Source organism: Haliotis rufescens, unplaced genomic scaffold (assembly GCF_023055435.1).
Source record: "Haliotis rufescens isolate VD_foot unplaced genomic scaffold, xgHalRufe1.0.p SCAF_7, whole genome shotgun sequence".
NCBI classification, from domain to species: Eukaryota; Metazoa; Mollusca; class Gastropoda; order Lepetellida; family Haliotidae; genus Haliotis; species Haliotis rufescens.
This window is the reverse complement of record NW_025964361.1, coordinates 48,114,068-48,229,459: the sequence shown is the minus strand read 5'-3', so window position 1 is coordinate 48,229,459 and position 115,392 is coordinate 48,114,068. Positions and strand designations below refer to the sequence as shown.

Genomic DNA, 115,392 nt, shown 5'->3' with positions numbered 1-115,392 from the left:
TACCTTAAATTTAATAAATACAATAACAAGGATATAATAATACTAAACACATTGTTTCGGTACATTGTGGATAATTTAGTGCTCGAAATGTTATTTTCATATTATGTAATCGTCAATTTCTTAGCCTCTATTTTGTTAGAATGTGAATCAGTGAATTTAATAGTGAACATCGCGTGCGTGATGTCCCCAACGGCAAATATAAAGAAAACATCTAAAAAAAATATTATTATTATTATTATTATTTACAGATTAAAATAAAAATGCCGCAAAGAGGGTTTGGGTGATCCTGGCACAGTCAGGCCGGTTAGGGTCATCATCAGCTCAGGGCCCTTGCCCCCTCTACACGCAGCCCAGACAGCGAATGAACTTCTTCTTCTTCTTCTTCTACTTCTTCTTCTTCTTATGATGATGATGATGATGATGCAGTCTTCCTGCAGATTGTTGGACTTCTGGGCACAACTAACCACTTGTCAAGACAGGATACCTGGGTGCTTTATTTACGCGTGGATAACACAATTCTATGTCGAGTTTACTTTCCATTTCCAACTGCTGTACATATTTAGCGGGGAATGAAATTAACCATCCATTTCAGCCTCACGTGTGTAGAGACAAAACTAATTGCAACATTATTTGAATTTGTTAAAAGGTTTGTTTTGAAATAAGTTCTTAGCCTCTATTTTGTTAGAATGTGAATCAGTGAATTTAATAGTGAACATCGCGTGCGTGATGTCCCCAACGGCAAATATAAAGAAAACATCTAAAAAAAATATTATTATTATTATTATTATTATTATTATTATTATTTACAGATTAAAATAAAAATGCCGCAAAGAGGGTTTGGGTGATCCTGGCACAGTCAGGCCGGTTAGGGTCATCATCAGCTCAGGGCCCTTGCCCCCTCTACACGCAGCCCAGACAGCGAATGAACTTCTTCTTCTTCTTCTTCTACTTCTTCTTCTTCTTATGATGATGATGATGATGATGCAGTCTTCCTGCAGATTGTTGGACTTCTGGGCACAACTAACCACTTGTCAAGACAGGATACCTGGGTGCTTTATTTACGCGTGGATAACACAATTCTATGTCGAGTTTACTTTCCATTTCCAACTGCTGTACATATTTAGCGGGGAATGAAATTAACCATCCATTTCAGCCTCACGTGTGTAGAGACAAAACTAATTGCAACATTATTTGAATTTGTTAAAAGGTTTGTTTTGAAATAAATCTTTAAAAAAAACGTTGGGATCGATCTTTCACACCCATCACACTGTCCTGAAAAAGATTATCGAATACGTGTGTTAATGAATGTACACATTGGTGATCTATCTATAGATATTCTATATTACCATTTATAGAAATTAAGTCAAATCTGAAAAGTATAACTTTATTCGCTTCCAGGTGTTTTTGACATGCTGATTCTGTCTACCATGGCCGGTATTCCCCCAACTACTTAACGCGGAACATCTACAACACAACTCATTCAAACGTTAAAATTCAGAGAGTATGAAATAAACGTTTTGAGAGCATTTTGTCCAGTAATAATAGTGTTGCCCTTGGTTTGGCGAAGAAAGAGTAGTAAACAACATGAAACTACGCACCTGCACTTCAATTGGTCAATTTCATTTGGGTATAGATATATACTGAAAATCGTCCACTCTTGTAATCATTAAACAAGGTATAGTTTATATGAATGATGCTTTGAGTTGCAAACTGTGCCATTGTTTATCTGCAGATCACTTCCGCGTTTTTATATCGGAATTACAGAACAATAATTTGGTACTTGTCTTGGGTTGAGTCTGGGTCTTCCTCAGAAAAAGCTGGAATATTTCATGCTCCTACAACTAAGGTTTATAAAAAAACAATAAACTACTACTACTACTACTACTACTACTACTACTACTACTACTACTACTACTACTACTACTGCTGCTACTGCTACTATTACTTCTCCTACTACTACTACAATCGTGGTATGTGGGAACCGCGTCGTGGCGAGGCACGGCTTATGGGCATTTTACCCCCGCTTCTGACAGTTCAAGCAGACCATATTGAACCAGGGCCCACGCTGTGATACGATTGTTCTGCAGGAGTGAACAGACAGGGATCAGAACCTTGTAATTAAATGACTACTTCTCCTGTGGACAGGACAGTATCTACTGGGCCACCCTACATACATGTACTACACTTACTCCCTTTGTACTTTTCTACTCAAACTCTGAATAACAAGCAAACTAGTGCGGTACAAATAAAGGATCGGGACACAACATCATCATCATCATCATCATCATCATCATCATCATCATAAGAAGAAGAATGATGATGATGATGATGATGATGATGATGATGATGATGATGATGATGATGACAGAGAGTAGTTGGATGGGTGACCACGTTGAGCAGCTTGACTCCTGAGCGTTTCTAGGGCTTCGGTCCTGCCCCACACTGAACCACATGTACCACATGTGGTGTCTCCTTAGGCAAGTGACTTTGTTCGAAATGTGCCTCTGTTCACCAAGCAGTGAGTGGGTACCAGGTAGGATATTATTATTATTATTTTATTTCCAAGTTACGTTAGACTTACGACTGCTTTGTGAATCGGTACCCTGGTGGCTGAGGTGTTTATGAGTGTGATCTAAGATGGCGGAATTGGAGCCATGTTGTCGGTTGTTCTGTGGTGTTCTGTGATGCGGATGGTGAGGGAAGTTGATGGATGTTGATGTTTCGGTGTAGTTTTCTCCACAGCTGCATTTGATCTTGTGCCAAGTGGGTGGAGTTTGGGTGTTGTTGTTATTGTCGGTTTGACTGTAGCCGGGATGACTCTTCAAGGTGCTGGTGGTGTTGGTGTGGAGTACTGTAGACGATGTCTATTTTGGATCGTTTGAGGAGTCTTCTTTCTGGCTGGCTTGTCCAATGTATGGGAGATATATCGTGAATGATGCTGTCTTCTGTTTCTGTCTACTGGTTCCAGGTTGTAGTGTGGAACTGATGTTTCTGTTGACGAGTGTAGCTGGGTATACATGTCCAGGGGGATCCAGTTCTTGTTGGAGAGACTCAGGTGTTGACCAGTTGTTGTTTGATCTACTGGTGAGGCCGCTAGAATATGGTGGCAATATGGTTTTTTTTTAAATGATTCTTTTATTTTGCGTTTGCTGTCTTGCCCGTGGTCGTCCTGATGCGACCGTTGTGATACTCTAATATAGCATGCTTCTCAGAGAACAAGACCTCATGTTATCACAGGCTACAAGGTTGCTACCTCAGCTGCAGACCGACGGGCCCATAGAACAAGACCACTGGTAACGCATCGTCACATCCAGTTAGTTCTTATGAGTGAAAATATATCGAGTGATACATAATTCGACACAGGCGGAGTGCCGACATTTGACGATACAGAAGATAATAACATAAACAATCATGACATAAAGACACGTTGTTAACCACGTTCTAGAGAGGGGTAAGGTCACACGCTGTCAACCACGCCACAAAGAGGGGTACGGTGACACACTGTCGGACACGTCATAAAGAGGGGTACAGTGACACACTGTCAGCCACATCATAAAGATGGGTGAGGTCACACGCTGTCAGACACGTCATAAAAAAGGGGTACAGTGACACACTGTCAGACACGTCATAAAGAGGGGTACAGTGACACGCTGTCAACTACGTCATAAAGAGGGGTACAGTGACACGCTGTCAACTACGTCATAAAGAGGGGTACAGTGACACGCTGTCAACTACGTCATAAAGAGGGGTACAGTGACACGCTGTCAACTACGTCATAAAGAGGGGTACAGTGACACACTGTCAGCCACGTCATAAAGAGGGGTACGGTGACACGCTGTCAGCCATGACATAAAGATGGATGAGGTCACACGCTGTCAGACACGTCCTAAAGAGGGGTACGACGACACGTTGTTAACCACGTCACAGAGACAGCTCTAACACCACTCAGGGCACCCGCCAAGGTAGGTAACTCTAGTGCTGGTTTTCCCACCTCACAAGGGGAAAGAGCTCCCGCCGTATTTTTTACGGGCGTTTCAGGTGGCCGCGGTTACGTCAGTTTTAGTGCAGCTGTGTAAAAAGGTCTTAGACCATGGCATAAACATTGCGAAAAGATGGCGTAAACTATACGAGCGTGTAAATTTACGACTGCTTTGTGAAACGATACCCAGGGTCCAATTCTGACCCGGCTTCCCCACGGGGATCTAAATTACAGTCCAGACCCACCTTTGGCAATTGATGAACAGGGACATGGGTTTGGGATAGTAGAATACATCCTGATGTCGTCATCCTTTTTACAAAGCCCCTTGATAAGGCATTGCAAGCCATTGTGTACTCAATGTGGCATAAATGTATACTGTATGTGGTCCCTAGGGTCCGTGCCCCACCCAACCCAGTCAGGCTTAAAAGGTGATAACAAATGTACCTGTGCAGTAATACGACTTTATTGACCCATGTTAAAACTGATTGAGGAAATGAGTTACAAGAAGGAGACAAATTCCACCTCCAGCAGCTCCAGTCGCCCTTAACGAGTGATTTTACGCACTTGAGAAACACGTTGATAATAGCCGATATAGCGTGGCTGCAGGATGCTTTTATTCACTGTATGTCTTGTAGAAGACTCTGGCTCCAGGTCTGTGAGTGGACAGTGTGACGTCATCGAACAGCGTGCATGTGACGTTCACATGGATGAAGTAGGTGCATTCTGGGCACGCCTCGAGACACAGGGTCGAGCATTCCTCCACTGACTGGACATCCACTGGTGGCTTCATTGATTGGTCAGTTGTGTCCACGTCAACTGCGTGCAGGATGAATCTAGCTGCTGTTTCACGACGCACTGTTTCAAAAGAAAATTGTAGTAAAGAAGGAATTTCATTTTGTAGATTTGTGAGTTTCCTAGATTAAAGTTCTTGTTGAAAATGTCAATCTTTTTTAACTTACCTTCCTTTCCACAGAGTGCAAAGAATTTCTCTCTGCAGAAATAAGATGCCCACAAATAGCTCGTATCAGGCATCATGCGCACGCATTTCTTAATGGAGTCTGGTTCCCCTCTCCCCCAGTTCCCCAACACGCGACTGGTCCGATTGACATAGGAGAAGTGACCTTGAGTGTACTTGATCCCAATCCACACGTGAGTTCCAGCCGAGTTCCTGGAACTAAGATGGTAAAAACCATGTTACCTGTGACATCTCTGAATAAATCAAACGCTTAATCCAAACATACTCTGTTCAAGTTCCCATCTGGAAGAGATGGTTTCTATCGGGAAAATGGCGAAATATTTCTACATGATGTCCCTTGGTATAATGCGTGGTAATATGCTTCACTGCACAGAAAGGTGAATTGTTTGATAGGCATGACTTAGAAGTTGACGGATGACAACTTCTTTAATACTGTAAAGGCGACATTTCGGTATATATCCTTATACCGTTGTCAAGCAAGACTGAAAGAGGAACATTGTACAGAATGTGTATGGTAGGTGGAGGATGTATGCAATCATTGTTACTGTTACTCCTCCACCTACTATGTATATGCTGTACAGTGTTCCGCATTCATAAATACAAGTATACTCAATTTTTGTTTAGTGGTACTTAAGAAAACTTATACATTGTATTTTCTTGAGAAAGTTGTTTTTAATAATTTGAACACGTTATGGTCTCCAGCTTCCATGATTTGAGAACCGTGTAGATCCGGGGTAGTATAGGTCTTCAGCAAACCATTCTTGCCGTAAAAGGCGACTATGCTTGTCCTATGAGGCGGCTTACGGGATCGGATGGTCAGACTCGCTGACTTTGTTGAAGCATGTTATCGATCCCAATTGCGTGGATCGATGCTCATGATATCAATCACTGGATTGAATGATCCAGACTCGACTATTTACGGATCGACGTCATATAGCTGTAATATTGCTGAGTGCGGCGAAAACCCAGCCAACCAAACAACCATGATTTGAGCCCAGTTGAAGGCCGATCGGCATGTTTCGTTTGGATACTTCCGGTGACCAGTGTGGATAGTGGTTACTGCGAAACCTTAATCAGTTTAGTCAGGGCGCAATAGGAGAACAAACCATGCGCGATATGAATTGGGGGGGTGCTTGGTGCACGGATAACTCACCTCGTGTATCGGACAGCCTTCTGAATCAGGGTGTGGGAATCCAGTATGGCCAGGTCTGTGTAGCCCAGGTGCTGACATCTCACCTGGGCATCTGTGAAGCCGTACCTCTCCTCTAGCAGCAAGAACTTGTACGCACAGTGACCTGGAACAAATTCACGCCATCACATTGACACAGTGACACCGACACAGTGACAAGGACACAGTGATACCGACACAGTGACACGGACATAGTGACACCGACACAGTGACGCCATCACAGTGAGAGCGACACAGTGACACCGACACAGTGACGCCATTATAGTGAAACCAGCACAGTGACACCAACACAGTGACGCCATCACAGTGACACCGACACAGTGACACCGACATACTGACACCGACACAGCGACACAATCACAGTGACACCGACACACTGACGCCATCACAGTGACACCGACGCAGTGAAACCGACATAGTGACACCAACAAAGTGACACCAACACAGTGACACCGACACAGTGACACATCACAGTGACACCAACACAGTGACACCGACACAGTGAAGTCATAACAGTGACACCGAAACATTGACACCATCACAATGACGCCATCAGAGTGACATCGACACAGTGACACCGACACAGTGACACCAACACAGTGACGCCATCACAGTGACACCTTTACAGAGACTTTTACAGTGACACCGACACAGTGACACAGTGACACCGACACAGTGACAAGGACACAGTGATACCGACAAAGTGACACGGACATAGTGACACCGACACAGTGACACGGACACAGTGACACCGACACAGTGACACATCACAGTGACACATCACAGTGACACCAACACAGTGACACCGACACAGTGAAGTCATAACAGTGACACCGAAACATTGACACCATCACAATGACGCCATCAGAGTGACATCGACACAGTGACACCGACACAGTGACACCAACACAGTGACGCCATCACAGTGACACCTTTACAGAGACTTTTACAGTGACACCGACACAGTGACACAGTGACACCGACACAGTGACAAGGACACAGTGATACCGACAAAGTGACACGGACATAGTGACACCGACACAGTGACACGGACACAGTGACACCGACACAGTGACACGGACATAGTGACACCGACACAGTGACGCCATCACAGTGACACCGACACAGTGACACCGACACAGTGACACCAACACAGTGACACCGACACAGTGACACATCACAGTGACACCAACACAGTGACACCGACACAGTGAAGTCATAACAGTGACACCGACACATTGACACCATCACATTGACGCCATCAGAGTGACATCGACACAGTGACACCGACACAGTGACACCAACACAGTGACGCCATCACAGTGACACCTTTACAGAGACTTTTACAGAGACCCCGACACAGTGACACAGTGACACCGACACAGTGACAAGGACACAGTGATACCGACACAGTGACACGGACACAGTGACACCGACACAGTGACACGGACAAAGTGACACCGACACAGTGACGCCATCACAGTGACACCGACACAGTGACCCCATCACACCGACACCGACACAGTGACGCCATCACAGTGACACCGACACAGTGACGCCATCATAGTAATACCAGCACAGTGACACCGACACAGTGACGCCATCACAGTGACACCGACACACTGACGCCATCACAGAGACACCGACGCAGTGAAACCGACATACTTACACCGAAACAGTGACACCGACATAGTGACACCAACACAGTGACACCAACACAGTGACACCGACACAGTGAAGTCATAACAGTGACACAGACACAGTGACACCGACACAGTGACGCCATCACAGTGACACCGACACAGTGACGGCATAACAGTGACACAGAAACAGTGAACCCGACAGAGTGACGCCATCACAGTGAAACCAACACAGTGACACCGACACAGTGACGCCATCACAGTGACACCATCACAGTGACCCCGACACATTGACGCCATCACAGTGACACCGAAAATGTGACACCGACACAGTGACACCGACACAGTGACGCCATCGCAGTGACACCAACACAGTGATACCGACACAGTGACACGGGCACAGTTACACCATCACAGTGACACCGACACAGTGACACTATCACAGTGACACCGATACAGTGACACCGACACAGTGACACCGACACAGTGACACTATCACAGTGACACCGATACAGTGACACCGACACAGTGACACCGACACAGTGACGCTATCACAGTGACACCGACACAGTGACACCGACATAGTGACACCGACACAGTGTTACACATTTTGCGCCCTGTCGTTGTTCCATTCGCAAGAATTGGCATAAAATTTGAACTGCAAGATGACAATGCCAGAGCAGGTCCAGGTCGTCCCCGATTACCTCCGACGAGAAGACATACAGACATTGGACCGGCCCGCTAAATCCCGTGACATGTCGCAATAGAGCCTCTGCAGAATAGACTCGGGGGGAGGTCAAGAGTGTACGCCATAGACCCAGCACCGGCCAATTTGGTCCAGCTTGGGATAGCTCTTCGGGCGGAAAGGCAACCATAAGCTAAACAATATGCCGTCAAGGTGACGTGCATGTGTCGGCCAATATGGTGGACAAACCAGATATTGATCTACACGCCCGGAATTCATTTTATAGACATTTATCGTCATTACACTTTTACTTCGTAATTTCCCTTATTTTGTCTCGGCAGTATACTAGTATATACTCTGCAAAATAAGAAACGCGAAAGTTGTAAAAACGTAAATATTTGACAGAGTGTTGCTTCCATACAAAACATACAAAAATGAATTGGTCATTGCTGCATGGATTGTGATTGTGAGGAAAGAATTAGGTACTGCAGAAATTTGGTGAAAACATGGACAAATCGCAAAAAAACCCACAAGAACATGAGAGCTGATTGCATGCCATCACAATCTTTCAGCAAGTGAACCGCGAAAACATGCTACGACTGACCGAAGCCCAACGCAACAACAACACGTGACAAGACATGACCTACCCAGATCCGGTCGACCACGCATCGCTACCTGAGCACAGGACAGATTCATACGGCTACGTCACTTACCTGAAAGAACCACCACGGCCACCTCAACAACTACGGCAACAGCAGGGTTACGTAGGTTATCAACCCAGACAGTGAGGAACCGTTTACGCGCTGAAAGTATTCACGCTCGGATAAATTTTTAAGAAATACTTAACTTGTACAGATGCTCTGCGCATACATTCAAAAATGAGACTAGGAACAAAATTTCTTCGAATTCAATTAATAAACATTCTAACACTACCATTTTGACGGACCTGCATTGTCGGCTGCGACGTCAAAGATGTCAAGGTCACAGAGTATGGCCACAACTGCGATGGAGACACGTTTGGTTTAATGACGAGTCACATTTTATGCTTCGCCGTGCGGATGGTGGACGTCGTGTTTACAGGCGTCGCGGGGAATGTTATGCACGGAACAGCATACAGGAAGTAGACAGATTTGGTGTGTGATTATGTGGACAGCCATCTCCTACACTGGTACAACAGACTTGGTGCAAGTTCTGGGGAATTTAACAGCACAACGTTACACGGATGAGTTTCATCGGCCACACGTCCCTTCCATTTTTCAAGAAGCGAACGTCATTTTCCAACAAGGCAACGGCCGACCTCACACGGCAAGAGTGACAACAGCCTTTTTCAGGAATCACAATATCCAGGTCCTGTCATGGCCCTCTTGATCTCCAGGTTCAAACCCAGTCGAACATTTATGGGATGCACTGGATCAAAGACTGCGAGCGCGTCAGCAATAACCACGGGACCGCCGACAGTTGCCACAAGCACTGCAGGCATAATGGGTGAACATTGCTTCTTTTTTCCAGAGTAGAGATAGATAGATAGATAGATAGATAGATAGATAGATGGATAGATGGATGGATGGATGGATGGATGGATGGATGGATGGATGGATGGATGGATGGATAGATAGATAGATAATATACAAAAGTCCAAAGATGAGCTGTATAATTTACTCAACCGGTTTCACGCATGTGATTTCAAGAGTATATATATATACAAAAATGAGACAAGGAACAAAATTACTTCCATTAATAAACATTCTACCACTACCAAAACTCGATTTTGATTAATTAAACGGTCGATTCGATACCTTTTCGGTTCTAATTTAAATTGAGTGCCATCAAATCTACATATAACATGGTTCCATACTGACAAGACAGTCAAATCCAAAGATAAAATAGCTCCATTCAGTAAAAGAAACAGTCAAGTCTACGGATAACATAGCTGTATCCTGAATGTTTACCTCATAAATAAATTAAAGTACAAATCCTTCCTTTCAAAAACCAGAATATGAACCCATGTTAATGTCCCTGAAATGAATAAACCTACCTTGACACACATGAACCAGACCTGCTAGCAGAACCGCTGCGACTATACCAGGCTCCATAGTTAGCCGGCGACGTCGGGACCAGGCCCCAGAGTGTGTCTCACCGATCGGCGTCGCTAATTAGCACAGCCACAAACCTAACTCTCCACGTTAACACGTAACTCACGTTCTCAAACACGTCCATCGGGTGGATAATCACAGAGGATGATATGTATTTTGAAAGCATTAAACAGATGCCCATCGGATGGAGAAAGCACCGTACGTCAACACTGGGGCATGTGTTATCACATGGTCCCGGGGTTGTCTTTGGTTTAGTGAATGCACTAAATTTCAAGGCAGACAGTTGTGATCGAACACGTGATAGTGTAAGGCAACTATCAGTAATTGCATTGGTGTTGTTAGTGCTGCCGTGATACCGATATCTTCAGAGCAAGTGTATATGTTGGTTTTGCCATTGAGGTTTGTGGCATAAACTTCCATTAAATGGGAATCAGACTCCAGGACGAGGCTGAGCAAGTCGCATCGCGTGCTTGTTATGTTGCTCGTGGCTTTTCAGTCACAACTTTCCCTGATCTAGCCTGAATATACGAGGGTTGACTGATAAGTCTCTAAGCCTCACGTATAGGAATTGCGTAAAAGTAAAATCTTTTGTTGTGGACATTACATGATTTTAGAGGTAAATCCACAAAAACGTGAGCCAATTGAGTCGCTGTGACAAGTCAGCAAAATAAAGCAAGGATTTCTGACCTAAGGGAAATGGACCTTAAGCTACGGTCCAAGCCGTCCTGGTACGACGACGGGCAATCAACCAAGTCACCGCGTCTGACCACCCGATCCATTACGTTACCTCTCTAAGATAAGCATATATGGCTGCATCTTCCTGAGGCAATGGCGTTAACTGATTATAAAAAGTCCAGTTTTCACCCTTGTCGAACTAGGCTGGAATTTCCAGGCTCGATCGAAGCGCCTCTAGTGGCTTTTACGAGTTATGTCCCTTCCGTGTCCCTCTCATTGACCCATCAGATTCCACCTCTCAAAACAAAATAGCGGAGCCCAGTCAAGACGATCTGATTGATAATCAAGATTTATATTGTAATAAAACGGTCCTAGCCGTGCGAAGTGCATCAAATCACAAGGAAGGATTCGCAAAATACCTGTCGACGCCCAGTTGAGGCTAAAGATGCTTTGCAAACCCTGCACCAGACCGAAATCTGCACGTTGAAATCCATGTTGTTTGCGAACCTCATGTCTAGTTCGTCACGCGATTTTGATTGGACTATGCATAGACTCGTTTGTACAGCCAAAGTGTAACTCCGGAATTCCAGCCTATTTAGGCAAGGGGCTTTAATAGGCAGCTAACACTCTTGCCTCGGGAAGATGGGTTTTTTTTAGCCTTCAGTGTCCACGCGGGGCGACTCATGCAATATAGACCGAATTACCAAACCGAGATTACCAAACATTCTGCGGAATTCCGACGGGAAGTTCTGTGGACGAGATGACAAAGGTCAATCAGGGTGCTTCATGTGCAAGTGTTATGAGGTAAATATGTATTTAAAGGAATTTCGATAATTCACACAAAAACCGTCGCGATGATGTTGATGCCGATGCAATGAATTTGATAACATTGGAGACAGAAAGTCGAGATGTTAATATAAGCCTAGGGTATCGAGAGTAGCCTCATTCTGAGGTCATGAATCATGTGACCATGATCTAAAATGATTTTAACAAATCAAAATGGAATCTCAGACAAGTGAGAAGCAAACCAGATTCGAACACTTTAAAAAGACCTTCTATTGGTAAGCAAGTAGTGTTGGGCAAGTCGCTCAATTCTTTCATGAGCCGGGTATGTCTATAGTTAGTTGTGTATTAGGCGATGGGTTGAAGTGAAGATTATGTGAGTATCAGACCTTATTTTTGTGTTAATTCTTGCATGAGTGAGCGACAGTACATGAATGTACATGTAGGTAATTAGGAGCTACGGCCATCGGGCCAATCGCTGAACACCTCACTGCCTGTGCGAGTTGGAGGGTAATATCCCGGATGTAGTAAGGTGAAATAGGATACTGGTATAGCATTGCGTTGAATATTACTGCACTAGTAAATAGCGGCATGTGTGGCTGCTTGTACTAGTCCGGACTTTTGCTTGTTTTATAATGCTAGCCATGCTAGATACCATGCCGCTTTTCTCAATGAATACCCCACTCAGACACAGTATACTGACTTCCAAACGGCAATATTGAGGTAGCTGGTAAATCGGTCTCTTGGGCGCTCCAGAGTCAGTTCCAACATGATTGATATTTGGGTTTCTCTTGAACTTCGCATCATGTTTACAAGTGACGTGTCATATTAGTAAACTTTTGGCGTGACCTAGCTAACTAGGCCTCTGATCGCGAAACATTGATTGAAGCTCTGTTGTGAGTAACGTCTGTCTTTCCGGGAATAAAATGCCAAGCAACTGAAAAATGTAGGCGCCATCATCTAGATTTGAAGATTTGAAAATTAAAATCATCCCTCTTGTCGTAAAACTTGGTACAGAGACTGCCATCATTTTGTTTGAAATCACTCACATTTACCGCCCCCCCCCCCCCCCCCCCAATTGTTCACGGAAAATTTAGCAGAAGACATCTCATTTGTTGACTAAAAACATAGCAATATCAAAAAGGAAGATAAACAGCTTTCAGATAATCTTTCAGTTACTTTGAAATACTGTACACACAGTAAAGTAGTCAAAATGAAAAAAATTACATTAATTTAATTATTTTCTATTTATTACACGATCTACAGCAAAAGTATCGTGTTAGAGAACTTCTCTCTTGCCACTGACCTGTGAAGATTCGGGTAAAGAATTGGTCTTCAGCGACCATGCTTGTTGTAAGAGGCGGCTAACGGGATCGGGTGGTCAGGCTCACTGACTTGGTTAAAGCAAATTGTATATGTACGTCTTTGGTTAAAGGATGTCATCGTATCCCAATTGCGTGGATCGATGTTCATGATATCAAACAAAAAAACCAACCCAAAACCTTTCTTACCACAGACCAGTGATAAAGACAAACGGCGGGTCCCCCTGACCTCTCCCCGGGTCAGTCTGACCACGGAGAGTGGGCACGGCCCTGGAAACCTATGGCTGATGATTTCTTCACATCTAAGCCTTGAACATACAAAAGTAACATGTAGAACCATTCCAGGTAGACGCCAGCAGACCACTGCCCCCATACAGAAGGGCGGATGTTCACACAGTCAGGGGAACAACTCCGGGAGACTTACAAATCAGCCTCACCTCTCTGATACTTAAAATATCACAGACACAAACTCTTTACAATGACTTTACAGTAACTATTTTCAACAGTTAAAAAAGCAACAATTATTTGGGAAAATATTCCAATCAGAAGCGTCATCCAAACACTGTGTTGTGGACAACTGAGTGTCCGTTCATCATCAGCCGACAACGTTGATGCTGACATCAACTACATCATTGACAGCCGAAAGGAGTGAGTGAGTGAGTGAGTTGGGTTTAACGCCGCTTTTAACAGTTTTCCAGTTATATCGCGGCGTGTCAGCTTAATGTGGGAGGAAAGCCCGAAGTGATGCAGGTCTCGGACGTTTACCACTTCGGTGAAACCCACGAGTACGGGTATGGTGCTGACAAACCTAGAAACATAATCGGGGTGAACCGGAATTCGAACCCACAATCATAGGTTTCTGTCGTGCCCAAGGGACGCAACTCTGCATAGCGAATCGAGGCGCCTTAGACGACTGGGCCACCCGTGCCCCCGACAGCCGAAAGGAGAGGGGATAAGGCATATAGATAACATATATGAGTTCCCGGTAACCAGACCGACCAATCAGTGCATATGTAACCTGTACGTACCAGGGCCAACTTGTACAGAACAATCTTAGTTACGTTTGATCTTAGGCGGCTACAATCATCTTTCAATTGTAAGTTTCGATTGTAGCTTACAATGATCTTAGCCTGCAATAGCTTTGTGCAAGTGGATGGCGATTGTAGCCGAAGCCTAAGATCGCGATCTTAAGGATTTACAATATATTGTAACGCTAAGATCGCTTTGTGCAACTGGACCCTGGGGACACGGGTGTTCCAGTCATCTAAGGCGCCGCGATTCGCTGTGAAGAGTTGCGTCCCTTGGGTTCGCCTCGATTATGTTTCTAGTTTTGTCAACACCAATTCCCGTGCTTGTGCGTTTCACCGAAGTGGTAAACATCTGAGACCTGCATCAATTCGGGCTTTCCTCTCACGTTAAGCTGACACGCCGTGCTATAACTGGAATACACCAGTACGTATCACTTATGTAACAAGTATTCAAGACAATTAATATGAACACTTACTTGAATTTATATTTAACTTTTAATAATTTCAAGATTATGCGCAGATCCATGTCGAAATATTTTTACCTGCACACATTCTTTTGAATATTAGATCTACTCCTGATAAAATCCACACGAGAATGGGAATAAATATTTTTTGTAACAAAAATTATATGTAACTAAATGTGTATTTATTGCTTTGAAAAGAATGCTTGCCATACTGTCTTCACACGGAGACCAACGGGTTATGGCCCCTGTGTCACGTCAGTCGATGTATTACGGAACTATCCGAAGAGAGCCGAATAAGAATGCTCCAATGGTTTGTGCTCGACACTTTGTACTCCTTTATCTGCGTAGCACAAAATGAAGCACACCGTAAACCTGGGAGTAACTTCCGGGTCCTGAACGTTTGATGACAAACGTCTGTGTTCAGATATAAATATTAATCGCCTTCAAATATGTAGTTATCAATTTGATGATGTATACGTTGCAGCATAATATCAAGGAGGAGCTGGACTAACTTACACACGTCTGATTTAATCACCGATTTTATGGTAAGACACGTTTCTTCGACGGACACCGGCGATATTTCGAGGACCAGCACTCCTGAGACAGACTATGTTTGCTTTATTCGTCAAGAATGTTTTGTGATGCCTTTTGGCCGCGGTAGAAATAAAATCTTCCACATGTGGATTCTTGAGGAATTTTCTTTAAATAGTAAACATACATTATGATCATGTGCATAATTTATTGGTTTATGTAACTTTGGTGAGTGTTTTTTTCTTCCCGTGATGAACAGCGTTAAAAGCAAAACTTTTGGTAAGTGTTCCTTTTGTTCCCCTTTTGTTTTTGTTCATTATATTACCCATGCGCTCAACAAGTTTATAATGAAAAAAAAAAAGGTGTGGGGAACGAAAAGAATTCTTTCCAAACTACTATTTTCTGAACACGAGAAAGTAGGTGCTTGTTAGTGTATGTAAATTCTGGAAAATGTAAACAGTTGGCAGATTAGTTTGGTGACAATTTGCAACACCATAATCATGCTAAGTACAGCCTACTCATAACAGCGCAGCTTGCGTGTCGACATCTTTATGGTTAGTTTTCCTAGGTTAGGTTCAGATTACCCCCACACTCGATTATTAACCTTTTGAACCCAATTCCAATCTAGCAAGTCTTTCAGATCAATTGGGTTGGACACCTTTTTTTATAAAACCACACTAATACCCTTAAGACTGCCACCACAGTGTTAGAAATTGGCACAAGTTCTGTAGTCATTGCCAAACTGCCCAATAGTTAAGGTATTATATGGACTAGAAGTAATTTGCCCGTTTTAAGGGTTTTGCTATATGTTATCATTATAAGGGCAAGTGGACTAAAACTGTTAGTTTTTAAAGCTGCTCCATGGTCTAGTTGAAATAGCATCTGCCCCGAGAGTGGAAGGTCATCAGTTCAATTCCCGTCTGCATCATACGAAAGATGTTAAAAGAGGGTACTTGTTGTTGCCCTGCCTGGCACTCGGCCTTAACGGGGACAAAACAAGGAAGGTCCGCTCAGAGTCAGTATAGTGTGTCTGAGTAGGGTCTTCATGTTAAACTGCGGCGTGAGATCTCAGTTGGATAGCACTATAAAACCGACATAAGTCTGGACTAGTACAAGCAGCCACACACATCGCTATATAAGTGCAGTAATATAGCTGTATCCCATGTGCATGCATGCAGTTGTATATATGTGCTGTATATATGTGCAATAATCTTGAATGCAAAGTTAAACCCAATTTCATATCTCCTCATTATCTTTATGGCGAGGAAGAGTTGGTCACTCTTTGCTGATCCAACACCCATTTGCGAGTTACACAGATCTTTTAGGGTCAGCTATCTCACCTGTCTTAGCAAAGTAATCCAAATTTTATCAAATTTTGAGTTTCGTAGGAAAAAAGAGGCTGCCATGCACAACAAATGTAAACACTCAGGTACTGATCAGAAGGTAAATGAGCACTACACGCGGTAATTATTTGTGATAGCAAGTGTGGTCCCGTAATAAGGTGTTGACTAATTAAGTAATTAGTCTAGCCAAGCTTCAAGCAAGCAAAGTGAGTTCGATCCACTACCCATACAGTGATAAATTAAATAAGAAACAGCAGCCAGTCAAGTGCAGGACTCACGAATTATCAATAATATTCTAAATGGAATTGGAAAGTTGAGTTTTTTCCTTTCAAGCCATTATTTGTAAGGTTTGACTTTCACCATGTTTGTGTATTCATCAGTCATTATAACATTAATAACAGACAGATTTCAAACAGGCAGTTGGAAATTAATTTGTTTTGTCGAGTATGTTGTGCTAATGTTTATCATGATTTTTCAACACTCACTTGTCTGACGCTTTGTTCTCACTGATTGGAAAACATGGAAAAGCAGTCTAATATTTAAACAATCTCTGTTGATTTACTCACACTAAAGTGGCACCATGTTTATTTTATAATCAATGCAGTAAATATGTTAGTCATGGGATTTAGGTTACCTTTTTTCTGCTTTCAGAGAATTCTAAGTATGAAGAGTGTTAGTAGTTAACTATCTACATCTAATATTAATGGATAATGTTGTATGGACTGGTACTAGTATCTATGAAACATTATATTTGCAACTTTTGCAGGCTCTCTCATGAATCTCAGACAAGACATGTAAACTTCTCCGACCACACTGATACTACCTCAGCTGTCTACACGATGCGGTTCAACAGCAAGGAGCTGGCGTACGTGGCCACCCACTCCACCACCATCGACAAAGAAGGGGTGCTCCGTATGAAGGATAAACAAGATGGACTCTTCAAGAAGGGGGAAAGTAGGTGTTGAACCCGATGCAGCATGCACCCATTTACACCTGTGCAAATTACCCACCCATTTACACCTGTGCATATTTGCCACCCATTAAAACCTGTGCAAAATTTCAGTGTAAATATTCTACGAACATGCAGTGTTTGACATTAAGGGGTCCTATGCAGCTGTATTATTGAATCTAAGGACCACTAAATCTTTACGTTTTAATCAAGTTAACATCAGGCCTTTTTTTTATTTGTTGGTTTACAAAATGTTTTGTACTTTAAATGTGGTTAAAAACAAGATTTACCAGTATATTAATTTCCAACTTTCAGATAAGTGCTGCTCTTGGTGAATGAAAAGCAATCAAGTTTTAACTTGGCAAGATACCAAAAGATAATTGATTGAGTTGTTTGCTAGAATAAAGATTTTTTATGCACATTATTCACCATTTCTTGCAAAGAGCTGTGATAAAATCACATGTTTTCTTTCATTTCAACTTACAGTAAAAGATTCGAACAAAATAATGATTAATAAAGTCAAAAGTCATTTAATTTTATTTGAATTTCATGTTTTTTTTATCAGTCTTATAAACCAACTTAAAAAAATATAAGACCATTGGGTTATCACAAGGATTCTTTTACTTACATGATCACTGTTTGAACTGTGATATGTGTTCTTGTCATACAAATTCAAGTCACATTCACATCTGCACTACACTCATTCATGCTGTTTCATGCTAACATTACTGTCTATATTCAAATATACCTTCTGATTAGGTGTAATTTTATACATGTAGCACATGTTCCTATATCATGTATATGGTGGATGTGTTGTACACAGTATATCAACATATGTATGTTTCTTTAATGATGATTGTTAAAATACATTGTTTTCACTCTGAGCTTGGTGTCAGTGAATAAATATGACTTACTGCAGTATAGAATGAAATGAGATATATACTACTCAAAAGAATACCTGATTCTTTCATATGATTATAGTTATTCTGTCTTAATCATGTGTTCTTAACATCCTAGTTGTAGTGTATAACATGTATATACAGTTCATACACAAGGCCTGTATTGTTTGTTCAATATACCGTATTCGACGTAATAAGCGCCCCGCTCTAATAAGCGCCCACAGCGATATTTGCTAATATATTGGCTAGTGAACAATCCCAATTAGCACCCCTTCTGATTGATCAATGTACACAACACTTATTTATTCGCATATAATACGCACTCGTTTGTTATATGCACCCTTAATTATGGGCAATTTAATTCCGAAAAAATGTATCTCTCGTATATAATCATTTCAGGCTGTCAGTATAAACCACGAAATTTATCTTTCGACTGTTTTTTTCACCAAAATAGTATTCTAATAGGATCCCCCTATTTCTAATTTTGAGAGCGCCCTGGGCGCTTATTACGTCGAATACGGTACTTGAAATATATTTGATCAAAACACATATTGTGAATATGCTTGAAAATTGCATCGTTTGTTGATTTGGAATAAATATAAGTGTTAATGACACATGGATTTATGGAAATATTGACATCAGTGTGTGTTTTATGGCTAATGAGTTACTGAAATTGTTGATCATGCTGATGTCAATGTGTGTTTTATTTGACACAATGACCCTTTGAAATAATGGGTAGCTATCTGGAAAATAAATGTACTGAACCTGTATTAACTTGTTCACTGAGTGCTACATTTTCACACCTAACTGCGGAAAGTTGACCTGATTCCTCTGTTCTGTGTAATATATGCTTAATACATTGTTATAAGTTGGTGTGATTGTTGTTGAGAACATTCTGACATTTCCAATATAATGTTTAATATGTTACATCAACATATGCTAATGACAAAAAATAAGGGAACTGATGAAATGATAGTAAAGGTGTAATGACGATAAATGTCGGTTAAATTAGTTTTGGTTGTGTAGATCAATATCTAGTGTTCACCATGTTGGGCAATACATGCACGATACCATTCTGACATCTTCCTGAGGCAAGGGTGTTTACTGACTTTAAAAGTCCAGTTTCTAGCCTTGCTGAACTACTCATGAATTCTTGGGCTCGATCGTAGCGCCACCAGTGGTTATTACGAGTTATGTCCCTTCGAAGCCTCTCCTATGGACCAATCAGATTATCTAGTATCTAGTATCACTTGCATTTGTTTCAAACAAAATGGCGGCGCCCAGTCAAGACGATCTGATCGATAATCAAGATCTGTATTGTGATAAAACGGGACATACATCGCGAAGTGCATCAAATCATGTGAGCACCTTGATCAAAAACATGAAAAGACTTAGAAAATATCTGTTGACTAAGAGTTGGCAGTGCACATGCTTTGCAAATCATGCAACATGTGCAATCAACTGAAATCTGCACGACAGTTTACGAACTGGATTTCGGTTTCGTTGCACGATTTTGAATGGACTATGCATGAACTCGTTAGTCCAGCCAAAATGTAACTCCATAATACAGGCCTAGTTTGGCAAGGGTGGAGACTGGTAACTCTCTTGTCTCGGGGAGATGCCATACTGATAGCATACTGTAGAATAACTTGCTTATGGTTGTCCATTGGTTTTTCTCTGGTGTACACTCTCCGTACAACTTCCTACAGGTGCTCTATTGGGCATATATATGGGGGCTTAGATGGCCAGTCCAATGTCAGTATGCCTTGTCTTCAGAGACAATTGGCCATGACCTTGGCATGTTGTGGTCTGGCATTGTCGTCTTGCAGTTTCAAACTTTCTACGGATAATTCTAGTGACGTCCTACATTGCCCAACATGTTCTGTCGTCCGTTTTTTAGGCCTGTTTGATCATGTTGATGGTACTTGTCCCACAGAAATTACACTTTTTGATTTGCCAAACATTCGGGCAACATGGGATATTGACGCCTCAGCCCCCTCCACCTTCTATCATACCCACAATTCGCCATTTTGTCTGTTCATTCATATATTGTCTGGGAGGCATTTTGTAGAGTTTACTCAGCTCAATTGCATTAGTGACTGTTGTCAAGTTTGTCTGCTTACTGAGTTTTGTATTTATCATGACATGTTGTGAAAGTTTAATATGATGTTCTTTGTATTTCAGCATACCAAGAGAGATACTTTAGGCTTAAGGGGAACTTACTTTTCTACTTCAAAAATAAAGAAAATGTAAGTATGATTATAACTGAAGTGACCGTTTTGAATATTAAAACTATTTTCTGAGTTATCTTGTTTAACATGTTTACGTGCATATTTGATAATCATGACAAGTAATGTTGCCTCAAAAATGAAAATTTAGTACATATAAACAGAACATGGAACTTGTGCTCCAATTCCAAAATATTAAAATGTAGTGTTGTACACTTGGTAAAAGCTTTGGCTTTATATGATCAACATGTATTAAACTTGAAATAAGTTCACGTGTATGTACTTCTCTTCGACAAATCCATTTCTTGTGTTCCCTGCCTGATATTGCTGGAACATCGCTATTTATAAGCGGCCTAAAACCATAATCACTCTCTCTCTTCGACAAAAAATATATTAAGTGCAAATGTTTATATGGCCAATATTTAGGCCACAAAGCCTGTACTACTGAAATAATGAATCTAAACCAGTTTATTTATTTGTTATGTAAAGAGACATGAAACAGCCCATTCAGTTTAATCTTTGGAGAAGAAAGAAAGAGGGATTTAATTGTTCTAAAAGAAACAGTTATCTGCTTCATTTGTGTGTTGTTGAATTGTCTCACAAATTTTAAGGATGATGCCATTAATAGATATTGATTTGAACCTTGACATCAGTACATTATGGTAAAAGTGACAATAAAACGACCCCAACAATTGGTTTTCAGACATTTGACAAATGTAGAATGGTTTGGCTGGTTTCTGTATTCAGTTGTAGAGATGTGCTTCCTGTGTTCAGGATCAGATGTTCAAACCTTTGTGTCATTGATCTGCCAGAGCTAACAACCAGTGATATTGTTGTTGTTGCAGCACTTGCTTGTCAGTGTTACCATGATTACAATGTCCTGTTTCCTGTTGTTTTGCAGAGAAGTGAGCCGCTTGGTGTCGTCATCCTGGAGAGATGTACTGTGGAGCTTGATCTCAAGGATGATGTCAGCAACTCCTTCCTTCTAGGTGAAACAGAGACTATATTCCGACACTGACCCTCCCCACAGCTATAAACAGAGACTACATTCCTACACTGACCCTCCCCACAGCTGGAAACAGAGACTTCATTCCTACACTGACCCTCCCCACAGCTGGAAACAGAGACTACATTCCTACACTGACCCTCCCCACAGCTAGAAACAGAGACTACATTCCTACACTGACCCTCCCCACAGCTGGAAACAAAGACTTCATTCCTACACTGACCCTCCCCACAGCTAGAAACAGAGTCTTCATTCCTACACTGACCCTCCCCACAGCTAGAAACAGAGACTACATTCCTACACTGACCCTCCCCACAGCTGGAAACAAAGACTTCATTCCTACACTGACCCTCCCCACAGCTGGAAACAGAGACTACATTCATACACTGACCCTCCCCACAGCTGGAAACAGAGACTACATTCCTACACTGACCCTCCCCACAGCTGGAAACAGAGACTTCATTCCTACACTGACCCTCCCCACAGCTGGAAACAGAGACTACATTCCTACACTGACCCTCCCCACAGCTGGAAACAAAGACTTCATTCCTACACTGACCCTCCCCACAGCTGGAAACAGAGACTACATTCCTACACTGACCCTCCCCACAGCTGGAAACAGAGACTTCATTCCTACACTGGCCCTCCCCACAGCTGGAAACAGACTTCATTCCTACACTGGCCCTCCCCACAGCTAGAAACAAAGGCTGCGTTCCTACACTGACACTCCCTACAGCTAGAAACAAAGACTGCATTCCTACACTGACCCTCCCCACAGCTGGAAACAAAGACTGACCTCCTACACAGACCCTCCCCACAGCTGGAAACAGACTTCATTCCTACACTGACCCTCCCCACAGCTGGAAACAGACTTCATTCCTACACTGACCCTCCCCACAGCTAGAAACATTCTCTGCATTCCTACACAGAAGCTCCCCACAGCTGGAAACAGAGACTTCATTCCTACACTGACCCTCCCCACAGCTAGAAACAAAGGCTGCGTTCCTACACTGACCCTCCCCACAGCTGGAAACAGAGACTTCATTCCTACACTGGCCCTCCCCACAGCTGGAAACAGAGACTTCATTCCTACACTGACCCTCCCCACAGCTAGAAACAAAGGCTGCGTTCCTACACTGACACTCCCCACAGCTGGAAACAAAGACTGCATTCCTACACAGACCCTCCCCACAGCTAGAAACAAAGACTGCATTCCTACACTGACCTTCCCCACAGCTAGAAACAAAGACTGCATTCCTACACAGACCCTCCCCACAGCTAGAAACAAAGGCTGCATTCCTACACAGACCCTCCCCCACACCTAGAAACATAATCACTGCATTCCTACACGGACCCTTCCCACAGCGAGAAACAAAGGCTGCATTCCTACACAGACCCTCCCCCACAGCTAGAAACAACAATCCCCCGCAATCCTACACTGACCCCCCACAGCTAGAAACATTCACAGCATTCCCCTCCCCGCAGATAGAAACATTCACTGCATTCCTATACTGACCCTCCCCACAGCTGGAAACAACCACGGCATTCCTACACTGACCCTCACCACAGCTAGAAACAAAGACTGCATTCCTACACTGACCCTCCCGGCAGCTAGAAAGATTCACTGCATTCCTACACTGACCCTCCCCACAGTTAGAAACAACCACGGCATTCCCCTCCCCACAGCTAGAAGCAATCACTGCATTCCTACACTGACCCTTCCCACAGCTAGAAATGAGAGTAGGGACTGCCCATATTACTTTGTACTTCTACAACTGTTGCAGTGTACGAGGGGGAGGACCACCCATATTACTTTGCATGTTCCTCAGAGGAGGAGCGAGACAGCTGGATCCAGGCTCTGCACATCGCAAGCTACGAGTGTCTCAACATGCAGCTGCAAAGTCTCCGCGAACAGCTGCAGGCTAAGACTGGCAGAGACCCCATTCAGCTGCCTTCTCACCAACATGCAACACTGGACTATGAGTCTCAAGGAGGTAGGTACCAGATACAGCTGCCTTCTCACCAACATGCAACTCTGGACTATGAGTCTCAGGGAGGTAGGTGTGACCTTGATATGGCTGCCTTCTCACCAACATGCAACACTGGACTATGAGGCTCAGGGAGGTAGGTACCAGATACAGCTGCCTTTTTACCAACATGCAACACTGGACTATGCGTCTCAGGGAGGTAGGTACCAGATACAGCTGCCTTCTCACCAACATCCAACACTGGACTATGAGGCTCAGGGAGGTAGGTACCAGATACAGCTGCCTTCTCACCAACATCCAACACTGGACTATGAGGCTCAGGGAAGTAGGTACCAGATACAGCTGCCTTCTCACCAACATCCAACGCTGGACTATGCACCCCAGGGAGGTAGGTACCAGATACAGCTGCCTTTTTACCAACATGCAACACTTGACTATGCATCACAGGGAGGTAGGTACCAGATACAGCTGCCTTTTTACCAACATGCAACACTGGACTATGCATCTCAGGGAGGTAGGTACCAGATACAGCTGCCTTCTCACCAACATGCAACACTGGACTATGAGTTCCAGGAGGTAGGTACCAGATACAGCTGCCTTCTTACCAACATGCAAATTTGAACCATGAGTCTCAGGGAGGTAGGTGTGACCTTGATACAGCTTCCTTTTCACCAGCTAGCAACTCAGGATTAAGAATTGCTGGGAGACAGGCACCAGATTCAGCTTCCTTCTCACCAATAAACTCTGGACTATGAAGCACAGGGCCAATATTTTGTTGCAACAATAGTCAGTTTCCGTTTAACGACAGTCTACATAGTGTTTAGGATGAATGTGAATGTGAGTATTGCAGAAAACCTGTAACTATGATGTGAATGCAACCTAATGAGATGTCATAGCACCTTATGATATCATCAATGAAATGTTGCTGCACATTAAATATTGGAGGAAATATGAATTTTATATTTTGCTCTTATAGGGAGCACAGTTAGTTTAATGTTCTGTTACAAATGAATATTTTATCTTACTTAATGGCTATTGGCGATTTAATCTGTGGATTATATATTATATCTGTGGATTATATTGATATATGTTAAGATCGTGGAATTTATGAAGAACGATAAACCTTGAACATTAAATTGAAAATTTATGATCAGAAATAGTAACATGCATAATTTTTTTAATAATGACAACATTGGTGTATAATAATAACTTTATTGATCATTTATAACAATAATGGCTGTAGTCGTGGCAACTTCCAAACTTTGGTGAATTTGTAATTTATCGACCGTCATCATTCAGGCGATATTTCTATCATGAAAGTGTACCCCTGTGGATAAGCTGACCCCTTTCTACAGAATCTTTTTTCTGGTCCTAAAAAATTCGGCTAATTGGGTACCGAACAAATTGGGTAAATGTTCATACCATAATTCATACAACGAAATAGAATGCACACTGACCCCTATATTTTTTCACCCGAATAGTTCAGATTAATCATTTCAATTTTTAAATAACAAACTTGGAAAAGTAAAAATCTCTTTCTTAAATACCCACCAACTGACATCTATTTATCAATGTCACTGTTACCAAGGTTATAGAGTGCCAGAAAAATACATTTCAATTGTTCTATCGTCTTATAAAAATGTGTCGTAAATATTGATTTTCATTCCTCTTTCTGTTGCAGACCCCAATGAAGAAGCCGTGCTGGAAATATCGCTTTGTAAGTCCTAATGTTGTCTATGTGTTGTATTGTGAGGAGCCATGGCTTCATGGAGCTTGTAACAATCGATGCCCATAGATCATCATGTGTTGTGTTATGATCTACACTGTATAACATGAGACTGGCCTCCGCTGTGGATCTGTCTCGTTAGTATGTGAAATGCTGCAACTAGGGTACCATTGGTGTTCACGAAATGCAATCTATGTCAAACTGTAATGTGAACAAAACTGAAATAGCTTTCTTTACACTGTCAACTAAAATGTGAGCCAGAATGAGACAATAATTAGAACCCATGGTTATCAAGAGGAGTGATGATGCTCTTGTTATTGTTTATTTAAAGTGTGAAAGGGGAGATAATCCATATTCCATGAGGGTTTTTCCCCCGAGAGTATATAAATATAGGTTAAGGTGGTATTGTTTTCTTTGTCTGGTTCTTTTTTTGACCACATGGTCAGTGGTGATGTTGTTGAACTGTAGAATGAAAATGGCTCCCTTATGAAACAAGAGGATGGTAATACTGTTAATGATGCTGCAGAACATTCCCTGTTGTGATTCCATGGTAACATTAGTTGCCAGTGTCCCATTGCTCATGCCAGGAACTGGTGGTTTGCCTGCACAGACTTCATTATTGACAGTCATGATGTAACTGGGATGTTTCTAACTTTGGCATAAAACAACATTCACTCCCTCCCTATTTAACACAATGTTTGGCTGTGATCATTATGATGTGTTTAAGACACTGACAGCAGTATCACGTACACCATGTACAACTCTCTATAGATTTAGTCTTGAAACCTCTTACAAATATATTAATTCAATTAAATAAGAACTCAAATGGGTATTTGAAAAGATGCTTTAAGTTACAATTAGTAAAGATAGAGGCAAAGCAGTTTGAGTATCTATGTGTTCCTGGAGACTGTGATTTAGAGAGTTTTGAGAGTTTTGTCTTGTCTGGAAGCTAGGAGATCTAATGTGTCGTACCTCGCTTTGCGGAGTTGCACCCCTTTGCTGCAGCAGGATCAGCTGGTAATGTGTTTGACTCCCAGTGTTGATCCTTTGTCACTTTTCTCCACAAACGCCATAAAATCCAACTCACTGATTTCTCCCTGTTCTGGTATTAGTGTTGAGTATTGCGGCTCCTATCTCTTTCATTGTACTTTAAAAAAAATTGGTTTACGGATCTGCAAATGTTTACAAAAAAGTTGAAATCAATCAATCTGGAAAGAAATACTTTTTTTATGGAAACTGCTGACAATTTAAGTAAACACTCTATACTTTGCAGCAAAACCTAAAAGACTGACTTGACAAACATGGCGATATGTTCTTGAAGTGTCTTGTTATATTTTTCAGCCCCATATATGAACCAGAAATGTTTTCACAAATACCTGTAACCAAGAATTTACTTAATGACTCTTTTATTTTATGGTTTACAGATTCTTTGCTAACCAATATGCAAGGGTAGGTCGAAATAACAAATAGAAATGAGTAAGTGTAGCTCAATAACTTAATTTGGGGGCCTACATTTTTGGGGTCAGTTGATTTGGAGTTAAAACTAAATGCTGATTCTGTTTAAAGTGCAATATGTAAAATATTTTACACTACATGGATTTTCTGCAGTCAGAAAAGGCTTGCTCTCAGTTTTAGGTGGCCAGAGAATATATACATATATACAATATATTTGATCAATTACTATGAGATCAGATGAACTTATGAAGATATGTTTTTATCGTTTTCAAATCCATCAATGATAGCACTGTCAGCTTTTCTGATTGTGTATTTTTACTTGGTCGGTTAAATCTGTAATTAAAATAAATAGAAAATAGTGTTGCCTCATGCTAAGACTAGAACATAGAGAAACTTTACTGAATTTCACATTGATTAATTTTGAAATATGCTTGCAAATGCTACAGTGCATTTTATTCTTAGTCAAGATCAATATTGAGAAAGTCAGCAATTTAATGACCAACTGTAGTGTGAATTAGGGTTATGATAAAAGCAGTTGCTTTGTGTAACACACTATGTATGTACACTTCTCTGGAGACATCCATTATTTTTTCACGTAATAATTACTACGACTACCAAGATGTGTTATTATTTATGTATTTAGAATGCATGTTGATAACTGTAGACCTAAATGATATGTGATAATGTTATTAGTGCATACGTAAAAATATTATTCATGTTATATCACAGTGGCAGTTTTCTCACTGTTGATTGATGGCAGTTGGAATACATGAAGTTCAGTACAGTTTTATTGATATTTGTGTTTGTATTGTGTTGGTGATGAGTAAATGTGCCTAGATTCTATTCCTCATGACACTGATAAAAATGAGGAGTTTATCTCCTGCTTATGTGATGATTTTGGAGAAGCTGTCCGTGGTTACTATGGTAACACAATAGATATTCAGTTACAAGAAGTGGTGTGCACCAATTTATAATATATAAATACAATATATAATATATATCATTGCAGTGAACATAACACTTTGAAGGAACTATTGTTGTACGAGAGTTGCCTCCCCTCAAATTGTCTCCCTTTATTGTAAGTGTCTTGCCCATACACAAACTAGTGATGCTCTTTTTACATTAGTTCCTCTTTGACAAGGCAAAATAATGACAGATGGTCATTTATGGAGTTCATATCGCTTCTTACAATTTGTTTTTCTTGCAAAAATGTTTTGCTAGTTGAGATGGACACCCTATCATGTAGGATCCAAAACACCAGTATGTTCTCCAGTTGAAATGGACACCCTATCATGTAGGATCCAAAACACCAGTATGTTCTCCAGTTGAGATGGACTCCCTATCATGTAGGATCTTAAACACAAATATGTTCTCCAGTTGAGATGGACACCCTATCATATAGGATCCTAAACCCCAATATGTTCTCCAGTTGAGATGGACACCCTTTCATGTAGGATCCTAAACCCCAATATGTTATCCAGTTGAGATGGACACCCTATCATGTAGGATCCTAAACACCAATATGTTCTCCAGTTGAGATGGACACCCTATCATGTAGGATCCTAAAAACCAATATGTTCTCCAGTTGAGATGGACACCCTTTCATGTAGGATCCTAAACACCAATATGTTCTCCAGTTGAGATGGACACCCTATCATGTAGGATCCTAAACACCAATATGTTCTCCAGTTGAGATGGACACCCTTTCATGTAGGATCCTAAACCCCAATATGTTCTCCAGTTGAGATGGACACCCTATCATGTAGGATCCTAAACACCAATATGTTCTCCAGTTGAGATGGACACCCTATCATGAAGGATCCTAAACACCAATATGTTCTCCAGTTGAGATGGACACCCTATCATGTAGGATCCTAAACACCAATATGTTCTCCAGTTGAGATGGACGTCCTATCATGTAGGATCCTAAACACCAATATGTTCTCCAGTTGAGATGGACACCCTATCATGTAGGATCCTAAACACCAATATGTTCTCCATTTGAGATGGACACCCTTTCATGTAGGATCCTAAACCCCAATATGTTCTCCAGTTGAGATGGACACCCTATCATGTAGGATCCTAAACACCAATATGTTCTCCAGTTGAGATGGACACCCTATCATGAAGGATCCTAAACACCAATATGTTCTCCAGTTGAGATGGACACCCTATCATGTAGGATCCTAAACACCAATATGTTCTCCAGTTGAGATGGACGTCCTATCATGTAGGATCCTAAACACCAATATGTTCTCCAGTTGAGATGGACACCCTATCATGTAGGATCCTAAATACCAATATGTTCTCCATTTGAGATGGACACCCTATCATGTAGGATCCTAAACACCAATATGTTCTCCAGTTGAGATGGACACCCTTTCATGTAGGATCCTAAACCCCAATATGTTCTCCAGTTGAGATGGACACCCTATCATGTAGGATCCTAAACACCAATATGTTCTCCAGTTGAGATGGACACCCTATCATTTAGGATCCTAAACCCCAATATGTTCTCCAGTTGAGATGGACACCCTATCATGTAGGATCCTAAATGCCAGTATGTTCTCCAGTTGAGATGGACACCCTTTCATGTAGGAACCTAAACCCCAATATGTTCTCCAGTTGAGATGGACACCCTATCATGTAGAATCCTAAACACCAATATGTTCTCCAGTTGAGATGGACACCCTATCATGTAGGATCCTAAACGCCAATATGTTCTCCAGTTGAGATGGACGTCCTATTATGTAGGATCCTAAACACCAATATGTTCTCCAGTTGAGATGGACACCCTATCATGTAGGATCCTAAACACCAAAATGTTCTCCAGTTGAGATGGACACCCTTTCATGTAGGATCCTAAACACCAATATGTTCTCCAGTTGAGATGGACACCCTATCATGTAGGATCCTAAACACCAATATGTTCTCCAGTTGAGATGGACACCCTATCATGTAGGATCCTAAACGCCAATATGTTCTCCAGTTGAGATGGACGTCTTATCATGTAGGATCCTAAACCCCAATATGTTCTCCAGTTGAGATGGACACCCTATCATGTAGGATCCTAAACACCGATATGTTCTCCAGTTGAGATGGACACCCTATCATGTAGGATCCTAAACACCGATATGTTCTCCAGTTGAGATGGACACCCTATCATGAAGGATCCTAAACACCAATATGTTCTCCAGTTGAGATGGACGCCCTATCGTGTAGGATCCTAAACACCAATATATTCTCCAGTTGAGATGGACACCCTATCATGTAGGATCCTAAACACCAATATGTTCTCCAGTTGAGATGGACACCCTATCATGTAGGATCCTAAACACCAATATGTTCTCCAGTTGAGATGGACACCCTATCATGTAGGATCCTAAATACCAATATGTTTTCCAGTTGAGATGGACACCCTATCATGAAGGATCCTAAACACCAATATGTTCTCCAGTTGAGATGGACACCCTATCATGTAGGATCCTAAATACCAATATGTTCTCCAGTTGAGATGGAAGCCCTGTCATGTAGGATCCAAAACACAAGTATGTTCTTTCTTATTGACATTTCCTGCACACTTATGAACAGGAATCTTAACATAGAATTTTGCAACACAGCAGTTTTCAGGGTGTGACAAAGTCGACATTTTGACATCTTTTCCAGTAACACTTCCAGACAGGTAGCTTCTGCCTTGTACACAGGTACAAAACAAATCCATCCATGAAAAAAACAAAAATCACTTAAACAAAAACAAACATTTGTTATAGTAGAAGCTATTCATAATTTATTTTTATGTAGTTTTTTTTGTGTGCAGGATATTAGTTTTAATATCATAAGCAAGCAATGTGTCTGACTAAATTCAACTGAGATTTTATGTCAGCTTGTACTGGAAAGGGAGATAACTGTTACTGAGCTACAAGAGTAATTTTCTATTGTTCTGACATGTGGTTGTTCTTATAAAAATTCATGGCACAGAGAAGCATTGCTGATTTTATGAGCTGTCATTTCCCACAGTATAAGATCTAGAATGAAGGAAAAGGCATATCAGTGCATTAGGGCTGAGACGAGTCCAAATTTACTACCCGGGTACCCACCACCCTATTACCCGACCCTACCCGGCCATGAAGAGCTTCTCAGAGTTGGGGTCTAAACATACAAAACAATCATCTTATTAAATCTGACCATATGTATATAAAAATATATTGATTCTTAATTCAATTTCACAGAAAATATTCTATGTGTATGAAGATGTTGGCCAATGGGTGGAGGGGTTGAGCAGAATTCTTCTTGTGAAATTTTTTGATTACAACAATTTGATGTGAAAAAGAAGGGTCATAATTCAATATTTTTTCTCCTAATTTTCAAACAAATTTTGTACTCTTGCTTTTCAATTTTACTTATTTTGTTGTAATTTTCACATACAGGTTAAACATTGGTTTTACTTTGGGTTGAGGGTTCAGAGAATCTTTTGTGTGTAGAATCTGAAATCGTTCCTCCTTTTTGAGTGTGGTTCTTGGTTTGGCAGCACGATACCTGTGCTCCTGGATTTCTATAATATTGTTTATGGCTGGGATATTCATCACTATGGAGCTCCTCCCACGTGGTTCTGACATGTCCTGATACAGGTGAAGTACTGTTCACAGCAGCATTTCCCCCTATTCATTCACACGCACAAAATCATCTTGGGACTGACCATTTGATACTCTGGTGGAGAACCTGGGATTATATGTTGAGATTCGATATTTTTTCAGCTACGTATCAATTTTTTAAAAGAAAAACATTTTGCAATAATGTAATTTTTGTGTTTACCAGTAATATTCTTCTGCATGTCTTAGAGAACTCTGTGTAGACGATACTGTATTTAGACTGTTTTATTTTTTCAACCTGTTGTTTTTTATGCTGAAGTATGTTGTGTGACAGAGGGTCAGTTTTTGTATGTACATACGCTGTAGTTCAGCATTTTTATCATATATATATCATGACACATTTATTTTTTCTATTTGTTATCTTTTGGGTATTTCCCCATTCTTTATTTACACTTCCACCGTTTTCCGTTTTGTTAAACTTTAGCATGTTCCAGTAAATGCATGTTTTTGAAAAATAAACATTATTTAAATGTTTCTGGTGTCTTGCTAGTTTTTGTCTAGTACCATTGTGGTGTTGAAGGGATGCCACATCTATATTATATCAGAATTGTAGAAAGGAACAAACTATTTTAGCCTTGTTTTCAAATAAACTTGCGCAAACTTTTCCAAAAGTATAACATTTTAAAATATGTTGTTTTCTTATTTCAAGATTTTTTTCCAATTAAAACCAAAAACATTTGAACCAACCTTAACATATTTTCGTTTGACCACCTGCATCTCCACCAGGACATTCCACTAATTTTTCGTTTTGATATCTTGACATACCTCATTCAGAGCATTAACTTACAAGAGCAGATATTGAAGCAAGTTTTCGTTGAAACCTTCTCGAAGAGCAAAGACCATTTTTGCCTAGTTTAATGGATCAGAATGCACACATTTTCTTTCTCAGCTCCCTGTGGAGCATACAAGAATAGTTTATCGTTGGATGATGAATACAGTAAAACAAACATGTCAGTGCTGATTCATCCTTCTCCATCTCATCTTCCCGATTTAAGGGCGTTAACTGACTATAAAAAACCTGTTCCCACCCTTGCCGAACTAGGCTGGAATCAGGAGTTACATTTTGGCTGGACTAACAAGTCTATGCATAGTTCAATAAAAATCGAGTAACGAACTAGACATTCGATTCTTATACAACATGGATTTCAACATGCAGATTTCGGTTGACTGTAGGATTTGCAAAGCATGTGTACCTCCAAATCTTATCATGTTCTTAATCAAGTTGCTCAAGTGATTTGGGGGCACGGGTGGCCCAGTCGTCTAAGGCGCCTTGATTCGCTGTGCAGAGTTGAGTCCCCTGGACACGCCAGAAACCTATGATTGTGGGTTCGAATCCTGGTTCACCCCGATTATGTTTCTTGGTTTGTCAGCACCATACCCGTGCTCGTGGGTTTCCCCGAAGTGGTAAACGTCTGAGACCTGCATCACTTCGGGCTTTCCCACCACATTAAGCTGACACACCGTGATATAACTGGCATAATGTTAAAAGCGGCATTAAACCCAACTCACTCACTCACTCAAGTGATTTGATAAGACCCGTTTTATTGCAATATAGATCCTAATTATCGATCAGATCGTCTTGTCTGGACCACACTACACACAGTATTCAGAGCCAAACAGTCATTTTTGGCTACCGGTATGTGGTAAGGACTGGGATTCATCTCCTTGCAAGACATGATAATACTTCTGAGTTGAAATTTTCATATACTTCAATATTAGATGAGTCTTGCTGCAGGTAATGGAAAGGGGCGAGTGATTATAAGTAGGGATAGGACGGGTAGCTAGGGTGCACGGGTCGAGTGGGTACTGAGGAGGACTATTGTAAGCTTATGTTAAAGTATGAGAGTTATGATCATCTTAGGGCTAAGATTGCTTTCTGCAAGTGGGCCCTGAAATGTAACTCGAGCATTGCCAACATTCTTATCCAGATTGTCATCATTTACATCATAGTTCTCATACTTCCTGTCTGTGCTGCCACCAAAAAGATAGGGGTGGGGAAGTCATCACAAAGCTTTTGCTCACTGTACCAAAGACATGAAGCCTGATCTTGGTGTTCTCAGCCGTGAAAATGCTGCAGTTCATGCAAACCACTCACTTACTCAAAACACTGAAAGCTAAAGAGATCATAGGTCACCAAAGAGGACGACGATGTTGATGATGATGATGATGATATTGATGATGATGATGATGAAGATGACGACAATGATGATGATGATGATGATGATGATGATAATGATGATGATGAAGACGAAGATGACGACGATGATGTTGATGGTGATGATGAAGATGAAGACCTCCACAGAGTTGATGCATGTAGTTGACGTGTACTGTCTTTGTTGCAGCCTGCAGTGACCTGCCCACAGACAGCAGTGGACAACCGCCCAACCCCCTGGTAGTTGTGCACACCATGACTCCCCCACTCCAGCAGCTGTGGGTCAAACACAACCACACAGAGGTGGTAGAGGTGAGCTCCACCCTACATGTCACATGGTTCATGTATGAGTCTAGGCAACATGAACAGGATATCAGAACAACTTGAGTTTTCAGTACCACATGTTTGTCACAATAGTCAACCATAATCAGGATTAATTGATCATCTATTGTAAATGTGTCATCAACTCACTGGAACATTGCTCTTTCTATCAACCACTGGTTTGGTCAGTCCAGAACTGATTATTTAGAAACAATCGTGATGCCGCTTGAAAATTGCTGAATCAGCACAAAACAATATTCAGTCACGTTACACTAAACTATTCTCTGCTAATGGACAGCTAGGTTACTCAGACGCCGTCTGTACACTTAAACTGTAAAATCTGTAAAAAAAGAATAACATCTTTTTCATTTCCATATTATAATATTTTCAGAAATGCTACAACCCCCAGTTTCTGAGGACCATTGGTTTTGGTGGGAGTGAAGGTGTGGAGACCGGTACCCGAGTCCGGCTGACCGTCTATCATGTTGTGGAGAGGATGACAGGAACTGTAAGTGTTGATGACCATTGTCACATCCTCCATTAGCTGGAGGTCACAAGCACACGAGTGAGTGAGTGAGTGTGGATATCAGTGTCGTCTGGGTCACGTGGAGACACACATTTGGTGAGGAGATCAGTGTCGTCTGGGTCACATGGAGACACACATTTGGTGAGGAGATCTGTGTCGTCTAGGTCACGTGGAGACACACATTTGGTGAGGAGATCTGTGTCGTCTAGGTCACGTGGAGACACACATTTGGTGAGGAGATCAGTGTCGTCTGGGTCACGTGGAGACACACATTTGGTGAGGAGATCAGTGTCGTCTAGGTCACGTGGAGACACACATTTGGTGAGGAGATCAGTGTTGTCTGGGTGACGTGGAGACACACATTTGGTGAGGAGATCAGTGACGTCTGGGTCACGTGGAGACACACATTTGATGAGGAGATCAGTGTCGTCTGGGTCACATGAGACACACATTGGGTGACAAGATCAGTTTGGTTCATAATCATGGCGACATCTGCACAATCCCCAAGCTGTGCACCCGCTCACCACCCAGTCACTGGCGGAAGGCAGAAAGAACCAAGGGATAATCATCCCAAGCCACACTCACACACTTGTATCCTTCTGTTGTAATTCATGGATGAACAATCACTACACCATTTGTAGTCCCAGCCTCCCCAACCTGCCTCCATTTATATCTGACCGGTCCCTAAGTCAGTCCAGAAATCATTTCACTAAATATTATTCTTGCATATCTAAATGGTAATTTAAGAAAAAAGAATGGTGTGAAGAACACAAACACAAACACATGTCAATAACGATTGTGGTGTGGATAGTGTTCTTGTTAACAGTTTGTTTGTTGCAGATGTCACAGCTGGGTCAGACAGTGTTCTCCCTGCAGGATGTGCTGATGGCAACCAAAATGAGCCTCACACAAAATCTACAGTAAGTCAGGACACACACATCTCACAGAGTCTCCAGTCAGCCAGGACACACACATCTCAGACAGTCTACAGTACGTCAGGACACACACATCTCACACAGTCTCCAGTAAGTCAGGACACACACATCTCACACAGTCTACAGTAAGTCAGGACACACATCTCACACAGTCTACAGTTAGTCAGGACACACACATCTCACACAGTCTACAGTAAGTCAGGACACACATCTCACACAGTCTCCAGTAAGTCAGGACACACACATCTCACACAGTCTACAGTAAGTCAGGACACACATCTCACACAGTCTCCAGTAAGTCAGGACACACACATCTCACACAGTCTACAGTAAGTCAGGACACACACATCTCACACAGTCTACAGTAAGTCAGGACACACACATCTCACACAGTGTCTACAGTAAGTCAGGACACACACATCTCACACAGTCTCCAGTAAGTCAGGACACACACATCTCACACAGTCTACAGTAAGTCAGGACACACACATCTCACACAGTGTCTACAGTAAGTCAGGACACACACATCTCACACAGTCTCCAGTAAGTCAGGACACACATCTCACACAGTCTCCAGTAAGTCAGGACACACACATCTCACACAGTCTACAGTAAGTCAGGACACACACATCTCACACAGTCTCCAGTAAGTCAGGACACACATCTCACACAGTCTACAGTAAGTCAGGACACACATGCCACACACAGAGTCTACAGTTAGTCAGGACACACACATTCTCACACAGTCTACAGTAAGTCAGGACACACACATCTCACACAGTCTCCAGTAATTCAGGACACACATCTCACACAATCCACAGTAAGTCAGGACACACACATCTCACACAGTATCCAGTATGTCAGGACACACACATCTCACACAGTCTCCAGTAAGTCAGGACACACACATCTCACACAGTCTACAGTAAGTCAGGACACACACATCTCACACAGTCTCCAGTAATTCAGGACACACATCTCACACAATCCACAGTAAGTCAGGACACACACATCTCACACGGTCTCTAGTAAGTCAGGACACACACATCTCACACAGTATCCAGTATCTCAGGACACACACATCTCACACAGTATCCAGTATGTCAGGACACACACATCTCACACAGTCTCCAGTAAGTCAGGACACACACATCTCACACAGTATCCAGTATGTCAGGACACACACATCTCACACAGTCTCCAGTAAGTCAGGACACACACATTTCACAAAGAGTTTACACAGAGTGTTTGGTACTGAGGTGGGGAGGACGATGCATGATTGGGTGTTTGGTACTGAAGTTGAGAGGACAATGTGTGATGGGGTGTTTGGTACTGAGGTGGGGAGGATGATGTGTGATGGGGTGTTTGGTACTGAGGTTAGGGAGGACGATGTGTGATGGGGTGTTTGGTACGGAAGTTGAGAGGACGATGTGTGATGGGCTGTTTGATACTGAGGTGGGGAGGACGATGTGTGATGGGATGTTTGGTACTGATGTTGAGAGGACAATGTGTGATGGGGTGTTTGGTACTAAGGTGGGGAGGATGATGTGTGATGAGGTGTTTGGTACTGAGGTGGGGAGGACGATGTGTGATGGGGTGTTTGGTACTGAAGTTGAGAGGATGATGTGTGATGTGCTGTTTGATACTGAGGTGGGGAGGACGATGGGTGATTGGCTGTTTGGTACTAAGGTGGGGAGGACGATGTGTGATGGGGTGTTTGGTACTAATTGATTTAGTATGTACCTAGCATTAATATGTATTGTATATGACTATAGGTATACAGCACTGGTTCAGGGCTATTATTTCTCAACTCACACATCCATGTGACCCGTGAAAATCTGGGGTAGAATAGGTCTTCAGCAACCCATGCTTGTCATAAGAGGCGACTTACAGGAGCAAGTGGTCAGGCTCGCTGACTCACTGATAATCCATGTCATCGTATCCCAATTGTGATCGATGCTCATGATATCAGTCACTAGATTTTCTGGTCCAGACTCAATTATTTACAGACCGCCATAATAAAGGCGGAGTAACATTGAGTATGGCATTAAACAACAAACAAACAAACAAACAAACAAACACACACATTCGCATGTGATTCAACTGTGGCACTGATTGTTATATTACTGTTGTTTCTGCCTTTAGTTTGCTCCAAGATTTCCCTAATACTTGGATGTAACTTGCAAATCAATCAGTCATTGTTTTACTATGAACAAATAAATATCTCTTTGACAAAAAATTGTTTGCCGCTTTGTACAACACTATACATTCATGTCAGTGTACCTGATTTGTCTCACTGTTAGTGGGGGGCACGGGTGGCCCAGTTGTCTAAGGCGCCGTGATTTGCTGTGCAGAGTTGCATCCCTTGGGCACGCCAGAAACCTATGATTGTGGGTTCGAATCCCGGTTCTCCCCAATTATGTTTCTAGGTTTGTCAGCACCATACCCGTGCTCGTGGGTTTCACCGAAGTGGTAAACGTCTGAGACCTGCATCACACGGCTTTCCTCCCACATTAAGCTGACATGCTGTGATATAACTTGAATACTGTTAAAAGCGGCGTTAAACCCAACTCACTCACTCACTCACTGTTAGTGTGGTAACCACACATAAGTTTTATAACATTTGCATTTTCAAAGACATTTCTACAGCCGTCTGACCATTGATCATGAGATAACACAGATTGTGATGCTTTTCACAAGGAACCGAGGAGGAGGTAGAATGCAGAATCATGTGAATGTCGAACTGTTCTGAGGTAGTGGCAAACCCGTCATGCTGTTTTCATGAAAATATCTGTTTCCATGACCACAGGACAAATGAGATGAAAGATGGTGGAAAGATCACGGTGATGGCGTGGATAAATGATGACAACACCTCGCTGGTGGACATTCAGAGGGAGAAGGTATGAGCCAGAGAACAGAGATTATTATTGTTCATGTTCACAAAAATAGCCCCGCATGAAGAAATGTGTGTGACGGCATTTTTTACACATTGAAGCATGATTTTCTGATCCTCTGTTATCATGTGTGATCCACTGCTATCATGTGTGATGGTCTTGCTTGGCAATGGTATATGGATCTATACCAAAGTGTTGCTATGGAGTACAACAAAGAAGTTGTTATAAAACAATTGTGTCTACTTTGTCATCCATCAACTAAGAAATGCCTATCAAACAATTCATTGTCATGTGGCCAATGAATACCGACCTGTCCCACATAGGCGTCATGTAACCCAGATACGCTTGGTTGTGATACCCTTCTCCAAGTTTTGGGGTACAGCAGTCTCCTTCCCAGCGCCTTAGTTACCCTCCTCATCACTGCTACCAGTCTGCAAGCTCTACAAGAATCTTGAAATTTCCCCTCTAACCCCAAATGTAGTGACATTTATAGTTTTGTGTTTGTCTTCGGGAATGCCATTATAGCAAATTTTGAAGAGGTTTACGCCTGACTTATATTTTCCAGATGAATTTATGTTTGCTTAATCAGATTGGTTCGAGATTGCAGTCGAATGGAAAAGCACCCAACTTCCCCCTTGCATTCTTAATATACTAATTACATGATAGATGAAATGAATTAGAAATTCAAATTGACAAACAAAGAAAATGATGTAGCTGGGGGAAGAGAATTGGCGTAATGGCAGTCATCACTTGTTTGTAAATATAGCGGTCAGTCGGTTGCACGTTTCAACTCCAAGCATGGTTGTGGCCACCTGTCCCACTGGGGAGCTGTGACTGGTGGAAGCAATAGTATAGAGAGCTCCACGAAAGGGGTATTGCTGTGAGGAGCTTGGGGGTACAAGTGTCCATGTTTGCTGTGCAGAGTTGTTTCCCTTGGTCATGCCAGAATCCTCTGACTTGGGTACAAATCCAAGATTTACTGTTTGTTAGAACCATACTAACTAAAGCTCTCAAACTGAAGACCCGTGTAGATCTGGGTAGAGAATAGGTCTTCAGTAACCCATGCTTGCATAAGAGGCGACTATGCTTGGCATAAGAGGTGACTAATGGGGTTGGGTGGTCAGGTTTGGCGACTTAGTTAATGCATGTCATTGTATCCCAATTGTGTGCATTGATGCTCATGATATCAATCACTGGATTGTCTGGTCCAGGCTTGATTATTTATAGATTACTGTCATATTTGTGGAATATAGCTGAGTGAGACGTTACGCAACAAACAAACAAAATCCCATACTGATCCGACACACAAGGAAAGACTACTAGTATCGTGGCATAGACACATCTTCAAGCACTAACCCACTCCCTATATCTGCTGGTTGAGTTAAGTTGGCTGTCCTGAAGCCCACCAACCAATTTCCCCAAACGGTTCATGACACTGAAATAATGCTGTGGTGTTAAACTTAACTCCCTCCGTCACTCACTCCTCCGTGTTGCAGGGATCTGACGGTGCTGCAGCTGAGAATCTGCGCTCGAGACCCAAGTCCCTCAGCAGACACAAGGACATCCTGAAGACCTACTTCGACAATGTCATCAGCAAGACATTCCGCTTCGCCACCAACAACGACAGTCACGTTCTCCAGGTGCAGGAGAATATGGCAGAGAGTAAATGGACGTTGGACATCCCTGCCAAGTTGCTGTGAGTTATACGAAGGCCAAGGCCTGATCTGTGAAGTAGAAATGGTACTATCAAGGGACGGGTAACTCAGGTACTTTGGTCGGGTACTTTGGTCGGGTGGGTCCTGAGTTGGACCCGATTACCCACTGTACTACCTGGACCCATGGTTAGCCACATGATATATTGTGTAATGACAAAAACTCGCTATAGCTCAGTGGTTACACCAGAAGTCGCTAATGTTAGCATTTCTTTTTGACAATGAACACTTTCCTTTTGACTTGTTTATCTATGAGAAAAGATAAAACTTAAGTCAACTCAATACATGTATCTAAATAGTTTTTGATAGGGCTGTGGTAACACAGTTCCCAATCAGACATTTTGTTCCCAACTCTTGAGACCTGCAGTGGGTACCTGGGTAGGGTTGGGTAATAAGGGGTCAGGTTCCCGGGTAGTAAGTTTGGACTCGTTCAAGCCCTTGTACAATCATTACATATCACATATCAACACCTTTGGTCATTGTGATCATGGCAATTTGAGTGACATGTTCGCTCGCAGGGTACATGAAGATTCAGCTTAATGTTAAAGTTGGGGGCACGGGTGGCCCAGTCGTCTAAGGCGCCGCAATTCGCTGTGCAGAGTTGCGTCCCTTAGCGCGCCAGAAACCTATGATTGTGGGTTCGAATCCCAGTTCGCCCCAATTATGTTTCTAGGTTTGTCAGCACCATACCTGTGCTCGTGGGTTTCACCAAAGTGGTAAACGTCTGAGACCTGCATCACTCTTGGCTTTCCTCCCACATTAAGCTGACACGTCGCGACATAACTGGAATAATGTTAAAAGCTGTGTTAAACCCAACTCACTCACTCACTAATGTTAAAGTCTGTTGTACCTACCGGTACTAAACTGTCACATTGCACCATCAACTTTTGCCTTGTCAAAGAAACCACACTAAACTGAGTGTGTCATGGTACCCTTGAAATAAAACTACTCTGTTGTTTCGACCTCATGCTCAACACCTGTGAACTCTGAATCAACCGGTAACTCATGTATTGAGTCTACTGAAATGTATAAATTGTGTCTCCTAATGAGGAGATAAAAATACTGTGTCTTCAATGTAGAGCTAGGCTACCTGTTGAATCAACCACGCTAAATTGAATTTGGAACCGAATGCGTAGTGTGAAGTTTTCTTCTGTTGTCAACACTTACCCATGTTATCCCACTCATGTATGCAATGGTTGTTACTGTTAATCCTCTACTGTTGATCCTCCACCTACTATATGTATTCTGTACAATGTCCCTCATTCAGTATTGCTTGACATTGGTATAAGGATCTATACTGAAACGTTGCTTTTTACAGTATTAAAGAAGTTGTCATCCATAAAATTGTGTCTACCCTGTGTCTACCTTGTTAAATTTACCATGGTCAAATCTACAGGTAACCTATATTAACTATAAAACTAAGAAAACCTGGCACATTTTCATTCTACATCGCACATCACTATTATGACATCATTTCGATCATTGAGACGCAAAAGATATGACGTCACAGTCGCATATAGAAAAGCGCCAAATAGCAAGCTCTCTTTTCTCAAAACTTGAAATACATTCTCTTTGAAGATTTCTATCATGTTTTCTGCACAAAATGTTTTGCCACACATCCCAAGAATATTGTGGTAATGTCAGCTTCCGCGACTCTCACTGACCTATCATAATCGAGTATTTTCCAAAATAATGGTAGAATTGTATAATGGCCTACTGGGAGTTTCCCATAGATAAGCATTCTTTGGAGTCAGAGTCTTACTTAAAATGTTTTATACAGAAGATTCATATTACAGACTATCGTACACATGCTAATGCGAATCATGTTTCTTCTAGGAAGCTGTGGATTGATGAAGAGAAGCAGCGGATATCCCTGCTGCAGGACCTGGGGGAGGTGAGGGCTTATCTCAGTCGGTGCCTGTACTGAGCAGTTGATGATAGGACATTGTTTTTATGTCCAGAACCCTGAACTTATTCAGAATTTGTCATCATGCTGAGCTTGTCATTCCACTGTAAATTTTGGTGGCTTTATCAAATTATTTGTAACCAGCACGAGTATGTCCACATTTTTAGGCTTAAAAAAATAAAAGGATTGGTTCTCAGGCAATGACTTTTGAAAAAATAGTGCAGACGGGCAGTGTTTTTGTTGTTGTTTTTTTGCTTGTTCAAACTAGTGTGTAACCAAGTAAACAGTTGTGTACCATCAATCTGGGAAAGGGCCTCCCTACGTAAACAAGCATACAAACTCCTATTGGAGCCATAACCATAACACAAGAGGCACAGTAAAGCAGTGTGCATTAAAGGGAAGTAACTGCGTCGATCGCATTGTTATAAAGTATTACTATTAGGATTTTTAATATTTTTAAAATGAAAATAAAAATGAAACATGCAGCAGACTCTATGATGATGCCTGAGAACCAAGACTATTATTGTTTTAGCCTTATTCTTGTCACAGCTTTAAAGGTCTGATCAGGCTGCAGAGAGTGGATTGTAGCATCTGCCTGGGAATTATGCACCATCATAAATAAGCATTGCGACATTTTTATTATTACTATTATTACTATTATTAATATCATCATCATCATCATCATCATCATCATTATTATTATTATTATACCACTGGTATGAAATCCAGGTACTGTACTAGTATCTGCTCAAATGTTGTTTTATTTTTGTCCCGACCAGTGGATCTATTTGCATTCCAGTTATCATTCTCAACTCCCTGCACCTGAAGGTGTACTGTCTGTCAGGTGCTCATGGCACATCATGTGGAAATGGCCAGTTTGTTTTTCACTTAATTTACACACTCAGCATTTTGTACAATACTGAGTTTACCAACCTAGTGTCAAAATTCTTTTATAGTTGCAGCACAGAAATTTGTTTAATTCTGACACAAGTTTAGTAAAATCATAGGATACAGAATATGTTCATCTCTTTGTTGTGTGAAGTCCATTTCTGGTGTCCTCCGCCGTGATATTGCTGGAATATTGCTAAAAGCGGCATAATACCAAACTCTTTCACTCACTCACCCATCTCCTTGTTATCCATGATATTATTACTTTATGATTGAACCATGAAGATCCGGGTTAGAGTTGGTCTTTAGTAAGTCATACTTGTCGTAAGAGGCGACTCACAGGATCAGGTAGTCATGCTGACTGACTTGGTTGATGCATGTTAGCGCATCCAATTTCATGGATTGATGCTCATGATGTCAATCTCTGGATTGTCTGGTCCAATTGCTAAGAACGATGCTCATGATGTCAATTTCTGGATTGTCTGGTCCAGACTCGATTATTTACAGACCTCTGTCATGTAGCAGGAATATTGCTGAGTATGTTGCTAAACTACAAATAAAAACAAAAAAGACTTAATGATAAGCTGGAAGAGGGAGTATTGTCCTAGAAACCTGTGTCGAGATGCAGCATGGCCATCATGATAGTGACAATATATATTGTCGCCAGTACTATCAGGGATCTCGACACATCAACAGTGAAGTCTGTGAGCAGGTGAAATCCTTATTACACGTGTACTCCATACGAATTAATCCATTACGTATCCTGAGACCCGTTAAGTTCCGGGGTAGTATAGGTAGGGCTGCAACGAATACACTATGAGGCGAATATGATTCATACCACGAATATAGGGTAACGAATACGAATATTAATTCACAATTACAATATTAAGTCAGCAGTTTATGTATTATTTATTATATTCAGTGACACAATAACATCATAATTTATTTGACATGGTTTGTTAATTATTGATAAATTATACATTTATATACTGCACTTGTCCAGGTACTAGTATCTGCTCAAATGCGACAATGACCAGTGAAAACAATACTATCAAATTAAATATTATGAGAGTGTTGTCACTGAAAGAAATCTATGCATTTAATATGTTGTTATGGATATTTTTAGGTACAGGGTATGTAAATATACATGATAGCATATTCATAAATATTCGATTCTAGTGGCCATGAATATTCAATTCATGAATTGTTACGGTTCGATTCACCGAATATGCGAGTGAATCGGAACAGCCCTAGTCTTCAGTAACCCATGCTTGCTGTACAAGGCGACTTTGCATGTCGTAAAAGGCGACTAACAGGATCGGGTGGTCAGGCTCGCTGACTTGGTTGATGCATGTCATCGTATCCTAATTGCGTAGATAAATGCTGATGATGTCAATCACTGGAATGTCTGGTCCAGACTTGATTATTTTCAGACCGCCGTCATATAGTTGGAATATTGCTGAGTGCGGTGTTAAACAACAATCAAAAGCTTATCTTGAACCACATGCGTTATGAACAGCGTTACATCAAGTCTGTGTTTCAGCGGAGAGCTGCACATGGCAGGGGTCAGTCTGTGTCAGGGAGTGATATACCTGTCTGTTTCAGCTTGTTCCTGAGATAGAGGGAGAGCAAGTGATGTGGATCACTCTAGCTGCAGCCACTGTAGCTTGCTATACCGACATGCTGGACTCGATCACTGATTACAAAGGTTCTAGTGCACTCCGTGTACAGACAATTAGTTAACCCCAATATGCTTGAAACCGTTATTATTGTTAACAGATGTACTTGGCCTAACATGGATACTCATCTACACCACACTAATACGTTCTCTGTCAGACATTTTCAGAAGTCAGTGCTGTGTCACCTTAGACACAAAAGAGGGTGCAACCCTCACTTCTCTAGGCATCCTGCATACCACTTCATGATCCCCTTCACAAAGTTGAAGGGGGATACAGGAATGGGTGCTGTCCATCCGTCCGTCACATTTTGTTTCCCGAGCAGAACTAAAAAACGATGAGAGATAGTTAGAGATTTTTAATTTTTTTATGTTTTCAAGTTTCCATAGCAACAACTTTGAATTAGACTGAAAATAGCAGTATTGCTCCTTTCCGGAGCAGATCTTGAAAACCGTACAACATTTTTTCACCAAACATGGCACATAGATAGGTCTAGTGGAAAAACTGGTGCCTTTTGATAGTTTGGGATTTTTATAAGAATTATTTTCCGAGTTTCCATAGCAATGTCTTTGAATTAGACTGAAAATAGTGATAGTACTTCTTTCTTGCCCTGCACACAACCAGACATGTCATATTTGAGGGGGATATGAGTATTTCATGCTTGTTTGTCTTAGCATACAATTTAAAAAATTGTGAGTCAACTTGTACACTGCTTGTACAAAGTACAAGTAAATTAGACTGGGATTTTCAATAGAACACATGACCATGCATGCTCATAAGCTTAGGTCTAAAATATTATATTGATTTGTCATTCTTTGCAAGAAAAAAGGACCTAAAAGCATTGAAATGTTGGCATATGTGTACAAGATAAACATTTCATGGCATCTGGCGTACTGCACTGCAGCATCCGGAATACCGCTTGACAGGGCTCAGCATCTCCTTGAGGGGTTGGCACCCTCATGAAACACCACATCATCAATATCGGTTAAAGTTTTAAACAATAGCATGTAGCCAACATGAAGGCCCCTTTGGGGAATCTAGTGCTGATTTAGGCCGTGTTTTTAGTGGAATAATACGGATATGTGTGACCTCATGATTTTCTATTTTGTATTGGCTGGCTCAGTATGGTTAAAGGGTTGAATGATTACTTGAATCACTTACTCAAACAAAGGTTCATTGGAAACACACAAAAAGTTTGATCCTTGTAACAGTTAGCCATTTGAATGTCCTTTGTCGTACCAGTTATAAGCAAATTCTCTAAGTGTAACAAATGTTACATTTGGGATAACACTTTCTTAGTAAAGTACAAATTATTGTACTTTTTGGGGTTGAGTCCCATCCTGGATTCGAACCCACACTTGCCAGAGTGAGGCACCTAATCGCCAGCACACAAAGTCAGTTATCTAACCCACTCAGCCACCGAGGCTTTCACAAAAAATAAAAGTCTGACAACTGGTAGTCTAGATCACGTACTTTGTGTACCTCGGACAGGAGTAAATTGGCACTGCTCCGATGGCCGAAAGCTATGAATACACAATGCCATTTAGAAAGTGGTCAAATGTACCAAATGTTATATATGGGATAACACTTTCTTTTTTGGGTTGAGTCGGAATTTCATTTTTCGGTGGCTGATTGGGTTAGACCGCTGACTTTATTTGCTGGCGATTAGGTGCCTTACTCTGACAGTGTGGGTTCAAGTCCGAGATGGGACTCAACCCAAAAGAGTACAAGAATGTGTACACTACTAAGAAAGTGTTATCCCATATATAACATATGTTACATTTGACCACTCTCTAACTGGCATTGTGTATTCAAATTCTCTAAGCTCGCTCCTCTTCGTGCTGAATCATCTTGCAAGATAATTATCTCCCTTGAACTGCATGACTGTGTGAGCCTAATGTGTGCCAGGGAGCATGTCGTCCATCTCCTGTGCCGTGAGACGTAGACCGAGATGTCTCTGTCGGCTACATCAGCATGACGTTCTTTCCTTGACTAACCTGTTTGTTTCTCCTCTAGACAGAGCTCTGAAGCCTTCAGGGCCACCAGGACTTATCAATATGAATGCCACATGTAGTGATCAAAACTTGAAATGATTTAAAACCATGACAATAAATCTACTTATGGGGCAACAAAAATTATAGTGTGGAATAATGTAAAGTTATTTCTTTGTCAATAGGGGAATGATTATTTATTATTGGGTGGGTCATTAAAACATTACACACAGTGAAAGAAGGGGGGTCGCCAAACGTATCTCAACTATATGGATGGGGTATATGTGTGGGGGATGAAACAATGACACAGTACTATTGTTTCAAACAAAAAAGTTATAAGGGACTGGTCATTTAATCTAGGGATGGGGGTCATGAAATAATGTTGCATGTAATTGGCGGGGCCATGAATTCCAGCCTAGTTTGGCAAGGGTGGAAACTGGACTTTTATAGTCAGTTAACTCACTTGCCCAAAAAATAAACTCTTGCTACCTGACATGAGCTAAATGATGTGGCTAATTCTGAGTTTTTATTCCTGCCTTTTTGCCTTTACCACTTCTTATTTGCAAGATATTTTCAAAAGTTTTATCAATTCTTTATCTGTTATGGATGCATCAATTATTAAGTTTTGGTCTCTAGCCTGTGTGTGAGACATCTTAGTCAGGAGCTTGCTGCAACTCTGATACTAACTCGTATGTATCTCTCGCCAGCTGTCGACTGAGTGGGGCAATGTTCGCCAAGAAATGACCGACTTTTGCATGAGTGTGGTGACTACATATACCCAAAACATCTCCTACTTAACTGCATATACAGGTATTAACAAATGGCATATATTGTCTTCAATAGCGTTGAATATATGTATATATTCCATTTAGAAATTAACATGAAAGATTTGTTAGCTGTGTGAGCTGGTAGTTCTGAAAGATATGCCAGCCCTGTCAGGTAGGACTGCATGGTGTTACTGATGTATCAGTAGACTGCAATACTCTTTTCAAACGCTACCTATTGCAATATATATTTCAGTGTTCAGGTATATTGGGTAAAACAAATGTAACAAGTATTGGTATTAATTGTATCATTTAACCTAAATTTGACACAGAAATTCATTCACAAATAATGTTTCCCTTCAAAATTAAATGAGAAAATGGCTGAAACGCAGAAGTGATATTTCTCTCATGTTGTTATCTCCCCTGGCTACAAAATGGCAGAGTCTGACCCACAGGAACTCGTTACTGGTCAGTAAATAAAATTATATTCCCCCTCTATTTAGGGAGTGTATATTTTTATTTACTGACCAGTAACGAGTACCCAATGTACTTAAGGGGTACATATTTTTATTTACTGACCAGTAACGTGTACCCCCTGTACTTAAGGGGTACATATTTTTATTTACTGACCAATAACGAGTACCCCCTGTACTTAAGGGGTACATATTTTTATTTACTGACCAGTAACGCGTACCCCCTGTACTTAAGGGGTACATATTTTTATTTACTGACCAGTAACGAGTACCCTCTGTACTTAAGGGGTACATATTTCTATTTACTCACCGGTAAAGCGTACCCCCTGTACTTAAGGGGTACATATTTTTATATACTGACCAGTAACGCGTACCCCCTTCACTTAAGGGGTACATATTTTTATTTACTGACCAGTAATGAGTACCCTCTGTACTTAAGGGGTACATATTTTTATTTACTGACCAGTAACAAGTACCCTCTGTACTTAAGGGGTACATCTTTTTATTTACTGACCAGTAACGCGTACCCCCTTCACTTAAGGGGTACATATTTTTATTTACTGACCAGTAACGAGTACCCTCTGTACTTAAGGGGTACATATTTCTATTTACTCACCAGTAAAGCGTACCCCCTGTACTTAAGGGGTACATATTTTTATTTACTGACCAGTAACGCGTACCTCTTTCGCTTAAGGGGTACATATTTTTATTTACTGACCAGTAAAGAGTACCCTCTGTACTTAAGGGGTACATATTTTTATTTACTGACCAGTAACGAGTACCCCCTGTACTTAAGGGGTACATATTTTTATTTACTGACCAGTAACGAGTACCCCCTATACTTAAGGGGTTCATATTTTTATTTACTGACCAGTAACGCGTACGCCCTTCACTTAAGGGGTACATATTTCTATTTACTCACCAGTAAAGCGTACCCCCTGTACTTAAGGGGTACATATTTTTATTTACTGACCAGTAACGCGTACCCCCTTCACTTAAGGGGTACATATTTTTATTTACTGACCAGTAACGAGTACCCCCTGTACTTAAGGGGTACATATATTTATTTACTGACCAGTAACGAGTTCCTGTGGACTTACCATGCTGAGTAATATTTACGTTAGTTTGTAGAAAACAGTATCTGCATGTACAGCCAGTGTCATTCACTATCAGACACTTTAGCTCCCAATATATCACAACACAGATCTGTACAATGTGTTGACCAGTACAGAGCTCTAGCCCTGAAGATCATGTAGCTCAAACATTTTTATTCAAATTGGAGCTTGTAAAGAGAGTTTTAGATCTTTGATTAGTATTTTTTATGTTTGTTTACAAGTTCTCCCACAGTTCAGTGTTTGGAGATTCATTAATAATTACATGTACTAGAAAAATAAGACCCAAAATCTTATCTTCAAATTGGTAAAGCATAATTGGGATTTGATCCAACTAATAGAGCATGTAACCTTCTACTTGTACTGGTTATTTATAGTGAGGAACGAACCTGTATAAAATTTCAGCATGATCGGCATGTGCCAACCACTGTGCCACCCTACAACATTAAGGTTAAGTCTTCGGTCATACTCAAGTCTTACTAATGCTGGATGATTGACCCACTTCTACCAGTTTTTCATTATCTAGAGATAGCAGTTATTAAGTTATAGAACATATAGCATTAGGAAATAAAGCCTTTAACAAAAGACACCTTTAAATGTCTCGTACATGGAGAAGGTTCCATGCCCCAGTGTTTACCTGGACTTACAACAGTAGGGGTCCGGGGGTCCTTGCAGGCAGTAGGAGGGCCTGTACAGTAATGAAATGGTGTAGTGTACTGGACGTTTAGATAATAACTTACATGATCATGTGGACAGTGGTCATGATTTATGGACAATCTCATTAAAATCAGATCTTAGTTATCGCTGCCGCTAAACAAAGATCTGAGGACATCCCATTACGGGTCACGTCAGAACGACCTTTCGGGAATTTTGACCGACCAATGAAATGACTGACAAGAAATCGACATTAGCCAATCAGAAGGCAGCTTTCTCAAGCTTTATGACACAAGTTTCAAACTGGCGACTACGCTTTGAAACATATTTTGACGTATTCTCGATTAAAAAAATTAAAACTGATAAGAAGAACATTCTGGAATGGCTTATAGATGGCCTAGATTGTATGGATATAATCATAAAACCCATAAATTGTCGTTCGGAATACCCCGTGTTAAATATTTCGTGGTTGCATGATTAGAAAACACATTCCAACTGTCACTTTCATGATCTGGTAAGCGACGCTCTGATTGGTTGGATGAAAGGTCGTTCTGACGTGACCCGTAATGGGATGTTCTCAGATCTTTTTTAGTGATAGCGACAACTAAGATCTGATTTTAATGAGATTGGATTTATGGATGAAGTTACAGACAACTATTAGTGCTGTTGATGCACTGTAGGTACAATGACTATTATGTGTCCCTTTGGACGCAGAATATTTTCCGCGTCCGTTCTCTACATTTGTGCATACTAGACGCACATTTCTGCATTGCGTAAAACCCTGTGCCCTTTTGGTTGGATCAAATCACAATTATGGTTGTTTAAGGCATTAGACATCCATTAAAATCATACCAATCCAGAATTAGAATCACACAAAAATTCAAATCTATGATTCCGATAACAAATGATTCGATCTCAATACTGTTTCTGTAATGTCTGCTGCATGTTGCATGTTTTATCTTAACATGAATAGCATCCTTTAAATAATCTTAACTTGTGATACAGAGGTCCCACTTTTGATCTCTAGTATTGTGTTTTCTATCCTGTTGTCGACAATGTTTTTACCTTGTAAACTGTTTATGCAGAATGTAAAAATATCATCAAAGTATCACTCCTAACATATTCTTATTAATGAATATAAGTAAATTGTTTCAATAACTGAGATTTTAAATAATCTGTTCTGTGATGCATGAGAATATTACCCAGCATGCTCTGGTCTCCAGGTCCGAGCTTCAAACCGAGCTGTGAGAAGGACAACAAAGAGTTGGAGTTTATCCCCGTCAACCTGCACGTCCAGCGGATGACCGTTGCCTCAGAGGGCAGCGACCATGGTGAGGGGGGTGTGCTCAGTTGGTCAGCAGTTGTATAGATGACAGTTTTTTTATTTATGCTGTTGCAATGTTTCAGTTCGGATGACTTCCTTAAGTATGCTGGGGGCACGGGTGGCCCAGTCGTCTAAGGCGCCGCGATTCGCTGTGCAGAGTTGCGTCCCTTAGGCACGCCAGAAACCTATGATTGTGGGTTCGAATCCCGGTTCGCCCCGATTATGTTTCTAGGTTTGTCAGCACCATACCCGTGCTCGTGGGTTTCATCGAAGTGGTAAACGTCTGAGACCTGCATCACTTCGGGCTTTCCTCCCACATTAAGCTGACACGCTGTGATATAACTGGAATACTGTTAAAAGCGGCGTTAAACCCAACTCACTCACTCACTTAAGTATGCTTCATATTCAGCTCATGTTTTCCTTTGTTTAAAATGGCGCAAATTTCTGACTTCTACGCGGCTGTCTAACACTGCCCACAAGGGCTTGCTAGCTACCGTGAGTTGATTTGCTCGCTAACGCAACTAAGCATGACAAGAGACTGGGCCATTGTCTGTAAGGACAGTGTAAATAAACTGTAAGGCACTATCTATACAAATTTCTGAACACTGATTGGTTACTCGTGATCTATGAAGATTTTGATATTACAAAGGGCGCATGTTAATTAGTTTCTTCAGCCTAAACAAACAGACAAAAAAAACAGCAGAAGGTCGTCAGATGTCATTATTTGGAAATAACCCTGATGGTTATAGTTTAATAAAAATGTATCCTTGCAGTTAAAAGTATTTTCCCATTTTCGAATTGCGTGGATAATAGGATGACTGAGATTGATTTTGATCCTATTTCTGTGTTTCATAGCTTGATATTTTAGGTAACAGAACCATTTGAACCCCTTGCCAAAGCCACTTTGATCCAAATATCAAGAAAAACAGCCTTTTTTCTTGCAATGGTAACAGCGGCTAGAATATCAGAGATCCATGCTCTAGATTTTTCAGCTGTGACGCACGTCTATGACTGGAGCATGATTATGGTCAGATTGCTAAAGATTTTGTCGCTGACTTGGTTGATGCATGTCATCGTATCCCAATTGCGAGGATCGATGCTTATGATGTCAATCACTGGATTGTCTGGTCCAGATTCGATTATTTACAGACCGTCGTCATATAGCTGGAATATTGCTGAGTGCGACGTTAAATAACAAACCAACCAACCAGATTTTGTCACCCAGAATCCGCATCTCTTGGACCACTGGGTCATAGACATTATACAGTTCCTGCATTAGCTCCTTTAGTGGACCATCCAGATCGATTACTGTGTCCAATCCGTACCTTAAAGTGTTTCATGACATCTACAGAACCTCTCAGGAGACATAGAAAGAGACTATTCTAGACAGACTGTAAGAGACATTACTAAGGCTACGAGTGGCGAGGTCTAGAATTTGCAGTCTCAAAAGATAGGTGCACCATTTGATCATCCTAACCACTCAGTACAGGCTACTTAGAAGCAGATTAATTGGAAATGACGTCACAGTAGATTGAGACCAGAAATGATGCCGGAATCGGAAGGGACGTCGCTAATGTTCTCATAACTGGAAGTCACCGGACGTCATAGACCAGACATAGCAGGAAGTGATGCCACAAAACCGGAAATGACATCACAATCGGAAGGAGAAATATGACCGGAAGTGACGTCCGAACAAGAAATGACATAAAATATTACATCATATTGCAGCAAAACCGGAAGTGGCGTGTCACCCGGAAGTGACATCATAAAACCGGAAATGATGATATGAGAGATGGTTTTAGAATTTGTATGACGTCATTTATGCACATTATAACAAATATAACGGTAGGTCTGTTTGTGTTTTGCACATGAAGTTTTCAGTCATCTTGAGGTGATTCAATAGTTTGTTTTTCCACTTCAGGATTGGAAACAACTATTATGGAATGAAATTACAAGAATATTATCCTACTGTCAACTACACTGGGAGTACACCAGAGCCAGAACCTGACTAACCGTCAGGTATATTCTGGCAGTGTTGTTATGGAGTTAGAGGATTCGTAAGAACTATAGGAGCAATAGACATCATTGTTAATAATTCTAAGAATACTACCTCTATCACTTCAGAAGTGCTCCCACCCTCCTCACATTCTTGTCTCTAGATGATAGATGTTTGGGAAAGAAGAAGAGCTGGATGCTGACTGGGTGTCCTATTGTCTTGACAACTAGTCAGTTGACAGTGAAGAGGACTTCTGTTCAAAATTCTGAAGATTAGTTTTTGTGTGATTAGTTTTGATGATGTAACTGACGTAGTATTCTTAGAACTATCAACAATGATGTCCAATGTTCCTCTGATCGTGGGTTCGAAATATGTTTCTAGGTTTGTCAGCACCATACCTTGTGCTCGTGGTTTTCACCAAATTGGTAAACGTCTGAAACCTGCATCACTTCAGGCTTTCCTTCCACCTTAAGCTGACACGCCATGATATAACTTGAATACTGTTCAAAGTGGCGCTAAACCCAACTCACTCACTCACATACTCGATTACAAAGTGGCAATTCTTGGTTCGCTGTTCAAAATACATGGAGTTACCTACTAAGTGTTCATCTTCTTCAGGTAAAGTCTACGATGTGCTTACACATGGAGCTTTTACCGCATTTTGTCAGAAGTTTAAGAATGGAGGTTTAAGAAAACTGCTGCAGTATCAGAAGGACTTCTACTCCTCTCAGAGCACGCTAGGGTTCCGGACCAAGATGCAGCAGGCCTGCTCCCTGCTGAACGAGATAGCCAAGCTGAAGACGGACATTAACCATGGCTGTGAGAGGCTGTGTCACGCGGCCCTCCAGGGAACCGACACACTGCTCCAGACGGAGATGCAGTCACTCACAGAGATTGTAAGTCCCTGACTCAGTGGAAGGGAAGTACCGCAAAACTGGATATTCAATAGCCATAGGGTATTCTATCTGAGGGGTGTAAATTGGTTATTCTATAACCTTAGGGTATTCTTGTAGAGGAGTATATGTTGTTATACTATTGTCATGGGGTATTCTAGGGGAGGGAAGAAGAAATTAAATGAATTTCTGACAATTCTTCAATCGTGGACGCTGTTCCCCAAAGCGATCATGCTGCTATGATTGTCTTAGGTCTGTGTTAAAGTATGGGAGGTACAATCGTCAATGTTGAAGTATGGGAGGTACAATCGTCTATGTTGAAGTATGGGAGGTACAATCGTCTATGTTGAAGTATGGGAGGTACAATATTCTATGTTGAAGTATGGGAGGTACAATATTCTATGTTGAAGTATGGGAGTTACAATATTCTATGTTGAAGTATGGGAGTTACAATATTCTATGTTGAAGTATGGGAGGTACAATCGTCTATGTTGAAGTATGGGAGGTACAATATTCTATGTTGAAGTTTTGGAGGTACAATCTTCTATGTTGAAGTATGGGAGGTACAATCGTCTATGTTGAAATATGGGAGGTACAGTCGTCTATGTTGAAGTATGGGAGGTACAATCCTCTATGTTGAAGTATGGGAGGTACAATTCTCTATGTTGAAATATGGGAGGTACAGTCGTCTATGTTGAAATATGGGAGGTACAATCCTCTATGTTGAAGTATGGGGGGTACAATCATCTATGTTGACGTATGGGAGGTACAATCGCCTTTATTGAAGTATGGGAGGTACAATCGCCTTTGTTGAAGTATGGGAGGTACAATCGCCTTTGTTGAAGTATGGGAGGTACAGTCGTCTATGTTGAAGTATGGGAGGTACAATCCTCTATGTTGAAGTATGGGAGGTACAATTCTCTATGTTGAAATATGGGAGGTACAGTCGTCTATGTTGAAATATGGGAGGTACAATCCTCTATGTTGAAGTATGGGGGGTACAATCATCTATGTTGAAGTATGGGAGGTACAATCCTCTATGTTGAAGTATGGGAGGTACAATTCTCTATGTTGAAATATGGGAGGTACAATCGTCTAAGTTGAAATATGGGAGGTACAATCCTCTATGTTGAAGTATGGGGGGTACAATCATCTATGTTGACGTATGGGAGGTACAATCGCCTTTATTGAAGTATGGGAGGTACAATCGCCTTTGTTGAAGTATGGGAGGTACAATCGCCTTTGTTGAAGTATGGGAGGTACAATCGCCTTTGTTTAAGTATGGGAGGTACAGTCATCTATGTTGACGTATGGGAGGTACAATCGCCTTTGTTGAAGTATGGGAGGTACAATCGTCTATGTTGAAGTATGGGAGGTACAATCATCTATGTTGAAATATGGGAGGTACAACTGTCTTATTTGAAATATGGGAGGAACAATTCTCTATGTTGAAGTATGGGAGGTACAATCCTCTATGTTGAAATATGGGAGGTACAATCCTCTATGTTGAAGTATGGGAGGTACAATTCTCTATGTTGAAATGGGAGGTACAGTCGTCTATGTTGAAATATGGGAGGTACAATCCTCTATGTTGAAGTATGGGAGGTACAATCGTCTATGTTGAAATATGGGAGGTACAATCATCTATGTTGAAGTATGGGAGGTACAATCGTCTATGTTGACGTATGGGAGGTACAATCGCCTTTATTGAAGTATGGGAGGTACAATCGCCTTTGTTGAAGTATGGGAGGTACAATCGCCTTTGTTGAAGTATGGGAGGTACAATCGCCTTTGTTGAAGTATGGGAGGTACAGTCGTCTACGTTGACGTATGGGAGGTACAATCGCCTTTGTTGAAGTATGGGAGGTACAATTGTCTATGTTGAAGTATGGGAGGTACAATCATCTATGTTGAAATATGGGAGGTACAACTGTCTTATTTGAAATATGGGAGGAACAATTCTCTATGTTGAAGTATGGGAGGTACAATCCTCTATGTTGAAGTATGGGAGGTACAGTCGTCTTTGTTGAAATATAGGAGGTACAATTGTCTATGTTGAAATATGGGAAGTACAATCGTCTTATTTGAAATATGGGAGGTACAATTCTCTATGTTGAAGTATGGGAAGTTCAATCGTCTTATTTGAAGTATGGGAGGTACAATTCTCTATGTTGAAGTATGGGAGGTACAATCCTCTATGTTGAAATATGGGAAGTACAATCGTCTTATTTGAAGTATGGGAGGTACAATATTCTATGTTGAAGTATGTGAGGTACAATCGCCTTTGTTGAAGTATGTGAGGTACAATCGCCTTTGTTGAAGTATGGGAGGTACAATCGTCTATGTTGAAATATGGGAGGTACAATCATCTATGTTGAAGTATGGGAGGTACAATTGTCTTTGTTGAAGTATGGGAGGTACAATCGTCTATGTTGAAGTATGGGTGGTACAATCGTCTATGTTGAAATATGGGAGGTACAATCATCTATGTTGAAGTATGGGAGGTACAATTGTCTTTGTTGAAATATGGGAGGTACAATTGTCTATGTTGAAGTATGGGAGGTACAATCGTCTATGTTGAAATATGGGAGGTACAATCATCTATGTTGAAGTATGGGAGGTACAATTGTCTTTGTTGAAATATGGGAGGTACAATTGTCTATGTTGAAGTATGGGTGGTACAATCGTCTATATTGAAATATGGGAGGTACAATCGTCTATTTTGAAGTATGGGAGGTTCAATCCTCTATGTTGAAATATGGGATGTACAATCGTCTATGTTGAAATATGGGAGGTACAATTGTCTTTTTTTTTTCAATATGGGAGTTACATTCAACTTTGTTGAAATATCGGAGGTACAATCTAGTACGAGTGTATGTGCTAATATCGCTTAGTGGAACAGAGCCCTTGACACATACAATCTATGAGCCAGTGACTATAAGTATGCAGTGCTGAAGTGTGTTGTAAAATTTCAATAACATCTCATCTCTGTCTCCAGGTGCGTGAGCTCGTCCGGCTGTGTGAGGACCCAATCTTACAACTATCTGCAGAGAAATACATGCAGGCAAAATCTCCCTCCAACACAGGGGATGGCCTTGACCTTGCAGCCTCCCTGGGACACATGAGTAATGATGGCCGCAATCAAGGTGATAGATCTCCAGAAAAATCCTGGAGGTGGTCAGGAAGTAACTTTGTCAGGAGTCCTACTGTGGAACCTTGGGTAATTTGAGCATTTTTTAAACGATATTTATCATAAAGCCTGGTGTTTTGTAAACATGCATCACTGAAGTACCCAATCATGACTGTATTTTATAGTTGATTGTGTATTAAGGGGTTGCAATCAAATATTCCACTGACATTTATGAACATGGTATTGTTATCATCAGAGATTATTGTGGGTTGTAAAATGAGGTTGTATATGTTTGAAGAAATGGTCATTCATTACTCTTGTAACCTGGTCATTGTTAAGAAATAAGAAATACAGTAAATGGGTTTTAGAAGGTCTCTAAGCCTCTAGAGCCCTAGGACCCTGCATAATTACAAACATTTCTATTAAACTCTGGTTTATTCATCAAAGATCCAGTATTCCTTTGAAATTTGCATAAAACGTGTACCATTTACCTGCAATTTGTCTACACATACCCAGATTTTTATCCTTACCGGTCTACGCTGCTGTGCAAATTGTATGTGTATTGTGCATGTAGAAATATTGCAGCCACATACCGATTGTTCATAATTCTCCATCATTGTAGGTAACATTAAACGTCATCACTCTTCTACACAAATGGCTTATATACGATATATTGTTTTTATTTTCATTTCTATAATTATGTCTTTTTTGAATATTTGTTTTTGTATTTATTACTTGATACAGAGGAGGGCAGCTCACATTCCCATGTATTTTATTCAGGAAGTGACTCGTCTCAACCTGGAGGCAGCCATAGTGTGTCTGGTGTCAAAGGTTGATGAACTGGTGACCAACATGTCATCCTCAGGACAGACCACCAGCTGGCTGAGTGAGCTGAGTCCAGCGGTCATCAAGCTCCAGAGCTTTGTGGAGATAGTGTCCAGTCGGGCCACTCTCTTCCTCACTTTCCTCTCCCTCATGGTAGGTGTCAAATTGGCCATTGGCCTCTCTCTTCCTCCCTCTCATTGTAGTGTCCTGTTGGGCCTATCTGTTCCTCTCCCTCATGGTAGGTATCCAATTGGCCATTGGCCTCTCTCTTCCTCCATCTCATGGTAGGTGTCCAGTCGGGCCACTCTCTTCCTCACTTTCCTCTTCCTCATGGTAGGTGTCCAATTGGCCATTGGCCTCTCTCTTCCTCCCTCTCATTGTAGTGTCCTGTTGGGCCTATCTGTTCCTCTACCTCATGGTAGGTATCCAATTGGCCATTGGCCTCTCTCTTCCTCCATCTCATGGTAGGTGTCCAGTCGGGCCACTCTCTTCCTCACTTTCCTCTTCCTCATGGTAGGTGTCCAATTGGCCATTGGCCTCTCTCTTCCTCCCTATCATGGTAGTGCCCTGTTGGGCCTATCTGTTCCTCTCCCACATGGTAGGTATCCAATTGGCCATTGGCCTCTCTCTTCCTCCATCTCATGGTAGGTGTCCAGTCTGGCCACTCTCTTCCTCACTTTCCTCTCCCTCATGGTAGGTGTCCAATTGGGCCTATCTCTTTCTCCCTCTAATGGTAGGTGTCCATATGGGCCTCTCTCTTCCTGCTTCTCATTGTTGTGTCATGTTGGGCCTCTCTCTTCCTCCCTCTCATGGTAGTGTCTTGTTGGGCCTCTCTTTTCCTCCCTCTCATGGTAGTGTCCTGTTGGGCCTCTCTCTTCCTCCCTCTCATGGTAGGTGTCCAGTTGGGCCTCTCCCTTCCCCATGCTCATACTAGTCAGAAGGACTTGTCAACTTTGTACCCCAAACATAACAATTGTGAATTCTTAGTCATGTGCATAGACTGCCTCTGTGGTCTAGTGGTAGAGCGTAGTGGTAGAGCGGAAGGTCTGGGGTTCGATCCCCGGACCTTTCATACCAAAAGACGTTACAAGATGGTACTTGTTGTTACCCTGTCCGGCACTTGGCATTAAGGGGCTAAAACAAGGACTGGTTGGCTCGGAGTCAGCATACTGTACTATATGCTGAAGTCATCTCACATTCATCTCTGCAGGAAAACAAGGACCACGTGAAGCTGATGCACATGATCAAGAACAGGAGAGACGTAGTCACAGCACATGCCGTGAGTTTATCTGAATCAGTCTTGGGATTAAAGTAAAAAATTTAGTTGACACATAATTTTCGTGTTCAAGTATGTGTCTACACATTATGGGAGGGCATGCTGCAAAATTGCTGACGTAGCATTAAGCAATTAAGCAGTGCAGAGTTGTTTTCCTTAGTGCAGCTAGAAACAGGTGATCATGGGTTTGAATCCCAGATTATGCTTCAAGGTTTGTCAACACCATGCCTATAAGATTCACCAAAATGGTAAACATCTTCAATTTGTATCGCTTTGCGTTTTCCTCCAATATTGAGCTGACACACTAGCTTATATAATACAGGAGTGTTGAGCTTAGGCTGTGGACTGTGTGAAACAGGGGTTAGTATGTGCTGATCAGTTGTTGATAGAGAGGACCTCCTGATTAAGGTAAGCAGTTGTTGATAGAACGAACGTGATGTGGGTAGGCAGTTGTTGATAGAGGGAACCTTCTGATAAAGGGTAAGCAGATGTTGATAGAGGGAACCTGATTAGGGCAAGCAGATGTTGATAGAGGGAACCTGATTGGGGTAAGCAGTTGTTGATAGAACGAACCTGATTAGGGCAAGCAGATGTTGATAGAGGGAACCTGATTATGGTAAGCAGATGTTGATAGAGGGAACCTGATTAGGGTAAACAGTTGTTGATAGAACGAACCTGATTAGGGTAAGCAGTTGTTGATAGAGGGAATCTGATTAGGGTAAGCAGTTGTTGATAGAACGAACCTGATTAGGGTAAGCAGTTGTTAATAGAGGGAACCTGGTTAGGGTAAGCAGATGTTGATAGAGGGAACCTTCTGATTAGGGTGAAAAGTTGTTGATAGAGGGAACCTTCTGATAAAGGGTAAGCAGTTGTTGATAGAGGGAACCTTCTGATAAAGGGTAAGCATTTGTTGATAGAGGGAACCTGATTAGGGTAAGCAGATGTTGATAGAGGGAACCTGATTGTGGTAAGCAGTTGTTGATAGAGGGAACCTTCTGATTAGCATAAGCAGTTGTTGATAGAGGAAACCTCCTGACTAAGGAAAGCAGTTGTTGATAGAGGGAACCTGATTAGGGAAAGCAGTTGTTGATAGAACGAACCTGATTAGGGTAAGCAGATGTTGATAGAGGGAACCTCCTGATTAGGGTAAACAGTTGTTGATAGAGGGAACCTTTTGATTAGGGTGAAAAGTTGTTGATAGAGGGAACCTTCTGATAAAGGGTAAGCATTTGTTGATAGAGGGAACCTGATTAGGGTAAGCAGTTGTTGATAGAGGGAACCTCCAATCTTGGGGGTTTTGCACCTGACCCTCTACTCACTGGTCCCCCTGAGCACAGAATGAGACCCTCATTAGGAACATAATACATAATCATATTTATGACGTCTACATTTTGGTTTCTGGTTTCAGATCACAACACTTGTGAGTGGTTTGGCTGTCAACATACAGACCAACTGCAAGGATGTCAAGTACCTACAACAGCTGATCAACCACGGGGTGATGGCTCAGTTCGAGTCACTGTTGAGCTGTTATGGTGAGGAGCTCGCTATGTTGGAGGACATGACGGTGGCTGTGGAGGACCTGGCCAGTGTCACGTTCTGCTTCGTGGAGGCAAAGGATGATGTCTATGAAGCTGTCCTGTCTCTGCAGAAGTAGGGGACTTTGTTTATAGAGACTGCTTGTTCATAGATGACTTTGTTTATAGAGACTGGTTGTTCAAAATATGTATTTATTGTGAATGGTTGTTCATAACAGTCTTTGTCCACAGCAGTTGGTTGTTCAGAACAGACTTTGTTCATAGTGACATGTTGTTGATAACAGATTTTTATTTATAGAGACTGGTTGTTCATAACAGAATTTGTTCATACTTGATAAATATTAAGATTACTAAGTACAATATCATTTGAAGATTTGCACATATGCTAAACTGTTCAAGATAATATTAGATTGTCAATCCTGTTGTCTGTTTCAGCTCTATCAAGGGAGGCATGTTTCCTGATATAAACAGGTGGGACATTGATGGCCTCCAACTTGCACAAACTCAAAACATGTATAGCATAGACTGGATTCTTATATGAAAACATGTGTTACAAAGAAATGTAGAAGGCATATATTAGACAGGTTTGTGTGTTTATGTTTCAAGAACTCCATGCTGATGGAACCACCTCTGTGGTCTAGTGGTAGAGCGTCTGCCCGGAGGTCTGGGGTTTGATCCCCAGCCGCATCATACCAAAAGAAGTTAAAAGATGGTACTTGTTGTTACCCTGTCTGGCGCTCGGCATTAAGTGGCTAAAACAAGGACTGGTCAGCTCGGAGTCAGTATACTGTGTCTGAGTGGGGTATTCATGTTAAACTGCAGCATGGTATCTCAGTGTGCTAGCACTATAAATCGGCATCAGTCCGGACTAGTACAAGCAGCCACACACACACACACATGCATGCACATCGCTATATAAGAGCAATAATCTTGGACGCGACGTTAAACCCCATTTCACCTCACCTCACCTCCATGCTGCTGGTGTATCATTGTGCCCTGATGGTGCTGATAGTTGCTCATGGTTTCGATCACTGATTTGCTCGGTTCACACACAGTTATTTGTTGGCCTCTGTTTAAGCAGGATATTGCTGAATGCAGCATTAATCTGCACTCACTCACTTCAACTACGAACCACAGGTGAATGTGTAGATCAGTATTGATGCCAATGTTAATGAAGAAAACTATGGGTTTTGAAAAGTTTTTGCAGGCTTTTTCTTCTATGTGTTTGTTGTTGAAGCCTAGCAACAGAAATAAATTGATTTATTGAATGGGCACTGACTGTGAACTAAGAACTTAAACCTACGGGTAATGGGATATAGGCTTGTTGGATGGGCACTGACTGTGCTGTGAACTAAGAACGTAAAGCTTAGGGTGGTGGGATATAGGCTTGTTGGATGGACACTACTGTGAACCAAGAACGTAAAGCTGAAGGTAATGGGATGAAGGCTTGCTGGATGGGCACTGACTGTGAGGTCCTTGAAGATTCGGTTTAGAATAGGTCTTCAGCAACCCATGCTTGCCGTAGAAGGTGACAAACAGGATCGGGTGGTCAGGCTCGCTGACTTGGTTCATGCATATCATTGTATCCCAATTGCGTGGATTGATGCTCATGATGTCAATCACTGGATTGTCTGGTCCAGACTTGATAATTTACAGACCACCATAATAAAGCTGGAATATTGCTGAGTGCGGCTTTAAACAACAAACAAACACTGAACTAAGAACTTTTATAGGTTTCATAGGTTATAGGTTTGTTGGAGAGATTGATGATCTCGTGATTCAACAGTTTGAGCTGAAGGCAAGGGGTCTATTTCTGCTTCCCTCAATTTCCAGACACTGCATCCATGTGGAGATACCAGTCCCACCCCAAACATACAACAACCTTCCCCCCAAGTTGAAACAAGGGAACCACATTAAGGTGGTGCCGGTCATCTTTAGCATCGGCATCAATGAACAGGCCACCCTGGCTGAAAAGTGAGTGATGCATTGTGTATATCATTCTACTGCTAACATGGCAATGTCATAGCTCCTGCCACTTCTACCTTGTGTAAGAGTGAATAATGCATGGGTAACCTAATAGTCTAAAGCACCACAACTTGCAGTGCAGATGTTCGTCTTGTGGCGTGCTAGAAATTTCTGCGAGTGTCCTGCAACACCAATAGTGATATTGCAGCAAGTGTGGTAGACTTATTGTTATGTCTTATCGCGAAATTAAAAATATTTTACAGAAAAACAGTTATTAAATTATCTTAATAAAATATAATAAAAGGAGCCCATAGACTCTCTTTATTTTCAGAAACTGCAGTAATCTAGACTTGCTAACTACTATAGACTTGCATGGGCTCTATTGGATATATTTGATTCAAGGTCTGGCATTTGGTAATGGATGATGTGTTGATTATATACTATCAAAAATGCATTTTTAAAGATCACTTGCTCGCTCTCAGGTGCGCACACACGCACAGTCACACACGACCTCACTCAGGTACACATTGTCTGTGCAGTGTTGGGTACACCATCAAGTCATCATACACTGTTATGTGTCTCTGTCTCACAGGTTCGGCAACACCACCCTACAGGAGAGAGTTAATGCAGAAAGTGTGGCTAAAGTCTTCAATTATTTTGAGAAATATGTGGATGACTTTGGGAAAGCAGGTATGTTTGCATTTCTGATCGTGATAAAGAACACATTCATTGCTCCATAACAATGGTATCAGGGATCTACCTGGGATCTACTATGACTTCTGGGTGTGCCAGACATGATACGGGGTGCTCCCAAGGTGGCTATTGTACCAATAACAATGACCATAATTAAATTGGCTTAAATGTTTGCATCGATTGAAATTGAAGAAAGACAGAATGAATCTTTATTCAGGCATCAGTTGAAAACAGAAAACTGTCCACTGATGCAAATTCCTGTCTGTAGTCCATTGATTGTAGGACATGCTCATGCATTTTGCCAACAGCAGTTTCATTAATGCAACTTATTGCAGTGTGTAAGAAAATTGTGTGTAAGAAAAAGTGTCTTTGAAATCATCACTTTCACTTTCACTTTCTTTTCTTGTATAGGGAATTCTACCATTAATTTGGAAATTACTTGATTCTGATTGGTCAGTCAGAGGTTATTAAATCACAATAAACCAACTCTAATTGAAACAGCTGATTTGATGGCCACATCACCGCGGAAGCTAATAGTCATAGAATAATACTTTTATTATTATATATACAATTATAGGTTACAAAATGCAAAGTTGCGGTAACAATATTCAAAAGATGTGTGGCAATACATTTTGTGGAGAAAGCAGGATTGAAATCTACAATTTGGTGCTTTTCTATATACGACTGTGATGTCATATCTTTGAAGGTGCTAAGTTAAACATTTGAAACCTTGCACTGCGCGTTCAGTTCCAAATTCAGTTGAGCGCGGTTAAATTTACAGGTACGCTCGCTCTACGTTGAAAACACAGTATGTTTATCTCCTAAATATGATTGCTCTTATTGCTTCAACAGGTGAGCCGCAAACGTCTGTATCTCAGCTGACCAAGCAGCTCCATACCAATGTGATGACGAAGAAAAGCAAGAATGTGGAAGTGCTCCACCTGGCAGCAGAGGTGAGATGATGTGGTCGGTTACAGTGTTGAGGTGGGATGGGACAATGTGGTCTGTTACAGTGTTGAGTTGGGATGGTGTGAGGGACATCTGACTGAGTGTCGGTGATGTGGTCCGCTATACCGTTGAGGTGGGATGGTGTGAGGGACATCTAACTGAGTGTCAGCGATGTGGTTGGTTATAGCGTTGAAGTGGGATGGTGTGAGGGACTTCTGACTGAGTGTCAGCAATGTGGTTGGTTACAGTGTTGAAGTGGGATGGTGTGAGGGACTCCAGACTGAGTGTCAGCAATGTGGTTGGTTACAGTGTTGAAGTTGGATGGTGTGAGGGACTTCTGACTGAGTGTCAGCAATGTGGTTGGTTACAGTGTTGAAGTGGGATGGTGTGAGGGACTCCTGACTGAGTGTCAGTGATGTGGTTGGTGACAGTGTTGAAGTGGGATGGTGTGAGGGACTCCTGACTGAGTGTCAGCAATGTGGTTGGTTACAGTGTTGAAGTGGGATGGTGTGAGGGACTCCTGACTGAGTGTCAGCAATGTGGTTGGTGACAGTGTTGAAGTGGGATGGTGTGAGGGACTCCTGACTGAGTGTCAGCAATGTGGTTGGTTACAGTGTTGAAGTGGGATGGTGTGAGGGACTCCAGACTGAGTGTCAGCAATGTGGTTGGTGACAGTGTTGAAGTGGGATGGTGTGAGGGACTCCTGACTGAGTGTCAGCAATGTGGTTGGTTACAGTGTTGAAGTGGGATGGTGTGAGGGACTCCAGACTGAGTGTCAGCAATGTGGTTGGTGACAGTGCTGAAGTGGGATGGTGTGAGGGACTCCTGACTGAGTGTCAGCAATGTGGTTGGTTACAGTGTTGAAGTGGGATGGTGTGAGGGACTCCAGACTGAGTGTCAGCAATGTGGTTGGTTACAGTGTTGAAGTGGGATGGTGTGAGGGACTCCAGCTGAGTGTCAGCAATGTGGTTGGTGACAGTGTTGAAGTGGGATGGTGTGAGGGACTCCAGACTGAGTGTCACCAATGTGGTTGGTGACAGTGCTGAAGTGGGATGGTGTGAGGGACTCCTGACTGAGTGTCAGCAATGTGGTTGGTTACAGTGTTGAAGTGGGATGGTGCGAGGGACTCCAGACTGAGTGTCAGCAATGTGGTTGGTGACAGTGTTGAAGTGGGATGGTGTGAGGGACTCCAGACTGAGTGTCAGCAATGTGGTTGGTGACAGTGTTGAAGTGGGATGGTGTGAGGGACATCTGACTGAGTGTCAGCAATGTGGTTGGTGACAGTGTTGAAGTGGGATGGTGTGAGGGACTCCTGACTGAGTGTCAGCAATGTGGTTGGTTACAGTGTTGAAGTGGGATGGTGTGAGGGACTCCTGACTGAGTGTCAGCAATGTGGTTGGTGACAGTGCTGAAGTGGGATGGTGTGAGGGACTCCTGACTGAGTGTCAGCAATGTGGTTGGTTACAGTGTTGAAGTGGGATGGTGTGAGGGACTCCAGACTGAGTGTCAGCAATGTGGTTGGTGACAGTGTTGAAGTGGGATGGTGGGAGGGACTCCAGACTGAGTGTCAGTGATGTGGTTGGTGACAGTGTTGAAGTGGGATGGTGTGAGGGACTTCTGACTGAGTGTCAGCAATGTGGTTGGTTACAGTGTTTAAGTGGGATGGTGTGCGGGACTCCTGACTGAGTGTCAGCAATGTGGTTGGTGACAGTGTTGAAGTGGGATGGTGTGAGGGACTCCAGACTGAGTGTCAGTGATGTGGTTGGTGACAGTGTTGAAGTGGGATGGTGTGAGGGACTCCTGACTGAGTGTCAGCAATGTGGTTGGTGACAGTGTTGAAGTGGGATGGTGTGAGGGACTCCAGACTGAGTGTCAGCAATGTGGTTGGTGACAGTGTTGAAGTGGGATGGTGTGAGGGACATCTGACTGAGTGTCAGCAATGTGGTTGGTGACAGTGTTGAAGTGGGATGGTGTGAGGGACTCCTGACTGAGTGTCAGCAATGTGGTTGGTTACAGTGTTGAAGTGGGATGGTGTGAGGGACTCCTGACTGAGTGTCAGCAATGTGGTTGGTGACAGTGTTGAAGTGGGATGGTGTGAGGGACTCCTGACTGAGTGTCAGCAATGTGGTTGGTTACAGTGTTGAAGTGGGATGGTGTGAGGGACTCCAGACTGAGTGTCAGCAATGTGGTTGGTGACAGTGTTGAAGTGGGATGGTGTGAGGGACTCCAGACTGAGTGTCAGTGATGTGGTTGGTGACAGTGTTGAAGTGGGATGGTGTGAGGGACTTCTGACTGAGTGTCAGCAATGTGGTTGGTTACAGTGTTTAAGTGGGATGGTGTGCGGGACTCCTGACTGAGTGTCAGCAATGTGGTTGGTGACAGTGTTGAAGTGGGATGGTGTGAGGGACTCCAGACTGAGTGTCAGTGATGTGGTTGGTGACAGTGTTGAAGTGGGATGGTGTGAGGGACTTCTGACTGAGTGTCAGCAATGTGGTTGGTTACAGTGTTGAAGTGGGATGGTGTGAGGTACTCCTGACTGAGTGTCAGCAATGTGGTTGGTGACAGTGTTGAAGTGGGATGGTGTGAGGGACTCCAGACTGAGTGTCAGCAATGTGGTTGGTGACAGTGTTGAGGTGGGATGGTGTGAGGGACATCTGACTGAGTGTCAGTGATGTGGTTGGTGACAGTGTTGAGGTGGGATGGTGTGAGGTACATCTGACTCAGTGTCAGCAATGTGGTCGGTTACAGCGTTGAGATTTGATGGTGTGAGGGACTCATGACTGAGTGGGTTAAGGTGGTAGCGAGGTTGGATTGTGCTGTGGGTTAAGATGGTATGGGGTGGAATTGTGTTGTGGGTTAAGGTGGTAAGGAGGTGAGATTGTGTTGTGTGGTAAAGTGGTATGGGGTGGAATTGTGTTGTGTGGTATGGGGTGGAATTGTGTTCTGTGGTATGGAGTGGGATTGTGTTGTGTGGTATGGGGTGGGATTGTGTTGTGTGGTATGGAGTGAAATTGTGTTGTGTGGTATGGAGTGGGATTGTGTTATGTGGCATGGAGTTGGATTGTGTTGTGTGGTAAGGAGTGGGATTGTGTTGTGTGGTATGGAGTGGGATTGTGTTGTGTGGTATGGAGTGGGATTGTGTTGTGTGGTATGGAGTGGGATTGTGTTGTGTGGTAAGGAGTGGGATTGTGTTATGTGGCATGGAGTTGGATTGTGTTGTGTGGTATGGAGTGGGATTATGTTGTGTGGTATGGAGTAGGATTGAGTTGTGTGGCATGGAGTGGGATTGTGTTGTATGGTAAGGAGTGGGATTGTGTTGTGTGGTATGGAGTGGGATTGTGTTGTGTGGTATGGAGTGGGATTGTGGTATGTGGCATGGAGTTGGATTGTGTTGTGTGGTAAGGAGTGGGATTGTGTTGTGTGGTATGGAGTGGGATTGTGTTGTGTGGTATGGAGTGGGATTGTGTTGTGTGGTATGGAGTGGGATTGTGTTGTGTGGTAAGGAGTGGGATTGTGTTATGTGGCATGGAGTTGGATTGTGTTGTGTGGTATGGAGTGGGATTATGTTGTGTGGTATGGAGTAGGATTGAGTTGTGTGGCATGGAGTGGGATTGTGTTGTATGGTAAGGAGTGGGATTGTGTTGTGTGGTATGGAGTGGGATTGTGTTGTGTGGTATGGAGTGGGATTGTGGTATGTGGCATGGAGTTGGATTGTGTTGTGTGGTATGGAGTGGGATTGTGTTGTGTGGTATGGAGTGGGATTGTGTTATGTGGCATGGAGTTGGATTGTGTTGTGTGGTATGGAGTGGGATTGTGTTGTGTGGTATGGAGTGAGATTGAGTTGTGTGGCATGGAGTGGGATTGTGTTGTATGGTAAGGAGTGGGATTGTGTTGTGTGGTATGGAGTGGGATTGTGTTGTGTGGTATGGAGTGGGATTGTGTTGTGTGGTATGGAGTGGGATTGTGTTGTGTGGTTAGGAGTGGGATTGAGTTGTGTGGTATGGAGTTGGATTGTGTTGTATGGTAAGGAGTGGGATTGTGTTGTGTGGTAAGGAGTGGGATTGAGTTGTGTGGTATGGAGTTGGATTGTGTTGTATGGTAAGGAGTGGGATTGTGTTGTGTGGTAAGGAGTGGGATTGTGTTGTGTGGTATGGAGTTGGATTGTGTTGTGTGGTAAAGAGTGGGATTGTGTTGTGTGGTATGGAGTGAGATTGTGTTGTGTGGTAAGGTGGTATGGGGTGAAATTGTGTTGTGGGTTAAGGTGGTAAGGAGGTGGGATTGTGTTACAGTTAAAGTGGTATTGTGTTGATGGAGTGATGTTTTCAAGATGCCTCTGTAATGCTGCAGGTGTGCCGCAAGCTGAAGGGAGTGAGGTTTGCATGCTGTAAGAGCGGCAAGGACCGGACCTCCATGTCCGTCACCCTGGAGCAGGTGCAAGTTCTGCAGCAACAACACGACCTGGCATCCCACGTCTTCTGGCAGTCACTTGACTGCTTCAGGAGGTAAGTCAAACATCAAGATTCCATCCATTACAAAACGTAATCTCACATAACGATCATAACTCACATATTGTAGCATGGATATATAAGACACACAGTCACCAAGCAAACAACTTAAAGCTGCAATCCATAAAATCTGTTACATTTGTCTCAGAGGTTTTAATATTTTTCTGAATTTTGATTCCAGTGTTGGCTGCAGGCGAGATAATACACACAAGAATACTGGTGTTAGGAAGTATGCCTTCAACAGCCTGCAGATGCTGTATGTACCTAAGCTCTACCGGGCACCCAATGGAACTTACGGGAACATACAGACTTGATGTGCCTTGGGTACATAGCAGAGATAAGGTGTCTCTCAGGCACATCAAGTATCCAAGACTGATCACCACATGGTACCCATGGCAACATCTAAACATAGCTATGTTCACACCTGTTATCACTCACTTCTCACAATGCCAAAGGTACACTTCATCCTGTTTGATGTTTACTTTTAGTAAATTATTTGGAATTCCAATTGTTTCCACTGTTGATGCATTGAAAACCACTGTGGCATCTGATTCTTATACATCATTAACCAGTTTATTCATGATCCTGAGTACATGTATCTAACTCAAATTGTGACAGGCTTCTATAATTTGTTAATGTTGTTCTCCTTCTTGACTGTTAGGGAAATGTGTTTCATTGCCTTAATATTGAAAAGTTTGAATTCAAATCTGATTTCATTTGTATCATATATACCCCTGTTAAATTTTGTTCATGAATATTTTGTGAAAAATGTCTCTCTGACAATGATGTCTTTATTTGAAACAAAATGTGGTGTCATTTATGTATTGATGCAGAAATAGATAGCAGCCATTTTATTCACTCAATCCACATCTTAGGCCCAGGGCACCTGTCCTGCCCAAGAATCAAATGAATGGGGAATGAACAATCCCGGGTTCCACTTGATATTGTCATCATGCTTCTTGACAGCCTTGCCCTCAACCTGTGAAGATCCAGGTTAGAATAGGTCTTCAGCAACCCATGCTTGTTGTAAAAGACGAATAATGGGATCGGGTGGTCAGCTTGCTGACATTGGTTGATACCTGTCATCATATCCCAATTGCTTTGATTGATGCTTATTATATTTATCACTGGATTGTCTGGTCCAGACTCCATTATTTACAGGCAGCTGTCATATAGCTGGAATATTGCTGAGTGTGGAGTTAAACAACAAACTGTCTTGCCCTCAAACATGATCTCACAATGATTTGTTGCAAAAGTGTAGTGTATCGTGGACATATTATTTATAAACTTAGATTTTCTTGCAATAGAATTATGAGGTATTTCACAAGAACTTGGATGCTTGATGCGTTTAGAATTGGAGAAAGTTACCTTGACCTTCATGATTGAGGAATGAAGGTTGGACAGGACTTACCGGTAGTTAAGTATTACATACTTCACTATTTGTTTACAATGGTTCATGTGTTTACATTTTGGCAAATTGTGGTTTCCATTTATTTCATTTCTGTTGTTGATATATGACAGAGATTTCTCCTCAGACATTAAGTGATAGTATACAAAGACACATGATTGCACATCACTACAACATCACATGGTCGTATGACAAGTTCAGTCTGTGTAATTCAAGACTGAAATGCATGTATTACCTAGACCTAGCATATTGCCATTCAAGATCACTTGTACAGACACTGGAACTAGTGTACAAGGCTCTGTGTTGTTCACTGTATGCTGTGCCCCTCCAAATGTCTTTCACACTTCATGTTACTGTCATTGTGGTTAAAAAAAGTATTGATTTTAAATTTAGTTTCATGGCAAATACTCTGTATGTATGTTAGGGGCCTGTGGGTGGAGAGGTTGAGCAAAATTCTCTGTGTGAAATTTCTTGAGAAAAAACAAAGTTTGGTGGGAAAAATTGGGGAACCCACCTGCTCCCGGCTGTGTGTTTATTTTCAGTGCAATAAAGTATACAAATAGTTTATTAGGGTACATAGAAAGTAAGCACTTATATTTACTTTTTCCCTTTAAGTACTTACTTATGTAGACAAGTAGGTATATGAAACGATGTGTTTCAAATACTGATTGTAAGACAACTGTTTCTTTACCATGGTACCCAACAACTATCATGTTCCTGTCGCCTTACAATTATTCTAAAGAATCTAACGAGACAGTATTATGCTTTCTGGGTTCTTCATCTCAGAATGTAATGCAATGCAGAATGCAAAACTGTTGGTCATTTTGAATGGACCTGCTGTAGTTCTGTACAGTTTGTGTACAAAGCTACATGTAAATGGACTGTGGATATACCTGTCACGTAGATGCAGTGCAATATAAAATCAAAGCTCCATGCACCCTGAACTTGTCTCCCAGCATTGGACTGGTATTGGAATACCACACATATGTGCGTGCGTGCGTGCGTGCGTGCGTGCGTGCGTGCGTGCGTGCGTGCGTGCGTGCATCTGTGCGTGCATGCGTCCGTGCGTGCGTGCGTGCGTGTAATGTATGTATGTATGTATGTATGTATGTATGTATGTATGTATGTATGTATGTATGTATGTATGTATGTATGTATGTATGTATGTATGTATGTATGTATGTATGCCATAAATGAACCATTGTACATGACAGACAAGATCAGTCGTATGAATTTGAGTCAAGTATTATGAAGGTCATACTCTTAAAGTATCAGCTATGTTAGAACATCTTCATCTGATTCTTTTCATGTTGGTGCAAGGGGAGGAGTGTTTGTGTGGGGCTGACAAGGGTTTCTGCTGTAATTGGCCAAAAATTCAAAGCTATTTTAATGTTGTTATTTATGGTCTTTTCTGCTAAATGAACATAATTTGAGACATTCTTCAAAACTGTCATTACACTAATTTGCTTATTTGACAGAAACCACTTAGTTGTTTCAGTAAGGATGAGTACATATGTCAGTTCACATCACATTATGGTGGTACAAGACCTGTGAAAATCCGGGGTAGAATAGGTCTTCAGCAACCCAAGCTTGCTGTAGAAGGCAACTATGCTTGTCGTATTCAGCGACTAACAGGATCGTGTGGTCAGGCTCACTGACTTGGTTGATGCATGTCATCGTATCTCAATTGCGAAGATCGATGCACATGATATCAATCACTGGATTGTCTAGTCCAAACTCGAATATTTACAGACCGCCATCATATAGCTGGAATATTGCTGACAAACAAACAAGGATCAGATCAGATGGTACTTTGGTCAGGTCACGTACTGACTGTATGGAACATTGCAGGTAATGAAGGTATGGTACTTGTAATGGGTCTAAAATGCTTAGATTCCTCCCTGTCCAATATGTGTGATATGAAATGAAAACAATCAACAGTGCAATGTACAAGTCATTGCATAGCTGTGAGCAGATGGGTTATGAAGAAGCATGGCACTATATGCTGGAGAGTAGAGAACATGCACATTTTGCAATATGAAAGGGTATCTATTAAGAATAATCATCATGTATATCTATACTGTAAAGAAAGAAACACCGATTTCCACACTGTTATTGCGCAGTAACTTGCATATCTATTGAAATAGTTTATTATGACAGAAGTATTACTGTTATCAATATGTCAACCAATCATTAATCAATGTTAATAAAGTGTGTTGACCTTGTCTGTTTACTATTGTTTATGCATTCAATCATGTTTCTGTCATCAAGGAAATTGGAGACCTTCATGGTATCGTGAATAGAGCACCTGCCCAGAGAAGGTCGGAAGGTCGGGGATTTCGATCCACAGCAGTGTCATACCAAAAGACGTTAAAAGATGGTACTGGTTGTTACCCTGACTGGCAATCCTAATGGGATCAAACAAGAACTGGCCAGGCTGGTGTCAGCATACTTTATCTCAGTAGGGTATCGATATTAAACTGGTACAGCATATGTCTCTACCACATATTGCTTGCATCAGAAAGTCCTCTGCCCAAGTTCACTGATTGTATTCCGCGTCGACATCATTTGTACGCAATCTACATATCTAAAGAGGTAAACCTTCCAAATACAAACATAGATATGTCAGTACTTTTTTACGATTCAATTTTAGAATATCTTCAAACTCTATCATCAAAAGAGAAATCAAGGAATTTATATAGCTGCTAATGACGGCTTCATTTTTCGCCGTGTTGGGGTCAGTTGTCTTATTTCTTGTTGCAAAAGCGGGAAGGAGAGAACCTCTGGGTTTGGGCCCAGCACGCTTCCACTGCGCCACTCTGCTCTTATTTCATCTACCTAGTGCTACGACATATGTGTCTGTTACATATTGCTTTCATCAGAAAGTCCCCTGGACATGTCCACTGATTGTATTTCCTGTTGACGTCATCTGTACGCAATCTAGATGTCTAAAGAGGTATAACTTCCAAATACAAGCATAGATATGTCAGTGCGATTTTACGATTCATTTTTAGAATGTCTTTAAACGCTAACATCAAACAAAAAATTGAGGAATTGATATAGCTGCTAATGAAAGCTTCATTTTCGTCGCGTTGGGGTGAGTTGTCTTATTTCTTGTTGCAAAAGCGGGAAGGATAGATAAACCTGTAGTTAGCAGAGCGTGGTTTCGATCCACGGACCTCTGGGTTATGGGCCCAGCACGCTTCCACTGTGCCACTCTGCTCTCATTTCATCTACCTAGTGCTACGACATATGTGTCTGTTAACTATTTTTTGCATCAGAAAGTATTCTAGACATGTTCACTGATTACATTGCGTGTAAACACCATTTGTCCCCAATCTAAGTGTCTAAAGATCTAAACCTTCCAAATACAACCATGGATAGTTCAGAACTTTTTTACGATTCGTTTTTAGAATGTCTTAAAACGCTAACATCAAAATAGAAATCAAGGAATTTATAAGCCTGCTAATGAAAGGTTCATTTTCGTCGTGTTTGGGTGAGTTGTCTTATTTCTTGTTGCAAAAGCGGGAAGGAGAGAAAAAGGTGTAGTTAGCAGAGCGTGGTTTCGATCCACGGACCTCTGGGTTATGGGCCCAGCACACTTCCACTGCGCCACTCTGCTCTCATTTCATCTACCTAGTGCTACGACATATGTGTCTGTTACATATTACTTGCATCAGACAGTCATCTGGACATGTTCACTGATTACATTGCGTGTAAACGCCATTTGTCCCCAATCTAAGTGTCTAAAGATCTAAACCTTCCAAATACAACTATGTATAGTTCAGAACTTTTTTACAATTCGTTTTTAGAATGTCTTAAAACGCTAACATCAAAATAGAAATCAAGGAATTTATAAGGCTGCTAATGAAAGCTTCATTTTTGTCACGTTGGGGTGAGTTGTCTTATTTCTTGTTGCAAAAGCGGGAAGGAGAGAAAAAAGGTGTAGTTAGCAGAGCGTGGTTTCGATCCACGGACCTCTGGGTTATGGGCCCAGCACGCTTCCACTGCGCCACTCTGCTCTCATTTCATCTACCTAGTGCTACGACATATGTGTCTGTTAACTATTGCTTGCATCAGAATGTATTCTGGACATGTTCACTGATTACACTGCGTGTGAACGCCATTTGTACGCAATCTAGATATATAAAGAGGTATAACTTCCAAATACAAGCATAGATATGTCAGTACTTTTTTTACGATTCATTTTTAGAATGTCTTAAAACGCTAACATGAAACGAAAAATTGAGGCATTTATAAAGCTGCTGATGACGGCTTCATTTTCGTCGTGTTGGTGTGAGTTGTCTTATTTCTTGTTGCAAAAGCGGGAAGGAGAGAAAAAGGTGTAGTTAGCAGAGCGTGGTTTCGATCCACGGGCCTCTGGGTTATGGGTCCAGCACGCTTCCACTGCGCCACTCTGCTCTCATTTCATTTACCTAGTGCTACGATATATGTGTCTGTTAAATATTACTTTCATCAGACAGTCCTCTGGACATGTTCACTGATTACATTGCGCTTAAACGCCATTTGTCCCCAATCTAAATGTCTAAAGATCTAAACCTTCCAAATACAACCATGGATAGTTCAGAACTTTTTTACGATTCGTTTTTAAAATGTCTTAAAACGCTAACATCAAAATAGAAATCAAGGAATTTATAAGGCTGCTAATGAAAGCTTCATTTTCGTCACGTTGGGGTGAGTTGTCTTATTTCTTGTTGCAAAAGCGGGAAGGAGAGAAAAAGGTGTAGTTAGCAGAGCGTGGTTTCGATCCACGGACATCTGGGTTATGGGCCCAGGACGCTTCCACTGCGCCACTCTGCTCTCATTTCATCTACCTAGTGCTACGACATATGTCTGTTACATATTACTTGCTTCAGAAAGTCCCCTGGACATGTCCACCGATTGTATTTCGTGTTGAGGCCATCTGTACGCAATCTAGATATATAAAGAGGTAACCTTCCAAATACAAGCATAGATATGTCAGTACTTTGTTACGTTTAATTTTAAGAATGTCTTAAAACGCTAACATCAAACGAAAAATTGTGGCATTTATAAAGGTGCTAATGACGGCTTCATTTTCGTCGTGTTGGGGTGAGTTGTCTTATTTCTTGTTGCAAAAGCGGGAAGGAGAGAAAAAGGTGTAGTTAGCAGAGCATGCATTCGATCGGCGGACCTCTGGGTTATGGGCCCAGCACGCTTCCACTGCGCAACTCTGCTCTCATTTCATTTACCTAGTGCTGCGACATATGTGTCTGTTATATATTGCTTGCATCAGAAAGTCCTCTGGACATGTTCACTGATTACATTGCGCTTAAACGCCATTTGTCCCCAATCTAAATGTCTAAAGAGGTATAACTTCCAAATACAAGCATAGATATGTCAGTACTTTTTTACGATTCACTTTTGGAATATCTTCAAACTCTATCATCAAAAGAGAAATCAAGGAATTGATATAGCTGGTAATGACGGCTTCATTTTCGTCGCGTTGGTGTGAGTTGTCTTATTTCTTGTTGCAAAAGCGGGAAGGAGAGAAAAAGGTGTAGTTAGCAGAGCATGGTTTCGATCCACGGACCTCTGGGTTATGGGCCCAGCAAGCTTCCACTGCGCCACTCTGCTCTCTGCTCTCATTTCGTCTACCTAGTGCTACGACATATGTGTCTGTTAACTATTGCTTGCATCAGAATGTATTCTGGACATGTTCACTGATTACACTGCGTGTGAACGCCATTTGTACGCAATCTAGATATATAAAGAGGTATAACTTCCAAATACAAGCATAGATATGTCAGTACTTTTTTTACGATTCATTTTTAGAATGTCTTAAAACGCTAACATGAAACGAAAAATTGAGGCATTTATAAAGCTGCTGATGACGGCTTCATTTTCGTCGTGTTGGTGTGAGTTGTCTTATTTCTTGTTGCAAAAGCGGGAAGGAGAGAAAAAGGTGTAGTTAGCAGAGCGTGGTTTCGATCCACGGGCCTCTGGGTTATGGGTCCAGCACGCTTCCACTGCGCCACTCTGCTCTCATTTCATTTACCTAGTGCTACGATATATGTGTCTGTTAAATATTACTTTCATCAGACAGTCCTCTGGACATGTTCACTGATTACATTGCGCTTAAACGCCATTTGTCCCCAATCTAAATGTCTAAAGATCTAAACCTTCCAAATACAACCATGGATAGTTCAGAACTTTTTTACGATTCGTTTTTAAAATGTCTTAAAACGCTAACATCAAAATAGAAATCAAGGAATTTATAAGGCTGCTAATGAAAGCTTCATTTTCGTCACGTTGGGGTGAGTTGTCTTATTTCTTGTTGCAAAAGCGGGAAGGAGAGAAAAAGGTGTAGTTAGCAGAGCGTGGTTTCGATCCACGGACATCTGGGTTATGGGCCCAGGACGCTTCCACTGCGCCACTCTGCTCTCATTTCATCTACCTAGTGCTACGACATATGTCTGTTACATATTACTTGCTTCAGAAAGTCCCCTGGACATGTCCACCGATTGTATTTCGTGTTGAGGCCATCTGTACGCAATCTAGATATATAAAGAGGTAACCTTCCAAATACAAGCATAGATATGTCAGTACTTTGTTACGTTTAATTTTAAGAATGTCTTAAAACGCTAACATCAAACGAAAAATTGTGGCATTTATAAAGGTGCTAATGACGGCTTCATTTTCGTCGTGTTGGGGTGAGTTGTCTTATTTCTTGTTGCAAAAGCGGGAAGGAGAGAAAAAGGTGTAGTTAGCAGAGCATGCATTCGATCGGCGGACCTCTGGGTTATGGGCCCAGCACGCTTCCACTGCGCAACTCTGCTCTCATTTCATTTACCTAGTGCTGCGACATATGTGTCTGTTATATATTGCTTGCATCAGAAAGTCCTCTGGACATGTTCACTGATTACATTGCGCTTAAACGCCATTTGTCCCCAATCTAAATGTCTAAAGAGGTATAACTTCCAAATACAAGCATAGATATGTCAGTACTTTTTTACGATTCACTTTTGGAATATCTTCAAACTCTATCATCAAAAGAGAAATCAAGGAATTGATATAGCTGGTAATGACGGCTTCATTTTCGTCGCGTTGGTGTGAGTTGTCTTATTTCTTGTTGCAAAAGCGGGAAGGAGAGAAAAAGGTGTAGTTAGCAGAGCATGGTTTCGATCCACGGACCTCTGGGTTATGGGCCCAGCAAGCTTCCACTGCGCCACTCTGCTCTCTGCTCTCATTTCGTCTACCTAGTGCTACGACATATGTGTCTGTTAACTATTGCTTGCATCAGAATGTATTCTGGACATGTTCACTGATTACACTGCGTGTGAACGCCATTTGTACGCAATCTAGATATATAAAGAGGTATAACTTCCAAATACAAGCATAGATATGTCAGTACTTTTTTACGATTCATTTTTAGAATGTCTTAAAACGCTAACATGAAACGAAAAATTGAGGCATTTATAAAGCTGCTGATGACGGCTTCATTTTCGTCGTGTTGGTGTGAGTTGTCTTATTTCTTGTTGCAAAAGCGGGAAGGAGAGAAAAAGGTGTAGTTAGCAGAGCGTGGTTTCGATCCACGGGCCTCTGGGTTATGGGTCCAGCACGCTTCCACTGCGCCACTCTGCTCTCATTTCATTTACCTAGTGCTACGATATATGTGTCTGTTAAATATTACTTTCATCAGACAGTCCTCTGGACATGTTCACTGATTACATTGCGCTTAAACGCCATTTGTCCCCAATCTAAATGTCTAAAGATCTAAACCTTCCAAATACAACCATGGATAGTTCAGAACTTTTTTACGATTCGTTTTTAAAATGTCTTAAAACGCTAACATCAAAATAGAAATCAAGGAATTTATAAGGCTGCTAATGAAAGCTTCATTTTCGTCACGTTGGGGTGAGTTGTCTTATTTCTTGTTGCAAAAGCGGGAAGGAGAGAAAAAGGTGTAGTTAGCAGAGCGTGGTTTCGATCCACGGACATCTGGGTTATGGGCCCAGGACGCTTCCACTGCGCCACTCTGCTCTCATTTCATCTACCTAGTGCTACGACATATGTCTGTTACATATTACTTGCTTCAGAAAGTCCCCTGGACATGTCCACCGATTGTATTTCGTGTTGAGGCCATCTGTACGCAATCTAGATATATAAAGAGGTAACCTTCCAAATACAAGCATAGATATGTCAGTACTTTGTTACGTTTAATTTTAAGAATGTCTTAAAACGCTAACATCAAACGAAAAATTGTGGCATTTATAAAGGTGCTAATGACGGCTTCATTTTCGTCGTGTTGGGGTGAGTTGTCTTATTTCTTGTTGCAAAAGCGGGAAGGAGAGAAAAAGGTGTAGTTAGCAGAGCATGCATTCGATCGGCGGACCTCTGGGTTATGGGCCCAGCACGCTTCCACTGCGCAACTCTGCTCTCATTTCATTTACCTAGTGCTGCGACATATGTGTCTGTTATATATTGCTTGCATCAGAAAGTCCTCTGGACATGTTCACTGATTACATTGCGCTTAAACGCCATTTGTCCCCAATCTAAATGTCTAAAGAGGTATAACTTCCAAATACAAGCATAGATATGTCAGTACTTTTTTACGATTCACTTTTGGAATATCTTCAAACTCTATCATCAAAAGAGAAATCAAGGAATTGATATAGCTGGTAATGACGGCTTCATTTTCGTCGCGTTGGTGTGAGTTGTCTTATTTCTTGTTGCAAAAGCGGGAAGGAGAGAAAAAGGTGTAGTTAGCAGAGCATGGTTTCGATCCACGGACCTCTGGGTTATGGGCCCAGCAAGCTTCCACTGCGCCACTCTGCTCTCTGCTCTCATTTCGTCTACCTAGTGCTACGACATATGTGTCTGTTAACTATTGCTTGCATCAGAATGTATTCTGGACATGTTCACTGATTACACTGCGTGTGAACGCCATTTGTACGCAATCTAGATATATAAAGAGGTATAACTTCCAAATACAAGCATAGATATGTCAGTACTTTTTTTACGATTCATTTTTAGAATGTCTTAAAACGCTAACATGAAACGAAAAATTGAGGCATTTATAAAGCTGCTGATGACGGCTTCATTTTCGTCGTGTTGGTGTGAGTTGTCTTATTTCTTGTTGCAAAAGCGGGAAGGAGAGAAAAAGGTGTAGTTAGCAGAGCGTGGTTTCGATCCACGGGCCTCTGGGTTATGGGTCCAGCACGCTTCCACTGCGCCACTCTGCTCTCATTTCATTTACCTAGTGCTACGATATATGTGTCTGTTAAATATTACTTTCATCAGACAGTCCTCTGGACATGTTCACTGATTACATTGCGCTTAAACGCCATTTGTCCCCAATCTAAATGTCTAAAGATCTAAACCTTCCAAATACAACCATGGATAGTTCAGAACTTTTTTACGATTCGTTTTTAAAATGTCTTAAAACGCTAACATCAAAATAGAAATCAAGGAATTTATAAGGCTGCTAATGAAAGCTTCATTTTCGTCACGTTGGGGTGAGTTGTCTTATTTCTTGTTGCAAAAGCGGGAAGGAGAGAAAAAGGTGTAGTTAGCAGAGCATGGTTTCGATCCACGGACATCTGGGTTATGGGCCCAGGACGCTTCCACTGCGCCACTCTGCTCTCATTTCATCTACCTAGTGCTACGACATATGTCTGTTACATATTACTTGCTTCAGAAAGTCCCCTGGACATGTCCACCGATTGTATTTCGTGTTGAGGCCATCTGTACGCAATCTAGATATATAAAGAGGTAACCTTCCAAATACAAGCATAGATATGTCAGTACTTTGTTACGTTTAATTTTAAGAATGTCTTAAAACGCTAACATCGAACGAAAAATTGTGGCATTTATAAAGGTGCTAATGACGGCTTCATTTTCGTCGTGTTGGGGTGAGTTGTCTTATTTCTTGTTGCAAAAGCGGGAAGGAGAGAAAAAGGTGTAGTTAGCAGAGCATGCATTCGATCGGCGGACCTCTGGGTTATGGGCCCAGCACGCTTCCACTGCGCAACTCTGCTCTCATTTCATTTACCTAGTGCTGCGACATATGTGTCTGTTATATATTGCTTGCATCAGAAAGTCCTCTGGACATGTTCACTGATTACATTGCGCTTAAACGCCATTTGTCCCCAATCTAAATGTCTAAAGAGGTATAACTTCCAAATACAAGCATAGATATGTCAGTACTTTTTTACGATTCACTTTTGGAATATCTTCAAACTCTATCATCAAAAGAGAAATCAAGGAATTGATATAGCTGCTAATGACGGCTTCATTTTCGTCGCGTTGGTGTGAGTTGTCTTATTTCTTGTTGCAAAAGCGGGAAGGAGAGAAAAAGGTGTAGTTAGCAGAGCATGGTTTCGATCCACGGACCTCTGGGTTATGGGCCCAGCAAGCTTCCACTGCGCCACTCTGCTCTCTGCTCTCATTTCGTCTACCTAGTGCTACGACATATGTGTCTGTTAACTATTGCTTGCATCAGAATGTATTCTGGACATGTTCACTGATTACACTGCGTGTGAACGCCATTTGTACGCAATCTAGATATATAAAGAGGTATAACTTCCAAATACAAGCATAGATATGTCAGTACTTTTTTTACGATTCATTTTTAGAATGTCTTAAAACGCTAACATGAAACGAAAAATTGAGGCATTTATAAAGCTGCTGATGACGGCTTCATTTTCGTCGTGTTGGTGTGAGTTGTCTTATTTCTTGTTGCAAAAGCGGGAAGGAGAGAAAAAGGTGTAGTTAGCAGAGCGTGGTTTCGATCCACGGGCCTCTGGGTTATGGGTCCAGCACGCTTCCACTGCGCCACTCTGCTCTCATTCCATTTACCTAGTGCTACGATATATGTGTCTGTTAAATATTACTTTCATCAGACAGTCCTCTGGACATGTTCACTGATTACATTGCGCTTAAACGCCATTTGTCCCCAATCTAAATGTCTAAAGATCTAAACCTTCCAAATACAACCATGGATAGTTCAGAACTTTTTTACGATTCGTTTTTAAAATGTCTTAAAACGCTAACATCAAAATAGAAATCAAGGAATTTATAAGGCTGCTAATGAAAGCTTCATTTTCGTCACGTTGGGGTGAGTTGTCTTATTTCTTGTTGCAAAAGCGGGAAGGAGAGAAAAAGGTGTAGTTAGCAGAGCATGGTTTCGATCCACGGACATCTGGGTTATGGGCCCAGGACGCTTCCACTGCGCCACTCTGCTCTCATTTCATCTACCTAGTGCTACGACATATGTCTGTTACATATTACTTGCTTCAGAAAGTCCCCTGGACATGTCCACCGATTGTATTTCGTGTTGAGGCCATCTGTACGCAATCTAGATATATAAAGAGGTAACCTTCCAAATACAAGCATAGATATGTCAGTACTTTGTTACGTTTAATTTTAAGAATGTCTTAAAACGCTAACATCGAACGAAAAATTGTGGCATTTATAAAGGTGCTAATGACGGCTTCATTTTCGTCGTGTTGGGGTGAGTTGTCTTATTTCTTGTTGCAAAAGCGGGAAGGAGAGAAAAAGGTGTAGTTAGCAGAGCATGCATTCGATCGGCGGACCTCTGGGTTATGGGCCCAGCACGCTTCCACTGCGCAACTCTGCTCTCATTTCATTTACCTATCGCTGCGACATATGTGTCTGTTATATATTGCTTGCATCAGAAAGTCCTCTGGACATGTTCACTGATTACATTGCGCTTAAACGCCATTTGTCCCCAATCTAAATGTCTAAAGAGGTATAACTTCCAAATACAAGCATAGATATGTCAGTACTTTTTTACGATTCACTTTTGGAATATCTTCAAACTCTATCATCAAAAGAGAAATCAAGGAATTGATATAGCTGCTAATGACGGCTTCATTTTCGTCGTGTTGGGGTGAGTTGTCTTATTTCTTGTTGCAAAAGCGGGAAGGAGAGAAAAAGGTGTAGTTAGCAGAGCGTGGTTTCGATCGACGGACCTCTGGGTTATGGGCCCAGCACGCTTCCACTGCGCCTCTCTGCTCTCATTTCATCTACCTAGTGCTACGACATATGTGTCTGTTACATATTACTTGCATCAGAGAGTCCCCTCGACATGTCCACCGATTGTATTTCGTGTTGACGTCATCTGTACGCAATCTAGATATATAAAAAGGTAAACCTTCCAAATACAAGCATAGATATGTCAGTACTTTTTTACGATTCATTTTAAGAATGTCTTAAAACGCTAACATCAAACTAAAAATTGAGGCATTTATATAGCTGCTAATGACAGCTTCATTTTCGTCGTGTTGGGGTGAGTTGTCTTATTTCTTGTTGCAAAAGCGGGAAGGAGAGAAAAAAGGTGTAGTTAGCAGAGCGTGGTTTCGATCGACGGACATCTGGGTTATGGGCCCAGCACGCTTCCACTGCGCCTCTCTGCTCTCATTTCATCTACCTAGTGCTACGACATATGTGTCTGTTACATATTACTTGCATCAGAGAGTCCCCTGTACATGTCCACCGATTGTATTTCGTGTTGACGTCATCTGGACGCAATCTAGATATATAAAGAGGTAAACCTTCCAAATACAAGCATAGATATGTCAGTACTTTTTAAATTTTAATTTAAACAATGTCTTAAAACGCTAACATCAAACTAAAAATTGAGACATTTATATAGCTGCTAATGACGGCTTCATTTTCGTCGTGTTGGGGTGAGTTGTCTTATTTCTTGTTGCAAAAGCGGGAAGGAGAGAAAAAGGTGTAGTTAGCAGAGCGTGGTTTCGATCCACGGACCTCTGGGTTATGGGCCCAGCACGCTTCCACTGCGCCACTCTGCTCTCATTTCATCTACCTAGTGCTACGACATATGTGTCTGTTACATATTACTTGCATCAGAAAGTCCCCTGGACATGTTCACTGATTACATTGCGCTTAAACGCCATTTGTCCCCAATCTAAATGTCTAAAGAGGTATAACTTCCAAATACAAGCATAGATATGTCAGTACTTTTTTACGATTCATTTTTAGAATATCTTCAAACTCTATCATTAAAAGAGAAATCAAGGAATTGATATAGCTGCTAATGACGGCTTCATTTTCGTCGTGTTGGGGTGAGTTGTCTTATTTCTTGTTGCAAAAGTGGGAAGGAGAGAAAAAGGTGTAGTTAGCAGAGCGTGGTTTCGATCCACGGACCTCTGGGTTATGGGCCCAGCAAGCTTCCACTGCGCCACTCTGCTCTCATTTCGTTTACCTAGTGCTGCGACATATGTGTCGGGTATATATTGCTTGCATCAGACAGTCCTCTGGACATGTTCACTGATTACCCTGCGCTTAAACGCCATTTGTCCCCAATCTAAATGTCTAAAGATCTAAACCTTCCAAATACAACCATGGATAGTTCAGAACTTTTTTACGATTCGTTTTTAAAATGTCTTAAAACGCTAACATCAAAATAGAAATCAAGGAATTTATAAGGCTGCTAATGAAAGCTTCATTTTCGTCACGTTGGGGTGAGTTGTCTTATTTCTTGTTGCAAAAGCGGGAAGGAGAGAAAAAGGTGTAGTTAGCAGAGCGTGGTTTCGATCCACGGACCTCTGGGTTATGGGCCCAGCACGCTTCCACTGCGCCTCTCTGCTCTCATTTCATCTACCTAGTGCTACGACATATGTGTCTGTTACATATTACTTGCATCAGAGAGTCCCCTGGACATGTCCACCGATTGTATTTCGTGTTGACGTCATCTGGACGCAATCTAGATATATAAAGAGGTATAACTTCCAAATACAAGCATAGATATGTCAGTACTTTTTTACGATTCATTTTTAGAATATCTTCAAACTCTATCATTAAAAGAGAAATCAAGGAATTGATATAGCTGCTGATGACGGCTTCATTTTCGTCGTGTTGGGGTGAGTTGTCTTATTTCTTGTTGCAAAAGCGGGAAGGAGAGAAAAAGGTGTAGTTAGCAGAGCGTGGTTTCGATCGACGGACCTCTGGGTTATGGGCCCAGCACGCTTCCACTGCGCCTCTCTGCTCTCATTTCATCTACCTAGTGCTACGACATATGTGTCTGTTACATATTACTTGCATCAGAGAGTCCCCTGTACATGTCCACCGATTGTATTTCGTGTTGACGTCATCTGGACGCAATCTAGATATATAAAGAGGTAAACCTTCCAAATACAAGCATAGATATGTCAGTACTTTTTAAAGTTTAATTTAAACAATGTCTTAAAACGCTAACATCAAACTAAAAATTGAGACATTTATATAGCTGCTAATGACGGCTTCATTTTCGTCGTGTTGGGGTGAGTTGTCTTATTTCTTGTTGCAAAAGCGGGAAGGAGAGAAAAAGGTGTAGTTAGCAGAGCGTGGTTTCGATCCACGGACCTCTGGGTTATGGGCCCAGCACGCTTCCACTGCGCCACTCTGCTCTCATTTCATCTACCTAGTGCTACGACATATGTGTCTGTTACATATTACTTGCATCAGAAAGTCCCCTGGACATGTTCACTGATTACATTGAGCTTAAACGCCATTTGTCCCCAATCTAAATGTCTAAAGAGGTATAACTTCCAAATACAAGCATAGATATGTCAGTACTTTTTTACGATTCATTTTTAGAATATCTTCAAACTCTATCATCAAAAGAGAAATCAAGGAATTGATATAGCTGCTAATGACGGCTTCATTTTCGTCGTGTTGGGGTGAGTTGTCTTATTTCTTGTTGCAAAAGTGGGAAGGAGAGAAAAAGGTGTAGTTAGCAGAGCGTGGTTTCGATCCACGGACCTCTGGGTTATGGGCCCAGCAAGCTTCCACTGCACCACTCTGCTCTCATTTCGTTTACCTAGTGCTGCGACATATGTGTCTGTTATATATTGCTTGCATCAGACAGTCCTCTGGACATGTTCACTGATTACCCTGCGCTTAAACGCCATTTGTCCCCAATCTAAATGTCTAAAGAGGTATAACTTCCAAATACAAGCATAGATATGTCAGTACTTTTTTACGATTCATTTTTAGAATATCTTCAAACTCTATCATCAAAAGAGAAATCAAGGAATTGATATAGCTGCTGATGACGGCTTCATTTTCGTCGTGTTGGGGTGAGTTGTCTTATTTCTTGTTGCAAAAGCGGGAAGGAGAGAAAAAGGTGTAGTTAGCAGAGCGTGGTTTCGATCCACGGACCTCTGGGTTATGGGCCCAGCACGCTTCCACTGCGCCTCTCTGCTCTCATTTCATCTACCTAGTGCTACGACATATGTGTCTGTTACATATTAGTTGCATCAGAGAGTCCCCTGTACATGTCCACCGATTGTATTTCGTGTTGACGTCATCTGGACGCAATCTAGATATATAAAGAGGTAAACCTTCCAAATACAAGCATAGATATGTCAGTACTTTTTAAAGTTTAATTTAAACAATGTCTTAAAACGCTAACATCAAACTAAAAAATGAGACATTTATATAGCTGCTAATGACGGCTTCATTTTCGTCGTGTTGGGGTGAGTTGTCTTATTTCTTGTTGCAAAAGCGGGAAGGAGAGAAAAAGGTGTAGTTAGCAGAGCGTGGTTTCGATCCACGGACCTCTGGGTTATGGGCCCAGCACGCTTCCACTGCGCCACTCTGCTCTCATTTCATCTACTTAGTGCTACGACATATGTGTCTGTTACATATTACTTGCATCAGAAAGTCCCCTGGACATGTTCACTGATTACATTGCGCTTAAACGCCATTTGTCCCCAATCTAAATGTCTAAAGAGGTATAACTTCCAAATACAAGCATAGATATGTCAGTACTTTTTTACGATTCACTTTTGGAATATCTTCAAACTCTATCATCAAAAGAGAAATCAAGGAATTGATATAGCTGCTAATGACGGCTTCATTTTCGTCGTGTTGGGGTGAGTTGTCTTATTTCTTGTTGCAAAAGCGGGAAGGAGAGAAAAAGGTGTAGTTAGCAGAGCGTGGTTTCGATCCACGGACCTCTGGGTTATGGGCCCAGCACGCTTCCACTGCGCCACTCTGCTCTCATTTCATCTACCTAGTGCTACGACATATGTGTCTGTTACATATTACTTGCATCAGAAAGTCCCCTGGACATGTTCACTGATTACATTGCGCTTAAACGCCATTTGTCCCCAATCTAAATGTCTAAAGAGGTATAACTTCCAAATACAAGCATAGATATGTCAGTACTTTTTTACGATTCATTTTTAGAATATCTTCAAACTCTATCATCAAAAGAGAAATCAAGGAATTGATATAGCTGCTAATGACGGCTTCATTTTCGTCGTGTTGGGGTGAGTTGTCTTATTTCTTGTTGCAAAAGTGGGAAGGAGAGAAAAAGGTGTAGTTAGCAGAGCGTGGTTTCGATCCACGGACCTCTGGGTTATGGGCCCAGCAAGCTTCCACTGCGCCACTCTGCTCTCATTTCGTTTACCTAGTGCTGCGACATATGTGTCTGTTATATATTGCTTGCATCAGACAGTCCTCTGGACATGTTCACTGATTACCCTGCGCTTAAACGCCATTTGTCCCCAATCTAAATGTCTAAAGAGGTATAACTTCCAAATACAAGCATAGATATGTCAGTACTTTTTTACGATTCATTTTTAGAATATCTTCAAACTCTATCATCAAAAGAGAAATCAAGGAATTAATATAGCTGCTGATGACGGCTTCATTTTCGTCGTGTTGGGGTGAGTTGTCTTATTTCTTGTTGCAAAAGCGGGAAGGAGAGAAAAAGGTGTAGTTAGCAGAGCGTGGTTTCGATCCACGGACCTCTGGGTTATGGGCCCAGCACGCTTCCACTGCGCCTCTCTGCTCTCATTTCATCTACCTAGTGCTACGACATATGTGTCTGTTACATATTAGTTGCATCAGAGAGTCCCCTGTACATGTCCACCGATTGTATTTCGTGTTGACGTCATCTGGACGCAATCTAGATATATAAAGAGGTAAACCTTCCAAATACAAGCATAGATATGTCAGTACTTTTTAAAGTTTAATTTAAACAATGTCTTAAAACGCTAACATCAAACTAAAAAATGAGACATTTATATAGCTGCTAATGACGGCTTCATTTTCGTCGTGTTGGGGTGAGTTGTCTTATTTCTTGTTGCAAAAGCGGGAAGGAGAGAAAAAGGTGTAGTTAGCAGAGCGTGGTTTCGATCCACGGACCTCTGGGTTATGGGCCCAGCACGCTTCCACTGCGCCACTCTGCTCTCATTTCATCTACTTAGTGCTACGACATATGTGTCTGTTACATATTACTTGCATCAGAAAGTCCCCTGGACATGTTCACTGATTACATTGCGCTTAAACGCCATTTGTCCCCAATCTAAATGTCTAAAGAGGTATAACTTCCAAATACAAGCATAGATATGTCAGTACTTTTCGACGATTCATTTTTAGAATATCTTCAAACTCTATCATCAAAAGAGAAATCAAGGAATTGATATAGCTGCTAATGACGGCTTCATTTTCGTCGTGTTGGGGTGAGTTGTCTTATTTCTTGTTGCAAAAGTGGGAAGGAGAGAAAAAGGTGTAGTTAGCAGAGCGTGGTTTCGATCCACGGACCTCTGGGTTATGGGCCCAGCAAGCTTCCACTGCGCCACTCTGCTCTCATTTCGTTTACCTAGTGCTGCGACATATGTGTCTGTTATATATTGCTTGCATCAGACAGTCCTCTGGACATGTTCACTGATTACATTGCGCTTAAACGCCATTTGTCCCCAATCTAAATGTCTAAAGAGGTATAACTTCCAAATACAAGCATAGATATGTCAGTACTTTTTTACGATTCATTTTTAGAATATCTTCAAACTCTATCATCAAAAGAGAAATCAAGGAATTGATATAGCTGCTGATGACGGCTTCATTTTCGTCGTATTGGGGTGAGTTGTCTTATTTCTTGTTGCAAAAGCGGGAAGGAGAGAAAAAGGTGTAGTTAGCAGAGCGTGGTTTCGATCCACGGACCTCTGGGTTATGGGCCCAGCACGCTTCCACTGCGCCTCTCTGCTCTCATTTCATCTACCTAGTGCTACGACATATGTGTCTGTTACATATTACTTGCATCAGAGAGTCCCCTGGACATGTCCACCGATTGTATTTCGTGTTGACGTCATCTGGACGCAATCTAGATATATAAAGAGGTATAACTTCCAAATACAAGCATAGATATGTCAGTACTTTTTTACGATTCATTTTTAGAATATCTTCAAACTCTATCATTAAAAGAGAAATAAAGGAATTGATATAGCTGCTAATGACGGCATCATTTTCGTCGTGTTGGTGTGAGTTGTCTTATTTCTTGTTGCAAAAGCGGGAAGGAGAGAAAAAGGTGTAGTTAGCAGAGCGTGGTTTCGATCCACGGACCTCTGGGTTATGGGCCCAGCACGCTTCCACTGCGCCACTCTGCTCTCAGTTCATCTACCTAGTGCTACGACATATGTGTCTGTTACATATTACTTGCATCAGAAAGTCCCCTGGACATGTTCACTGATTACATTGCGCTTAAACGCCATTTGTCCCCAATCTAAATGTCTAAAGAGGTATAACTTCCAAATACAAGCATAGATATGTCAGTACTTTTTTACGATTCATTTTTAGAATATCTTCAAACTCTATCATCAAAAGAGAAATCAAGGAATTGATATAGCTGCTAATGACGGCTTCATTTTCGTCGTGTTGGGGTGAGTTGTCTTATTTCTTGTTGCAAAAGCGGGAAGGAGAGAAAAAGGTGTAGTTAGCAGAGCGTGGTTTCGATCCACGGACCTCTGGGTTATGGGCCCAGCACGCTTCCACTGCGCCACTCTGCTCTCATTTCATCTACCTAGTGCTACGACATATGTGTCTGTTACATATTACTTGCATCAGAAAGTCCCCTGGACATGTTCACTGATTACATTGCGCTTAAACGCCATTTGTCCCCAATCTAAATGTCTAAAGAGGTATAACTTCCAAATACAAGCATAGATATGTCAGTACCTTTTTACGATTCATTTTTAGAATATCTTCAAACTCTATCATCAAAAGAGAAATCAAGGAATTGATATAGCTGCTAATGACGGCTTCATTTTCGTCGTGTTGGGGTGAGTTGTCTTATTTCTTGTTGCAAAAGCGGGAAGGAGAGAAAAAGGTGTAGTTAGCAGAGCGTGGTTTCGATCCACGGACCTCTGGGTTATGGGCCCAGCACGCTTCCACTGCGCCACTCTGCTCTCAGTTCATCTACCTAGTGCTACGACATATGTGTCTGTTACATATTACTTGCATCAGAAAGTCCCCTGGACATGTTCACTGATTACATTGCGCTTAAACGCCATTTGTCCCCAATCTAAATGTCTAAAGAGGTATAACTTCCAAATACAAGCATAGATATGTCAGTACTTTTTTACGATTCATTTTTAGAATATCTTCAAACTCTATCATCAAAAGAGAAATCAAGGAATTGATATAGCTGCTAATGACGGCTTCATTTTCGTCGTGTTGGTGTGAGTTGTCTTATTTCTTGTTGCAAAAGCGGGAAGGAGAGAAAAAGGTGTAGTTAGCAGAGCGTGGTTTCGATCCACGGACCTCTGGGTTATGGGCCCAGCACGCTTCCACTGCGCCACTCTGCTCTCATTTCATCTACCTAGTGCTACGACATATGTGTCTGTTACATATTACTTGCATCAGAAAGTCCCCTGGACATGTTCACTGATTACATTGCGCTTAAACGCCATTTGTCCCCAATCTAAATGTCTAAAGAGGTATAACTTCCAAATACAAGCATAGATATGTCAGTACTTTTTTACGATTCATTTTTAGAATATCTTCAAACTCTATCATCAAAAGAGAAATCAAGGAATTGATATAGCTGCTAATGACGGCTTCATTTTCGTCGTGTTGGGGTGAGTTGTCTTATTTCTTGTTGCAAAAGTGGGAAGGAGAGAAAAAGGTGTAGTTAGCAGAGCGTGGTTTCGATCCACGGACCTCTGGGTTATGGGCCCAGCAAGCTTCCACTGCGCCACTCTGCTCTCATTTCGTTTACCTAGTGCTGCGACATATGTGTCTGTTATATATTGCTTGCATCAGACAGTCCTCTGGACATGTTCACTGATTACCCTGCGCTTAAACGCCATTTGTCCCCAATCTAAATGTCTAAAGAGGTATAACTTCCAAATACAAGCATAGATATGTCAGTACTTTTTTACGATTCATTTTTAGAATATCTTCAAACTCTATCATCAAAAGAGAAATCAAGGAATTAATATAGCTGCTGATGACGGCTTCATTTTCGTCGTGTTGGGGTGAGTTGTCTTATTTCTTGTTGCAAAAGCGGGAAGGAGAGAAAAAGGTGTAGTTAGCAGAGCGTGGTTTCGATCCACGGACCTCTGGGTTATGGGCCCAGCACGCTTCCACTGCGCCTCTCTGCTCTCATTTCATCTACCTAGTGCTACGACATATGTGTCTGTTACATATTAGTTGCATCAGAGAGTCCCCTGTACATGTCCACCGATTGTATTTCGTGTTGACGTCATCTGGACGCAATCTAGATATATAAAGAGGTAAACCTTCCAAATACAAGCATAGATATGTCAGTACTTTTTAAAGTTTAATTTAAACAATGTCTTAAAACGCTAACATCAAACTAAAAAATGAGACATTTATATAGCTGCTAATGACGGCTTCATTTTCGTCGTGTTGGGGTGAGTTGTCTTATTTCTTGTTGCAAAAGCGGGAAGGAGAGAAAAAGGTGTAGTTAGCAGAGCGTGGTTTCGATCCACGGACCTCTGGGTTATGGGCCCAGCACGCTTCCACTGCGCCACTCTGCTCTCATTTCATCTACTTAGTGCTACGACATATGTGTCTGTTACATATTACTTGCATCAGAAAGTCCCCTGGACATGTTCACTGATTACATTGCGCTTAAACGCCATTTGTCCCCAATCTAAATGTCTAAAGAGGTATAACTTCCAAATACAAGCATAGATATGTCAGTACTTTTCGACGATTCATTTTTAGAATATCTTCAAACTCTATCATCAAAAGAGAAATCAAGGAATTGATATAGCTGCTAATGACGGCTTCATTTTCGTCGTGTTGGGGTGAGTTGTCTTATTTCTTGTTGCAAAAGTGGGAAGGAGAGAAAAAGGTGTAGTTAGCAGAGCGTGGTTTCGATCCACGGACCTCTGGGTTATGGGCCCAGCAAGCTTCCACTGCGCCACTCTGCTCTCATTTCGTTTACCTAGTGCTGCGACATATGTGTCTGTTATATATTGCTTGCATCAGACAGTCCTCTGGACATGTTCACTGATTACATTGCGCTTAAACGCCATTTGTCCCCAATCTAAATGTCTAAAGAGGTATAACTTCCAAATACAAGCATAGATATGTCAGTACTTTTTTACGATTCATTTTTAGAATATCTTCAAACTCTATCATCAAAAGAGAAATCAAGGAATTGATATAGCTGCTGATGACGGCTTCATTTTCGTCGTATTGGGGTGAGTTGTCTTATTTCTTGTTGCAAAAGCGGGAAGGAGAGAAAAAGGTGTAGTTAGCAGAGCGTGGTTTCGATCCACGGACCTCTGGGTTATGGGCCCAGCACGCTTCCACTGCGCCTCTCTGCTCTCATTTCATCTACCTAGTGCTACGACATATGTGTCTGTTACATATTACTTGCATCAGAGAGTCCCCTGGACATGTCCACCGATTGTATTTCGTGTTGACGTCATCTGGACGCAATCTAGATATATAAAGAGGTATAACTTCCAAATACAAGCATAGATATGTCAGTACTTTTTTACGATTCATTTTTAGAATATCTTCAAACTCTATCATTAAAAGAGAAATAAAGGAATTGATATAGCTGCTAATGACGGCATCATTTTCGTCGTGTTGGTGTGAGTTGTCTTATTTCTTGTTGCAAAAGCGGGAAGGAGAGAAAAAGGTGTAGTTAGCAGAGCGTGGTTTCGATCCACGGACCTCTGGGTTATGGGCCCAGCACGCTTCCACTGCGCCACTCTGCTCTCAGTTCATCTACCTAGTGCTACGACATATGTGTCTGTTACATATTACTTGCATCAGAAAGTCCCCTGGACATGTTCACTGATTACATTGCGCTTAAACGCCATTTGTCCCCAATCTAAATGTCTAAAGAGGTATAACTTCCAAATACAAGCATAGATATGTCAGTACTTTTTTACGATTCATTTTTAGAATATCTTCAAACTCTATCATCAAAAGAGAAATCAAGGAATTGATATAGCTGCTAATGACGGCTTCATTTTCGTCGTGTTGGGGTGAGTTGTCTTATTTCTTGTTGCAAAAGCGGGAAGGAGAGAAAAAGGTGTAGTTAGCAGAGCGTGGTTTCGATCCACGGACCTCTGGGTTATGGGCCCAGCACGCTTCCACTGCGCCACTCTGCTCTCATTTCATCTACCTAGTGCTACGACATATGTGTCTGTTACATATTACTTGCATCAGAAAGTCCCCTGGACATGTTCACTGATTACATTGCGCTTAAACGCCATTTGTCCCCAATCTAAATGTCTAAAGAGGTATAACTTCCAAATACAAGCATAGATATGTCAGTACCTTTTTACGATTCATTTTTAGAATATCTTCAAACTCTATCATCAAAAGAGAAATCAAGGAATTGATATAGCTGCTAATGACGGCTTCATTTTCGTCGTGTTGGGGTGAGTTGTCTTATTTCTTGTTGCAAAAGCGGGAAGGAGAGAAAAAGGTGTAGTTAGCAGAGCGTGGTTTCGATCCACGGACCTCTGGGTTATGGGCCCAGCACGCTTCCACTGCGCCACTCTGCTCTCAGTTCATCTACCTAGTGCTACGACATATGTGTCTGTTACATATTACTTGCATCAGAAAGTCCCCTGGACATGTTCACTGATTACATTGCGCTTAAACGCCATTTGTCCCCAATCTAAATGTCTAAAGAGGTATAACTTCCAAATACAAGCATAGATATGTCAGTACTTTTTTACGATTCATTTTTAGAATATCTTCAAACTCTATCATCAAAAGAGAAATCAAGGAATTGATATAGCTGCTAATGACGGCTTCATTTTCGTCGTGTTGGTGTGAGTTGTCTTATTTCTTGTTGCAAAAGCGGGAAGGAGAGAAAAAGGTGTATTTAGCAGAGCGTGGTTTCGATCCACGGACCTCTGGGTTATGGGCCCAGCACGCTTCCACTGCGCCACTCTGCTCTCAGTTTATCTACCTAGTGCTACGACATATGTGTCTGTTACATATTACTTGCATCAGAAAGTCCCCTGGACATGTTCACTGATTACATTGCGCTTAAACGCCATTTGTCCCCAATCTAAATGTCTAAAGAGGTATAACTTCCAAATACAAGCATAGATATGTCAGTACCTTTTTACGATTCATTTTTAGAATATCTTCAAACTCTATCATCAAAAGAGAAATCAAGGAATTGATATAGCTGCTAATGACGGCTTCATTTTCGTCGTGTTGGGGTGAGTTGTCTTATTTCTTGTTGCAAAAGCGGGAAGGAGAGAAAAAGGTGTAGTTAGCAGAGCGTGGATTCGATCGACGGACCTCTGGGTTATGGGCCCAGCACGCTTCCACTGAGCCTCTCTGCTCTCATTTCATCTACCTAGTGCTACGACATATGTGTCTGTTACATATTACTTGCATCAGAGAGTACCCTGGACATGTCCACCGATTGTATTTCATGTTGACGTCATCTGTACGCAATCTAGATATATAAAGAGGTAAACCTTCCAAATACAAGCATAGATATGTCAGTACTTTTAAAAGTTTAATTTTAAGAATGTCTTAAAACGCTAACATCAAACTAAAAATTGAGGCATTTATATAGCTGCTAATGACGGCTTCATTTTCGTCGTGTTGGGGTGAGTTGTCTTATTTCTTGTTGCAAAAGCGGGAAGGAGAGAAAAAGGTGTAGTTAGCAGAGCGTGGTTTCGATCCACGGACCTCTGGGTTATGGGCCCAGCACGCTTCCACTGCGCCACTCTGCTCTCAGTTCATCTACCTAGTGCTACGACATATGTGTCTGTTACATATTACTTGCATCAGAAAGTCCCCTGGACATGTTCACTGATTACATTGCGCTTAAACGCCATTTGTCCCCAATCTAAATGTCTAAAGAGGTATAACTTCCAAATACAAGCATAGATATGTCAGTACCTTTTTACGATTCATTTTTAGAATATCTTCAAACTCTATCATCAAAAGAGAAATCAAGGAATTGATATAGCTGCTAATGACGGCTTCATTTTCGTCGTGTTGGGGTGAGTTGTCTTATTTCTTGTTGCAAAAGCGGGAAGGAGAGAAAAAGGTGTAGTTAGCAGAGCGTGGTTTCGATCCACGGACCTCTGGGTTATGGGCCCAGCACGCTTCCACTGCGCCACTCTGCTCTCATTTCATTTACCTAGTGCTATGACATATGTGTCTGTTACATATTACTTGCATCAGAAAGTCCCCTGGACATGTTCACTGATTACATTGCGCTTAAACGCCATTTGTCCCCAATCTAAATGTCTAAAGAGGTATAACTTCCAAATACAAGCATAGATATGTCAGTACTTTTTTACGATTCATTTTTAGAATATCTTCAAACTCTATCATCAAAAGAGAAATCAAGGAATTGATATAGCTGCTAATGACGGCTTCATTTTCGTCGTGTTGGGGTGAGTTGTCTTATTTCTTGTTGCAAAAGCGGGAAGGAGAGAAAAAGGTGTAGTTAGCAGAGCGTGGATTCGATCGACGGACCTCTGGGTTATGGGCCCAGCACGCTTCCACTGAGCCTCTCTGCTCTCATTTCATCTACCTAGTGCTACGACATATGTGTCTGTTACATATTACTTGCATCAGAGAGTCCCCTGGACATGTCCACCGATTGTATTTCATGTTGACGTCATCTGTACGCAATCTAGATATATAAAGAGGTAAACCTTCCAAATACAACGAGGATATGTCAGTACTTTTAAAAGTTTAATTTTAAGAATGTCTTAAAACGCTAACATCAAACTAAAAATTGAGGCATTTATATAGCTGCTAATGACGGCTTCATTTTCGTCGTGTTGGGGTGAGTTGTCTTATTTCTTGTTGCAAAAGCGGGAAGGAGAGAAAAAAGTGTAGTTAGCAGAGCGTGGTTTCGATCCACGGACCTCTGGGTTATGGGCCCAGCACGCTTCCACTGCGCCACTCTGCTCTCATTTCGTTTACCTAGTGCTGGGACATATGTGTCTGTTATATATTGCTTGCATCAGACAGTCCTCTGGACATGTTCACTGATTACCCTACGCTTAAACGCCATTTGTCCCCAATCTAAATGTCTAAAGAGGTATAACTTCCAAATACAAGCATAGATATGTCAGTACTTTTTTACGATTCATTTTTAGAATATCTTCAAACTCTATCATCAAAAGAGAAATCAAGGAATTGATATAGCTGCTAATGACGGCTTCATTTTCGTCGTGTTGGGGTGAGTTGTCTTATTTCTTGTTGCAAAAGCGGGAAGGAGAGAAAAAGGTGTAGTTAGCAGAGCGTGGATTCGATCGACGGACCTCTGGGTTATGGGCCCAGCACGCTTCCACTGAGCCTCTCTGCTCTCATTTCATCTACCTAGTGCTACGACATATGTGTCTGTTACATATTACTTGCATCAGAGAGTACCCTGGACATGTCCACCGATTGTATTTCATGTTGACGTCATCTGTACGCAATCTAGATATATAAAGAGGTAAACCTTCCAAATACAAGCATAGATATGTCAGTACTTTTAAAAGTTTAATTTTAAGAATGTCTTAAAATGCTAACATCAAACTAAAAATTGAGGCATTTATATAGCTGCTAATGACGGCTTCATTTTCGTCGTGTTGGGGTGAGTTGTCTTATTTCTTGTTGCAAAAGCGGGAAGGAGAGAAAAAGGTGTAGTTAGCAGAGCGTGGTTTCGATCCACGGACCTCTGGGTTATGGGCCCAGCACGCTTCCACTGCGCCACTCTGCTCTCAGTTCATCTACCTAGTGCTACGACATATGTGTCTGTTACATATTACTTGCATCAGAAAGTCCCCTGGACATTTTCACTGATTACATTGCGCTTAAACGCCATTTGTCCCCAATCTAAATGTCTAAAGAGGTATAACTTCCAAATACAAGCATAGATATGTCAGTACCTTTTTACGATTCATTTTTAGAATATCTTCAAACTCTATCATCAAAAGAGAAATCAAGGAATTGATATAGCTGCTAATGACGGCTTCATTTTCGTCGTGTTGGGGTGAGTTGTCTTATTTCTTGTTGCAAAAGCGGGAAGGAGAGAAAAAGGTGTAGTTAGCAGAGCGTGGTTTCGATCCACGGACCTCTGGGTTATGGGCCCAGCACGCTTCCACTGCGCCACTCTGCTCTCAGTTCATCTACCTAGTGCTACGACATATGTGTCTGTTACATATTACTTGCATCAGAAAGTCCCCTGGACATGTTCACTGATTACATTGCGCTTAAACGCCATTTGTCCCCAATCTAAATGTCTAAAGAGGTATAACTTCCAAATACAAGCATAGATATGTCAGTACTTTTTTACGATTCATTTTTAGAATATCTTCAAACTCTATCATTAAAAGAGAAATCAAGGAATTGATATAGCTGCTAATGACGGCTTCATTTTCGTCGTGTTGGGGTGAGTTGTCTTATTTCTTGTTGCAAAAGCGGGAAGGAGAGAAAAAGGTGTAGTTAGCAGAGCGTGGTTTCGATCCACGGACCTCTGGGTTATGGGCCCAGCACGCTTCCACTGCGCCACTCTGCTCTCATTTCATCTACCTAGTGCTACGACATATGTGTCTGTTACATATTACTTGCATCAGAAAGTCCCCTGGACATGTTCACTGATTACATTGCGCTTAAACGCCATTTGTCCCCAATCTAAATGTCTAAAGAGGTATAACTTCCAAATACAAGCATAGATATGTCAGTACTTTTTTACGATTCATTTTTAGAATATCTTCAAACTCTATCATTAAAAGAGAAATCAAGGAATTGATATAGCTGCTAATGACGGCTTCATTTTCGTCGTGTTGGGGTGAGTTGTCTTATTTCTTGTTGCAAAAGCGGGAAGGAGAGAAAAAGGTGTAGTTAGCAGAGCGTGGTTTCGATCCACGGACCTCTGGGTTATGGGCCCAGCACGCTTCCACTGCGCCACTCTGCTCTCAGTTCATCTACCTAGTGCTACGACATATGTGTCTGTTACATATTACTTGCATCAGAAAGTCCCCTGGACATGTTCACTGATTACATTGCGCTTAAACGCCATTTGTCCCCAATCTAAATGTCTAAAGAGGTATAACTTCCAAATACAAGCATAGATATGTCAGTACCTTTTTACGATTCATTTTTAGAATATCTTCAAACTCTATCATCAAAAGAGAAATCAAGGAATTGATATAGCTGCTAATGACGGCTTCATTTTCGTCGTGTTGGGGTGAGTTGTCTTATTTCTTGTTGCAAAAGCGGGAAGGAGAGAAAAAGGTGTAGTTAGCAGAGCGTGGTTTCGATCCACGGACCTCTGGGTTATGGGCCCAGCACGCTTCCACTGCGCCACTCTGCTCTCAGTTCATCTACCTAGTGCTACGACATATGTGTCTGTTACATATTACTTGCATCAGAAAGTCCCCTGGACATGTTCACTGATTACATTGCGCTTAAACGCCATTTGTCCCCAATCTAAATGTCTAAAGAGGTATAACTTCCAAATACAAGCATAGATATGTCAGTACTTTTTTACGATTCATTTTTAGAATATCTTCAAACTCTATCATTAAAAGAGAAATCAAGGAATTGATATAGCTGCTAATGACGGCTTCATTTTCGTCGTGTTGGGGTGAGTTGTCTTATTTCTTGTTGCAAAAGCGGGAAGGAGAGAAAAAGGTGTAGTTAGCAGAGCGTGGTTTCGATCCACGGACCTCTGGGTTATGGGCCCAGCACGCTTCCACTGCGCCACTCTGCTCTCAGTTCATCTACCTAGTGCTACGACATATGTGTCTGTTACATATTACTTGCATCAGAAAGTCCCCTGGACATGTTCACTGATTACATTGCGCTTAAACGCCATTTGTCCCCAATCTAAATGTCTAAAGAGGTATAACTTCCAAATACAAGCATAGATATGTCAGTACTTTTTTACGATTCATTTTTAGAATATCTTCAAACTCTATCATTAAAAGAGAAATCAAGGAATTGATATAGCTGCTAATGACGGCTTCATTTTCGTCGTGTTGGGGTGAGTTGTCTTATTTCTTGTTGCAAAAGCGGGAAGGAGAGAAAAAGGTGTAGTTAGCAGAGCGTGGTTTCGATCCACGGACCTCTGGGTTATGGGCCCAGCACGCTTCCACTGCGCCACTCTGCTCTCAGTTCATCTACCTAGTGCTACGACATATGTGTCTGTTACATATTACTTGCATCAGAAAGTCCCCTGGACATGTTCACTGATTACATTGCGCTTAAACGCCATTTGTCCCCAATCTAAATGTCTAAAGAGGTATAACTTCCAAATACAAGCATAGATATGTCAGTACCTTTTTACGATTCATTTTTAGAATATCTTCAAACTCTATCATCAAAAGAGAAATCAAGGAATTGATATAGCTGCTAATGACGGCTTCATTTTCGTCGTGTTGGTGTGAGTTGTCTTATTTCTTGTTGCAAAAGCGGGAAGGAGAGAAAAAGGTGTAGTTAGCAGAGCGTGGTTTCGATCCACGGACCTCTGGGTTATGGGCCCAGCACGCTTCCACTGCGCCACTCTGCTCTCATTTCATTTACCTAGTGCTATGACATATGTGTCTGTTACATATTACTTGCATCAGAAAGTCCCCTGGACATGTTCACTGATTACATTGCGCTTAAACGCCATTTGTCCCCAATCTAAATGTCTAAAGAGGTATAACTTCCAAATACAAGCATAGATATGTCAGTACTTTTTTACGATTCATTTTTAGAATATCTTCAAACTCTATCATCAAAAGAGAAATCAAGGAATTGATATAGCTGCTAATGACGGCTTCATTTTCGTCGTGTTGGGGTGAGTTGTCTTATTTCTTGTTGCAAAAGCGGGAAGGAGAGAAAAAGGTGTAGTTAGCAGAGCGTGGATTCGATCGACGGACCTCTGGGTTATGGGCCCAGCACGCTTCCACTGAGCCTCTCTGCTCTCATTTCATCTACCTAGTGCTACGACATATGTGTCTGTTACATATTACTTGCATCAGAGAGTCCCCTGGACATGTCCACCGATTGTATTTCATGTTGACGTCATCTGTACGCAATCTAGATATATAAAGCGGTAAACCTTCCAAATACAACGAGGATATGTCAGTACTTTTAAAAGTTTAATTTTAAGAATGTCTTAAAACGCTAACATCAAACTAAAAATTGAGGCATTTATATAGCTGCTAATGACGGCTTCATTTTCGTCGTGTTGGGGTGAGTTGTCTTATTTCTTGTTGCAAAAGCGGGAAGGAGAGAAAAAAGTGTAGTTAGCAGAGCGTGGTTTCGATCCACGGACCTCTGGGTTATGGGCCCAGCACGCTTCCACTGCGCCACTCTGCTCTCATTTCGTTTACCTAGTGCTGGGACATATGTGTCTGTTATATATTGCTTGCATCAGACAGTCCTCTGGACATGTTCACTGATTACCCTACGCTTAAACGCCATTTGTCCCCAATCTAAATGTCTAAAGAGGTATAACTTCCAAATACAAGCATAGATATGTCAGTACTTTTTTACGATTCATTTTTAGAATATCTTCAAACTCTATCATCAAAAGAGAAATCAAGGAATTGATATAGCTGCTAATGACGGCTTCATTTTCGTCGTGTTGGGGTGAGTTGTCTTATTTCTTGTTGCAAAAGCGGGAAGGAGAGAAAAAGGTGTAGTTAGCAGAGCGTGGATTCGATCGACGGACCTCTGGGTTATGGGCCCAGCACGCTTCCACTGAGCCTCTCTGCTCTCATTTCATCTACCTAGTGCTACGACATATGTGTCTGTTACATATTACTTGCATCAGAGAGTACCCTGGACATGTCCACCGATTGTATTTCATGTTGACGTCATCTGTACGCAATCTAGATATATAAAGAGGTAAACCTTCCAAATACAAGCATAGATATGTCAGTACTTTTAAAAGTTTAATTTTAAGAATGTCTTAAAATGCTAACATCAAACTAAAAATTGAGGCATTTATATAGCTGCTAATGACGGCTTCATTTTCGTCGTGTTGGGGTGAGTTGTCTTATTTCTTGTTGCAAAAGCGGGAAGGAGAGAAAAAGGTGTAGTTAGCAGAGCGTGGTTTCGATCCACGGACCTCTGGGTTATGGGCCCAGCACGCTTCCACTGCGCCACTCTGCTCTCAGTTCATCTACCTAGTGCTACGACATATGTGTCTGTTACATATTACTTGCATCAGAAAGTCCCCTGGACATTTTCACTGATTACATTGCGCTTAAACGCCATTTGTCCCCAATCTAAATGTCTAAAGAGGTATAACTTCCAAATACAAGCATAGATATGTCAGTACCTTTTTACGATTCATTTTTAGAATATCTTCAAACTCTATCATCAAAAGAGAAATCAAGGAATTGATATAGCTGCTAATGACGGCTTCATTTTCGTCGTGTTGGGGTGAGTTGTCTTATTTCTTGTTGCAAAAGCGGGAAGGAGAGAAAAAGGTGTAGTTAGCAGAGCGTGGTTTCGATCCACGGACCTCTGGGTTATGGGCCCAGCACGCTTCCACTGCGCCACTCTGCTCTCAGTTCATCTACCTAGTGCTACGACATATGTGTCTGTTACATATTACTTGCATCAGAAAGTCCCCTGGACATGTTCACTGATTACATTGCGCTTAAACGCCATTTGTCCCCAATCTAAATGTCTAAAGAGGTATAACTTCCAAATACAAGCATAGATATGTCAGTACTTTTTTACGATTCATTTTTAGAATATCTTCAAACTCTATCATTAAAAGAGAAATCAAGGAATTGATATAGCTGCTAATGACGGCTTCATTTTCGTCGTGTTGGGGTGAGTTGTCTTATTTCTTGTTGCAAAAGCGGGAAGGAGAGAAAAAGGTGTAGTTAGCAGAGCGTGGTTTCGATCCACGGACCTCTGGGTTATGGGCCCAGCACGCTTCCACTGCGCCACTCTGCTCTCATTTCATCTACCTAGTGCTACGACATATGTGTCTGTTACATATTACTTGCATCAGAAAGTCCCCTGGACATGTTCACTGATTACATTGCGCTTAAACGCCATTTGTCCCCAATCTAAATGTCTAAAGAGGTATAACTTCCAAATACAAGCATAGATATGTCAGTACTTTTTTACGATTCATTTTTAGAATATCTTCAAACTCTATCATTAAAAGAGAAATCAAGGAATTGATATAGCTGCTAATGACGGCTTCATTTTCGTCGTGTTGGGGTGAGTTGTCTTATTTCTTGTTGCAAAAGCGGGAAGGAGAGAAAAAGGTGTAGTTAGCAGAGCGTGGTTTCGATCCACGGACCTCTGGGTTATGGGCCCAGCACGCTTCCACTGCGCCACTCTGCTCTCAGTTCATCTACCTAGTGCTACGACATATGTGTCTGTTACATATTACTTGCATCAGAAAGTCCCCTGGACATGTTCACTGATTACATTGCGCTTAAACGCCATTTGTCCCCAATCTAAATGTCTAAAGAGGTATAACTTCCAAATACAAGCATAGATATGTCAGTACCTTTTTACGATTCATTTTTAGAATATCTTCAAACTCTATCATCAAAAGAGAAATCAAGGAATTGATATAGCTGCTAATGACGGCTTCATTTTCGTCGTGTTGGGGTGAGTTGTCTTATTTCTTGTTGCAAAAGCGGGAAGGAGAGAAAAAGGTGTAGTTAGCAGAGCGTGGTTTCGATCCACGGACCTCTGGGTTATGGGCCCAGCACGCTTCCACTGCGCCACTCTGCTCTCAGTTCATCTACCTAGTGCTACGACATATGTGTCTGTTACATATTACTTGCATCAGAAAGTCCCCTGGACATGTTCACTGATTACATTGCGCTTAAACGCCATTTGTCCCCAATCTAAATGTCTAAAGAGGTATAACTTCCAAATACAAGCATAGATATGTCAGTACTTTTTTACGATTCATTTTTAGAATATCTTCAAACTCTATCATTAAAAGAGAAATCAAGGAATTGATATAGCTGCTAATGACGGCTTCATTTTCGTCGTGTTGGGGTGAGTTGTCTTATTTCTTGTTGCAAAAGCGGGAAGGAGAGAAAAAGGTGTAGTTAGCAGAGCGTGGTTTCGATCCACGGACCTCTGGGTTATGGGCCCAGCACGCTTCCACTGCGCCACTCTGCTCTCAGTTCATCTACCTAGTGCTACGACATATGTGTCTGTTACATATTACTTGCATCAGAAAGTCCCCTGGACATGTTCACTGATTACATTGCGCTTAAACGCCATTTGTCCCCAATCTAAATGTCTAAAGAGGTATAACTTCCAAATACAAGCATAGATATGTCAGTACTTTTTTACGATTCATTTTTAGAATATCTTCAAACTCTATCATTAAAAGAGAAATCAAGGAATTGATATAGCTGCTAATGACGGCTTCATTTTCGTCGTGTTGGGGTGAGTTGTCTTATTTCTTGTTGCAAAAGCGGGAAGGAGAGAAAAAGGTGTAGTTAGCAGAGCGTGGTTTCGATCCACGGACCTCTGGGTTATGGGCCCAGCACGCTTCCACTGCGCCACTCTGCTCTCAGTTCATCTACCTAGTGCTACGACATATGTGTCTGTTACATATTACTTGCATCAGAAAGTCCCCTGGACATGTTCACTGATTACATTGCGCTTAAACGCCATTTGTCCCCAATCTAAATGTCTAAAGAGGTATAACTTCCAAATACAAGCATAGATATGTCAGTACCTTTTTACGATTCATTTTTAGAATATCTTCAAACTCTATCATCAAAAGAGAAATCAAGGAATTGATATAGCTGCTAATGACGGCTTCATTTTCGTCGTGTTGGTGTGAGTTGTCTTATTTCTTGTTGCAAAAGCGGGAAGGAGAGAAAAAGGTGTAGTTAGCAGAGCGTGGTTTCGATCCACGGACCTCTGGGTTATGGGCCCAGCACGCTTCCACTGCGCCACTCTGCTCTCATTTCATTTACCTAGTGCTATGACATATGTGTCGGTTATATATTGCTTGCATCAGACAGTCCTCTGGACATGTTCACTGATTACATTGCGCTTAAACGCCATTTGTCCCCAATCTAAATGTCTAAAGAGGTATAACTTCCAAATACAAGCATAGATATGTCAGTACTTTTTTACGATTCATTTTTAGAATATCTTCAAACTCTATCATTAAAAGAGAAATCAAGGAATTGATATAGCTGCTAATGACGGCTTCATTTTCGTCGTGTTGGGGTGAGTTGTCTTATTTCTTGTTGCAAAAGCGGGAAGGAGAGAAAAAGGTGTAGTTAGCAGAGCGTGGTTTCGATCCACGGACCTCTGGGTTATGGGCCCAGCACGCTTCCACTGCGCCACTCTGCTCTCAGTTCATCTACCTAGTGCTACGACATATGTGTCTGTTACATATTACTTGCATCAGAAAGTCCCCTGGACATGTTCACTGATTACATTGCGCTTAAACGCCATTTGTCCCCAATCTAAATGTCTAAAGAGGTATAACTTCCAAATACAAGCATAGATATGTCAGTACTTTTTTACGATTCATTTTTAGAATATCTTCAAACTCTATCATTAAAAGAGAAATCAAGGAATTGATATAGCTGCTAATGACGGCTTCATTTTCGTCGTGTTGGGGTGAGTTGTCTTATTTCTTGTTGCAAAAGCGGGAAGGAGAGAAAAAGGTGTAGTTAGCAGAGCGTGGTTTCGATCCACGGACCTCTGGGTTATGGGCCCAGCACGCTTCCACTGCGCCACTCTGCTCTCAGTTCATCTACCTAGTGCTACGACATATGTGTCTGTTACATATTACTTGCATCAGAAAGTCCCCTGGACATGTTCACTGATTACATTGCGCTTAAACGCCATTTGTCTCCAATCTAAATGTCTAAAGAGGTATAACTTCCAAATACAAGCATAGATATGTCAGTACCTTTTTACGATTCATTTTTAGAATATCTTCAAACTCTATCATCAAAAGAGAAATCAAGGAATTGATATAGCTGCTAATGACGGCTTCATTTTCGTCGTGTTGGGGTGAGTTGTCTTATTTCTTGTTGCAAAAGCGGGAAGGAGAGAAAAAGGTGTAGTTAGCAGAGCGTGGTTTCGATCCACGGACCTCTGGGTTATGGGCCCAGCACGCTTCCACTGCGCCACTCTTCTCTCATTTCATTTACCTAGTGCTATGACATATGTGTCGGTTATATATTACTTGCATCAGAAAGTCCCCTGGACATGTTCACTGATTACATTGCGCTTAAACGCCATTTGTCCCCAATCTAAATGTCTAAAGAGGTATAACTTCCAAATACAAGCATAGATATGTCAGTACCTTTTAACGATTCATTTTTAGAATATCTTCAAACTCTATCATCAAAAGAGAAATCAAGGAATTGATATAGCTGCTAATGACGGCTTCATTTTCGTCGTGTTGGGGTGAGTTGTCTTATTTCTTGTTGCAAAAGCGGGAAGGAGAGAAAAAGGTGTAGTTAGCAGAGCGTGGTTTCGATCCACGGACCTCTGGGTTATGGGCCCAGCACGCTTCCACTGCGCCACTCTGCTCTCATTTCATTTACCTAGTGCTATGACATATGTGTCGGTTATATATTGCTTGCATCAGACAGTCCTCTGGACATGTTCACTGATTACATTGCGCTTAAACGCCATTTGTCCCCAATCTAAACGTCTAAAGAGGTATAACTTCCAAATACAAGCATAGATATGTCAGTACTTTTTTACGATTCATTTTTAGAATATCTTCAAACTCTATCATTAAAAGAGAAATCAAGGAATTGATATAGCTGCTAATGACGGCTTCATTTTCGTCGTGTTGGGGTGAGTTGTCTTATTTCTTGTTGCAAAAGCGGGAAGGAGAGAAAAAGGTGTAGTTAGCAGAGCGTGGTTTCGATCCACGGACCTCTGGGTTATGGGCCCAGCACGCTTCCACTGCGCCACTCTGCTCTCAGTTCATCTACCTAGTGCTACGACATATGTGTCTGTTACATATTACTTGCATCAGAAAGTCCCCTGGACATGTTCACTGATTACATTGCGCTTAAACGCCATTTGTCCCCAATCTAAATGTCTAAAGAGGTATAACTTCCAAATACAAGCATAGATATGTCAGTACTTTTTTACGATTCATTTTTAGAATATCTTCAAACTCTATCATTAAAAGAGAAATCAAGGAATTGATATAGCTGCTAATGACGGCTTCATTTTCGTCGTGTTGGGGTGAGTTGTCTTATTTCTTGTTGCAAAAGCGGGAAGGAGAGAAAAAGGTGTAGTTAGCAGAGCGTGGTTTCGATCCACGGACCTCTGGGTTATGGGCCCAGCACGCTTCCACTGCGCCACTCTGCTCTCAGTTCATCTACCTAGTGCTACGACATATGTGTCTGTTACATATTACTTGCATCAGAAAGTCCCCTGGACATGTTCACTGATTACATTGCGCTTAAACGCCATTTGTCCCCAATCTAAATGTCTAAAGAGGTATAACTTCCAAATACAAGCATAGATATGTCAGTACCTTTTTACGATTCATTTTTAGAATATCTTCAAACTCTATCATTAAAAGAGAAATCAAGGAATTGATATAGCTGCTAATGACGGCTTCATTTTCGTCGTGTTGGGGTGAGTTGTCTTATTTCTTGTTGCAAAAGCGGGAAGGAGAGAAAAAGGTGTAGTTAGCAGAGCGTGGTTTCGATCCACGGACCTCTGGGTTATGGGCCCAGCACGCTTCCACTGCACCACTCTGCTCTCATTTCATTTACCTAGTGCTATGACATATGTGTCGGTTATATATTGCTTGCATCAGACAGTCCTCTGGACATGTTCACTGATTACATTGCGCTTAAACGCCATTTGTCCCCAATCTAAATGTCTAAAGAGGTATAACTTCCAAATACAAGCATAGATATGTCAGTACTTTTTTACGATTCATTTTTATAATATCTTCAAACTCTATCATTAAAAGAGAAATCAAGGAATTGATATAGCTGCTAATGACGGCTTCATTTTCGTCGTGTTGGGGTGAGTTGTCTTATTTCTTGTTGCAAAAGCGGGAAGGAGAGAAAAAGGTGTAGTTAGCAGAGCGTGGTTTCGATCCACGGACCTCTGGGTTATGGGCCCAGCACGCTTCCACTGCGCCACTCTGCTCTCACTTCATCTACCTAGTGCTACGACATATGTGTCTGTTACATATTACTTGCATCAGAAAGTCCCCTGGACATGTTCACTGATTACATTGCGCTTAAACGCCATTTGTCCCCAATCTAAATGTCTAAAGAGGTATAATATAACTTCCAAATACAAGCATAGATATGTCAGTACTTTTTTACGATTCATTTTTAGAATATCTTCAAACTCTATCATTAAAAGAGAAATCAAGGAATTGATATAGCTGCTAATGACGGCTTCATTTTCGTCGTGTTGGGGTGAGTTGTCTTATTTCTTGTTGCAAAAGCGGGAAGGAGAGAAAAAGGTGTAGTTAGCAGAGCGTGGTTTCGATCCACGGACATCTGGGTTATGGGCCCAGCACGCTTCCACTGCGCCACTCTGCTCTCAGTTCATCTACCTAGTGCTACGACATATGTGTCTGTTACATATTACTTGCATCAGAAAGTCCCCTGGACATGTTCACTGATTACATTGCGCTTAAACGCCATTTGTCCCCAATCTAAATGTCTAAAGAGGTATAACTTCCAAATACAAGCATAGATATGTCAGTACTTTTTTACGATTCATTTTTAGAATATCTTCAAACTCTATCATTAAAAGAGAAATCAAGGAATTGATATAGCTGCTAATGACGGCTTCATTTTCGTCGTGTTGGGGTGAGTTGTCTTATTTCTTGTTGCAAAAGCGGGAAGGAGAGAAAAAGGTGTAGTTAGCAGAGCGTGGTTTCGATCCACGGACCTCTGGGTTATGGGCCCAGCACGCTTCCACTGCGCCACTCTGCTCTCAGTTCATCTACCTAGTGCTACGACATATGTGTCTGTTACATATTACTTGCATCAGAAAGTCCCCTGGACATGTTCACTGATTACATTGCGCTTAAACGCCATTTGTCCCCAATCTAAATGTCTAAAGAGGTATAACTTCCAAATACAAGCATAGATATGTCAGTACTTTTTTACGATTCATTTTTAGAATATCTTCAAACTCTATCATCAAAAGAGAAATCAAGGAATTGATATAGCTGCTAATGACGGCTTCATTTTCGTCGTGTTGGGGTGAGTTGTCTTATTTCTTGTTGCAAAAGCGGGAAGGAGAGAAAAAGGTGTAGTTAGCAGAGCGTGGTTTCGATCCACGGACCTCTGGGTTATGGGCCCAGCACGCTTCCACTGCGCCACTCTGCTCTCAGTTCATCTACCTAGTGCTACGACATATGTGTCTGTTACATATTACTTGCATCAGAAAGTCCCCTGGACATGTTCACTGATTACATTGCGCTTAAACGCCATTTGTCCCCAATCTAAATGTCTAAAGAGGTATAATATAACTTCCAAATACAAGCATAGATATGTCAGTACCTTTTTACGATTCATTTTTAGAATATCTTCAAACTCTATCATCAAAAGAGAAATCAAGGAATTGATATAGCTGCTAATGACGGCTTCATTTTCGTCGTGTTGGGGTGAGTTGTCTTATTTCTTGTTGCAAAAGCGGGAAGGAGAGAAAAAGGTGTAGTTAGCAGAGCGTGGTTTCGATCCACGGACCTCTGGGTTATGGGCCCAGCACGCTTCCACTGCGCCACTCTGCTCTCATTTCATTTACCTAGTGCTATGACATATGTGTCTGTTACATATTACTTGCATCAGAAAGTCCCCTGGACATGTTCACTGATTACATTGCGCTTAAACGCCATTTGTCCCCAATCTAAATGTCTAAAGAGGTATAACTTCCAAATACAAGCATAGATATGTCAGTACCTTTTTACGATTCATTTTTAGAATATCTTCAAACTCTATCATTAAAAGAGAAATCAAGGAATTGATATAGCTGCTAATGACGGCTTCATTTTCGTCGTGTTGGGGTGAGTTGTCTTATTTCTTGTTGCAAAAGCGGGAAGGAGAGAAAAAGGTGTAGTTAGCAGAGCGTGGTTTCGATCCACGGACCTCTGGGTTATGGGCCCAGCACGCTTCCACTGCGCCACTCTGCTCTCAGTTCATCTACCTAGTGCTACGACATATGTGTCTGTTACATATTACTTGCATCAGAAAGTCCCCTGGACATGTTCACTGATTACATTGCGCTTAAACGCCATTTGTCCCCAATCTAAATGTCTAAAGAGGTATAACTTCCAAATACAAGCATAGATATGTCAGTACTTTTTTACGATTCATTTTTAGAATATCTTCAAACTCTATCATTAAAAGAGAAATCAAGGAATTGATATAGCTGCTAATGACGGCTTCATTTTCGTCGTGTTGGGGTGAGTTGTCTTATTTCTTGTTGCAAAAGCGGGAAGGAGAGAAAAAGGTGTAGTTAGCAGAGCGTGGTTTCGATCCACGGACCTCTGGGTTATGGGCCCAGCACGCTTCCACTGCGCCACTCTGCTCTCAGTTCATCTACCTAGTGCTACGACATATGTGTCTGTTACATATTACTTGCATCAGAAAGTCCCCTGGAGATGTTCACTGATTACATTGCGCTTAAACGCCATTTGTCCCCAATCTAAATGTCTAAAGAGGTATAACTTCCAAATACAAGCATAGATATGTCAGTACCTTTTTACGATTCATTTTTAGAATATCTTCAAACTCTATCATCAAAAGAGAAATCAAGGAATTGATATAGCTGCTAATGACGGCTTCATTTTCGTCGTGTTGGGGTGAGTTGTCTTATTTCTTGTTGCAAAAGCGGGAAGGAGAGAAAAAGGTGTAGTTAGCAGAGCGTGGTTTCGATCCACGGACCTCTGGGTTATGGGCCCAGCACGCTTCCACTGCGCCACTCTGCTCTCATTTCATTTACCTAGTGCTATGACATATGTGTCTGTTACATATTACTTGCATCAGAAAGTCCCCTGGACATGTTCACTGATTACATTGCGCTTAAACGCCATTTGTCCCCAATCTAAATGTCTAAAGAGGTATAACTTCCAAATACAAGCATAGATATGTCAGTACTTTTTTACGATTCATTTTTAGAATATCTTCAAACTCTATCATTAAAAGAGAAATCAAGGAATTGATATAGCTGCTAATGACGGCTTCATTTTCGTCGTGTTGGGGTGAGTTGTCTTATTTCTTGTTGCAAAAGCGGGAAGGAGAGAAAAAGGTGTAGTTAGCAGAGCGTGGTTTCGATCCACGGACCTCTGGGTTATGGGCCCAGCACGCTTCCACTGCGCCACTCTGCTCTCAGTTCATCTACCTAGTGCTACGACATATGTGTCTGTTACATATTACTTGCATCAGAAAGTCCCCTGGACATGTTCACTGATTACATTGCGCTTAAACGCCATTTGTCCCCAATCTAAATGTCTAAAGAGGTATAACTTCCAAATACAAGCATAGATATGTCAGTACTTTTTTACGATTCATTTTTAGAATATCTTCAAACTCTATCATTAAAAGAGAAATCAAGGAATTGATATAGCTGCTAATGACGGCTTCATTTTCGTCGTGTTGGGGTGAGTTGTCTTATTTCTTGTTGCAAAAGCGGGAAGGAGAGAAAAAGGTGTAGTTAGCAGAGCGTGGTTTCGATCCACGGACCTCTGGGTTATGGGCCCAGCACGCTTCCACTGCGCCACTCTGCTCTCAGTTCATCTACCTAGTGCTACGACATATGTGTCTGTTACATATTACTTGCATCAGAAAGTCCCCTGGACATGTTCACTGATTACATTGCGCTTAAACGCCATTTGTCCCCAATCTAAATGTCTAAAGAGGTATAACTTCCAAATACAAGCATAGATATGTCAGTACTTTTTTACGATTCATTTTTAGAATATCTTCAAACTCTATCATTAAAAGAGAAATCAAGGAATTGATATAGCTGCTAATGACGGCTTCATTTTCGTCGTGTTGGGGTGAGTTGTCTTATTTCTTGTTGCAAAAGCGGGAAGGAGAGAAAAAGGTGTAGTTAGCAGAGCGTGGTTTCGATCCACGGACCTCTGGGTTATGGGCCCAGCACGCTTCCACTGCGCCACTCTGCTCTCAGTTCATCTACCTAGTGCTACGACATATGTGTCTGTTACATATTACTTGCATCAGAAAGTCCCCTGGACATGTTCACTGATTACATTGCGCTTAAACGCCATTTGTCCCCAATCTAAATGTCTAAAGAGGTATAACTTCCAAATACAAGCATAGATATGTCAGTACTTTTTTACGATTCATTTTTAGAATATCTTCAAACTCTATCATTAAAAGAGAAATCAAGGAATTGATATAGCTGCTAATGACGGCTTCATTTTCGTCGTGTTGGGGTGAGTTGTCTTATTTCTTGTTGCAAAAGCGGGAAGGAGAGAAAAAGGTGTAGTTAGCAGAGCGTGGTTTCGATCCACGGACCTCTGGGTTATGGGCCCAGCACGCTTCCACTGCGCCACTCTGCTCTCAGTTCATCTACCTAGTGCTACGACATATGTGTCTGTTACATATTACTTGCATCAGAAAGTCCCCTGGACATGTTCACTGATTACATTGCGCTTAAACGCCATTTGTCCCCAATCTAAATGTCTAAAGAGGTATAACTTCCAAATACAAGCATAGATATGTCAGTACCTTTTTACGATTCATTTTTAGAATATCTTCAAACTCTATCATCAAAAGAGAAATCAAGGAATTGATATAGCTGCTAATGACGGCTTCATTTTCGTCGTGTTGGGGTGAGTTGTCTTATTTCTTGTTGCAAAAGCGGGAAGGAGAGAAAAAGGTGTAGTTAGCAGAGCGTGGTTTCGATCCACGGACCTCTGGGTTATGGGCCCAGCACGCTTCCACTGCGCCACTCTTCTCTCATTTCATTTACCTAGTGCTATGACATATGTGTCGGTTATATATTACTTGCATCAGAAAGTCCCCTGGACATGTTCACTGATTACATTGCGCTTAAACGCCATTTGTCCCCAATCTAAATGTCTAAAGAGGTATAACTTCCAAATACAAGCATAGATATGTCAGTACCTTTTTACGATTCATTTTTAGAATATCTTCAAACTCTATCATCAAAAGAGAAATCAAGGAATTGATATAGCTGCTAATGACGGCTTCATTTTCGTCGTGTTGGGGTGAGTTGTCTTATTTCTTGTTGCAAAAGCGGGAAGGAGAGAAAAAGGTGTAGTTAGCAGAGCGTGGTTTCGATCCACGGACCTCTGGGTTATGGGCCCAGCACGCTTCCACTGCGCCACTCTGCTCTCATTTCATTTACCTAGTGCTATGACATATGTGTCGGTTATATATTGCTTGCATCAGACAGTCCTCTGGACATGTTCACTGATTACATTGCGCTTAAACGCCATTTGTCCCCAATCTAAACGTCTAAAGAGGTATAACTTCCAAATACAAGCATAGATATGTCAGTACTTTTTTACGATTCATTTTTAGAATATCTTCAAACTGTATCATTAAAAGAGAAATCAAGGAATTGATATAGCTGCTAATGACGGCTTCATTTTCGTCGTGTTGGGGTGAGTTGTCTTATTTCTTGTTGCAAAAGCGGGAAGGAGAGAAAAAGGTGTAGTTAGCAGAGCGTGGTTTCGATCCACGGACCTCTGGGTTATGGGCCCAGCACGCTTCCACTGCGCCACTCTGCTCTCAGTTCATCTACCTAGTGCTACGACATATGTGTCTGTTACATATTACTTGCATCAGAAAGTCCCCTGGACATGTTCACTGATTACATTGCGCTTAAACGCCATTTGTCCCCAATCTAAATGTCTAAAGAGGTATAACTTCCAAATACAAGCATAGATATGTCAGTACTTTTTTACGATTCATTTTTAGAATATCTTCAAACTCTATCATTAAAAGAGAAATCAAGGAATTGATATAGCTGCTAATGACGGCTTCATTTTCGTCGTGTTGGGGTGAGTTGTCTTATTTCTTGTTGCAAAAGCGGGAAGGAGAGAAAAAGGTGTAGTTAGCAGAGCGTGGTTTCGATCCACGGACCTCTGGGTTATGGGCCCAGCACGCTTCCACTGCGCCACTCTGCTCTCAGTTCATCTACCTAGTGCTACGACATATGTGTCTGTTACATATTACTTGCATCAGAAAGTCCCCTGGACATGTTCACTGATTACATTGCGCTTAAACGCCATTTGTCCCCAATCTAAATGTCTAAAGAGGTATAACTTCCAAATACAAGCATAGATATGTCAGTACCTTTTTACGATTCATTTTTAGAATATCTTCAAACTCTATCATCAAAAGAGAAATCAAGGAATTGATATAGCTGCTAATGACGGCTTCATTTTCGTCGTGTTGGGGTGAGTTGTCTTATTTCTTGTTGCAAAAGCGGGAAGGAGAGAAAAAGGTGTAGTTAGCAGAGCGTGGTTTCGATCCACGGACCTCTGGGTTGTGGGCCCAGCACGCTTCCACTGCGCCACTCTGCTCTCATTTCATTTACCTAGTGCTATGACATATGTGTCGGTTATATATTGCTTGCATCAGACAGTCCTCTGGACATGTTCACTGATTACATTGCGCTTAAACGCCATTTGTCCCCAATCTAAATGTCTAAAGAGGTATAACTTCCAAATACAAGCATAGATATGTCAGTACTTTTTTACGATTCATTTTTAGAATATCTTCAAACTCTATCATTAAAAGAGAAATCAAGGAATTGATATAGCTGCTAATGACGGCTTCATTTTCGTCGTGTTGGGGTGAGTTGTCTTATTTCTTGTTGCAAAAGCGGGAAGGAGAGAAAAAGGTGTAGTTAGCAGAGCGTGGTTTCGATCCACGGACCTCTGGGTTATGGGCCCAGCACGCTTCCACTGCGCCACTCTGCTCTCACTTCATCTACCTAGTGCTACGACATATGTGTCTGTTACATATTACTTGCATCAGAAAGTCCCCTGGACATGTTCACTGATTACATTGCGCTTAAACGCCATTTGTCCCCAATCTAAATGTCTAAAGAGGTATAACTTCCAAATACAAGCATAGATATGTCAGTACCTTTTTACGATTCATTTTTAGAATATCTTCAAACTCTATCATTAAAAGAGAAATCAAGGAATTGATATAGCTGCTAATGACGGCTTCATTTTCGTCGTGTTGGGGTGAGTTGTCTTATTTCTTGTTGCAAAAGCGGGAAGGAGAGAAAAAGGTGTAGTTAGCAGAGCGTGGTTTCGATCCACGGACCTCTGGGTTATGGGCCCAGCACGCTTCCACTGCACCACTCTGCTCTCATTTCATTTACCTAGTGCTATGACATATGTGTCGGTTATATATTGCTTGCATCAGACAGTCCTCTGGACATGTTCACTGATTACATTGCGCTTAAACGCCATTTGTCCCCAATCTAAATGTCTAAAGAGGTATAACTTCCAAATACAAGCATAGATATGTCAGTACTTTTTTACGATTCATTTTTAGAATATCTTCAAACTCTATCATTAAAAGAGAAATCAAGGAATTGATATAGCTGCTAATGACGGCTTCATTTTCGTCGTGTTGGGGTGAGTTGTCTTATTTCTTGTTGCAAAAGCGGGAAGGAGAGAAAAAGGTGTAGTTAGCAGAGCGTGGTTTCGATCCACGGACCTCTGGGTTATGGGCCCAGCACGCTTCCACTGCGCCACTCTGCTCTCACTTCATCTACCTAGTGCTACGACATATGTGTCTGTTACATATTACTTGCATCAGAAAGTCCCCTGGACATGTTCACTGATTACATTGCGCTTAAACGCCATTTGTCCCCAATCTAAATGTCTAAAGAGGTATAACTTCCAAATACAAGCATAGATATGTCAGTACCTTTTTACGATTCATTTTTAGAATATCTTCAAACTCTATCATTAAAAGAGAAATCAAGGAATTGATATAGCTGCTAATGACGGCTTCATTTTCGTCGTGTTGGGGTGAGTTGTCTTATTTCTTGTTGCAAAAGCGGGAAGGAGAGAAAAAGGTGTAGTTAGCAGAGCGTGGTTTCGATCCACGGACCTCTGGGTTATGGGCCCAGCACGCTTCCACTGCACCACTCTGCTCTCATTTCATTTACCTAGTGCTATGACATATGTGTCGGTTATATATTGCTTGCATCAGACAGTCCTCTGGACATGTTCACTGATTACATTGCGCTTAAACGCCATTTGTCCCCAATCTAAATGTCTAAAGAGGTATAACTTCCAAATACAAGCATAGATATGTCAGTACTTTTTTACGATTCATTTTTAGAATATCTTCAAACTCTATCATTAAAAGAGAAATCAAGAAATTGATATAGCTGCTAATGACGGCTTCATTTTCGTCGTGTTGGGGTGAGTTGTCTTATTTCTTGTTGCAAAAGCGGGAAGGAGAGAAAAAGGTGTAGTTAGCAGAGCGTGGTTTCGATCCACGGACCTCTGGGTTATGGGCCCAGCACGCTTCCACTGCGCCACTCTGCTCTCAGTTCATCTACCTAGTGCTACGACATATGTGTCTGTTACATATTACTTGCATCAGAAAGTCCCCTGGACATGTTCACTGATTACATTGCGCTTAAACGCCATTTGTCCCCAATCTAAATGTCTAAAGAGGTATAACTTCCAAATACAAGCATAGATATGTCAGTACTTTTTTACGATTCATTTTTAGAATATCTTCAAACTCTATCATTAAAAGAGAAATCAAGGAATTGATATAGCTGCTAATGACGGCTTCATTTTCGTCGTGTTGGGGTGAGTTGTCTTATTTCTTGTTGCAAAAGCGGGAAGGAGAGAAAAAGGTGTAGTTAGCAGAGCGTGGTTTCGATCCACGGACCTCTGGGTTATGGGCCCAGCACGCTTCCACTGCGCCACTCTGCTCTCAGTTCATCTACCTAGTGCTACGACATATGTGTCTGTTACATATTACTTGCATCAGAAAGTCCCCTGGACATGTTCACTGATTACATTGCGCTTAAACGCCATTTGTCCCCAATCTAAATGTCTAAAGAGGTATA

At 41.6% G+C, this 115,392-nt stretch overlaps 2 protein-coding genes and 10 non-coding genes across 13 annotated transcripts; 1 reads left to right on the top strand and 11 right to left on the bottom strand.

The window, feature by feature from the left end:
* Positions 1–4,448: 4,448 nt before the first annotated feature.
* Positions 4,449–10,599, bottom strand: LOC124123268. Its single transcript, XM_046486583.2, has 4 exons — positions 10,505–10,599; positions 6,109–6,250; positions 4,939–5,153; positions 4,449–4,834 (listed from the first exon to the last, which is right to left on the bottom strand). The coding sequence occupies exons 1-4, from the start codon at positions 10,560–10,562 to the stop codon at positions 4,593–4,595; spliced, it is 657 nt and encodes a 218-aa protein (XP_046342539.2). The 5' UTR covers positions 10,563–10,599; the 3' UTR covers positions 4,449–4,592.
* A 4,604-nt stretch (positions 10,600–15,203) lies between these two features.
* Positions 15,204–71,784, top strand: LOC124123269 (inositol polyphosphate-4-phosphatase type I A-like). Of its 2 annotated transcripts, none has more exons than XM_048388117.1 (25): positions 15,204–15,379; positions 17,475–17,662; positions 20,741–20,805; positions 21,686–21,773; positions 23,575–23,784; positions 25,460–25,495; positions 33,951–34,072; positions 34,473–34,589; positions 35,448–35,527; positions 38,352–38,442; positions 39,933–40,132; positions 41,985–42,042; positions 47,317–47,419; positions 50,836–50,943; positions 53,551–53,828; positions 56,824–57,045; positions 57,736–57,933; positions 58,991–59,059; positions 60,465–60,706; positions 61,027–61,062; positions 62,425–62,565; positions 63,149–63,246; positions 64,102–64,202; positions 68,545–68,699; positions 68,884–71,784. In XM_048388117.1, the coding sequence occupies exons 2-25, from the start codon at positions 17,548–17,550 to the stop codon at positions 69,014–69,016; spliced, it is 3,066 nt and encodes a 1,021-aa protein (XP_048244074.1). In that variant the 5' UTR covers positions 15,204–15,379; positions 17,475–17,547; the 3' UTR covers positions 69,017–71,784. The 2 variants fall into 2 exon arrangements, with proteins under 2 accessions (XP_048244074.1, XP_048244075.1); XM_048388118.1 differs by lacking the exon at positions 47,317–47,419 and adding an exon at positions 44,548–44,650.
* Positions 71,785–74,060: 2,276 nt separating this feature from the next.
* On the bottom strand, positions 74,061–74,132 carry Trnam-cau. Its single transcript has one exon. It is a non-coding gene; the product is annotated as a tRNA-Met (tRNA).
* An 8,724-nt stretch (positions 74,133–82,856) lies between these two features.
* On the bottom strand, positions 82,857–82,928 carry Trnam-cau. Its single transcript has one exon. It is a non-coding gene; the product is annotated as a tRNA-Met (tRNA).
* Positions 82,929–84,452: 1,524 nt separating this feature from the next.
* Positions 84,453–84,524, bottom strand: Trnam-cau. Its single transcript has one exon. It is a non-coding gene; the product is annotated as a tRNA-Met (tRNA).
* Positions 84,525–85,649: 1,125 nt separating this feature from the next.
* Trnam-cau lies at positions 85,650–85,721 on the bottom strand. Its single transcript has one exon. It is a non-coding gene; the product is annotated as a tRNA-Met (tRNA).
* A 327-nt stretch (positions 85,722–86,048) lies between these two features.
* Trnam-cau lies at positions 86,049–86,120 on the bottom strand. The gene has a single exon. It is a non-coding gene; the product is annotated as a tRNA-Met (tRNA).
* A 1,125-nt stretch (positions 86,121–87,245) lies between these two features.
* On the bottom strand, positions 87,246–87,317 carry Trnam-cau. Its single transcript has one exon. It is a non-coding gene; the product is annotated as a tRNA-Met (tRNA).
* A 1,125-nt stretch (positions 87,318–88,442) lies between these two features.
* Trnam-cau lies at positions 88,443–88,514 on the bottom strand. The gene has a single exon. It is a non-coding gene; the product is annotated as a tRNA-Met (tRNA).
* A 327-nt stretch (positions 88,515–88,841) lies between these two features.
* Trnam-cau lies at positions 88,842–88,913 on the bottom strand. Its single transcript has one exon. It is a non-coding gene; the product is annotated as a tRNA-Met (tRNA).
* Positions 88,914–89,240: 327 nt separating this feature from the next.
* Trnam-cau lies at positions 89,241–89,312 on the bottom strand. The gene has a single exon. It is a non-coding gene; the product is annotated as a tRNA-Met (tRNA).
* A 23,477-nt stretch (positions 89,313–112,789) lies between these two features.
* Trnav-cac lies at positions 112,790–112,861 on the bottom strand. The gene has a single exon. It is a non-coding gene; the product is annotated as a tRNA-Val (tRNA).
* Between the last annotated feature and the right edge of the window lie 2,531 nt (positions 112,862–115,392).

What these genes read in the sequence shown, in the direction of transcription:
- LOC124123268 (XM_046486583.2), bottom strand. Translation starts at nt 10,562, where the DNA reads ATGGAGCCTGGTATAGTCGCAGCGGTTCTGCTAGCAGGTCTGGTTCAT. An exon ending in TCTGGTTCATGTGTGTCAAG is followed by an intron (nt 6,251 to 10,504) that starts GTAGGTTTATTC and finishes AATTTGTTCCAG; the next exon opens with GTCACTGTGCGTACAAGTTC. An exon ending in TGCACTCTGTGGAAAGGAAG is followed by an intron (nt 4,835 to 4,938) that starts GTAAGTTAAAAA and finishes CTTTTGAAACAG; the next exon opens with TGCGTCGTGAAACAGCAGCT.
- LOC124123269 (XM_048388117.1), top strand. Translation starts at nt 17,548, where the DNA reads ATGCGGTTCAACAGCAAGGAGCTGGCGTACGTGGCCACCCACTCCACC. An exon ending in CAGCAACTCCTTCCTTCTAG is followed by an intron (nt 21,774 to 23,574) that starts GTGAAACAGAGA and finishes CAACTGTTGCAG; the next exon opens with TGTACGAGGGGGAGGACCAC. An exon ending in AGCCTCACACAAAATCTACA is followed by an intron (nt 35,528 to 38,351) that starts GTAAGTCAGGAC and finishes CCATGACCACAG; the next exon opens with GACAAATGAGATGAAAGATG.